Source organism: Clupea harengus, chromosome 20 (assembly GCF_900700415.2).
Source record: "Clupea harengus chromosome 20, Ch_v2.0.2, whole genome shotgun sequence".
NCBI classification, from domain to species: Eukaryota; Metazoa; Chordata; class Actinopteri; order Clupeiformes; family Clupeidae; genus Clupea; species Clupea harengus.
This window is the reverse complement of record NC_045171.1, coordinates 25,102,885-25,218,730: the sequence shown is the minus strand read 5'-3', so window position 1 is coordinate 25,218,730 and position 115,846 is coordinate 25,102,885. Positions and strand designations below refer to the sequence as shown.

Sequence of the window (115,846 nt, the reverse complement as noted above, 5' to 3'; positions counted from 1 at the left end):
GACAAATTAAGGTATATGCTTGAATAAGACAACGTATTCTTATTTTAGCAGAAAGTTTAGTTAGATTATTGTGTTGTTTTGGCTTGCAGACTTCTTACTATCTCTACAGAAGACAAACATAGATGTAGCTGTTCCTGAAGAGTTGTTTCCACTATTACAGTACTGCTCTATATGTAAGTCATAGGCTATCAGTGAAAGACAGTGATTGAAAAATGCAATTACAGTAAATGTACCCACTCAATAGTGACATCTATTGTGAGAAGCAAACTAACATATGAACACTGTCTTCAGATAGTTAGCTTGGATTGTTGTATTTCCAAGATGCAATGCAAAGGAGAATGTTACCGTAAATTTGAAGTTCAAACATGTCAAAGTTTGACACCAAATACAGAGGACAGAATGGATCAGCATTAGGGCTACAGTAGAATTCTAGTGGTATTACAGTACTTTGGTAGACTGTATCTTGTGTTGATGTATGTAAATATTGGAAATACTACAGTAAATACTTAGCATATTTATGCCTTTTTGTTGTCCTGTAGTAAGCCTATATAGTGCAGTAACATGTGCAATTTTAGCATATGCATAATGACACATATTGCAGCATTTTAGAATTGTTTGTTCACTGTAATATAACAATATTTACTGTAGTCCAAAGAAGTTTTTGCCTTTGTGTGTTTTTTCTCCTTTTTGCAATGCAAACCTACTATCTATGCCAATCTAGAGGATACAGCAACATGTTATATATGCAATTGGCAATGCTTCAAGTGTTTAGTGTTTAGTGTTTTTTAGGTCATTGTACTCTGATATGCTGAGGTGTGTGTCTGTTAAGCTCACTGTGTGAAGAGTTTTGGAAAAAGTGTACATGGTATTGACACAAGTTTAAAAGTGATTGGAAAAAACTGTAATGTGTGTCCTCCAGGAGAACGTCCTAAAACTTCTTCGACCATGGAAAAATCTCTCAGTAGGTGAGGCCATGATTAAAATTGACGGCATGTTACTTTGGAAACAGTATATGCCTAAGAAACATGTCAGATGGGGTATTAAGATCTGGTGTCTCTATGACTCCCTGAAAGGATACTGTTTATCATTCAATGTATAAATAGGCAACAAGGGGTGTGTGGCAGATGATTATTTGGTTTGGGATAGAGGGTAGTAATGGATCTTATGTCAGACAACCTATACAAACACCACCACTTGTATGCGGACAACTTTTGTCCTTCAATTCCTTTAGTGAGAAACCTACTCTGTCCTACTGAAGCTTCCCTACGCTCATCAGGCCTCTCGCTGTTCCTCTCCCCCATGTCCTCACTCCTCTCTGCTGCCACAGCACCCTCACTCACTTCTCTACTCTCAGATGAGCTGGAACACCCGACATCCTGACGCATAAAAGAAAAAACTATCCCATTATTGTAAGCCATCACAGTGGAAGCCATTAGTGTTTCCTCCATTTTTCTGTCAATTGTTTTCTGTCACATCATCGGCTCAATATCCCAGTGTGAACTACATACGGACTAGCTACTGCACATCTACTATACATTTTATGTAGTATTGATGTCCTATACTATGGTCCTATATGATCACTGATTTCATTGTGATTGGCTTTCTACAGCTTAAAAGCTGTACCAGCTTAAAATTTAACATCACAACATATTACTAGCTGGTTGTCGAATAATCTGCTGAATGCCTTTCCAATATGAGGTTTTAAATATATTATAAATGGTTATCTTGCTATTGATTGTCTTTAGCTACTGTTGTTACCATGAGCTTACAGCTCAAAAAAGAATGGAGGTTTGAATAACTAGTAGAGACGAACAAAAAATAATTAGAAGTGAGAATAAAAAAAGTGACCCATTTTCACAGTTTTCTTTTTTACTATACATGTTATTTATCTAAATCTGATCAGTTTAGTAAGTAATGAGGCTGATGCAGTCACTAGCTAGCTATCAACCAACTCCTGACTGGCTCGAACTCCTCAGACTTACGTTACCTCAGTCAATGTAGATAGCTAGCAAAATAGCTGGAAAACTTGTCATGAAAATTGAGATGACGATCCAAATTTTAAAATACATTTTCTTCTGACAAACAGAAAACACAGCCGATTACCCATGTTGTCGTTATTTGTGCACAAAATAGCTCTCACCCACAGACGCAGGTGCTTGCTTCATAGGTTGCGAAAGTCACGAATTGACCGTCATTTCCACAAGTGAGGTAACGTGAAAATTAGCTTATTTGAACGTCCCTCAAAGATCAATAATTAAATGTTACATATCTCGGGAAATAAAAGTGTCATGGGTTTACAATCCATTCAAATTTCATTGATCTAGCTATGTCTTATCAATTTGGAGAACGATGAGGCTGGTGCTAGTTGTAAACCAACACTTCTCAGTGACCGCCATACGAAGACGTTACTGGAGAGTTAGCTAGTCAGAAAAAAACAGGAGGATACTAATATTACTATTTTTAATACGTTTTTTAATTTAGATTTTTCAAACATGGTCGTCACTGTCATACAAATGTGATGAGTCGTCGTCTTTGGTGCACAAAAATACGGTCTCATCCAGTGAGAACAGATGCAGACGTCTCTGATTGCTAGCCTTTACTGCAAGAGACACTGTAATCCTCAGGCCATCTGTCAGTAGCGAAGTTTAGTTACATTTACATTTACATTTAGTCATTTAGCAGACGCTTTTGTCCAAAGCGACGTACAAGGGAGAGAACAGTCAAGCTAAGAGCAATAAAAAAGCATGGTGTAACAATAAATACTACTTTACATGAGAATTAGAAAAACAACAACCTAGAAAAGAGGAAAAAGAAGTGCAGGAATGTAACTGCTGAAGTGCAAGTTAAGCGCTAGTCAGGTGCCAGTTAGGAGGGGAGGTGCTCTCTGAAGAGTTGGGTCTTCAAAAGCTTCTTGAAGGTAGAGAGGGACGCCCCTGCTCTGGTAGTACTAGGCAGTTCGTTCCACCAACGTGGAACTACAAATGAAAATAGTCTGGATTGCCGTGCTTGCACGGACGGCAGTGCCAAACGACGCTCACTAGACGAGCGCAGCGTCCTGGGTGTAACATTTGCCCTTACAAGAGCATTTAGGTAGGTGGGAGCAGAACCAGTAAGCACTCTGTAGGCAAGCATAAGTGACTTGAACTTAATGCGAGCAGCTACTGGCAGCCAGTGGAGCTCGATGAGTAGCGGGGTGACGTGTGCCCTTTTCGGTTGGTTGAACACCAGACGCGCCGCCGCGTTCTGGATCACAGTCCGAAATCCGCGCCGAGACCGTGGTGTCCTCAGGAGGGAAAGACAGAAACAGTTGAGTATCATCGGCATAACAGTGGTAGGAAAAACCATGCGAGCGGATGATAGGGCCCAACGAGGTGGTGTAAATGGCAAAGAGAAGTGGTCCCATCACCGAGCCTTGGGGCACCCCAGTGGTGAGGCGGTGAGGTACAGACAGCTGACCTTGCCATGACACGTTGAACGAGCGCCCAGTGAGGTAGGATTCAAACCAGGAGTGCGCATTGCCAGAAATGCCCATACTTGACAGTATGGACAGAAGGATGCGTGGTTGACTGTATCAAACGCAGCTGATAAGTCAAGCAGGACGAGAGCCGAGGATTGAGCTGCTGCTCTAGCTGTTTTTAAGGCCTCCCCAGACTGGTTCGGATCGAGGAGATTGTTCTTTGACAGGAACTCGGTGACCTGTTTGGAAGCTGCCCTCTCAATGGTTTTAGATAGGAGCGTGAGAAGTGAGACCGGTCGATAGTTTTCCACCTGAGTGGGATCGAGAGACGGCTTCTTGAGCAGCGGCGTTACCCGAGCCACTTTGAAAAGAGAAGGAAATGTTCCAGAATTAAATGAAGCATTAATCACCTGTGTTATTGCCGGTAAGACGGCAGGCGATATGGCTTGAAGGATGTTGGATGGGATGGGGTCCAGCGGGCATGTAGTTGGACGGCTACCTGTTAGGATTTTGGAGACCTCACTCTCGCTGAGAGGGATGAAAGAAGGAAAAGATGAGCTATTGACGGTTGCGCCCTTAGGGGAGGGGGACAGTTGGTCGAACTGTTGCCCGATGGCTGCCACTTTCTCTGTGAAAAAGGAAGCAAAGTTATCAGCAGTGAGGTTAGTAGCTGGGGGGGGAGGAGGAGGGTAGAGCAGAGTTTTGAAGGTGGAGAATAGTTTCCGAGCGTCAGTTGCACCGTTGATTTTGTCATTGAAAAAAGTCTTCTTAGCAGCAGTGATGCTGGATGAGAAGGAGGCCAGCAGTGTCTGGTAGCTTGCAAGATCGTCCAGCGCGGCAGATTTGTGCCACTTTCTCAAATTAACAAGTTAACAAATACTTCAGAAAAGTCAATGACAGCATACCCAGTTTCCGGTTTCAAAATAAAAGTAAGATGTTCATGTATCCACTAGCGGAGTATTTGTCGGTAGGAAAACTGCATGATCAGGGAAAGTGTATTAAAACCGGATGTCGTCACTTTAAGCCGGTCTCTGGTTGGATAAAGCTTTTCAGCAGAAAAGGTCCTTGTCCATTTCTGCTGAAAAGCTTTATCCAACCAGAGATCCGGTTTTAATACACTTTCCCTGATCATACAGTTTTCCTACCGACAGTATTATTTCATGAATTAATGTTGTAGTATAAAAACTGTGTCTTTAAAAGTTACGGCCGGCCGCGGCCGCTATGGCGAAATACTAACATGCCGTCGGCGGCCGCTATAGGGATTAGAGGGTTAAAGTCAAAGACTATGAAGTAGCCTATGACATTGTAAGGCAGGGGTTGTGGGCCTACTAAGAAGTAAATCAAGGGGGGAGGGCGATTCCATCTCATGTCCTCTCTCTGCATCTGCCTCATATTCTTTACTCCTCTTGTCTCTCAACTGCACTCTCTTCTACTGTTTTTCTCTCCACTACTCCTTTTGCCTACTATCCTCTCCCTCTTCCATTTTCTTTCCTCACATCTCTCTTTCTCTCTCTCTCTCTCTCTCTCTCTCTCTCTCAATTCAATTCAAATTCAAATTCAAAAGAAGCTTTATTGGCATGACCATAACGTTGCAGAGTATTGCCAAAGCATTTGAGTGGATATGTAAAAGTGATTACATAAACAATACATATATAATTGATTACATAAACAATACATATATCTTTACACAGGGTACACCAGAAGGGGAAAGGGAGAAGTGGGAACAATAATACAAATACATAATAATTATCAGGGGATTAACAACAACAACAGACATGGACATACATGAATTTAATTAATTTATGGGCTCTCCCTCCGTTTATGGCAGGAAGTTACATATTGTGCAGCGAGGACAAGGCATTCCTCATTTTCTCCGGTGAGGTACGAAAGCCTCTCCTCACTGCTCGCAAGCAGGAACTCAGGGAGGACCTCACCAATCTTTTAAAAATAATTTTGTCTTATGTCCTCATATTTCGTGCACTGTGTAAGGAAGTGCAGCTCTGTCTCTACTATTCCTTGTTCGCAATGGGGGCACAGTCTGTTTTCCTGGGGCAGCCAGGTTTGTCTGTGCCTACCCACCTCTATGGCCAGGCTGTGTTCACTGAGTCTGTACTTTGTCAACGTGGTTCTCAGATTTTTGTCTGTGATCAGGGTCAAATAGGGTGCTAAATCATAATCTCTCTCTCTCTCTCTCTCTCTCTCTCTCTCTCTCTCTCTCTCTCTCTCTTTCTCTCTCTTTCTCTCTCTCTATCCCATGTTCTCATCCACTGTGGATACTATGGGCCTAGTCTGAGCATGGACATAAAGAGTAGTCCAGGCAAGGGCAGGCATTCTATGGCAAGGGCAGGCATGATAGATGTACTAAACAATATAATAATCTCAAGCAATGATATGGTCAGACTACAGTGGTACGTTTTGTAATTGTAGTTATACACAGGAAAAGATGTTACATTTGTTGTAATTTGGTTGGGGATTTACCACATCAGCCAACAATCACACGCAAGTACTCATACCCAACAACCTAACCAATATAACAACTGCCCAACCATAGATCCTGAGCAGCAGGATACAACAGCAACACTCAACTGGCAGGTGACAGCCTGAAACACATGCCGCATGTTGTATCCGGGATCCTTAAAGGCCTTCCTTCACGGTACCACATGCACTGTCTGTAGCACAAAAGTTGCAACTTGCCCAACCACAAACCTGAGCAGCACACTGTAAAAAAAATATTTCAACCCAGCAAAATGGGTTGCAATGTTAACCCAGCTGCTGGGTAATTAGGGCAGCCACTGAACTATTTATTCTTTATTATGAGATTAAAAGTCATAATGAATAGATACTAAGTCATAGTTATGAGATAGTAAGTCATAATTATGAGGTACTATGTGACGTCCAAAGGGACCCTTATGATAACAGTTGTTTCCCGTTCCAACTCCAATTTGTCCTGTTTTAATTAATTGTGTGTCTTACCTGTATATTCTTTCAGAACTGTATTTTTTTTACTAGATTTAGTAAAACACTTGTTTATAGTTTATTTTGTTTCATTGAACAAGATTCCATATTGAACACTTTCCCTCAGCTGCTCTCAATTGGTTTTTGCCCAGTCTTCTTTTATAATCTCAGGTATGGAAACAACATGGATTTTTACAACACGTGTCTTATAATCAAATGCAGTTGGTCCATGTAAAGATATCTATCCCATGTGAGTAAAATGATTGTATTTGTCACCCACATGGTTGGACAGTGGAACTGCATCAGGTAGGCTATGACAAACAATACAACATCTTTACCATAAATCCTCCATGACCTTCCTACTTGTCCAAAGCAGGTCTCTAAAGATGTAAAAAACACATTTTTAAATGGTGTGAAAGAATTGTTTTTAATTACATGATGCCATTGGCTCCCACAATAAATGGCCAGTTCCAATGCAGTTTTAGTGGAAAGATTAGTGATTGTGTGGGTATACAACTTGTTAGAGTATACAACTTGCTAGAGTAGGTCATAGAACGTGTCGCATTTTGACGTATGGACTAATTTGTTAAGAAGTATAAACTGCTGCTGGCGGGGTTCAGGGGCGTAGCTGCTGGAGTCATGCCTAAGACAAAATTAATAAAACAATATTAAATTATAAAAAAAAGAGGAGCATTGCAACAGCCCAGCAACAGTGGAGCCAATTAGTTTATAAATGTGATACGGATGGGTCAATGATTAGTTGGCTGTTCTGAGGCAGCGAATATAGTTAACATTAACTGTAATCTCACTGTCCCTGGGTAATGCCTTTTACAGCTGAAACGATCTTTAGCATTTCTGGAAATTAAAAGCACTTTTCACGAACTAACATCATTGAAGCCTTGTTCTACAGGCGAGAGCAACTACACATTTTCCGGATAATAATCCGAATTGGTCATGCAATATGACAATGCATTTTGCAACTAGCACTTCAATTTGCAGTTTTTTGATTCAAAGGTAAAGGTCAAACTCAATACTTGTTTTACAGTTTTTCTCAGTCGCTTTGGTACATTTCTCAGATCAGAAGTTCTCAAAAGTGTTTGTTCAACCTCCACATAATCTAGTCACTGGTGCAGATCATAACATCAATTTCTCATTGTTTTGCACACTTTGAAAATGCTATTTCTCAAGGTATTACATCAAGGTATGTGTAAGTCATGACATGCAACTGGTTCATCATAAGCTTCATCAGTTTCAGTGACATTGTGTTTTTGGTATGGTACAGATTGGCATTTTTTTTAATGTTTGCTAAATTAATTATTGTGTGTTTCTTTTTTCCCTCAGGTTTACCTAGAGAGAGGCACACCTGGGAACCATAGCAACACCCATGGACTGTCTGTATCCCACGCCTGGCAAACTAAGCAGCACAACAACCAAAGGACCAGAGCAGCCAACACAAAGCAGATCAGGACATGTCCCCCACTTCACTCCGCTCGTCCCCTTCACCATGGCTCCCTTAAAGTATCCCTTAGAACAGGCATGCAATTGTTTACACATTTACTACACATTTATTTACATATTTACTACAAACACGTTCCTCCCTAAACTGAAATGTAAAGGAAGGGATCCTTGGCACTGAGGTACTTAGTGGACCAAATCTGGACCACTGGTCAGGAACTAGCATGCAAGCTGGCAAGACTAAAGTTTACACATTTACAAATTCAAATTAATATTCCTTGATGTTTGCATGCTCGTTCATGAAACATGACCTGTTGTACTTCATTTGACAGCTATATCGATGTTCAGAGAGGGTATGGAGTGGTCAAAATTATAGAAATACTTGTCAGAACAACCCAATACAATTCAACAGCACTACAAACTGCAGCCTCCATTAACACACAGTTTAATCAACAGATCTCTAAATTAGTTAAACTAATACAGAATATTATAACCTTCATAAAGCAAAGATTTATTGCAGGACTTGTGTATTAGACTGCACTAGTTTCAGCTTGGTCATGTTATATCAAGCCATTTCTTCAAGCTTATTTTCATGACAGGTTTTTGAAACAAAGACTTCTCAAACAAGTGCTTGGTTTGTTTTGTCAGAATTTAACAGATTAGGCCTCAATGAACACAATGCAACAATTAATGATGGTTATGTACTGGTTTCTTAGAAAAGTCTGATTAAGCTTCATATATAATGGTTTTGGAGACATTGTTGCCTATTTAGCAAAAACTGAGGCCAATCATTTATAATTATTATTTAATAACCCTTCAGGGCACAAATTGTCAAGATAATTAATTTCATCGGGTTTAGACATTGAGGTGATAATGCTTTGTGTCATAGATGGGGGCAGGACTTCACCTCACTGGGTAGCCTACTTTATATGTAACTTCCTTAGATTTTCTCGCTGTGGTATTTTGTAAGGATGTTACGATAACATATTTAATATATCATATCGATAATGTAAGATAACAACATACATATACATATACGTCACATCGTTACTTTATAACCCTCCAACTCTTAAGGGGGCGCTGTCAATGGTGCAATAGTTCGTGCATGCCCAACCATCTCAGAAAAATTACTATCCTAGTGAAATGATGTGCTTCCGGGTTTGAACTTCCTTTTTCTCGTGCCTGATAGTGAGAGGAACAGGGAGGTTTTGTCCCTCCAAAAGAATCTGTTTCCATCTTCTTTACAGAGGCACCTTTACACTCGCCAAAATGACCGAACAGATGACGGTTCGAGGTACCCTTAAAGGGCATAGTGGATGGGTCACCCAAATCGCCACAACTCCTCAGTTTCCAGACATGATTCTGTCCGCATCTCGAGGTAAGTTTTTCGCGGTGAGGATCATGCGCGGTCGGTTCCTGCCTGGTTGAGGCTTGGGGAAAAAAGACTGTTTGGACAAGCCTTCACTATGAATCTAATGTTCGTGTTTTTCCTCTTAAATATTCCTTTCTGTCTATCAAATTGCATGTCCAGCAGTAAACGTCCCATTTTTTTTTTTGTATTTCTGGCTAGCTAAATCGAATAGCCCAATCGGCATGGTGGACGTCATTATTAGCAACCTTAGCTAGGGTCATAAGTTAGCTTAGTAACGTCAGATGACTTAAACTGATCTGCAGTAGCACCGTGGATATTAAGGAGTTGTTGGTGGCTACTGCCACGTGAAGCTTACTCTTGTGTACATACACTTAACTGATTTTTCTCAATCAATGTGTATACAAACTAATGTTGCACGATGGGACATGCACGTTGTAACAACTTCACCGGGTGAAGGCTCGAACTTCTATGATACAATGCGAAGGTTGTGCGCACAAGTTAAACAACTTTCATTTAGCGAATGACAATTTAACATGGTGTTGCCGAAACTGAAATGTATAGCAGCCATTCCTAACCAGCTGCTGACCGAAAGCATCAACTCTAGTTTGACCGGCTCCCTTGTGGCAGCTCGAGCTTAAGTGAAAGATAACCTGTAGCTGTAGTGGTGCACTAAACTAGACCCCCCCCCCCACACACACACACACCCACCTTCATAATGGGTTAAGATATGTATATATATATATATATGCTTTTCAGGGACTGCAAATCTGATATGGAGTACACATTTTGCTTTGTTGTGTAGGTCAAGAAGCCCTGCCAAATGGAACTTTTAAGATTCTGTCTTGGCCAGCTTTCATGGAGGCAGTGTTTTGGCCTACTCATTAGGGTTTGAAATGGAAAGCTCTTGACATACCAGGCTGACTGTTGGCCAATGACTGAGTGTCTGACCTTAGTTTTTGAGGTGTGTCCAGCACCGTTGGCACTAGTCGGCCCACTGGCTTTTCTGCCGATTGAATTGACAGCAGAGCCTGTTGGTGAGGCATCACTATGATTGGCCTGTTTAGTTCCTTCAACACGTGGAACTGAACAAGGAAAGCGATGAGGGAATATTTTTTAGAATTGGAGGTTTTGTTTATGTCCGGCTCTCAACCCAGGTTTTGGAAAGCCCTTTGAGCCTGTCTATAGTGCGGTTTCTCCCTATTTTTCACCTCTGCCTCAGACACAGGTGAAATTAGGTGACGCAACAGTCAACTTCCGTCGCTGCTAGTAGATGCCGGTTCGATGCATCTCTGGCTAAAGATTAGTAAGTTGTGAAGCACTTTGTAAACTCTGATTCAAGAACGTTACTGATTCCTGACAATTGAGAAAATAAGAGTTTGAGAATAGTTAAAATTCAACTGAAAAATGCATGTTTCTAAAAAAAAAAATTTGCTTTCTCAGTTATACACAAAACATTTTCACTTTTGCAGGGTGTAGGTAAACGGCAAATATGAGTATACGTGTAATGTAGCAGTTCAAATCTCCTTTGACAGCAAGGCTAGTCATGAGTCGAGAGACGGTAACCAACCTGCTAGGTGACTAGTATTTTACAAGAGTTAGGAGACAAGTTGTTCCTGTGCCTATTTTCACTTAGTTAATGATCTAAAGTGAATTGGGCCATATTGGATATTTTGCTGTAGTTCTTTACCCTGTTGGATACCTTCTTTGTTTATTTTTGGGGCTTTTACCTTTAGATGGGACAGTGAAGAGTCAGAGTGGGAGAGATGGGGAGTAGGGTTGGAAATGACCACTGTTGAGATTCAACCCAGGGTCCCAGTGGGCCCTGTACATGGTTGGGATGCTGGTGCTTCCACCTTCTTTAAGAATCTTGAGGCTGGCTCATCCTGGGCTCATAAATACATTTACAAACGACATAACCATAGCATAACCTATAACATAAGTGGTGTTGAATCTGTAGGCCAATGCCCTAAAATTTGATCTGAGAAACATATAAGTTAGTAGCCCAGTTTAAATACTTTCATTGCTCAGTGGCTCGACATTCCCCTTTCTGCTATTGACCATATGCAACTAAAGATCAGTACTTAACATTTCTTTTGCTATGCAAAGACTCCTTCAGTCCTGATTTCCCTTAATACTCAGCACCTTGCAAGAAACTTTGTCTACTAGGCTGCTGAAATTGTGCATACTTAATACATTTCGATATTGGATTGAGTGGTGTCCACATGAATCGTGTCTAAACGTGAATGCCAACATCGTGACACTTTTTGTAAGGCCTACCCCAAACTTTTGCTTGTGTCTGTACTGAATGCCAAAAATGTACATCACTTTTCCAATCCTGCCTTCAGGAAGTTTTTGGATTGGTTTAAACTAACCCATCTGATTGTCTCTGGATTTGTGTTTTTGCAGACAAGTCTATTATTATGTGGAAATTGACACGTGACGAGACCAACTACGGAATCCCCCAGCGTGCTCTGAAGGGACACTCTCACTTTGTGAGTGATGTTGTCATCTCCTCTGATGGCCAGTTTGCCCTGTCTGGCTCCTGGGATGGTACCCTCCGCCTCTGGGACCTTACTACGTAAGTGATGTGTGTGTGTGTGCAGCAGAAATGTGTGACATTGAACATTATATGTAAGCACTGAAACAGAAACTGTTTTTAACCTGCTGTGTTTGCCCATCTGCAGTGGTACCACAACCCGCCGCTTTGTGGGACATACCAAGGATGTGCTGAGTGTTGCCTTCTCTGCCGACAATCGCCAGATTGTGTCCGGATCTCGGGACAAGACCATTAAGCTTTGGAACACTTTGGGAGTGTGCAAGTACACCATTCAGGTGGGTCAGATGAGTTGGAAACCTTGATGTGTTTAGTTGACATAAGTGAGGAAAAACAATTGTGAAGTCAATAACATCATTTAAGCTTCCAAAATGAAAGATGATTGTTGTCTTGTGCTTCAGCTTCAATTTTAAGAGCTTTTTCTGAACAATCAATCTGCAGGATGAGAGCCACACAGAGTGGGTTTCCTGCGTGCGCTTCTCCCCCAACAGCAGTAACCCCATCATTGTGTCTTGTGGCTGGGACAAAATGGTCAAGGTGAGTGATGCTGAGTGTTAAATGGCTGTGTCATCTATATATGATTGGTCAGTTATTTGATTGTGATCACAACTTGAAATAGAAAACAAGAAAAAATGCTTAGGAAGATATGGCTAAACCAAGGAAGCATTTCCCGGAACAGCCAAGCTGTGATTTCCTGATGTCATTATTACTGTGGCTGTTAGGTTCTTAAAAGTGAATAATGAATAGCCTTTGCCACTATTGTAAGGGCAGTTGAGCCCAGTTTTTGGCAAAGAGCAAGGTGTGGAGACCTGTGTAAAATGCTAACACATGATGGGTGCTGGTTTTGGCTGTTGGTGTTAAAATGAGTCACATTTACAAAAACTAGGGTCAGGTGGGTCACTGCACATGAAGATTGTGTGTAGTACATATGAGCAGTTTTCATGTCTGTGTTGGACCATGTAGATGGAAGGTATAGGAATGCTGCTTCTTCCCTTAAACCCCTGGACATGCGCTATCATTCTGCCTGGATGTATTGCTGCTGATGGCTATGGTAGCATAGGGCTTAAATGTATTTATTACAACAAACAGATGTGTAGAATGACAGTGCTCTGTATGATGCAATGACTTCTTCAATTTCATTATTACAGGTATGGAATCTGGCTAACTGCAAGCTGAAGACTAACCACATTGGCCATACTGGGTACCTGAACACGGTGACCGTGTCCCCTGATGGCTCTCTTTGTGCTTCAGGTGGAAAGGTAACTTGTCATACTATGGGTACTGCCCTCACCATTTGATGTCTGAGTATGATGTATACATTTTGTTCTAACCTGTATCTCTGTGATGATAAAGAGGCTGTTTCTGACTCAGATTTATTTAAATCTTCCTGTTGTGGACAGTGTAATTGCGGTCACTGATTAGGTCACATTGTTTTACAGGATGGTCAGGCCATGCTGTGGGACCTGAATGAGGGCAAGCACCTCTACACTCTGGATAGCGGTGATGTCATCAATGCTCTATGCTTCAGCCCCAACCGCTACTGGCTCTGTGCTGCCACAGGCCCCAGCATCAAGATTTGGGTAAGATGAACTGAACAGCTGCCCTGTATGGTGAAGGGGTTTGAAATGGTAAAGTGGTTGAAGCAGATCCTCTGGATTTCTTGTCACTGTTATGATACATTTCTAGGGATGTGCATTTTGATCACCATTTCGGCTTTTAGCTGTATGCTCAACTCTGCTAGCATTGCTTGTATGTCTGACAAGTAAAATACGTTATTCGTGTCTGGCTTCAGTCTTCCTTTTCGCTTAACATTTAGTTTAAATTCAAGATGATGGTGCATTGTACAAGTAGTGGAGTTAGATGACAGCTTTGAGCTGCAGAACTTAAACTGCACTGTGTTTGAAAACGTACACTCAGTTCTATACTATTGTGGCATCAAAGCAGGCCATAAGCGTAATAACCCATGTACTATTGGCAGTTACACCCACCAGGCTTGTTGCGCAACATCAGGTTGCACAAAATGTGACCTGATCACTCGCAGTCTGAGCCCTGACTTCAATATCTTTATGCTACCACAGCAACATTTGTGTTACTGGACTTTGAGTGGGTCTATCGCTTCTACATAATTAAGCTTCGGCAATATTTTCAATAAAGAGCCATGGTTTTTAATCATTTATAATTATATTTACACAGCCCTTATTTAATATTGGTATATGTTTATGTATATAACAGGACCTTGAGGGCAAGATCATTGTTGATGAACTGAGACAGGAAGTCATCAGCACCAACAGCAAGGCTGAACCGCCACAGTGCACGTCCCTGGCCTGGTCTGCAGATGGACAGGTATGTAATTTTTGTTTTAGGAATGAGTTTTGATATGGCAATGTTGTGGTGCTCTTCATGGCCCATAATGTTCATTCTGGGTACCTCCTATGATTAAAATGTAATCACTTGATTATCTGAATTTCTTTGCTGATAGTCCTGCAAATATGAGGGGGACGACATGGTTTTATTCACCAACTTGAGGGCCTCATGTATGAAGGGTCTAGAACGCTACCAAAACTTTGGTTCCAATAATGATTAAACGTGTGAACGGCCACTGGTGGTAGAATCTCAAACGTGATGGCTAATACATTTTCGCCTCAAATCAGGGATTCTCCATCTTGTTGCTTCAATATTGATCTGATCTTGTGATTTAAGTCATGACTGGGAGCCTTAGATCTTAGGCACAGATTCTTGAATCACAGCACTTGAATCTCTGTAAATTAAGTTATTGAATCCTTCCTTGGCATTGAATCGCAAACTCCTTTGAAAACCTGCAATACCCCAGGTGCAAAGAGGTGCACATTATTTTATGGGTTTGTCAAATACAGATTCTACCCATGAAATTGCTGAGCATCATTTTATGTATATACATCCTCCATACATCAGGTCCCAAGTCTTGTAAAAATCTTTTAAAAACAAATGATGTATATGGTGGTATATTTACACTCTCTCCCCCTACAACAGACCCTGTTTGCCGGCTACACTGACAACCTCATCAGAGTGTGGCAAGTCACCATTGGAACACGATAAAGGTTTCCTGAGATTCCTGTCTTCAATAAATTTTTCTGAAGAATAACTTCTGTTGTCGTAGTGAGTTTGTGCGTAGTGGTAGTCTAGATCAGTGATACTGTATCATTTCAGGGTCTGTAGATGCTGTGAAATGTGTTGTGTGTCTCCATACGCACATGCTAGCTAGATGAATCGATATATAAATTACCGCTGACACCCACATAATTAATGGTTTGAGAAGGGCAGGGGGGGCTCTTCATTCACTACATTGGTATTGGGCTTAGCCCCTGCTCCGCTTATGTCCCGTTCAAACTTTTAAATAACCTTAATCCATTTGCATGACATTATTGCTAGTTATGTAGCTGATGATTATGAAAAAGGTAGAAACCCTCAGGGTGCCTGTCCAGCTTTTAGCACAAGTTCATATTACCACCCTAGCAGCTGCAAACTGGATGGTTCCCAAAGCACAAGATGGCTCGGGTAGTTAAAAAGCTACGATGGGAAGGAACTCTGGTTGCCCTTGTAGCTTCACATTATCATGTTCATATTACTCACGCTAGGGAACTATCCTAACGGTTACTAAGTTAGTGATTGCAAGTGTATTTCATTAGATAGGTTAACTGGCGTAAGATCACTCCTGATTTACATTACTCTCGCGGAGGTTCGAGTTCCGTAGCATCCCGTTAAATGGGCTACAGTTGGGTGGGAATACACACACGTTTCTTTATCGTTATGGAAGACTGAGTGAAATGTGTTTTATTTTTACCTGATACATTTATGGGATTCGTATGTGAGGGTCAAGCATGGGCTATGGTCGTCCGTATAAGCAGACACGCAGAGCCCTCTGCCCTGTTGCAAAACCGGACTGAGCACTTCTCCGTGACCTGACGTGCACCTCCCAAATTTTCTAACTATCCCTCAAAATGATGATGACCGCAGGGCTGTGAGTGATCCAATCCATCGCTGTTTACCTTGTGGGTAGTAGCATGCTAACATTAGATAGCTGGCTCAGACACCTTGCAAATTCCCCAAGACGTATTTTTCAGTTACAGTAACAGGTATTTTTACATTGCAGTGTCTATTTCTTGGTAACTTTTTAAAAAATCTAAGCAAAAAAAAAAGCAACGCAATACAATTCCACAGCACTACAAACTGCAGCCTCCATAATTAACACAATTAATCAACAGCTATTTAAATTAGTTAAACTAACACAATATTATAACCTTCATACACCAAAGATGTATTGCTGGACTGGTGTATTAGACCACTAGTTTAGCTTGGGCAAGTTATATCTAGCCATTTCTTCAAGCTTATTTTCTTGACCGGTTTTTGAAACAAAGACTTCTCAAACAATTGCTTGGTTTGTTTTGTCTGTTTTCATAGGTCTGCAGAATTTAACAGATTAGGCCTCAATGAACACAATGCCACAATGAATGATGGTTATGTCCAGATTTCTTAATAATAATAATAATAATAATGATAAACTCTTTTATAGCACCTTTCATACAAAACAATGCAGCTCAAAGTGCTTAACAGCAAATAAATTACATGCACAATGATCCACATAAAAATACAATCAAATAAACATAACTGCATAAAATGAACATAAAAACGGATAGAGTGCATAGAGATTAAAGATAAAAAAAATAGAATACATAAAATGCATAACATAAGACAGAGAATAAAACTATAGAGATATAGTTTATCTAACCCCTTATATCACGTTATATCACCATGAACATCAACAAATTAAATAATTTATATATATATATATATATAGTGCGAAGTCGTAGCTAGTTAAAGGCTAAGGTGAAGAGATGTTTTTTTTAGTTCAGTGAGCTGGCTTCCATGATATCTGTAGGCAGTAGGTTCCATAGCTTTGGGGCGTTATTGATAAAGGCTGCGTCCCCGATTTTCTAACGGCTGTTGCTGGGAACCTCCAATAAACCAGCATTAGATGATCGCAGGGTTCTTGAAAGCAAGTATTTGATAAGGGAGTTTGCAATGTAACTTGGTCCTAACCCATTAAGGGCTTTGTACATAAGTAGAAAAATTCTAAATGTTACTGGAAGCCAGTGAAGAGCAGCTAAAACTGGACTAATGTGCACTCTCTTGGACGTGGGAAATAGCTGAGCTGCAGAGTTTTGAATGAGCTGAAATCTCAGTTGTTTTTTTCGGGAGGCCAGTTAGAATGGCATTACAATAATCAAGCCGTCTTGAAATAAAGGCATGAATCAGTTTTTCAGCATCTTTTTGATTTATAAATGGTAATACTTAAGCTATGTTTCTAAGGTGGAAAAATTATGTTTTCGTCACCTTGTTAATGCAAGGCTTGAAGCTTAAATCTGAATCTAAAATAACACCCAAGACCTGTAACCTCAGATTTAATCCAGGGAGTTAATATCCCCAGATTATTAAACAGCATTTCTCTTTTTGTTTTAGGGCCGACTAGTAGGATCTCAGTTTTGTCCTCGTTTAACTATAAGAAATGTTTGCTCATCCACTTATTTATCGCCAAAAGACAGGTAGTAATGGAGTTTATAGCTGCAGCATCATTGGGTTCAGCAGAGATGTACAGTTGTGTGTCATCCGCATAACTATGGGAACATACATTGTGTTCTCTAATGATATCCCCAAGTGGCAGCATGCATAGTGAGAATAATAATGGACCAAGACAGCTCCTTTATGCAACTCCAAAGCAGATGTCTTGTTTCTTAGACACATGATCTCCAAGCCTGACGTAAAACGTTCTCCCTTTGATCTATGTTCTGAACCAGTTTAATACAAAGTCAGAAAGCCCAACTAACTTTTCAAGAGAATTGATTAGGATGGCATGATCAATCGTATCAAACGCTTAGGTCTAAGAGGACAAGGATTGAGACCTTATTTGCATCCCAATTTAGTCTGAGGTCGCTAATTACTTTAGTAAGAGCAGTTTCAGTGCTGTGGCATGTTCTAAAGCCTGATTGAAATTTCTCCAGGATAGTTTTCTTTAAAAAGGGAGTTTATTTGCACTGAAACAATCTTGTCAAGTACTTTACTAATGAATGGAGGATTGGAAATAGGCCTATAGTTGGTCAGTGCATTACCATCTAGATTGGGTTTCTTTAGTAAGGGTTTTACAACAGCTGTTTTAAAGGCATCTGGGAAGAAGCCTGTTTGAAGAGATTTATAGATTTGTATTTATAATCTTCAGGACATGACTTGAAACACTGTCAAACACCCGCTTATATTTCTTTGTAGGTACATGGTCAATACATGAGGTGGAGGAGTTGCACTCAGTGACAGTCTTACAAAGATCCATCAATGTGATGCAGGTGAAATTTTCCATGGTTGAATCTTTTTTACAGTGTTTTCTGAGGCCATCTGCATTTACATCAGAAATAATACTGGCTCTAATTTCTTTCAGCTGCCCGGCAGATTCTCTTAATCTCATTAACATTGTTGTGGTTTAACCGAGGGGAGATTCTGTCATTTTACCTCTTTTTAGTCTTTAGTGGAGCAACAGTATTTAAAGCAGATAAAGCTTATAAAGTCTGATTAAGCTTCATCTATAATGGTTTTGGAGACATTTTTGCCTATTTAGCAAAAACTGAGGCCAATCATTTATAATTGGTATTTAATAACCCTACAGGCCACAAATTGTCGAGAGAATTCATTTGATGGGGTTTAGACATTGAGGTGATAATGCTTTGTGTCATAGATAGGGACAGGACTTCACCTCACTATGGGTACTTTATATGTAACTTCCTTAGATTTTCTCGCTGTGGTATTTTGTAAGGATGTTACGATTGCATATGTAATATATAAATTCGTAAACGTACATTATCGGTATGCACATACATATACATTACATCGTTACTTTATAACCCTCCAACTCTTAAGGGGGCGCTGTCAATGGTGCAATAGTTCGTTCATGCCCGACCATCTCAGAAAAAGTACTATCCTAGTGAAATCATGTGCTTCCGGGTTTGAACTTCCTTTTACTCGTGCCTGATAGTGAGAGGAGCAGGGAGGGTTGGTCTCTCCAAAAGAATCGGTTTCAATCTTCTTTACAGAGGCACCTTTACACTCGCCAAAATGACCGAACAGATGACGGTTCGATGTACTAACTGCAAGCTGAAAACTAACCACGTTGGCCATACTGGGAACCTGAACACGGTGGAAAGGTAACTTTTCATACTATGCGTCCTGCCCTCACAATTTGATGTCTGAGTATGATGTATACATTTTTGTTCTAACCTGTATCTCTGTGATGATAAAGAGGCTGTTTCTGACTCAGATTTATTTAAGTCTTCCTGATGGGGACAATGTAATTGCCATCACTGATTAGGTCACATTGTTTTACAGGATGATCTGGCCATGCTGTGGGACCTGAATGAGGGCAAGCACCTCTACACGCTGGATAGCGGTGATGTCATCAGTGCTCATTGCTCGTCTGAAATGTAGGTACACTCAGTTCTATACTATTGTGGAATCAAAGTGTAATTAGGAGCATAAGCGTAATTACCCATGAATTAATCTATTTACACCTACCAGGCTTGTTGCGCAACATCAGGTTGCACAAAATGCAACTGATCACTTGCAGTCTGAGCCTTGACTTCCATATCTTTGTCTTTGCTACCACAGCAACATTTGTGTTACTGGACTTTGAGTGGGTCTATCGCTTGTACATAGTTAATCTTCACAAAGTTTTCAATAAAGAGCCATGGTTTTTAATCATTTATAATTATATTTACACGGCCCTTATTTAATAGTGGTATATATTTATGTATTTAACAGGACCTTGAGGGCAAGATCATTGTTGATGAACTGAGGCATGAAGTTATCAGCACCAACAGCAAGGCTGAACCGCCACAGTGCACGTCCTTGGGCTGGTGTGCAGATGGACAGGTATGTCATTTTTGTTGTAGGAATGACTTTGGATATGGCAATGTTGTGGTGCTCTTCATGGCCCATAATGTTCATCATTGCCCCAGTGCATTCTGGGTACCTCCTATGATTAAAATGTAATCACTTGATTATCTGAATTTCTTTGCTGATAGTCCTGCAAATATGAGGGGGACGACATGGGTTTATTCACCAACTTGAGGGCCTCATGTATGAAGGATCTAGAACATTTGGTTCCAATAATAATGAAACGTCTGAATGGCCACTGATGGTAGAATCTCAAACGTGATGGCTAATACATTTTCGCCTCAAATCAGGGATTCTCTATCTTGTTGCTACAATATTGATCTGATCTTGTGATTTAAGTCATGACTGAGAGCCTTAGATCTTAGGCACAGATTCTTGAATCACAACACTTGAATCTCTGTAAATTAAGTTTATTGAATCGCAAACTCCTTTGAAAACCTGCAATACCCCAGGTGCAAAGAGGTGCACATTATTTTATGGGTTTGTCAAATACAGATTCTACCCATGAAATTGCTGAGCATCATTTTATTCATATACATCCTCCATACATCAGGTCCCAAGTCTTGTAAAAATCTTTTAAAAACAAATGATGTATATGGTGGTATATTTACACTCTCTCCCCCTACAACAGACCCTGTTTGCCGGCTACACTGACAACCTCATCAGAGTGTGGCAAGCTGAAGACTAACCACATTGGCCATACTGGGTACCTGAACACGGTGACCGTGTCCCCTGATGGCTCTCTTTGTGCTTCAGGTGGAAAGGTAACTTGTCATACTATGGGTACTGCCCTCACCATTTGATGTCTGAGTATGATGTATACATTTTGTTCTAACCTGTATCTCTGTGATGATAAAGAGGCTGTTTCTGACTCATATTTATTTTAGTCTTCCTGTTGTGGACAGTGTAATTGCGATCACTGACTAGGTCACATTGTTTAACAGGATGGTCAGGCCATGCTGTGGGACCTGAATGAGGGCAAGCACCTCTACACTCTGGATAGCGGTGATGTCATCAATGCTCTATGCTTCAGCCCCAACCGCTACTGGCTCTGAACCGCCACAGTGCACGTCCCTGGCCTGGTCTGCGGATGGACAGGTATGTCATTTTTGTTGTAGGAATGACTTTGCCATATCCAATGTTGTGGTGCTCTTCATGGCCCATAATGTTCACCATTGCCCCTGTGCATTCTGGGTACCTCCTATGATTAAAATTTAATCACTTGATTATCTGAATTTCTTTGCTGATAGTCCTGCAAATATGAGGGGGACGACATGGGTTTATTCACCAACTTGAGGGCCTCATGTATGAAGGATCTAGAACACTACCAAAACTTTGGTTCCAATAATAATGAAACGTCTGAATGGCCACTGGTGGTAGAATCTCAAACGTGATGGCTAATACATTTGTGCCTCAAATCAGGGATTCTCCATCTTGTTGCTTCAGTATTGATCTGATCTTGTGATTTAAGTCATGACTGGGAGCCTTAGAACGGCACAGATTCTTGAATCACAACACTTGAATCTCTGTAAAGTAAGTTATTGAATCGCAAACTCCTTTGAAAACCTGCAATACCCCAGGTGCAAAGAGGTGCACATTATTTTATGGGTTTGTCAAATACAGATTCTCCCCATGAAATTGCTGAGCATCATTTTATTCATATACATCCTCCATACATCAGGTCCCAAGTCTTGTAAAAATCTTTTAAAAACAAATGATGTATATGGTGGTATATTTACACTCTCTCCCCCTACAACAGACCCTGTTTGCCGGCTACACTGACAACCTCATCAGAGTGTGGCAAACTGAAGACTAACCACATTGGCCATACTGGGTACCTGAACACGGTGACCGTGTCCCCTGATGGCTCTCTTTGTGCTTCAGGTGGAAAGGTAACTTGTCATACTATGGGTACTGCCCTCACCATTTGATGTCTGAGTATGATGTATACATTTTTGTTCTAACCTGTATCTCTGTGATGATAAAGAGGCTGTTTCTGACTCATATTTATTTTAGTCTTCCTGTTGTGAACAGTGTAATTGCGATCACTGACTAGGTCACATTGTTTAACAGGATGGTCAGGCCATGCTGTGGGACCTGAATGAGGGCAAGCACCTCTACACTCTGGATAGCGGTGATGTCATCAATGCTCTATGCTTCAGCCCCAACCGCCACTGGCTCTGAACCGCCACAGTGCACGTCCCTGGCCTGGTCTGCAGATGGACAGGTATGTCATTTTTGTTGTAGGAATGACTTTGCCATATCCAATGTTGTGGTGCTCTTCATGGCCCATAATGTTCACCATTGCCCCTGTGCATTCTGGGTACCTCCTATGATTACAATTTAATCACTTGATTATCTGAATTTCTTTGCTGATAGTCCTGCAAATATGAGGGGGACGACATGGGTTTATTCACCAACTTGAGGGCCTCATGTATGAAGGATCTAGAACACTACCAAAACTTTGGTTCCAATAATAATGAAACGTCTGAATGGCCACTGGTGGTAGAATCTCAAACGTGATGGCTAATACATTTGTGACTCAAATCAGGGATTCTCCATCTTGTTGCTTCAGTATTGATCTGATCTTGTGATTTAAGTCATGACTGGGAGCCTTAAAATGGCACATATTCTTGAATCACAGCACTTGAATATCTGTAAAGTAAGTTATTGAATCCTTCCTTGGCATTGAATCGCAAACTCCTTTGAAAACCTGCAATTCCCCAGGTGCAAAGAGGTGCACATTATTTTATGGGTTTGTCAAATACAGACTCTACCCATGAAATTGCTGAGCATCATTTTATGTATATACATCCTCCATACATCAGGTCCCAAGTCTTGTAAAAATCTTTTAAAAACAAATGATGTATATGGTGGTATATTTACACTCTCTCCCCCTACAACAGACCCTGTTTGCCGGCTACACTGACAACCTCATCAGAGTGTGGCAAGTCACTATTGGAACAGGATAAAGGTTTCCTGAGATTCCTGTCTTCAATAAATTTTTCTGAAGAATAACCTCTGTTGTCGTAGTGAGTTTATGTGTAGTGGTAGTCTAGATCAGTGATACTGTATCATTTCAGGGTCTGTAGATGCTGTGAAATGTTTTGTGTCTGTCTCCATACGCACATGCTAGCTAGATGAATCGATATATGAATTACCGCTGACACCCACATAATTAATAATCTTCATTCACTACATTGGTATTGGGCTTAGCCCCTGCTCCGCTTATGTCCCGTTCAAACTTTTAAATAATCTTAATCCATTTGCATGACATTATTGCTAGTTATGTAGCTTATGATTTAGAAAAGGAAAAACCCTTCAGGGGGGGGCCTGTGCAGCTTTTAGCACGAGTTCATATTAACGACCTAGCAGCTGCAAACTGGATGGTTCCCAAAGCACAAGATGGCTCGGGTAGTTAAAAAGCTGCGATGGGTAAAAACTCTGGTTGCCCTTGTAGCTTCACATTATCATGTGTCTTGTTCATATCAAAAGGTTCGTATTACTCACGCTAGTAACTTAAAGATAGTTCCCTAAGTTAGTGATAGCGAGTGTAGTTCATTAGCTAGGTTAACTGGCGTAAGACATTACTCTCGCAGAGGTTCGAGTTCCGTAGCATCCCGTTAAATGGGCTACAGTTAGGTGGGAATACACACACACGTTTCTTTATCGTTATGGAAGACTGAGTGTGAAAGTTTTGTTCTTTTTTTGCCTGATACATTAATGGGATTCGTATGTGAGGGTTAGACCCATTCTACCTGGCAGAAAAAATGCATTCTGTATAGAGCGCACCTGAGTATTAACCGCAGGGCCGGAGACATTTTACAAAGTCAATGTATGCACAGTGGTTAATAGGTGTGACGTGCTGAACAAGCAGTCAAACGTAGCGCTGTATTGAATGGTTGCGTGTTCATTAGACATTTACGTTTGTTTAGCAGTCTTTAAAAATAGCTAATTGTTTAGGTGGGGTATACATTTTATCACCATCTGTCACTGTAAACCTTATTGACAGTTTGGGCTTCCTGTGGAATATACAGTGCCTATAAAAAGTATTAGCTCTGCACAGAATGTTCTGGTGACCGACAACTCTTTAAATACATAGGACTATACTCTATAAATACATAGGACTATACTCTTTAAATACATAGGCATATACTCTGATGAATTTGGGGCATGCCCCTTATTAGTAGACAGATCACTGAAATCCTTCCAACAAATACAAGAGCAATACAAAACGTGTAGGATGGAACGGCCTATATCAGGCAAAATGTACTTCACTGAGGGCTTATCAAAGGGCTTGGATAGAATATCCACATCTATACACTATTATGTTTAACCATACACCAATGGCAGTGCGGCACTAATATTCACAAATAACAAATAATAAACCGTCCCAAATATGATAGCATTGTCCATTTAAAATGTTCAAAATCCATGCATTTCCAAAACATAAACCCATTATTGGTGGCATGTTACTACAACATTGTCCAAGTTATTACCATATTGAGGAATGAGAGTCTAAAACTGCGTTAAACTCCAAAGCACAGCTAGAAATTGCTAGTCTGTGCATAAACCACACTAATGGTGTTTGGAAATAGACTGTTTTGTACTTTGTAACTGTGTGTTTACTTACTAAGGTGTGGCAGCAAAACAGATTAATATTACTAAAGCACATTTGTAATTTGTCTGAAGTTTTTACAAGTATGAAAACTTGTAACTTGCTGCTGTTGACTAAAGATATTGAAGATTCAGTGCATCATTTTCCTTTCCTCGTGATTCCCACAACACAAGAAAATGATATTCAAGACCTTTAATCAATAATTACTATATGTTAGTGTAGTCTCAGGTACAGTAGGAAGGTTGCAGACATCCATACATACGAGTCAAAACTCCGATATGAACCAATGCAGTCACAGGTAAATGGATGTGATCAGAGATCACGCAGGGGTTCCACCGATGCTTATTTTCGGTTTGTTTAGGTTGTTGTTCATCAACCAGTCAGCAAGCCATGTCTTAAGAAGAGACAAAGAGACAATTTAGCTAAAGAAAATGTAAAATAAATGACAAGGACTGAATAAGTAGAATACTCACAAAAGGGTCTGCCGGTTTTCTCTTGCAAAGTTCTGTTAGGCCAGTAAGTAGAGCTGAATTGACGTATCTACTGAGGTAATCTCTACCTGCCACGCCCATGGGAATGGGCTCGATTATGGCTGGGACAGAGGACACAAGAAAAGTTATTGAAGTCATCAAATCATTTAAGTCTGCCTTATGGTGATACATACACGCAAAATCATAAGGTCATATCATATTTTACATTTAAAGCAGCTAAAATAATGCATCCCCTAGCTAAAGCCCAGGGAAAGCCAGTGTGTAAAAGTGAGTTTGCAATCTGGTTTTAAAAGTGTCCTCGTAGGCAGCAGATCTAACATAAAATTGGGAGACTATTCCTTAGTTTGGGACTAATGACAGTAAAAGCTCGACCCACCCATTGATTTCAAATGAACCCAGGTGAAACCAGTAAAAGCTCACCGGAGAATCTTAAAGCCCTTGATGGAGTGTGAGGGGTCAGCAGATTGGAAATATAGGCTGGCGCTAGACCATTCACAACCTTAAAAACAAAACAATAAGATCTAAAAGATAAATCCTGAACCTCACTGGGAGCCAATGCAGTACCGCTAAAACAGGTCTGATGTGGTCACATTTCTGGTCTTAGTTAATGGTCTAGCTCCTGCATTTAATTTATGAACTGATGCTTGGCTTATTCCTGAGTATAGTGCATTGCAACAGTCCAGTCTGGAAGATTTAAAAGCATGGACCATCGTCTCACTATCTTTGGGTGATGGGAAACGGGAAGTTTGAGAGTTGAAAGAGAGGAACTAGAGGAGTATCTTCAACCTCTACATACGGACAATCAGAGGCATTTAGATCTCGTGTTACTGGCAGACATTCCTCCAATGGGAGAGATTGGGTCACCAATGGACGATGGCCCGCCCAGGCTCAAGAGGTTGTGTGTGTTGTGCAAGGGCTGCACTGTCTCCCAGCCCTAACGTGGCACCTGATCATGTCTTTAAAGGAGCGCCTGATGTTCTGAAATATCAATGGAAGCTCATGGTGCTTGTATCGGGAAAAACTCCAGGGATGTGGCGTCAGGCAGGTGGTTGATTTAATTCCAAAGAATGCAGTGAATATAGGCAAATTCCTAGATGTACCATTTCACCGTTGGCTTTCACCATGACGTTACATCATAGGGATATCATTGGGCAGGTACAGAGTGGAAGAGCAGGGTTTGGGTGACAGTTTGAAAGCGTAGGGTGGGGCTACATTGCTAGAGAGGGGGCAGATAGTAACTAGCTTCGCAACAACGGAACCATGTCAATTCAAAGAACTTTCAATTACAACAAAGTGTGAAAGGCCTTCTGACGGTTTAACTCTCTGCAGACCTCTACATCTGACCGAAGACATTCATTTGTTACAATTTCAAGGAAATTGTAGTGTTTTTTTCTCCCCATATACAAATCAGCACGCACCAAATTAAAAATAAGAATGTACCCTTGTATACTTGTTAACAAGAACATCCATGTGTGTGTGTGTGCATGTGTGTGTTTAAAAATGTATTACTCACAATTTGGGAACATGAATTTTATCTCTCGTTCTGCAGCAGAAAAACTGTCACTGCCATGCACAGCATTCCGAATGTCAGAGGTCCCATATCTGGCTCTAAGGCTGCGAAGACAACAATTATCAGTAAATAAGTTATAGAAGGAATGTTTATCATAACTGCGACCAACGCATTTGTAATTAACACAGTAATAGTGAGATGTAGTAAATATATTGTCTTTTGGATTTTTTCCCCCTTTTTTCTCAGAAACAGTTCCACAAACAAAATAATCCTTTATTTAAAGATACATTGTTGTCCAGGATCTGACTAACAGCAGAGTTAAAGATCTGAACTCTCAATTTCAATATTTGAGGATTTGAAAAATCCAATAATGATACATAAGCCGATATTCATTTTTAACAGAAACGCATAATGTAAAGATTTGATTTGTTTTTATAATGGTATACTCAAAAAAATAACAAATCTGTGTTTTATTTGTCAATCCATAGCCTATGCAAAGTCTGAATCTAAGACAAACATTTAAACACTGCAAGCCCAAGTGCACAATTGTAAATCTGAATTCATGGCAATCACACAGAGTTATTGGAATTGCAACAGGACTGAGCCGAGGATCATCTCCTCGAACTCATCCCAGCCCATCTCCCACCCCTTACAGTAAAATGCCCAAATGAATACTAAGTAGAAATCATTACCAATCAGGGTGTGTCTCTCTTGCTTTTAAGCTGTTGACTGGGCCCATCAGCACCTTCCACACTGCAATGGCCTGTTCCCTGGCCAGCACGAGGGCAATGATTGGTCCAGAGCTCATGAAAGCTGTCAGAGTTGGGAAAAACAGCTTTCCATACTGTTCAGCATAAAAGTCACTGCATTGTTCCGGACTCAGTTGCACCTGCCGTTTCTGTCACACATACAGAGAGATATAAAGAAGGAGATTCATGACTAGTTTAAAATGTGTGTCTGTAGATATAAAAATTGTGAAATATTAAGACAGTGAAACAGTGCCACGGCAGTTATGTGTCCCCCTGCACCTTTGTCACCTGAAGGAGACTGACAAACGTCCAACCAACCAAACAACTGGATCTGTATGTCTACTATTGGTGCAAAGACCAAGGTCAATCAAGATCCATTTCATTGTTTATTTTATTATTTCAATGCTTATGCAAATAAAGGTGCATAGTGCTGCAAACTTCGTGGTTTTCAATATAAAACTTGTTGAAGTTATTACTGTGATAATATTGATAATCCTGATCATTTTGGTCACTATAATACTGATATTACATTTTCATACAATTTCATCGTCTAGTTATTTTAATTTTATAAATAGTAAATAAAATTAATGTGATTTTAAATAACGCTACGATAAATAAAGCCGGCCTGCCTGTTTGGTTGTGAAAGGTCAGGCAGGGTCAGTGGCTAGGCAAGCCTGAAAACGTAAACAAACGTTAACAATCAGTTTCGAAAATCTGCGCATTTAACGCTGACCTACTTGCAATATACAGAATCCAGCTTGAAGAATGATGTCCTCTATTTCATCAAATTTGTGAACAGCATCTGGTTTTATCATTGCAAAAGTCCTCTCAACATAAACACGGGGATTGGGCATTGGTGGGGATAGTCCACTGTCCATGATTTGACCGGCTGTTTTAAAGGAAGGTGATTAGTAATTTGGTAGAATGACTCAAAACAAGTTGAAGATAGCTAGCCACTTAAACGTAAACTTTACAGCAGGAAAACAAGAACAATTATGTAAATTGACTCATCTCAGCACAATAACATCTAACGAGCCAGATATATGCTATTAAACTAACGCTAATTAGAGAGTTGTAGTGTAACTGTTATAGGGACATCTATTGTTACAACAAACGCTACGTTATGTGACTCTACTCTACATAATACTTCGCACCACAATCACAGGTACACCACTGACTATATATAGTCAGTTATTCATTAAGTTTAATTGAATGACTTCGCTAGCCAGTCTAAGTTAAGTTTGCCAGTATTCTTACTAGGTTCAGATGGCAGTAACCCACCTATCGTGCGTCGTCCTTCACTTCAATCCCCTGCTCTGGTGTTGTTGCTTAGATACTAGTATAAACAGTATGAGTGAGTGGCTACAGAGCGTTCGCTCACTGGTAGGAGAAACAGATCAGATCCAACGTCTCGCTGCGACTTGAAGGAAAGCGAGGCTGGACATCCAATCAAGCTCACCCTACGTCACGTCAATATCATGCTGTTTTGTTAACTTCACTGTTTTGTTCACTGTTTGTTCACTGACGCCTGATTTTACTGACGCTTGATTTTCGTCATGCTGTTTTGTTCATGAAGCACAGATGCTTAGCGTAGCGAAGTTTACATAGACTTTCTAGGGTTGTTTTTCATCGTAAGGTTACATTGTATTTTCAATGAGTAGGCTATATTAACTGAGCAAAATTTGCCTATCGTTTTTATTATCAACAATTGGTTGACTGGATTTTTCAAAGGATTTCCACTCAAATGCTGCTCTCTGATTCAATTTGTATTTAATCCCACCACTTCCACAATAAGGAACTTTGGTAGGCCACTAATGCGTTACAATTGCAGGGACTGGGTATGAAAAAGAACTACAGTAATACTATAAGATTTATATATATATATTTCTATATATCTCTCTCTATATACTGTATGTATAATAGCCTACAAGAAACGTCTGATGTCTGTGCTTGCCAACAAGGGTTATTCCACCAAGTACTAAGTCATGTTTTGCTAAGGGTTCAAATACTTATTTTCCGCGAAACAAATGCAAATCAATTCATAACTGTTTTAAAATGCAGTTTTCTGGATGTTTTTGTTGATATAGACCTACCATTACAATTATAGATCACATTTCTTTGCAAGTGGCCAAACTTGCGAAATCGGCAGGGGGTCAAATACTTATTTTCCCCACTGTATATACCACTTCGAAAGAAACATTCTTGTATGCACTTATCACTGATAATGCTACTTCCTGACTTAACATAGTTTTCTCCACTAGTTTCAACACCAGTCTCCACCTTCTGGCTTTAACTCCTATTATCCAAATACCTATTTCTTCCCTCTCCAGGGATTTCCAAAGTGTCCCTGTGCATACTGACAAAAATGCAATCTTACTTTTCAACAAAATGTACACAAATTACAGTAGAAATTGTTGCACATCATTATTCAAAATGCCATATTAGTTATTAGGTACATTGTTTAACATCCTTTATGGGTAATTATTCAGATATGGCCCATATTGATGTCTCCAGCTATTTTAAAAAGCTATGCTTGATTGTCTTGTACAAGAGAGTACAAGTCTACAATATACAGAATAGTTAAAAAAATATAAGTACAAATATATTTATTTATAATAAATGAATACATATTTCACATAAAACCAGATACAAATACTCAATAGTTATTACATTAAAGAAGGTGACAAATAAAATCGTGTGTGTGCATGTCAATGTGTGTTTGTGTGTGAGTGTGTTCATGTCAATGTGTGTTTGTGTGTGAGTGTGTTCATGTCAATGTGTGTTTGTGTGTGAGTGTGTTCATGTCAATGTGTGTTTGTGTGTGAGTGTGTTCATGTCAATGTGTGTTTGTGTGTGAGTGTGTTCATGTCAATGTGTGTTTGTGTGTGAGTGTGTTCATGTCAATGTGTGTTTGTGTGTGAGTGTGTGCATGTCAATGTGTGTTTGTGTGTGAGTGTGTGCATGTCAATGTGTGTTTGTGTGTGAGTGTGTTCATGTCAACGTGTGTGTGTTTGGGTGACAAATGTATGAAAGGTGAAAGGAAACAAAAAATAATTGATACAAATTTAGATGATGAAAATGCATGTGAATTGAAAAACAGAGGGGTAAAAATGGAGGTGAAATAAAAAAAATAGTGATAAATTAATAACATAGGGATGCTGAATAATCGCACTGAACCCCCAACCACTCCCGATGCGTATGTTGGCCTCCGCCATCGGTGTGTGAATGGGTAGATGTCTGAGGCAGTATGTTATTATCTATCTATCTATATTATAGTGGAAAAGCACCTTATAAATGCAGTCCATTTACCATTTATCTGTAAGTTCTAAGATTGCTAGTAAAAATATCTTGTAGGAGCAGGGTTGCTGTTATGTCTGCAGAAAGAATGGGGGGATACAGGTGTGGAACAGGACCATGGGTATAATACTATAGGTTAGACCCGTGGAACTCTACCTCTCCAGTTCATTGGTTCTCCTGCTTGAACACCTATGTGCTTCTCTGCAGGCATTTTCAGCCGTTGCCATGGACACAATCTATTTCTTCTCGTAATGGCATCAAATATATCATGTTCATTTAATTCAGGAATTTTGTATTCCTTCCCCTTCAGTGGTCAGACACATCCAGGTTTGGGCACAAACTATGATGGTGGTGAGTACAGTCTGGATTGAGGAAAGGGTAATTACAGTAGGCTACACATACATTGATTTTACTTGGAACATTTATCTTGTCCTGCTTCAAAGCTCACTGTTCATTTTGTATCCATGTAAGGTTTACCATACTCTTAGTACTGCTGTTTTAGAACAAGCCTCTTCACAGTGTGGAGGCCTGCTGCTGGACAGTTCCTGTTTCGACACCTGTTTTCTTCTCTGTAGCCAGCGGCAACCATTTTGCACAGTAAGACACAAGTTATAATTATACAATACACAATGTAGTTGTTTTCATGTAATTGAATTGGTGTGGGCCACTCTTGGCACTAACTCCCAGCCAGCACCAAGGAGTCTTCTTTATTTCACCTGCTGAATTCACCCACTCAAACTGTCGAATTGTCAAGGCTCCAGGCAATGTAAACATTTCATAATGAAGTCAAGGCATTTCCTGAAATTGTGATGACACATTGTCATTGTCCTTTTGATGACACATGCAAAGGTTGGTTAAAGTAAAAAGTAACACAATTTCTCAGTTTAAGCAATGCTGTGGTAATGTATTTGAGTATTTCTTTATAATGGCTTGACGTATGAAAACATTTTTAAGACCTTTCGGTAAGCATGGTCTGTAGATGCTTCACACTGAATTTCAGAAGAATCTAATGAACAGGAAGAGAAGAGCCCTGGAGCCCTTTGACCCAGCGACCCCCTCCAGCATGAGCAGGAAGAGATGATAAGGCAGGTGGAGCTGGAGCTCTTTGACCCAGCGACCCCCTCCAGCATGAGCAGGAAGAGATGATAAGGCAGGTGGAGCTGGAGCTCTTTGACCCAGCAACCCCCTCCAGCATGAGCAGGAAGCAAAACTGGTGGATAAGATGTGGGAAGCAGTGAACATTGTGGGCTTGACTAGTAATGCACTGATGGAGAGAGGAGGGAGCAGCATCGGAGGACACACACCGGCTCGCTATTGGTTTTACTGAGAGTAGCACAAGCAGCCAAGGTGTTCATGGGATGGGTCATGCCCCTTGCTGTTGTGATGCTGTGTCAGATGTGACTCAGTCAGACAGTGCCGGAGGAGCATCAGAAGGCACCGTTGCGCAATGCTCCCCTGTGTCCATCACCCTTGTTTGGCCCTCTAGTGGAGGCGGCCATTCAAGAGCAGATTGATAGGAGTGTGTCGAGAAACCAGCCTCAAACTCACTTTTCTTTGGCAAGGGCCGCCGGTGGGAAGACTTGCGCCTCAGTGGTCTGGACGAGGATGATGGCGTACGCCCCTTACAGCACACTGCCAGAAGAGTTGTGAGTCTGTGAAGAGTCTGTGAGACTGAGTCTGGTTTACTGGTCCAATGTGACAAATCTCCTTCAGGGGGCTCCCCTGGGCCAACCCACGCATGGGTCGAGGTGTTCACAATGACAGCTGAGGGGCCGGCTGTTACATTGGTTGTGCAACGCTATCACGGTTGCATAAGCAACGAGGCTGCACAGCCCCAGGGGGGCATAGCAGGATGGTCAGCTCTCTTTTATGGAGTCTCCGCTAGTGACATCTGTTTTGCCGCTTCGTGGTCATCGCCAATCCCCTTTCATTGGATAGTATCTCAGGGATATGCCAACTGGCTCCTTGTCTGAGGCTGTGTCAAGTCAAGAAGCCGAATTTAGTGGTTAATCGACATTAAGTGAGTTGTAAATGGCTCTAGTTGATGTTATCCCCTCTGGCATGTTGTGGGATGCAGCTGGGCATTGACTCATTTGGCTCTGCCTTAGGGCAGTAAAGGAGTTGTTAGAGGACGAAGCCCATACAAAGTATAGCGATAGGTACTAGGTAATGCAGTGGGGAAGGCCTGCTCTGCTCTATGCTATGCTATGCTATGCTATGCTATGCTATGCTATGCTATGCTCTGCTCTATGCACATCTTCACTGGGCTGCAGCGTAGCAAGGGGATTGGCAGTAGTGGAGCTGTTAGAGGGCTCCGCCATCATTGTGAGAAACTGAGAAGAGTAACACGCCCTGCTATCCCCTGAGAAGAGTAACACGCCCTGCTATCCCCTGAGAAGAGTAACACGCCCTGCTATCCCCTGAGAAGAGTAACACGCCCTGCTATCCCCTGAGAAGAGTAACACGCCCTGCTATCCCCTGAGAAGAGTAACACGCCCTGCTATCCCCTGAGAAGAGTAACACGCCCTGCTATCCCCTGAGAAGAGTAACACGCCCTGCTATCCCCTGAGAAGAGTAACACGCCCTGCTATCCCATGAGAAGAGTAACATGCCCTGCTATCCCATGAGAAGAGTAACACGCCCTGCTATCCCCTGAGAAGAGTAACACGCCCTGCTATCCCATGAGAAGAGTAACATGCCCTGCTATCCCATGAGAAGAGTAACATGCCCTGCCATCCCATGAGAAGAGTAACATGCCCTGCCATCCCCTGAGAAGTGTAACATGCCCTGCTATCCCCTGAGAAGTGTAACATGCCCTGCCATCCCATGAGAAGAGAAACATGCCCTGCCATCCCCTGCTGTCTAAGGAAGAGGGGGTTTCATTAAAGCATCGTTTTACTGCTGAAGTTATCTTTTTACAAACAACTTGAATTTGAGGGGCTAGGTTTATGGGGACGTAGGGAATTTATCTTACAGCAAATATTGCAAAGATTAAATTGAACTCTTATAGGCTTATAATAAAAAACGTTTCATCATGCAATCAGCTTTGTGCTGGTAATATTAAATGAGAAGCCTATATTTTACAGAGATGATATCTTACCTAAGACTAAAACTTACAGTCGGCGTGGGATGAAACTCTTTCCCATGGGGAAAAATACACCTGCATTGATGGTATCATTTTTATTAGAATCAGCCATGTCAGAAATTGAGTGTGATTCAGTCGACCATAAACTGGACCCTAACTAACTAACTAAACCCAAGTCGCCTCCTAATTCAAACAGCCTAAAATGATCTTGAACAAGATGATGAGAGGAGTTGTATATGGAATCCCCAATCCAATCATATCCATCATATGTCTGCAGCAGATATTTCATAGCAGGTACCATTAAGGATACAACAGTAAAATGATGCCCTGTATATATCACCACATTTCAAGAGTACATCAGCAGGCTGTCTGCTGGAAAGATGCTCATGTTAACAAATGAATAACATCAGCTTGTAGCCAAGTTGGCTAACTACAGTTACCTGGGCAAAGGAATGAATGAGGGAGAAGTGAAGAATATAACCAAAGGACTGCTAGCATTTAATTTCTGAAAAGAAATAGTTGCAACTATATCAGCCACATAGGCAACAAACAATAAAATGTTTTGTCAAACTGTTGCTTATCTTTTTTTATTATTATTATTTATTTTAATTATATATTTTTTTTATTATTATTTCTTTCTTTTATTTCCGTATCTCTCTGTCATGCCCTGCCAAGGGACAACGGATGAAAAATAGCTAACCTAGCTAATTCTGGTGCATTTACATTTTTCTTGGGAAATGTTTATCAATGTACGCTGTCACTTTTTAAATAAACGCATAAACATAAACATAAACATAAACATAACCCATCCACTGTCTCACAGAAAAAAAATGAATTAACTGAATTTGGCTATTTATTGCAAAGTTTTTCACGGTCACAGTCCACAGTCCAGTAAAAACTAATGCCACAAATCTTTAGAGCATTCATTAAATGTAAGAATTCAGACAACTGAACAGGATAAACATCCTTTCTTGCAGGACACCCATTTTCTTTCAGCATTAAAACACTGTTATTTAAAAAAAGCCTTTAGGCTCAAACTCAAAAACTCTCAGCCTCTCGGAGGACTCTCCACGTCTAAGAGGATATATCTAATGTCACTTGTCAAGTTAATCATACTGTATGTCACGCTGGGGAGCCTTTATTTAAGACCTTTCCTTAAGTTTTTAAAAAAGGGATGTGACAGAGCCTCATTGAGGGTGATGCGCTCGGTCACGTCATACTCCAGCATCCTTTGGACGAGATCAAAAAGCTGCTGGTGCTCCGGGCCTCTGGAGCTCATGTATTCCTGAAAGTGGTGGACACAATGTCGTCAACACTTGTTCATTTGAACACATTCAATCTATTTAGTCTTGATATGTATCTGTTGCTCAGTTCAAATGTGTAATTAGTTGTCGGAGTGTTCTGGCTCACCTTGAGTGGTTTGCAGTGTTTTCTGACGTATCTTCCTGAAGACCTTCGCACATCCCAAGCCAATCGATTGCGATGGACATAATCCCTCCTCCTAGGAAAGAGTTATATTTTTTATTTCAAGTTCATGACTCATACTCCAGGGCCATTGTTCCATGATCAAGGGGCATGTCATGTGGAAGGCTACTTGCAGACTAGCTGAAAATCATTGCCACCTGCTATGTCAGAAGAGATCCTGCACACATGCCGTTCAGAGCCCCCAGGATTTTGCGATGTTGCGATTGCAACTATTGACGCAAATTCAACCAATTAGCGAGCTTGGTGAGATCTGTTGAGCTCACTACTCTAACCGTGTTAGCAGTAGCTTTTGTAGACTCACCCTCGGGTGAAATCATGCTAGAACCATTTCTTCCGTTCTCTCTTTGTTTTGTGTTCTGGCAGAATGGTGAGTGTTTTTGTCTTGAGACAAAAACTATTGAGCAAATGTGTGTAAATTTGTTACTTTGTAACAATATTGACCCAAGTAGAAGTAAAAGTACTCATAAAAACAAGAATTTGAGTAAGAGTAAAAAACAAAAGCAGCAAGTAAAGAGTAGGTGTAAGTAATTGTTCAAACATGTGTGCAACAGATAGTCCAATAATGACATTACAAGCCGCAACATGACCTGCCATTGGGATGGGTGTAGCATGGATGTGGCCCGGAAGCTGAAATGTCCACCATTTTATTGCTAAAAAAGGTTACTTAAGTACCTGCAACAGAGTAAATGTAGCACAATCCTACCCACTTCTGCTTACATTACTGTGAAAAAAAACATATATTGTTGTGCCACACCTGACAACAATAAGTCTTAATACATGACTTGCCTGGTTTTCTGCAGGAGGTGTGTGGGGATGGGACCAAGGACCCGCTCCATCATGGCCAGGTGCTCTCTATTGCTGTGTGTCTGTATAGACCATTACATAAATCATACATTTATAATGGAATAGTAATGTAAAGGTATGGCACAGGCAATGGTAAATAGATAATGTCCCAAGCCCCTCCAGTTCATCTGATCAGAGTCTGCATTATTGAATGTGTTGGAAAAGAAGCACCAGTGTTGTTGGGGGCAGATGGAGGCTAAACCACACGCTCACATGTAGGACAATGAGTTGCGTCTGACTATACTTGACAAACTATAATGGAAATCTTACTTATAAGTATTGTAGTTGTCAAAGATAACCTTTTTTTTTTACTTGGCCAGGAGTGTTTTTCTCTATATGTTAAACTATCTACATGCTTTGTTTCTTTGTGAGAAAAATGTAGCCTTGACCTACTGCAGTATAAATGTGTTGCTCTTTTGTTAGTCACCTGCCAAAGTCCTCTGGTGTCCTACTCCTAACTCTAGTGTCCTACTCCTAACTCTACTCCTAACTCTAGTGTCCTACTCCTAACTCTAGTGTCCTACTCCTAACTCTACTCCTAACTCTAGTGTCCTACTCCTAACTCTACTCCTAACTCTACTCCTAACTCTAGTGTCCTACTCCTAACTCTACTCCTAACTCTACTCCTAACTCTAGTGTCCTACTCCTAACTCTACTCCTAACTCTAGTGTCCTACTCCTAACTCTACTCCTAACTCTAGTGTCCTACTCCTAACTCTAGTGTCCTACTCCTAACCCTATTTTCCAAAGCCTCATGTGGGACCAACTCTTACCAGGAAGAGTGTTACTCCAAGATAATACTCCATGAGAATGCAGCCCAGACTCCAGACATCACACGCCTGATTCCATCCTAACTCTGCAACGATAAAGCCGGCAAGTGGTGATCCTGCCAGGTTCTGACATCAATGGGCCCACACAATTGCCTGCATCTGAGGTGGAGTGATGATGCTCCACACACAGGAAACTGAGTTGTTTAATTACTGTGGTCACATTTGTATTTAAACATGTAAACATTATGTCCATAATTACATCAAGTCCATAAATTGCTTTCAGTGCTATATGCAAGAACTTTAGAGTAAAACATTCAAAAATGAACTAAAAATCTTAATATATGCTGCCATCGATCATCCATAAAAATTATTTTAGGGAACTGGTAATAGGTCCAGCTACAGATCATAACATTTAACTCAGTCAGTAAAATGCAATTTATCCCCAAATAAAATAAACCAAATTTCAACTCAGCAGGTCAAGTACAGAGTTTTAAAGACTAGACCTTTACTCTGTTTTAAATATACTTGTTCATATTTGACACTGATGCCTAATTTGGACTATTACGACTTAACCGAGGTTTCTTGCCAAAGATAGAAGTAGCCAGATTCTTCAAAGACTTCAACAAAAGAATGATTTCACAATACCCCCATGGTGGACAGATACTTATGATCCGATGATGCCATGTCTTAAAGTGTGCTTAGTAAAGTTCATTATATACTTTCTAAGTCTCTTCAATGCTTGCAATTAATTAACACTATAAACATTATAAGGGACAAACATGACAATGCATATTAATCCTCGAAGATCATACAAAATAGGGAATGTAAACGAGATGAAATCAGTCCATTACCTAGAATGACCTCTGGAGCACGGTAATGGCGGGTGGACACCACAGGTGCATGGAACTCATGGTCAAATGTTGCATTCCCAAAGTCGACTACTTTCACTTCTGGGACGTTCAGGGTCCACTCATCCCTTTTCTATAAGAAAACGTCCATGTTTCTCTCATTTGTAAATACCAATATGTTCCCAGAAAGCTGAGAGCAGATCAATACAAATTCTACTAAAACTAACTCTAATGAACTAGGTTTGCTACTTTGGATATGAAAATGATTGGAGGACTAATTTTATGGCTTAATTTAACTAAATTGAATTTAACTAAAATTAGCTTTCACAATATTTTAACTTGCCATCAACTGCACCTTTATTTTAATACAACTGTGTAAAACTGTGGTCTTACGTTTGTTGAATAGTACAGGACAGCAAAGTCTGAATCCACAAAGAGAATGTTCTCCGGTTTCAGATCAGTATGAGTCAACTTGTTTTTGTGTAGAACTATGGAGAAGACACATACATAAAAAAACAGACAGGTTAAAGCAGCAGTAAGGCATTTTGGTCTAAAACTAGCCAGCTTACTACCCAAAAGGCATTCAACAATCTTGCAAACATCAACAACAGCATAGTTGGCACAGGTAAAAGCGTGCTAGCAGTGTAAGTGGCAGTTGCCAACTCAGGCTGTCTGAGCAAAATGGGCAAAAAATGGGTAATATATTATTCTACATGTTCTATTCTATTATGTATTTCTTGAATTCTATAGAATTCTGCCTTATGTCAAGCTGAATACAAAATGGAGGTGCGTGATCTCAAACAAACAATTAAGTAGAATCAAAACTAGATGTACCGCATAACAGTGTGCAATATGACCGCCGCATAAAGTAAGAGAATAAGCAAGAATTAAGTGAAACTATGAAATGAAAACAGTATTGCAATACTTCTAAAAAGTGTAAATAAAGACTGACACAGAAAGAGAGGGGAAACAATCAGGAACATGGTAGATGAAATCATACACGTATCAGGATGAGCATGCTAGCACACATGTGGTAAATGTACAAGGGTAAGTAAAGTAATGAAACAGAAAACTATGTCGATGGTGGCAATTATTTACATTGCAGGAAAATGTGATGGGGTAGAATAAGTGTCAATACGTGTAGGCTGAGGGTTTATACAAGTAGATCAGGTGGAGAGAATGGAGAGACTACAGCAGCATCCCACAGTGAAGATAGCCTAGACTAAATATTAGCAACAACAACATTTTATTTCTTGCAGTAACTTCTTTGAAATTGCCAAAGATTTCCATGCCAAATACTTGACTTTACTTACTACATTAATGCAGCCATTTTGGATTTAGCATTCAAAGGCCCATTACTGCCTACAGTGCACGGAAGGCATATAAAGTTATTTCAGGAAAGTATTGATCATGATGACGTAGATTTCTCAAAAACTCATGTAGCAAATATGATACAACAGGCATTAGTCATATGTTAGGTAAACAGACAAGGGTGCATTTACACAAATATCGGTAAAACCTGAGAGAGATTCCAGTCAGAACTAAAGCCTTATGATTCTTATATAGTTGTATTGTTTTATTAATATGCCTTGATGCTTCTTAGAATTAGAAGTAGGGAAAGTAAAATGCGCCGAAGTAGAGCACAGTTGAATGTATGTGGCAGGTAACTGTATCACCAGTATTATTTGTGGATGAATCGCTGGATGCAGTTATAAGAGGAGGTAATGGGCCATATGGAGCACAGAGAAATAGCCTTTATGTTGTTTTCTGGTGCACAATACAATTTTGGAAGTGCAATATCTAGAGGTAGATTTTCTTTTCTAATTTCTAGGCTCCCACCTGTAGCAGGTGCTGATGTTGCTCTTTGTGACACATAACAATCGCTTATTAATAAGAATGGAATGAGCTAAAATAAGCGGGGTGTCTGTCGGGCCCCACCCTGTTACAAATACGAATAGGTGGGCCTTGGAGTAGAAAAGGTTGAGAACCCCTGGCCTAGGCTATACCTGGATTAGCTATATTCAGGTGTGGATTCAACTGGACGAGTCCTAAAAGTGTTGTATTGCTAATCACCAGCAAAACTAGCCTGTTACCTAAAAGTACAAAAGACGGACTCAACTGAACTGAACAGCATATATGTAAAGTTTTGAGCCTCAGGTCTCCATCAGGCAAGTAACTTTAGTGAACCACACAAACGTTTGTACAATTTTTGCAATAATCTCCCTCTGTGCAATCTGGGAATCCCAATGCTCCTGCATCGAAGGGTCATAGAGATGTACAGATACAGACGGAGCTGCGCCTTCTGCCTGCCAGCCACGCCACACGCAACAATTTACGAAAATTGGGAGGTGCATGACCATTTGAAATTACATCAAAGCGCACCACGCTCCAGCGGAAATGGCGTCATTTTGACATGCACAAGGACAGGAACGGCAAGTATACATTTCACTTCAGAGTGGTCGTGCAGTACACCAAGTGGGCCTTAACCCCGGGCTGAGCTGTCTTGAGCCTAGTGGAGCTGGACATGCAGCAACAGGTGATGGGTGCTCCTTCAGTCCTGGTTCATGGGGGACTCTGGGCACACTGGGTATGGGAGCTGAACACACAGCAATGGGTGATGGGTGCTCCTTCAGTCCTGGTTCATGGGGGACTCTGGGCACACTGGGTATGGGAGCTGAACACACGGCAATGGGTGGAACTAAAGACCCACAGGGAGACCAGGGTTGAGGGTCACTATGGCCAAACTTCTCCTTGCCAGTGCCTGACAACCCAAGGCCTTTTTGATCGAGGACTTACTATGCCTATAATACCCCTTACTTCACCACAGTAAGTAAAAGTGTCACAAGGGACAAGAAAGTCTGTTAAGGAATGTGAGCACTTCACCTCACTTCAGTGTTGGTCATGATTCATGATGTCCATCTGAATCTTTGATCTCTGTTTCCTCCCCCTCAGCCGTCTGACTAAAGCGATGACGGGGTGTTTTCTACAGCTTCTGGAGTGGCAATATAACACCCCAGAGGAGAACTTGGACACTCTGGGCTCGTTCCAACACCTCCTTGTTCCAACACGTCCTGGACGCTCGGGGCTTGTTCAACACCTCCTGGACGCTCTGGGCTTGTTCCAACACCTCCTTGTTCCAACACCTTTGTTGCATAGTTGGTATTGTTAAAAGGGACTCCTCAGCATAATGCCAATCAATTGCCAGTTTATCCAGTCTTGGTTTTACTGTGTTTTGTTTGTGGTGAGTGAATAGTATGTATTTTCTATCAATAAAGTATAATTTCAAAAAGAATATCGCCGGCAAGTTAAATGCGTAAGTGTTGGGAAAATGTGCCTGATTACCCCAATCAATCAGATCATATTTCTTTAAATGTGCTTGCTGGCTGTAGGCTTAATGGAATGAATCATCGAATGAGATCTTGCTAGCGAAAATTATTATCTCAACTCTTTCAGAATAAGTAGATAAAAACAAGCCAAAAAGAATATCTAATTGATACAAATGAATAGATACTTATGAGGATATATGTACTGTATGCGCTTATGTATCATGTACTATATATGTGTATATACATGTATGTGTAGATAACAATATAGAAGTAGGAGTTTGAATATGTGTGTGCAAATCTGTGTATGGGCGGATCAGTATGTATGTATGTATGTATGTATGTATTACAACATGTTTGACAGAAGTACAGGGTTTAGAGGAGTCGTATAGAGGTGTTGTTTAGTAATCGGAAGGTTGCTAGTTTGATTCCCCTCTCCGCCTTACCAAGTGTGTAAGTGTCAAAATAATTATCTGAATGAATGAATTATTATTTTCATTAAATGGTGAAATATTGAATAACTCAATTACCTGCAATTCCATAAAAGCCCTCTTTGATTGCATTTACTCGAACATGGCCAGGGAATGTAATGAACACATTCATAAGTTTCTTAAGCGCCAAATAACTCTTACGAACAGCATGGCATGCAGCGGCTTTCACTGGACAAGAATGTACCACTCGCAAAAAAGCACAAGGCTATGCATACAGTCTGTGAGACAGTCAATGCTCGGCTGCGGCGTGTGGTGTTCGCAATATATGGCTCGAGAAGGCCTTGTAAATAAATTATTCCTTGTCGGCAGAATCGATAGCGCACATATAAGAAGTCATCATGATGTGATAATGGATCTTGGCGATCTCGAAGAACTCTCTCCCTATAAAACGCCAATCTAACTAATATCGCTCCTTCATCAATGGTATCTCTCAGGAAGGGAGTTGCATTTTTTTCCAGGGGAGTGGCAAGCTAATCCAGCTCACTTAAGCTGTTAGCCTGCGCTGGAGCAGGTTCAAGTTTATTTATGTGTTGCTATGGTGATTTTGCCAAAGTTGCTTAGTGGAACCGAAAAGGCGGACTTATGTTATCTTATCCTGAAAATTATCTCGGTAACTCGCTAAGCGGTTTTGGTAATATAGGGTGCCTGTTGTTACACAAACGCCTCAACTTAGTTGAAAATATAGCAGAAAATATACAGACTGATCTATTTCCACCCAGTACCCATTTCCTTTTGCAAACACATTTTTCTTTTCATTAGCCGTCTCTCCTTTTTCTTCGAAACTCTGCCTAGAATGCCGGCATTCCAGAGGCTCTTCACTGCTGACAAGGAGGCTGGTGTTTTGTGAAAACTATTTAATAAAACTGCAAGGTTGCCTTTTTAAGTTTCTTTCAAAAACAAGGAAACCTTTGAATTGTAGTGTATATTTTTGCCGATCACCTAAAATCAGGACGTGAGCACTGTGTTTGTGAACTAATTTCCAAGGCATTTAACACACTTGAGTATATTTTCTTTTATGAATAGAAACAAAACTTTTCTAAAAACATTCACACATCCAGAAGGAATGCCTCCTCTGGGTATCCACTGGAGGTTTCTAAAGGGATCTTTTCTGTAGTAAACAGATATTCAAATTTTTTGACTGCAAACCAAAAGTGTTGAATCACCAAAACAATGCTTGTTTGAAGCATCGACTGCAAAATAAACACATTTGTAACATGCACATTAACCGAACTTACACCTGACAGCTTTGATGATCTGGTAGGCCATATGTCGGATTTTTCCCACAGGAAACGGCTGAAAGTTGTTCTGTTGGAGGAGTTCATATGTACTGAGACCCAACAGCTCGAAGACGATGCAAATATGGCCATGGTGGTTGAACCAGTCCAACATCCTCACACAGGCACTAGTGTAAAAGCACAGAAGGGGTATAAGTGCAAGTGGACAAGTACAAAAGAAGCCACTCTCTAAACCAAGACATTGAAGTTTAATGTATGGTTTTCCCATCTACCACACAGTCATGAGTTATTCACAGGCAAACCCACATATGTTGGGTTTCTTTGGGTCAGAACAATTATTAGCAATTGAACATTTACTCTGAATCAGCAATTTGATCTTAACCATATTTGTATGTAGCAGTGTGACTTGGATACAAGTCCAAAACGTTGGATAAGGGAAAAAGATGGATACATAAAATGTACAAAATGGAAACAACGGTTTAGATCCTGCCCAGGACATTCTAGTCCATGTTCTGTCTGATACCTGTTCCCCTGTTCACCATTCCATGTTATACCTCGTATCCTGTATTCCTGGGTTCTGGCTGACTGATAGGTGGCTCAACCTATCCCCAGCATTCTAACCTGCACACCTGCTGCCACTCACCTGGTTGGCCACTGCTTTTAAGCTCTGCCAGGGACTCAAGTTCCTGCAAAATGATTTCGTTCGTTTCGTTCGTTCATGTCAAATGCAGTGGCTTGCAAAAGTATTCAGCTACCTGAACATCATCAAAAGATACAAACACATATTTTCCCAATCAGTATTTTATTGTGAACATCGATGCTCTGGTATTGGTAGTTTCCAAAGGCAATGTATTTTCTTTGTAAGTTGTATGCCCTGTCCATTTGAGTTCCAAAATGAAGGTAGATGACAAATGATTGGCAAATGATACAGAGGGGCCACTTATTCCATCCAATCAGGTACTACCTTTTCTAGGTTGTTGTTTTTCTAATTCTCATGTAAAGTAGTATTTATTGTTACACCATGCTTTTTTATTGCTCTTAGCTTGACTGTTCTCTCCCTTGTACGTCGCTTTGGACAAAAGCGTCTGCTAAATGACTAAATGTAAATGTAAATGTAACCTGTCTGTGTTTAAAGTAAAAAAAAAAAACACTGTCTAAGGGTCATTAGCCAGGTTGTGAAATATGAGAGCAAATGAAGACTAAAGAGACAAGGTGATTCAAATTCTTAAGTGAGGAAAATAGAAAATATCCAAGTGTTTTGCTTCCCAATTGAGCATCACTGGATCCATAAGCAGAATGTTTTGATTAGGGATCAGTCATTTTGGTTGAGCTGGAAGTAATGGGCGGGATCTATACTGATGGATAAAAAATAGTTTCTAGTGGTGGGTTTGACTTGGATAGACAGCATGGCAACAGCATGGTACACACACACACACACACAATTCCCCTTGCTCCTAGTAAATACTCGACTGGAGAGGAAAGATATAGCATTTTGAGTTGCATGGAGGTAAGTTGACAATAATGTCACTCTTTTTAGTTGAAAGGATTTTAAATGTAGCCTAGCAAGATTTCACATTTGTAATGATTTCTATAAATAAAATGATTCAATGTCAAAGAGTCACTATCTCCTAGTCTAGTCGCAAATTATATGAATGGCTAGCTATCCTGGCATGAAGCTTGACTGGCAACAACTCTCCCTCTGTGGGCGTTACACATTTACATTTACGTTTAGTCATTTAGCAGACACTTTTATCCAAAGTGACGTACAAAGAAGAGAACAATCAAGCTACGAGCAATAGAGACCTAGTGTAACAATAAATATTTTATTTTACATTAGAAATAAAAAAGTGCCGGAATGTAACTACTGTAAGTGCGAGTTAAGTACTAGTTAGAGGAGATCACATTAGAGGAAGAATAAGGAGAGGAACTACGAATGAGAATAGTCTAGATTGCCATACTTGCTAAACAACGCTCATTAGACGAGGGCAGCATCCGGGGGGTAACATTTGCCCTTACAAGAGCAGTTAAGTAGGTGGGAGCAGAACCAGCAACCACTCTGTAAGAGAGCATAAGTGACTTGATCTTAATGCGAGCAGCTACAGGCAGCCAGTGGAGCTCAATGAGTAGCGGGTGTGCCCTGTACACATGACGTGTACACATCTGATCTGTCTGAATTGGCCTATGTTCAGTGTTCTTCTCCTCTGGAATGAAAATATCACCTGCCTACATCATGACATTTTGCCATACTGTTACCGACCAGCTAATCCGACCTGTAAACCAATGACGAGAAGTCAGATGGGGCTCGTGTCTAGGGGTTTTAGGAACATTTTAAGGAAAACGTAGGAGAACAAAGAGCAGGCCTGGCTAGCGTGGCGGCACGCAGGGGAGTGAGAGAGTACTGCACTGCCACCCCGGCACTAAGATGTATCCGGCTCCGCCTGGCTCACAGGTCACACCTGCACACAAGCAAATAGGCACAGCCACAAAGACCCCTAGTGGTTACCCACCACGATGGTGACCACAGTCTCCATAATAAACTATATACAATATTATTGCTTTTTAGCCACTGGGACATTCCAGAGGGAGCTGGGAGACAGAGTAGGCACATCGCAGCCAGTTGCTTTCACGTGGATTCAGTCGATTCTGACTGCACAGGTCACTACGGTTGCATGGCCTTATAAGGAGTTGGCGGGGCGTGTATGTATGCAAATCCAGGTGTACGAGAACGCGTGTTCAATTTAAGAATCCTCATTTGGGGGAGCACAAGCTGAGCACAAGGTGAGAACACTTTGGCTGTGTAAGAACCTATTTCCAGGCGTTCATGAATACGGCGGAGATCTTTTCTTAGGTTGGTCTTTCGAAGTTCGGAAGAAGATATTTAAGAACACTTAATAAAATTAGGCCCAATGATTTGATGGACAGAATTCCACTGGTCAGGAAAATTGCAAGCTCTCCACTTCCTCATCAAGATGCCATCTCGAAAAAAAAAAACATTAAGGCTCTTTATCAAGATTGACATCCGACAAGGCAGACTGTAACATAGAAGTGAGCGACAAATCAGATTTTTAGGCAGAAATTCGTTTTTCACGAGACAGACACACTGACCCGTTACTGACTTTATTCGATCTCTTATCAGACCCAGCAAGATAACTTTGGGCAGAGGACTCTGGCGTCCTCTCTGAATTGTCAAGGGTAACATGAAAAGAGTCAGACACGTCATAATAAGAGTCGGAAGGATCATAATCAAGCGCCCTTCCCCCTCAGAGGAGTTTTTCGCCATAGCGCATGTGACGGCGCAGGCGGAAAAAACTTCAGGATACTGCTGTACACACTCAGTGACTATAGACTGATCAGGCTCGGCAACCTGAGGGAGCACTTCAGAACCGTCTTTACCCCTAAATATTCCCAAGTCCAATATTATTCCTGAGAATAAAGGTTACACCGGGAATCGGTAAAGATTTTCGGACACCAACATGGACGGTGCCAGTGACCACATTTGAGTTCAGTTCAATTCGATGAAGTGGGACCACAGTTGAGTCCATTTCAAAGCCACGAACGAGCACACTGGTGCCAGTCTTTGTCTTTCTTTCATCAGACAGAGGTCAAATCCCCTCTAAAAGAAAAGACAATGCAGCTCCAGTATCGCGTAAAATGCGCACTGGGGCGAGATGTTTACCACCAGACAGCGATACAAAACCGTCACTTAGAAAGGGTTCATACCCAGTCTTAGAGTCGCTAGCACATTGCACAATAGATGAGGATGGATGCAAAATGGTTTTAATCAGCCTTAGTCTTAGTTTGCTTCTTTCTCAATACTGGACATTCTGCCACTAAATGGCCAGGTTTCTTGCAGTAGAAACAGGCTTGATCAGTATTACTGGTAGTCTTGGTCTTGTCGTTATGACCAGACGGAGAATGCTCGGACTTATGCTAATCTCTGAATGACATGCGATGCGCTAAAGCAAACTCATCAGCCAGGACAGCAGCTTCACGCAAGGTATTAACCTGGCGCTCGTTAAGATATGTAGTCACAGCCTAGGGAAGACTGTTTTTTTTCGGTCGTTTTTTTTCCGAACACCCTGGCCACTGATAGGCTGCAGGTATGTTGAAACACAACACATATATGTAGAACACACAATGTTCTCGGCTGGCGAAAGAGGCATCGTCCAGCACTGGTGCTGCAACAGATTTCGGTAGTGTATTCCTTTAAAAATGTAGAATGGTGGAGGAGTAGTGTGGGTAGAGGGGTGAGAAACCAAAGGGGTCATAAAACTCTGCTCGGTCCCCAGCACTGAACTGGGTCTCATTTTGTACTAATCAGGGGTGTGTGGCATTTGATTGGCTGATGTCTTCCACTGACATCTGCGTGAGAGGGGCCGCAAACAGATCAAGACCTGACCTGGTCCATTCCCCCGACATACGTGTGCCAGTGCCGTCTTTCACAGTATATCCATTCTCCCTTCTTTGGGACTTTAGCTTTTCCTCCCCCAGCTGAGCTATTTGCTCTCTTAACATGTTTATTTTTAGGCTGGATTGCAAGGTGCAGACCCGGTAGCCTCTCTGACTCTGTGAGAAGAGATCACTAATCCACTCCTCTCTTGCTTCTGTTCCGATGCCACAGGAGTATTGATCCTCCTGATAGCTGCAGAGGCTACGTCAGATACTACATTCTTGGCTGCCTCTTTCAAATGTGGTCGGGCTATGGAAAAGCCTGGGACGCTGACTCTTGCAAGATGGAGTCAAAAACATCCGTCACTTTGCCCTTTTAAAGAATACATCTATGACAGCCAGCATATAATATGACATAACTAGCCAAGTTGGCTACTTCCGCTGATGCTTAGTATAAGCTAACGATAATATTGATTTTAAAAGAGATGGTTACCGCTACAGACTGCATAATACTGACAATAAATAGTGAAAACCGTGCTATGCTACATTTAGCATTTCAATTAAAAAGAGCAACATTAATGTCAACTTAAATGCAATATTTCTCCTCTCCAGTTGCTGTCAATCCAAGTCAAACCCACCAATAGAACCACTTCTCTCATTCATCAGTCTAGATCCTGCCCAGTCCAGTTCAACTTTCCAGGAACACTTTTTGACGCACAACCAAAGAGGACTGATTCACAATCAAAACGGTTTGTGACTCAAAAAAGAGGCCAGCTTTGTAAGCAAAATTCTCAAGTCTGTGACTAAAACCAACAAAACTGTATCAGATAATTCGGTTGCATACAGTAGCATACAGTAGGTGTTCAGAATGAAAATACTGTGCAAGTATGTGTAAGTATATTTTGTGAACCAGAAAAGGACGATGACTTTTAGGGGGGTTGAATACTTTTGCAACTGACAGTATCAATCTGAAATATTTAATTTGTTGTTGGATTTACAACCTTGTCTGCATCTCTGAGATATTTTTTTGTATCTGTATTTTGATCTCCGCCTACCTGACTTGTGAGTTTTGCCTTCTCTGCTTTGTTTTTTTGTCCTTCTCTGCTATGTCTGCTTCTAGTCCTTCTCTGTTTATTTGGGCTGGCCGGTTCTCTTTTAGATTTTTGCCTACTCCCTTGTACCTTTCAGTCCTACAAATTGTTGTGATGCTGTTTGAGAGGGCATCAATATCAATACGTGCATTACTGCAGCAACTACAACCAACTTATGTTCTCTGGTTATTTCACAGGCAATTGTTACTGATTTAATCCCAAAGTCATTATATGCTACATAGCAAACCTTAAAAGAAGTTAACCTGGAATAGTATTTTGAAACTCCTGGTGAATGAAGGTAGGCATATCCTGTGATTAACTTGCCATCACCACCCCACCCCTTGAAGCAGCTGAAAGTAACTTTTCTCCAAGAGATCCACCTGCGCATTAACGATCAACACAGACTCAACCCCCCTGGGCTGGTCAGTATTTGCATTCCAATTCTTGAAGAGGCAGTATCGAAGCACTGATTAAAGTTTGTGGAAAAATGCTCTTTGAGTTACAATTGGAAACCAATCATTTTACCCAGCTCCACTCTTTTGCGGGGTGCCTCAAGATTCACTCCTAGGCCCTCTCTTTTTTTATCATTTACATGTTTACCCAAGGTCAGATTATTGAAAATAACTAAAGTTTACTATGCAGATGAGACTCAACTGTACTTGTCTTTCAAATAATCTTAAACAAGGAAACTCTTAAGTTTATTACGGCAGTATCTCTCTGACCTAAAAGAAAGTGGATGGCAAAAACAAACTCCTATTGAACTGCGACAAGACAAACATCTGCTTATTTGGCAGATATTACATTGCCTCAGAGGTTAAATTGAGCCTTGAATCTTAAGAAATATCAGGCTCAACCTTGGAGTGTGATGGTGCAGGGGTGCAGGTTGTCTGTATGTCCCTTTGGATAAAGCGTCTTCTGAATACCAGTCCTTTACCTCATTGTTGATCAACATCTAAAACTGAAGTAGCATGTCAAATCTCTTGTCTGTTTCTGTTTCTATTAGCTTAGAAACATTTCTAATATATATTCCACACTCAAGTCTTGAGTCTGTCAGACATGCTTTTATAGCTGACCAGAACATCCATGTTTTTCTCAAACAAAGCTAAAAACTACAGGAGACCAAGCTGTACAATGGCCTGCCACCCCAAGGAAAATCAGATGAAAATGTACAGTGGCATCGTGCCCTAAACACACTAACATTCATTAACATGTATTGGGGAATTAAACTGTGTTGATAACCCCGTGTTGGATGGGTCTCATCCATGTACTAGTGAACCCTCCAATAAGCAAAGAATTGCATCTGTGCATCTAGAAATACTTGGTTGACCTAGCATAAGACTTGCTTAACCTGGGTGCAGGCAGATATGAAAACAAGGGAAATTGAGAACTGAATCTGATTCACTATTCATTTTAAGTTCTTCTTTAAGGCACAATTTTTGCTTCGTGATTTGAAAACTTTGGAAACTGAATGCACACATGTAATGTTTATTACCTTATATATACTTATACTTATAACTTATTACTAATAATAACGTATTCTGTTATGTTGCAACTTATTTCCTGAGGATCATTTGTTTATATTATCTTATAAAATATGCTTTCAACCAACAGTATACTAAATATGAAATGTCCCTAAACTAACAAGTAATTTCAGACATTTTCAAAACATGTCTACACTAATATACAGGATTCACTCAAATTATTCTCAAATTTTTGAAAGTAGATGTAGCTACAAATAGACTTACTATTGGCTGTCAGAGTCGAGGTCATTCATCTTGTCCAATATTGCCACCTCAGACATGGCAACGTCACGGTAACTGTCTATGTTTTTTACGATCTTCATTGCCACATGAGCAGAGTCACTTGCAACAGAAAGAAACAGATGACAGGTTTAACATTCAATTAAATAATTAGATTATTAATAAAAACCCTTTTGGAAAAAAGATTATTGTTCACTCACTGACGACCAATCAAACGCTACCAGAGTATTTTGAAACTCAGTTTAGAGTACCTTGAAACTCACTTCATGATTCTCAACTTATGCCCGAATTCTTCACAGTGTTAATGTAAAGTTGATTAACAGTATAGGGACAAACACAGACCATAGCATATAGCATATCGCTCTCTACATATGTTATCATTCACTACTGTTTGGAAATGTCCTTGTCCTTGTAAGAAAATACTTTCCAATAATTTCCAATTGATTTTTAAAGCAATGCCTACAAAGGAATACAAAGGCCCATACAAAGGCCCACCAGAAACCCCTTCTACAGTTGTGTTTGCATAACTGAAAACACCAGACAGACAGAAAGTCTTAGACGTGCTACTGCAATGAGCTGTGCAGTGAGTAAACTTTAGTCCTTTAGCTTGACTGTGCAATACAATGCATCTGGGGATAAGTGGAATAATTGGATTACATGGCTTTTGGCAGGCTGAAAATAACGCACATTGAGGTGGTGATATGGCACGGCGAAGACAAAAGTACATTATTGACTGACTGCCATTACTCCACTTACTCCACAGTTTCCACTCATCCCTCACAACATGGGATACATGTATTTAGTGTCCACCGTGGTGAAGATAGAGTGCCACCAATAGCAAAAAGTTTTTTTATTTTATTCCGGCACCTGTCATCAGCTGCAAAACGTACTCTTGTAGTTCCTCTGGTACAACATCAAAACTACGGTTGGACCATATTTTTTATATTTATGTTCAACACCTACAAACTGAGATGTTTAGCTTTGCATTCATGTCTGGCCATGCATAGCAGGTAAGCCTGGCCATCATTCGCTAACATTACATTGATGAAGCCATTTACCATCACGTGCAAGCGGTTGTGATCACTTTGAAACCAAGACGGCCTTTAATTGGTTAGCTGATTTTGAGAAATTAAACTTTGCAGGTCATGTTGTGTTTCCTTGTTGCTATACTAGCTAACTAGCTAAGAAAACGTTTTAATAACCTTAAACGGTTCAAATCCCCATTGGTATTAGGAGCTTTAAACCGTTTAATTAGTATGTTTTTGCTACTGAGCTCCCCCTAAAGATGCGGAGTGTAGTTCACTTTTACAATACTGTCATGAATACAAATTGCACTTTAAGACCCCCTAATGGACGGTGGTACACATGTATTTGTTGACAGGCTGAATCTGGAACCGGTGTAACAGGCCATAGTGTACCCCCAGTCCGGACTATACCTGGGGTTAAAGGGGCCTAGGCTAGATTATACCCCAGGTATATTATGGCCTAGGCCAATTTATACCCCTCAGGCCAGATTATCAGAATCAGAATTATTTTCAGAATCAGAAATATACCCCCATGATATCAGTAGTGTTGAGTGATATACACAAGAATTACTTAATTTTTCAACATTTAATTGGGTGTTCAGCTTTGTCAGGTAAATTTGCCAAGGCTAACGGGAGGCTTCAATCGATAATTATTAGCTAGCTATCTAAGCTGACACCCTATACACTCGACTGCCCCAGTGAAGTTAACTTAATGTTGGCTAATATATGCTAATAACATCATCACATAACATAATCATTGACAGTTACTCACTAATTTACCGTGGCATAAATTACAGGGTTGTGCGCTTTCAGGTGCCTCTTGAGGTTTGTTGTGTTCTTCCAACCTATTTTGAAGCCACACGGTTTCTCTCCCGTTATTGCAGTGCATTGTGTTTAATTTTCTGTCAAATTATAATAAAAGAGTGTCCAGATATCTATTCTTTTTCTTCCAGTACCAGAGTCCAGAGTGCTTGAACTTCAGCCATCATCTAACGTTTGTTAGGACGTCGCTTGCATGTCTGGGCATCTCAGGGAGTGGAGGAGGGATACAGAACCGGGCAACATTCAACCAATGATATTAAGAATGTACTGCACTAGGTGCATGCAAGTTTCGAAAAAATAACTAATTACATTTTGTATTGTCCGTTCGACCCACACTCAACCCATACCCATCAATCTGCTAGCATGCTCTGACAACATCCCTACCTCTTTAGATTTTTGGAAAATGTATGTTATGTTAAATATATTTTTTTAATGTCAAAATATTGGTAGGGGAAATAGAAGGGGCGCAAAAAAAATATATATATATATATATATATATTTGTTTTGCTAGGCGCAGTTTTTGGCACCCCCCTCTAGGTGGTGCTCTAGGCAACCGCCTTTGTCGCCTATAGGAAGGACCGGCCCTGCCTGGAGGGGTATAGTCTGGCCTAGGCTATTTTACACCCCCGGGTATAGTTTGGCCTAGGACAGTTTATCCCCTGGGGTATACTCTGGCCTGGAGGGGTATAGTATGGCCTAGGCTATTTTACACCCCCGGGTATAGTTTGGCCTAGGACAGTTTATCCCCTGGGGTATACTCTGGCCTGGAGGGGTATAGTATGGCCTAGGCTATTTTACACCCCGGGTATAGTTTGGCCTAGGACAGTTTATCCCCGGGGTATACTCTGGCCTGGGCCAAAGTATACCCAGGTTTAATCTGGGCGGGGGTTAATTTGGCCTGTTACACCGGCAAAGACAACACCAGAAGCCAGAGAAGCATGTGGATTGACATGGTAGAGTAATATCACATGATTTTACACAAATATGACTCTGCATAGTTTTATTTATTGTGACATCGGAGATTAACGATTCCATAACCAAAAGAATGACAAAATGTAGTTTTGCTGAAATAACCTACTGCTCGTGTTCAACCTATATCCATTGTTTTCTAAACTTTTGAAGGTAGAGTATGTGTTATCTAATAGCTTCTTGGTGTTGAAGCTGAAGCTGTCATACTGTTACTGCAAGTCACCTTAATTACCATGTTATGATGTCACAATGGCCCAATGTAAGTCTATGGGAACATTGAAAGTGGTGAACATACAGTACAATATGAATATGGGGCTTACTAATATTGGCACTTGGCCACATGCAGGTGACAACCTTTGCCTTTGTCTGCAAAATTATCCTGTCAGATTTTGGCCAAATTATTTATTTTTTCCCTGATAAAGGCATTGGCTGAAAAGTAGGGCATTCTTGCTAAATATACGCTTTTAAATGTCTGTTGAGAGTCTGCTGTCACTACTGAAAATATCTAAACCAATATTTGATGCATTGCATCAGTGTGTTAAGATGGGGCGCTCCTGGCCTTTATCTGTGCATCACTGTTCTGTTTCCAGTCATTTGCCTTCCTTCCTAGCTTGCCTACTTTTGACCTCATTTGACAAACCCAAACACCTAGTGGACATGGTTCAAAACCTTACACCATCATTTGTACTCCTTATACTACGACCAAGTTTCATCTGAAGTCAAAATTCCAAATACTCAAGTTGCATGTCTGATTTTGTTTTCAGTGGGTGAATGATTTAGATATTAAACAAAAATGTCAGCATCTACCTCTATAATAGTGGAGATCTGTCACTTACTTGAATGAATGATCAATGCATTCCACCACCTTCCCAAAAGCACCTTCTCCTAATGTACCAACAATTTCATCTGCAAGAGGAATTTTAAATGAGAGATTACTGTAGAACACAGACATGAAAACAAATTTAAACCCTCTGGAATAGAAAATAACTCCACGACTCAAATGGATAAAAAAAAGAAGTTCGTACACACACTTGTCTCACAACATCTGCTTACCAATATGATGGATCAATGACTGTAAAAGCATGAACAGCATGTTATCCATGAAATGAAGGAAATGAGGGCAAAACTCATCAGAATGAGAGCTGGCCTATTTTTAAAACTGCTGCCGGATTGTCTGTAGTGAGGGCTATTTGGAACCAGAGCGTGTGTAATCAGGGTTATGTGGAACCAGAGTTACGCATGTGGTATGCCCTGAACCTATGCCTCCCCTTATTTGGTTTTGTGTGCTCTTGTCAATGTGCAGAACATTGAGACCATAGCTTACACAATAGTATAGTATACTTGTACTACTTGTCCTGGCTTATCCAAAGAGCTACCTACTACCTATTTTAAGAATATCTTTCCTACAGTTATTGTACAAAAGTTACATGTTTCCATAAATGAACATCTCGTCTTTGAATTTTGTGAAAATACATTTCTGTGGGATGACATGGACTAGCTACATAGTATGTCCTGTGAAAAACATAACTTTTAAAAATGGTAAGAACTATCAGAAGAGACTATATTGTCTGGGCAATTCAGCCACACAGTGTTCTTTAATGAACTGACCAGTGTATGTTGTAAGGGCTGAGGCGGCCGTTTAGGTTGTCAATCACTTCATACAAAGCCGACCTATTTTTTTAAAGAAAAAATATTACATAACTTGTTGATAATACAATTGGTTTTTACCACATTTGAGATTGAAAACTGGTCATTTTTCCATTAAGTTACATTGGAGTCTTGATCATTATGCTGCAGCCGGATAATCGATGTCACTACCCTTTTCACCACTTTTGAAGTGAGCCCATGATGTCCATGCTCTTTACAGTCATTGTGATGGACAAGTATGAGACAAGAATTGTAATAAATAACTGCACATGTACATACCACTAATAAATGAAGCTTGATCAGAAACAGAAAAGACACACAAAAGATACATTATAAGAAATGTGTATATTCTGTACATCTTGCTGTCAGCCTGTCTCCATTGTGATAGATCAGGTGATTCTCCTCGTCATCCTCAACACTGGTGGATCTTGTTCTTTGGCAGCTCCTCTGCGGTTGTGTCACCATCATCATCACCAAGAGCATCATGAACCATGAGAAGTTGAGCAGTCGGGCCAGCAGTCGTTCATTCAGTGGGAAGGGGATTGGGTTCGTTCAGGCAGCCCCAGAAACCAGCCATCCCATTGACAGACAGGACACAGCCACCATTTGAAATCCAACGTAGCAAGATACACACAAGGGAAATTCCACTTAGTACATGTTACCAACACATCTGTGACATTTTCAGAGAAGACTAAGACTAAGCATTTATTTGGTATTGGTATAGTTCCTTCTTTGGGAAAAATGCTTACAAGTTTTTTTGTCACCAAGTTGCCTGGTGAGTGAACTCCAAACACTTCTGTGCACTGCACCTCACTTACATTAATTAAGATACTTAACTGATCAGGTAAACCATTTTACTATCCAAAAGTATTGTTAAATCTGTTCAAAATGAGATGGAACTCTCCATACCGAGTTTGAGTGTCTACAGTTGTCGATGTTATGACATTGTTCATGGTGAAGCCTCCTATTGCTATGTCGACTGTGTCCACGGTGTCCAGAGGTAAAATGGTGCAAGTCTTGCTCATTCTGTCCTTCACTATGGTGCTCCCAATCCTTGCAGACAAAGTGACAGCTCTTCTTCTCGTACCCCATGCCTCGTACTCTCTTGTCTCCAAGCTCCAGACTGTCAGTCAAATGTCTGCTATCGAGGTAGTCCCTGACAAACTCTTTGAGCAGTTAAATCAATAACACGGGCAAAAATGGGTTGACAACAAGGATTTCAATCCATATCAGATACTAAGCCTAATGTGACAGCAGACCTTTTCATGCCCTGTGATATATGTAAAACATTTTTAATTAGCAACATATCAGATTCATTATCTACTTCCCTGGAGCCTGCAGGGAATTCTGGAGTACACTTGATCTCCGCAGTTCATCAAGCGTACTCCCAGGCGACCATATCCCCTGACAGTTAGAGACAAGCATTCAGAAATAGCCATTTGCTACCACACAAGCACCCACACAGCAACAGGGCTTGTATCCAGCCAAGCAACAGTTAAAAGTCCCAGTAGTTGGGTAAATTCCAAACTACAAAAAGGTTTAGTTCTTACAGACTAAACTAAACTAAACATATGTAATCAGAGGACAAGTTCACAAACTTAGTACTTTCAACAATCATAGACTTATAGCTGTGAAAAAATGTGAAATCTATATTAGCTTGTGCACAGTGTCAGTTCTCCTCCAGGAATAGACACCTGTTCTAAAAAAAGGCCTGGATCCTGTAAGCACATCTTGAGCTCGGTCCAGTCAAGGCCATGGAGAGGTGGTTATTATGCTCGTTTAACAACTAATACACTGTAAATGATCAAGTCTGGGGACACACTCATATCACTGAAAATGCCAATTCAAATTCTGATCATATGAATTTTAAATCTACACTATTTATTTATTTCTTACTAGAATAATTGATATGTGTACATTGTAGGATTAAACTTGGTTTTGAAGATCTTCAATTTTACATGTAAAAATACATTTCCTAAATATCTATCTTTTTTATGTCATTTTTATAAGGACAAATGACATTTGTTCCTTTGCAAATGACCATTCTTGAAAAGAGGGAACTATCATTTACCTCCATCTTTTAATTGAATCCTTTAGTTGCGTTACCTGTTCATTTGAATTCAAGCGGCGATATTAATAGGTTAGAGCACAATGACTGCGTGAGACGTGCGTCTCAGGCGCGGCTCAGGCTACGCTGCAGCCAGGAGTCATGTAGAGTTGTGCTATGGAGCCTATTTTTCAAGCGTGAGGTAAGTGTGAGGAAAGCAGTTCTACACAAAACTAGACACTAAAAAGATGTTTTAGTAGTTATATTGACATCATACCAGCAAGATTACATACACTGACACCTTTCACTGCAGTTTCACCTGGGCTGACAGACATGACAGAAATATAAATATTATATTCTTTAATCACTTTAGCAAATTGCATGTTATGAAAGGGGAAGTGGAGGCTACATGTGTACTATATAGTAACCCAATGGACTATATACTATATAGAAAACCCACAACAATTGTGAGAGGAGGTCAAATGGGCATGAACATAGTTTGGCTTCCCCTTGGCAGCATTAATGTATGTGCAAGCCTACTGTAAAGCAAGAAGCCTAAGATTTGTCATTGCTAAACTTTCCACCAGAATCATGGTAAAAATACAATGTGCACAAGCAAAACTGATATTCAATGACATGAAAAAGTATAATTCACTTGTGCATTGTTACAGAGATTTTCACTTCTCAAATCCTTTAATTCTAAGGAAGTCTGCCCCCCGCTGGCGTCTGTTAGGAACTGCCACTGTTAATCATGCATTCAGTGGTAACCACAACAATTTCTGACACCCTGGTCGTTTGATTGATTTTCCATATCACACATACAGACCTAGACCTGATCAACTCCAAACACTTTTACTAGATCTCCCATTGTCGTTATTGCAGACACTAAACGGAAACAAATGTTCGGTGGGAATTTATATAGGCTTAGTTCTCTTAACAGATGCACATCTAATAATCATAATTCTAAATTGGTTGCCGCCAATCTGCGTCATAGCTCATCACCACAAAGTTGCCCAAACGTCCACTTCGACACTCTCACCGCTCCTGGTGTGGCCAGTGTACACGCCCTCCATGCCCGCTAAACAAGTAAAATCACGAGATTTCAGCACCACCCCACGCATAACCATCGCCAACCAAGAGCCTTTATTTAAAAAAATATTAAAACAGTTACCAAACAAAGGCTGAAGTGGTTCACATGAATAGTCCTTTCTGCCTATGAAAACGTCATGAATGCTTTCTCCATTATTAACAAGTTAATGGGTGACCTATGGCGATATCCATGTCCCGTGTCAGTGTGACCTAACATAAAAGAGTTTTTATGTAGACAAGCAGTGTGGTGTAATGTTCATGTGGGTCGGAACGATTACAAGCCCTGCATGCCATGGGCTCTTTAGATTTACACTAGCAACGCTCTTGCCTTTAGGTTAGGTTAGATTATGTTAGCTTAACTGTATTTGTGAAATAAACATTGAAAGAATTATAGTGGTTAGATGTGGTTATACTTTTAATCTGGATCGCCACATAACATAATCTTAATCTTAATCAAGGATGAAGACTATTTCATCATCATACATGATGCATCATAGATTTTTGCGAGCTGGTGGGGAATCCCCCTGATGTTGAGCCTGCACAATATCGTATACAGAGTTTTTAAAAAGATGATAGTTTGTACATGTCAGTTCTACTGGCTTTGGATTTCCTTCTGACAAGTCAAATGCCCATTCAATTACATCAGGAGAAGTATTGGATGCCTAGGGGTAATCCCGCAAGTGTTTGTAATTGTATGCCTATAGCCTGTAGTATCACAAAGTAAGCAATCCCTTGCTAAATAAAAAAATGAGATGGGGACAGCTCAGGAGGACAGCTACTGACAGCGTTTGGTAGTTGGAGGTTGGCTGTAGGCGGTAGTGCTCTACACAGTGCTTCATTTATTCTAAAAAGCACCAAATTGCACCTTAAAATGCATTGTCACTCTCCAAAAAGCAGTGCCCAAACTGCTAAATTGACTGAGTCAAACTCACAGCTGCAAATGGCACTCTCAATGAAGGGATGGGGTTGTAGTCTAATACAGTGTCAAACTTTGGGATGTCCTCGAAGGAAGAATGAAATGTCAGAGTTGTTTTCACTGAAATAATGAACATAATAAATATTTAAAATACCATAAAATAAATATTTTGGAGATCCTGGTAAATATATGATTCCTTTCCTCTTGATGCTTTTATTATGTGTGTGTGGAGCTGCATTTCATGTTTTTGTTACCTTCCAAACGCATAGGTCTACTCCTGCCACACCCTGCTCCTGCCACGCCCTGCTCCTGCCACGCCCTGCTCCTGCCCCTGCTCCTGCCACGCCCTGCTCCTGCCACGCCCTGCTCCTGCCACGCCCCTGCTCCTGCCACGCCCTGCTCCTGCCACGCCCTGCTCCTGCCACGCCCCCTCCAAATTCAACACACCTTCCCAATCCCCTGATTGCCTGCATCAGTCGCGATCTCCATAAACTCCTCACTCCCTTCACTCCTCTTATGGCCTCGTCAAAACTCGGACCAACCACCAACCACGTCTGCGACGACTACTCAAGCGATCTCCCAATGATTCCGACTCAAGGTCTTCCGTGTATCTCCAGTTTATCTCCGAGCCCCAGCCCTCCAGTTTTCCAGTGTCTAGTTGATATCCTTAGTAAAGGGCGAGTTATGCTTCTACGACTGCGTTACTGGCTGGCCACGCAGTCGCTTTCGACGGAGTCGTGAACCTTTCGAAGTTCTCCGTCGGTTAGATCAGGGTTTCCCAACCCATCAGCCACATCCACTTTACAGTGTCATCAAGTTGAGGCGCTCGGTTAACGCTCTGGACTCTAAGGCCTGTTGTTGAAAAACCCACGGAGCTATTAAATTCCCCACAACACCACAATCTTCTCCACGGTGCAGCTTCGGATCTTAAGCGAATATTCTACTCTTTTACGATATAATTTGGAAAATGGATAAGTTTCTCAAGCGGAAGAATGAAAGCACTTGTAGTGTCATACTACCAAAAGTTAGTAAAATTCAGCGGAAATACAACCCTGATTTTATTAGATTTGGGTTTGTGAACGGCGGTGACGATTCTGAGCCCAGAGCGCAGTGTGTGGAGTGCGGTTTAACGCTCTCGAATGAGGCGCTCAAACCATCAAAGCTGAAGCAACACTTAGAGACGCGACATCCAGCACTCGCTGAAAAGCCGGTGCAATATTTTAAAAGAAAAGAAAATGGACTTCTATTACAAAAGAAGACCCTTTCGACAATGGCTACCCAAAGCATGAGTGCTCTGAAGGCAAGCTACTTGGTAGCTAAACGTGTGGCACAGACCAAGAAGGCCTTCACGATCGCAGAGGAACTGTTGCTGCCAGCTGCGGTGGATATGTGCCGCAAGACGATTGGGGAAGCTGCTGCGAAAAAAATCTCGACAGTTCCACTATCAAACAACACAATAAGTCGCCGGATTTCGGAGATGGCCTCGGACATACTGCACCAGGTCCTGGAGAGAATAAAAGGTAGCCCGTTCTTTCCGATTCAGTTAGACGAGTCGACGAACGTGAGTAACGTACATGCATTTTTATCAGAGAAAGCATCCCCGTTTGCACAGCACTACATTGATCTGAAGTTCCAGGCGAAACTGGCCTATCTTTGTGACATTTTTTTCTGTTCTGAACAGGCTGAACCTCAGTCTCCAAGGTAAAAATAGCAGCTTATTTTTGGTTGCTGACAAAGTGGAGGCTTTCAAACGAAAACTGACACTGTGGAACAGGAGGGTCCAGGAGGGGAGGATGGACATGTTTCCGCTCTTGAATAAAGTTATTTTGTTGAGTAAATCACCATATACAAAGTATTCATTTGAGCTTTTAAGTCACAATGTGTTTTCAACTCAGATGCGCAAACTCGGAAAACTTTGGACACTTCCGAACTGTCGGAGGTCGCAGCAGTAAAGTTATTTACGCCTAGCAAACTTGTGATTTGACACAACTTTAAGGAGATTTCCCAAAGTTGTGCAGAGCAGGGATTAAAGACTAACAAGACCCTGCAATGTCCTCTGCAAAACGTAGGCTATTAGGCAGTTGACGGGAAAACCCTGCCAAAACATGGTTATAGCCTAATGAGATACGAATCCAGAAAATCTCTTGTCTGGTTGATTGCAATTTTCCAATGCTGTTTTTTTTTTATTGTTCGGTGTCTGCTATAGGTGCTTGCCATTTACCCTGAAACCTGACGCACCTGCCTCATCTCCACTTCTGGCACGTCGGAATTTCTTGTTTGCCGCGCTGTCTGTCCAAGCTTCGTCCAGCTCTTTGTATTTCTTTTAATCTTTTGACTTTTTGTGTGTTGCGGTTATTTTTGACCAATTCTTGAAAACTGTTATAAATGACCCTATTTGGAGACCTAATTTTGTTTCTCAATTAAGGTGTAAATTTTAATTATTTTAACCTATTTATTTGCTCTTAGTCTATTCTAGTTGTATTTACTTGCTTGTTTGCTGTGCACAAAATGCCTTTGTTTCAAAGCTCTTTTGGATAATAAATCCCTTTTGACTAAAAATGCTCTGTGTGGTTATATGTTGTTTTTTGGTACACTCCTCACAATTTTGATGCAATATCTAGAGTCGCTTATTAATTAGAATTAATGGATTATAGATTAAATTAGCCTAATGGAATATAGATTAGCTAAAATCAGTGGGGGGTCTGTTGGGCCCCGACCTGTTACAAATACAAAAAGTTGGGCCTCGGAGTCGAAAAGGTTGGGAACCCCTGGGTTAGATGGTGTTGGAAAGCAGTTCACCGCCAGAACAGTAGGGGGCGCAATGTTTGTTTTCCGAAGACCAGCCAATCAAATCGCAAAGCTGAAAGAAAAAGATGCCGGACCAAACTCCATAGAAGGTCGTATTTGTACATAAAAGGTGTTTGTTTGACTTTTTTTTGCTTAGATTTTTTTAAAGTTACAGAGAAATAGACTCTGTGCAATGTAAAAACCCTGTTATTGTGACTGAAAAATACGTCTGAGGGGATTTGTGGTATCTGAGCCATTTATCTAATGTTACTAGCATGCTACAAAACACAAGGTAAACAGCAATGGTTTGGATCAATCACAGCCCTGTGGTCTCTGTGCGGTCTCCATCGTTTTAGACGGATAGTTACAAAATTTGGGAGGTGCACGTCAGGCCACGGAGAGGTGCTCGGAGAGTATTTGCAACGACGCAGAGGGCTCTGCGTGTCTGCTGATACGGACGACCATAGATCAGGCTTTAGGGTTTGTCCTGAGTTTAACCTCTGTCCGTTTTGTTTTGTTCCTAGATCTCTTCAGTTTGTTATTGTTAAGTTGCGTTAAAAACTTCTGTCTGCAGTATTATTCAAGACTGTACATCTTCAGAGCGTTTTCCCCGTAAGTGTTTTGTTTTCCCCCGTTTTGTCTCCAGTTTTTTCCATTCCCTGGCTGATACCCAACAAACTGTAGAACTTTCATCTTTGCATCCTGACGTCTCTGACACTAACTAACTAAAAAACTATTGTACATGCTTGCAAAGCCTGCATTGATGCAGATCGCTCAGGCTGATGGAGAGCTTTATAACTCACTACCACTCCTCACTATATGCTTTGGGATGACTCTTAATGTGGCAGACCCTCCACGTGTACACACAAACAGAATGGTAGTGGGTAGGGAGAGGGTGTAGGGGTCATTTAAAAAAGTTTTTTTTTACCCTCCACCTTTAAGAATATCTCTGATTAAACTTTTTATAACGTGCAAGGAGCCTCTTTTTGTGCTTGCATCTTGCTCAAATAACCACGAGTCATGTCTCAACGGTCAAGTTTTTACCTAGTCGCATCGTTCCATAGAGAAACAATTGAAATCAAGAGCCTAGAGGTAAGTTTGGTCTTATGTCTGTTAGCCACGTGTGTTTCACTGGACTGTGGGACATGAGTTGAGTTTGTAATAGTAAGGGGCTTTGGATTTGTTGCTTGACCCTTATGGTGCTTGTAACTTTCCCCTCTTGCCCTGAATAAAGCTGCTGCAGTCTCACACCTGTGTTGCCGGAAAGTTCTTACCACCGTTCCATTCATGTCTATATATCTCAGGAGGCACATAAGGCATTCATTTTGATACACAAAGTAGACTGTAGACTACACGTATGTTTAACACAGTGTCTTTTTAGACATACTTTTCTCAAGCAAGGATGCAGAAGTAGTCTCCCAAAGTCAAAAAGAAGCAGGGCTTATGGAGGTAACAGTCAGGAAAATTCTTAGTCTGCTAAAATGAATGTGGCAATACTCACCATAAACAGTAGTGACTAGTAGTAGCCAATTCAGGATAAGAACACAATGAAATACATACAGAGACCATCCAGTCAGTCGAAGTTGGAAACGCTGTCTATGAATCATTGTGATCATAGGACTTGTTCAGACTGCCAGCCCAAATCCGATGGTTGGCTTATCCTGATTGTATCCATATTGATTTTTTTAAAGTCTGGACAGCAAAAAAACGCATCAAGTACATTTTTTGCAAATCGGTTACAAACCACATTTGGAGGTTGTTTAAATGAGATTCCAATTTGACTTCTACAGATGCGTCTCCAGCTTGGCTGTTACCCAGTAAATACTGTATCACAAATAAGGTAAAGGAGGTTCACTTCAAAATTCTACATAAGATATATCCAGTGAATGTCAATATAGCAAAATGTACTGACATAAGCTCTACTTGTTCCTTTTGTGGCAACACAGAAGAAACAATGTTACATTTCTTTTTTGAGTGTGAAAAGAAACAAAAGTTTCTCAATGACTTAAATAATAACTTTTGAATTGTCGTATTCCCTAACTGCAAAGGATTTTTTCTTTTATTATGAGAACCCTGTGAACTACTCCTTGGAATTTGTTGTGAAATTTTTTTACTTTGCAATCCAAATTTTCACACAGTTGTGAAAGGATAATTAATTCTTTCCTCTTTGTTTAATATACAGCTCTGGGAAAAAATTAAGAGACTACTTCAAAATGATCAGTTTCTCTGGTTTTACTATTTATTGGTATGTGTTTGAGTAAAATTAACATTTTAGTTTTATTCTATAAACTACTGACAACATTTCTACCAAATTTCATATACAAATATTTTCATTAAGAGCATTTATTTGCAGAAAAATGACAACTGGTCAAAATAACAAAAAATATGTTTTCAGATCTCGAATAATGCAAAGAAAACAAGTTCATATTCATTTTTAAACAACACAATACTAATGATTTCAGAAATCCATATTTGTTGGAATAACCTTGATTTACAAATCACAGCTTTCATGGGTCTTGGCATGCAGTCTTTCACATTGCCGTTGGGTGATTTTATGCCACTCCTGGCGCAAAAATTCAAGTAGCTCGGCTTTGTTTGATGGCTTGTGACCATCCATCTTACTCTTGATCACATTCCAAAGGTTTTCAATGGGATTCAGGTCTGGAGATTGGGCTGGCTATGACAGGGTCCTGATCTGGTGGTCCTTCATCCACACCTTCACTGACCTGGCTGTGTGGCATGGAGTTGTCCTGGAAGAAAACTTGCTTCCTTCTGCCCTGACAATGTTCCCCAACTCTGAGGAGTGCTTTTTCCAGCAGGACAATGCTCTTGAAGTTTTTATTTTTCTCTCTCTCTGTAGTTGTTTCTCTGTGTATGTTTTAATGAATTGCTGTACCTATATAATGAATGCTGTTCTCTGTGTTGCTGTATTGTCATTATGCATGAATAATAAAAAAAAATACGTCAAATCTAAAGTGACAAGAGTGCTGGAATTCATGCTCCTATTACTAGAGCGTCACATAATTGAAAAGAAAAGCGCCAAAGAACTTACATTGATTGGTTGCTTCTATACTGCTTGACAGCTCAATGGCGGAGTGTCAACATGGAGAAAAACAGTCCATGGACAGACTCCGAAATGAATTGTCTGCAGGGACTTTGATTGCCTGCAGTGTGAACATAACTTTCATATTGTGGTTCCTGATGCAGATACACGCGCATGTGCAGAACGGATCGGGCACCGACACCAGTCATTTGAAAATGGGACCGAAAGAATCAACGCAGTTTGACGCATGCGCAGTTTCGACGGGTCGTCTTAACTCATTCCGAGGTGGTTTAAACTAGATGTATTTGTCCCTGTCCATGTAAAGGACTCAACACTACACAGTGCGTACTCTGCCAAGTCAGTCCGTTCAAAGACATGTCCTCAAATAGCCAAACAAGCCGGCAAATTCCAGCTGAGGATGTCAGGTAGGAGGAACTAAAGTTATAGTCCAGTCATACAAATAACAACCTGATTTACGTACATTTCTGTAAGCATTTATCGTCAGGTTTTCCCAGTTGCCTTTCGTTCTGGTAGGACGCAACGAAACGTTACACCAGTTGGGTTAACTTAAATTACGTGTAATCTCTGTGGGTTTAGTATGTGTTGTAGATTTTAATGTTGTACGTGTACATAGATTACTGGCCCATATTTAAGTTACATAGATGTTGCTGTATTGCTGCAAGCTAATGCAGCTGACTGGCTAGTTAACTAGCTAGCATAGTTAGGTTATGTTTGATTTCAGTCGTTGCAATTAACACGTAGACATCAACGCTGTTAAGGTCTGAATTATGTCATTTGTTTGTGTTATGTGTGGTGTGTTTTGGCACCCCAGATGTGCAGTTCCGTTTTAAGGGAGGTGAAATGTAGTGTTTTTCGTGAGCTGTAGAAGATGGCTAACGTTAGCAAGTTTTACTAGCATGACATACATCGGAAGTAAATGTTGACTGAGTTAGCCTTTTAAGCTTTAGACAATGCCAGCTAACTCGCGCCAAGTCTGGGTTTTGTCAATAAAAAATGAGCCTATGCAATTGCTGTCTAGCCAAATACCAGTGAGCTAACGTTAACTGGATAACACATTTGCCTTGCAAACACAAACTCCACACCCGGCACTGATAAAAGCAATGCAAGCCTGCTAACTGATATATGAATATATTTGGCGGCAACATGCTGTGCAAGTTATTCATGTTTTCGCGGGGTTTCCTACTTGGCGCACAAAACCGGTGAGCTTCAGTAGCTACTGGAAACGACAGATGTCATCTCCTCTTCACATGACCCCATACCACCAAAAATAATTGTTAGGACATCAAAATCGGCATGCTTGCTTTTGCGATTGGTTGAACCTTACATAATGTTCTGCAGTGTATGAGTGTCTAAGAGACGGTTATTTGTTGTTAGGGATGCCACCTTCTATTTTAAGAAATAAGGAACGCTCGGCAAGCCCAAGAGAGACTCACTAAAGACATTCGAATTACAACTTTGGATTTCAAACACTAAATGTTGACACAAAGAAGACTAAAACATCACAAACATAACACTGTGTCCATCCCTAACAAAAGGAAAACATTAACAGGTTAAAGTTGAGTGAGATCAGGAGCTGCTGCTCCCCTAGGTTTACAGCTTTGGGGGGGGGGGGGGGGGGGGGGGGCACGGTGCGCGGCGCGGCCAACGCTTAAAGGAATCATGGTGTTCATGTGTTTCTTTTAATGACAGCAGTCAATATAACAACTGAACAATTATTTTAACTGTACATTGAACTAAACATCGGAACATGTGTTTTTATGACAATTATCCCCAAAGTGTGCAGCTTTTTTCACTGCAGTTTACCTTTTTGGCCTTCTGGAAGAAAATGTTTGGAGATATTTGCGGCCTAAAATTCCTGATTTCGCAGGAGCTTTTCCAAAAAGTTCTGATGAAAGTTATTTGTAGGTGTTTTTTGCAATGAAATTGCCGAAAACAAGTGAAAGTTGGGATATAAAGTTGCGAATTGTCCTCTTTGTAATTATAATTGAATTATTTGTTGAAAAATAACTGATTAATAAACAAACATTAATTCATCAAGAACAAAACGATTGAGAAATGGTCCTCTTAATAACCTCACCAATATGCCAAACAAAAGATTACCAGGACTACAAAAATGTAGCAGAATAGGCTTTACTTATCCACAACGAAGTGCACATGTTGGCATTACAAAAGGACCATCAGTAAGACTGAATAAAATGTTATGAATGTCTCAGCCTTCATATGACGAAAAAAAAACTATGATCTGTCTCGTCATCTAACGTCCGGCCTGTGTTTCTGCCGTTCTCATTCTATGCTTATCAATCTGTTTGGCTATCCTTGTTTATTTATTTTATCAGTATAGGTGTTAATGTTCAATTTCATATATTAATTTAAAGTCGTCCAATTTAAAGTCATCCATTCTTCAACACTAGCTGCTACCTTATCTTCAAACAGAAAGTAACGTTAAATCTCCATGGCAACAGCTCTTGAGGGTTTGGGAAATAATCAGATGTATTGCTTCCTTCATTATTCACAGCAAAATAAATAATGTTCATTACATGTCATAGATTTATTACCAGACTCTATGTAAAAAGGGCCACGCACAACTCGCGGAAAATGATAAAAAATGGAAGCCAGATCTATTTCTGAATTTTCGGTGCGGACATGGGCGTACGTTCTGTTTCCACGTCTGTTGTAGCCATTCTCATTAGGCCTCTTTCTCGACCCTACCTAGGAAAAGATCGCTGGATTCATGAACGCCTGGAAATGTGTTTTTTAAAGCTTAAGTGTCCGTAGCTGTGCACTGATTCTTAAGCCCAATTCTGTCCGCTGGTGGGAGCGTGCTCACCTGTGTGTGCGCGCACGTGTCTGTGTGTGTGTTTGTGCGCATCGTGGCGGAACTCCGCCATGCGTGATTCATGGGTACCAAAGACGTCACTTCCGTGAAGCCTGCCGCCATCTTTGTGTCCAACTCTACCGTTATTCCCATTGTATTTGTACCCAATAGTAGCTAGTTAGTCATATATATTAATATATAGTAATAAAATAATATAAATATAATAATAGTATTGTTTTCTATTGATAGGTTCTTAAAATTGAGACTTTTCAAAAGTAGTATTGTCTTATTCTAGTGGTTAGTTAGTTAGCTTTCATAGTTGGCCAACGAACAGTCATGACTACGAACACAGCACATCTGAATGAAGCAGAAAGACAACGATATTTAGAAAAAACATTGATTATTGGCTGCGATCCATATTTATTACCGTCAACTTTATTTTGTCCCTTAAAGTCTGCGAAACGTCTGCCCCAACTGGCTGACATATATATTTATCTTGTACACAATCCATCCCCATACACCGGAGATAGCCTGAAGGCTTTCAAAAGTACAGATGCATATCAATATGCAGTTGCAGGATGGGTGAACTACACCAAGATATGGCATCTGGAGACAAAAAATATGTATGTCATCACAGGACATTTTAGTAATTCAAAGAGCGATTATCAACCGATTTATTTTAGTGGTGGTTAAGAGTGCCAATGTGGGCTAGCTAGGTGTAGCTAAGACCTTTAGTAAAGGGCTTTACAGCTCGCTAACTATTAGCACTCTAGCTTGCTCAGGAGAGTTTAGCTCTGATAAGACACAGCAATTATTCACGATTGTATCAACGTGCTGCATTTCACTTAACATGTCAGTCATTCCCAAGCTCTGAACACAAAATCAACATGTCCGTGGATAGTGGTGCAGGAAGATATAAAGTGTTGACTGCACAATCTGAAGTTAGAGGTTGGCTGCCAGTTGTCTCTTCTAATTTGCAGCCAACCATTTATTCCACCGATCTAAATCTTTTGGTATACAATTAAATTGTTTCTTTGGGTAATTTTCGCGACTATTGTCGCATCCATCAGCACAACATAAGCAGGGCATTTTAACTTTCTGTGGGTTGTGACCGACTATTGTCTGTGTTGTGACCGACGCTCAGCTAGACTTTCGGACACAAAGATGGCGGCGCTTAAACGCAGTGACGTCACATGGTACCCATGAATACAGAGAGCAGAGAATTGTAATCGCGCGACCATGTAGAGACAGAAATTTCAACGCTGTCGTGTAAATAAGATAAATAACATAAGGCTATTTATTTTGTTTAATAAAATAACAAGCTATAGACCTGTTCTATAGGAAAGGTAATCTTAAATGACTTCCGTTGTGATCTGGCGCTTTATAGAAAATAAAATTGAACAAAATTAACTTGACCTTCCAGGAGGGGCGGGGGGTGCCGTTGGGGGGGCGGGGCGCCCCCCTAATATAACGGTAGGGGAAACACTGTGCTGATCTCACACAGTAGGCAGAGTTAGAGCTTGTCGGTCTGTAGCTCACCACCGAAATAAAATTTCTCCACTCGGCTTGTATGTAGGGATAAAACAGTTACTGGTTTCACACTAAACCACAGTAATTATTACCGTTTCGAATATTTGATTATCATTTAAAACAGGTTGATTACCATGCTTTGAAAAACTTGCATTAAATACTGTCCAGCATCAACCAAAGTTAACAACTGTCTCCCAGATACAGGCGCATCATGCACTGTAGGTTTGTTTTGTGTGAAAACATGGCAGGAGGCAGTAACAGAGCTCAGCCTTCTTAAGCCAGAGAATCAGATCTGGACGTTGTCTGGAATTGTCCTTTCAGACTTGTAGCACACAATAGGAGACGCACTGTGTCAGACTCGTCTCACCTACTGCTGGAAATATCGTTTGGTTTACCGCACGAAGGACACAGGAGATGAACTGAGCTAAACACGTAGACTACACATTAGTTAACTTGGGGAAAGCTGGTTTCAAGCCAGCTACAATGACTGACAAAACATAGCTGACTACCACAGCAAGTTTGCAACTGTGAACATGTTCTTGCTAGTTTAATATGAGCAACTGTCTAGCCGACAAACATGAAAAACTATTTTTCTCTTGAATTGCGTTGAATTATATTTATAGTTAATAGTATATGTCTTCAATAATAGCATGTACATGTAAAATACAAAACATTTTTGTTTGTTTATTTTTAAGGAATAATCCACCTTCAACAATGTGCCATGGTAGGAAACGAGGATCAGATGGACACCTAAGGTTAAAGGGAGACGCAAAACCTTCAGTTGGAGCAAAGAGAGAATACAGACACAAAGACAACAGATCTGAAAGGTAAGCTAATTTTGCTCAACTATGCAAAACTTGCAACATTCCTTAATCCTAATGAGATTTTGTACGCTCATTAATGATGGCATATAGAAGCTATTTACTCAATTTCAAACAAATCATCTATAAGATGCCACTGGAACAGGTTACACCATGGGTTGGTCTTATCTTCAAGATTCATTTTGACTTCAAATCCTTGTGGAACATTTAATCATAGCATTACATCTTTTGCTACGCTGTGCTTGTAGCCTGATTGATTGTTGCTTGCAGCTTTTTACATTTTTGATAATGTCTACCCCTGTCCTGTGTGTGCACAGGCAATCATAAAGTGGCACTGCTTCACACTATTTTAGTGTACAGCCTACACAAAGCATAGTTCCTTCAATTTCCGGAAACCTAGGGATCTTTCCTTGTTGGTGCTGCTTCAGTAAAACTACAATTCAATGTGTTTTCACAGAATGATGAGCTATGACTCAATCATTACATCTTAGGGTTGATCATTTTGTGTTCTTGCAATACCAAACAGAGCACATTTATGTGCACACACAACCATCTAAGGAGTTTGGTCCACCAATTTTTTTTTTTTTAGCTTTCTTTGGATATTTTTTTTTTGTGATTTCCATTTTCCGTACTGAACAGTCATTCTGTCCATATTTCCCACATCACAGAGATTACAGGGCCCTGTGAGTGGTCTGTTAGAGCGCTCATGGTGAGCTAAAGGAGACTGTCCCTTCACGTCTTACGACCACCACACCCCTACTGCCTATGTAAAGCCTCTATGTTAGTCGCCTCAGTTCCATGATTCCATTCATGTGTGCTGCAAATTATCCTGCTAGTTACAGAAGCACTGAGCATAATTAGAATGTGGAAGGGATCTGCGGACCAGCAATTTCCTCATTGGTCCACAGCCCATTGTTTGAGAAATACTGCTTTTTTTGGTCAAAAGTGAAGTGTGGCAACGATCAGGCATGGAGTCCTACCTTGTTTAGTGTTCTTTGGTAGTATCGCAAGGGGGTCTCTGTCTGATTCCAGTGTATGACATTGTGCTTTTGTTCCATGACTCTACGATTAGCTTCTTTGGAACTGTGATCATAAAAATTTTGCTGAGGCCATTGCCCTTTTGATGTTTGGAAAAAAATGTCTTCCTTTTAGATTATTTTGAGAATCCCATTTTCTTTTCCATGTATTCTACTCAGATCAAGCCATCTATGTTATTAAACTTTCACAGCCTTGGCAAATTAAGTGTTTCGTTCCAAAAAGCTTAATTTGGTTCTAATACAATTTGTAGCCTTATTATTAGCTTGAAACATTTGACCCACTTGCGCTTTCTGCCTATGCCTCTTAGTTTCACTACTCCGGAGACCGATCGACCGTCGTCCAGATGCAAAGACTGGGGAAGTGAAGTCGAACAGGATGAGATGAAAATGAGTGTTAACCGTGACATGCAGAGGTGAGCTTGGCATTTTTACTGCAATGTATGTCTTGGAGTAGTGACGTGTACCGTGCATCTTACCATTTTAATTTGTAAAATCTGTAATTTTTCTGGGAAATGTCTTTTTCTTTAATTTTTTTTATAAAGATATAGAAGGAGAATTCTCACAGCAGAGTTTGCTTCTAGGGAAAGGAAGATCTCATCTGGAAGGTGAGGTTTTTTATCACTAGATACTGCAGTTTACAGTTGTCTGTACGGTGTTGTTTACATCAGTTGTCTTGACAACTTTGTTCACCTTTTGTGTGTACAGCTGTGACTCAAGAGATTCTGCTAGCCCTGCAGAGTTGGAAACAGACGAGAATGTTCTATTGAGGAGACAAAAACAAATAAATTACGGGAAGAACACCCTTGCTTATGATCGCTACATCAACGAAGTGCCAAAGTGAGTAGTATATCTTCCAAGATATTGTGTAGGTTTGTTTCTCTTCTACATTTATGCTGTATTGTTAGGTGTTAAAGCAGCTGGAACCTGTAGGTATATTAGCTCTGTCCTCACACGGGCGGCGCCAAATAAATGTGGATGCAATTGTGCATGAGTGTTAATACTGGTACTATCCTGACAACAGCATCAGTGAAATGTTGGTGATCTCTGATTGGAATCAACACCTACTGAGTGCTCAACACATACACATACACCACATACATATTCTATCATAGTGGTCAAAATAAAATATAAGTTACAAATCGTTCACATAATCATTGTCTGTTTGGCACTTTGCTTAATAATCACTTTCACTAGAACCAAAATTACCGCTTCAATAGTCAGTAAAGGTTGAAGGTCTTTGGAATGCTGAATAGTAGAGGTTGGCACCATTCTCTCTTGTGCAACATTAAATAGACCAGTCTATCAAAAGCATTTATTTACAAAATCATCAAAAGTAAAATAAACAATATGTAATCTAACTGGATGTACCCAACTAAAGCTGGGCTCTAGTCCAAAACATTGATATCTCCATCTCAAATTTCATGACTCAAGTTTTTCATGGCCGTACAAACTCTTGATTTATGTTTTTGTCAGACATGTCAGGCAGCCAGGAGTCCACCCCCGAACGCCCAACAAGTTCAGGAAGTACAGTCGCCGCTCATGGGATCAGCAGATCAAGATGTGGAGGGTCAAGCTCCATGCATGGGATCCTCCTGCTCAAGATGGGGACCTCCAAGCTATGTATGAATGCCTAATCTATTCATTGGTCAATGTGCTTCAGTACACTGTCCAATAGTAGCCTGTTACAATGACCGTGATGAAGACCAAAACAAGTTTCTCCCTCTCAACACTGATTCATATCTGTTGTTCCAGAGACCAGATAGACCTCGGTGATGTCATGGATATTGAGTTGGACCCTGATGTGGAGATTGACAGTCAATACCCTTGCAAGACATCTGCAGAAGATGAGATGGTAAGCCTGTAAAACTATTTTTATACCTGAGTGCGTCACATATTGCAAGAAACTCCTCTCCCCACCTCTAATGTGTAGCACCCAGCCGGATGATGCAATGGCTGCTGTTACACACTAGAACAGACACATTGGCTGTCTGGTAGGGAGATGAGGAAATGCACAAAAGTGTGTGCAGTGAAATTCAGGGTTTTGGCAATAAGTGCATACAATGTATTATGAACTGTTTATATATATCCTGAGCATGGTTGCTATCGTCTGTCTCGCATACAAATAATTTCACTTTCATGGTACTGAGATAGATAAATGTCTGGAACTGATTTTCAGACCTGTTTGACAAAGGGGAGAGATTGAAGCAACCAGCAGTTCCACAGATAGACACTACTCCACTCTCGGCCTCCTCCTACTAAAAACCAACCTCTCAGATGATGTCTCCGAATCTTTCTTTACTGAAAAAGTGCAACTATTCTCCCCGGTTAAGGGTATATCATTCTCCTTTTTTGCCACTCTTGCTGAGAGCGAGGTATCAAAACTCCTGACATGTAGCCCTCCTACTCCATGTCTGCTGGAGGTCTCTAACTGCAGCAAGATCTATCCACAGCCTTTGACATGGTGAAAGACCGCATCCTGCTATCCACACTGTCAGATATGGGCATCTCGGGGAAAACCTCACTCTTGGTTTGAATTCTTCCTCACAGGGCATTCATCCATAGTGTCATGGCATGGAAAAACATCCTTATCATCTCTTCTCCACAGGGGTGCCCCAAGGATCCATGCTTGAATACCTTCTTTTTGATATCTACCACCTTCTTGGGTCAGATTATCCACTTGCATGGCTTCTTGCATCATTGCTACACAGACAATACCTAACTATATTTGTCATTGTAGCCAGATGACCCCATAGTCTTGCCGCAGAGCTTGGCTTGTCTCGGATATGTCCACATGAATGCAGGAACACCACCTTAAACTAAACCTCTCTTAGACTGAACTATAGGGCATCCCAGCCAATCCATCTATCCAGCATAATATAAACATAAAAATTGCCTCATCTCTCACCCCAGGCAAAGTTCAGAGCAGCTTGGGTGTTGATTGATGACCATATAACCTTCTTTGACCATGCTTTCTTGGTCTCCTGGTCGTGTTCCATACAGTGATGCTAATGCCAAAGCATTAGCACACACTGTGCTGTGTGGTTTCTTGGCTAGCACAGAAAAAAATCCTCTTTCCAAATGACCAATAGCTACTTGTTTTTATAGTAATACTTAATACATAGTGTTGTGCATTAGATCAAAATGTTTACAGGAAATGCTAATGCCAAGAAGTTTTCCTTAACCTTCTTTGAAGTCACCAGACACCGACATGGAAGGTTTGATTGGCATGAAAATAAAGAAGATAAAGTATCCACTATCTAAATTGGCTGAAATGATCAACAGCATAAAATATTGTTTGATTGTTATTTTATTATTGGATACACTTGCCCTAGGAAACGGACATGAACAGTTTTGCTAAACATGTTGCTGTTGTTGTGGAAGACTGATAATAGTTTATTATCGATGAATGTGTAGAGTCCCAAAAATGTGTATCTTTCCCCAGGGTGTCTCTTCCTATTTTCCCATTAATTGTTCTCTCATTTTCTTTGATTAGGATTGTTACTCTGGGACACCCAGAAAAATGCAGAAAACTGAGGAACTGGGACAAGCGTAGAAGGCACTGGAAGAACAGCAGCGTCCTGAGGCTGAGTGGACTATACGCAAGAATTATTGGCCTGAGATTTAACACTTTCCAAGGCCTAAACAATTGTGACTTCCAACCATACAACTTGCAATTTTACTGGCTCAAACTGGGAAGTGTTACCTTTTTTTTTTTTTCTTTCTTTTATAAGCTTGATGTTGGAATTTTTGTTTTGCTTTTAAATACTTAAAATATGTTGTATGTGAGTAGTTTGTACATAAATCTCTCTTATTTTGACTTTTTTTTTTACTTTTAATAAATGCTGAAAAGTAATATGAATATTTTGTTGTAATTAGAAATGGTTGAACTTTTTGTAAGTAATAAATAAAAATTTGAATCAAATAACAAGAGTCTCTGAAATATATGTAATGCAGGTATATGCTGTGGTAAAATGATAATGGGGTGTGTCACCGCAAGACGAGTCCAGTGTTGCAAAAGTTAATTCAGAGAGAAAGAGATTTGAAATGTAAAACAACCTATAAATATGACTAGGCCAAATAAATGTCTGCATTTAAGTTGGATTCCCCCCCCACCCCCTTTTTTGTACACCTGTTTTGTCAGCTAGAGTATCCACTTTTGTCGGTCTGATCACTTTATGAATATTCACTCAGAATTTAAAGAGAAAAGATTTTTGCCAAAAGGAGAGCTTTTTAGGGGTATACAAATGGTATCTAATTGCATATACTGTGGTCAGGGACTTGAAGTCTTCCTGGGGTTTGGACAGTTTGAGTCGCATGGTAAAAATGAAGCTCCTTGATATACCAAAGAGTATTAAAGTGTTAATAATTAATTTTTTATTTATAGGTTATTTGACGTTTTATAGGTAATTTTGTTAGTTATAGCTTATTCTGGTAGTATATCCATATAATATGCGTGTATGGTGAAGTATCCCCCAAATGAAGAAGCCACCGAAGTTGCACGCAGCAGAGCTGACCTGTTGAGTAAAAGTGGTGAAGACGAGGCAGCTGTATCTTTCGTGACTGATTTCTTTGGACAGAAAGTACTCTTGTACTTCTCATATTTCAGTTCATGAACAGCTGTTCCGTATCTATATGAAGTACACATTTTAATAGAATTTCAGTCCCTGAATAGGTTATGTAGGATACAGATAAAGTAATTCTAACATTTCTATACCTTAAAATAAATTGTCCAAACACTAAACATTGGAAATCATTTTTTTATATGTTATTTATGTAGTTGTCATTTATCTTTGCGCAAAGTTTCAACGATTGAATGACAGGATTTTCTTTTGATTTTCTGTCAAGATTATACCTTAAACATGTTTGCTTATTTGTCTGGGTGCACCACATTTGTGCACTTATTTAAAGGTAATTAACTAGATTTAGAATATCTAATAAAACAACTTTTCATTTTTGACCAACTGGACTCATTTTGTGGTTACGCCCCCAAATCTTGTTTGGATGTGGTCCAAACAAGACCACAGGTATCGTGACTTTTTCTAACCAGCATCTTTTTTGAGAGATTTTGTCCTATAGTTATCACCATGCACTATGCTTATTTTGTTATTAAAAATGTATTCAGCAAGCCAAACAAAGCAGTTGACATCATCTATGCACGAGAATGACTAGTTGTCAAAGCATATGTCAACCATTCCATTAACTTTTCATTGTACTACCGATATAATTTTTTCGAAAACATCTGAAGAATCTCATTAATTTTGTTCAGTGTTAGGAACACTGCTGCCACCAGGGGGCGACTCAACTGCATTCCCTCCCTGTATAGTAGAATCAGGCAGAGGTACCACGTTGTGATTCTCTGACACAAATTTTTTGTAAAATATGTCAAATTTCTTGTGCTATTTGGGTTGGGGACTTCCCACAGCAGCCAATGCTCTCACTGTCATATGCAAGTTCTCATACCCAACAACCTAACTTAACCAATATAACAACTACCCAACCGTACAACAACAACGCACAACTGGCTGGAGACAGCTGCAACATGCGCCACATGTTGTACTCGAGATCCGTAAAGGCCCTCATTCACAGGCATGTGCTGTCTGTAGCCCACAAGTGCTTAACATGACTGCCCAACCATAGAGCCTTAGCAACAGGTTACAACAACACAGCTGCCTTTGTGAGTATTTCACTGGGGTTTTCAAGCAGGCACATTCCTTCATCAGTGTTTGTGCCTACGACACCTCTAAAAGGCTCAACAGTGGTGTCTGGTGTCCCAGAGCCGCCTCCCTTCATACTCACGATGGGTTAGATTACATGCCACTAGAGACAACAACAGATATACCAGATATACCTTTTAGATCAGGTTACGTACAAGCAGTGATGGCAAATGGGACAAAGCGCAGGATTGGAGATTGCTGCAAAAGACTCAGCTTTGCCATTTCAAAATGATTTAAAATAACTTTTTACTGTGTGTTGGTCTAAAAAAAAAAAAAAGAAGCAAGACTTGATTTAAATGTGAGAAATGAAGTGTTCTGTGATGGCACGAAGATAAGTGTCAGTCTTCAGGTGGAGGATCTTTGTATGCTAAAGTCATTCATTGTGGCACTGTGTTCATTGAGGCCTGATGTGTTAAATTCTGCAGACCTGTGGAAACAGACAAAACTACATTTTGCAGAACTGTGTTTTGTTTTAGAAGTCTTTGTTTCCGAAACCTGTCAATGTAAATGATGAGTATTAGTAGCAGCTGGTGGCCAATTTATTTGGTGAAGTGACCCCTTCCCCACCACCTAATCCATTAACTAAAAAAGGCTGCAAGGTGGTATAAGGTATAAGAAGATATTGTACAGCTTAAATGTCAATGTCAATTAAAAAAAAAATTATTTGGTGGACCTGTTTAGTTGAAAGCCCACTCACCACATCAAGGTACAGGCCATGAGTCCGGTATTAGTAAGACAGGACAAGACAGAACACAAGGAAGGTCAATGAAAAAACAAAAAACATATTTATTCTATTTTTGCAAAGTTTGCATACTTTTGTTAGACAAATCACTGACAGACATGCAAACTTCACATGGACATACATAGAAAAGGGCAGAGTTAAGCAATAAGGCAGTCTAGTGTTAGGTTAAACTGGTCACATTTATCACTTCGGATCCTATACAAGAAACCACCACACAAGCTTTTGCTATTGCTCATCCCCCTTAAAGCAAGGCAATGCTCAAATCAGTAGAGCAATGGGGGAGAAAACTATTAGCATTGGTACTGAACACATCATCACATCATAAATATGTTAATGTATTACATACTCTATATTGTTATACTTAACTTAGACATACTTTTCTGTGGGCATATATGCAGGGCTTGACATGCCATTATGTGAGCGACTGAGCTCCCCCTCAGGTTGCAGAGTGTTGCTCACTTTTAGACCACTGTCATGAATACGAGTCGTGCTTTGAGACCCCCTAATGGACAGTGGTACATGTATATTCGTTGACAAGCTGAAGGATATAGAACAATTTTTGGTTTTGAGTAAATACTGTGTAATCTAATAAAATGTTGTTGGCGACATGATGAAGGCACATATTGTGCAAAGTATACATAGGACAGGGTCATTTATTACAAGATAGGTTTTCAAGGTTGCAAACATCCAAAGCGTATTTGACGTAAGATTGATGAAGACTGATAAAACTTTTTGCGTGATATGAATTTATTTGGATACTAGCCTTTGTCGCTTCGGCCATGACATCCACACAGAGAATACTGTTCTAGTTTATTCTTATAGCTAGCAGAAGGGTCTAGTTGTTGTGAGGGGGTGCCATAAAGCTTTATGTAGTTCTCACTTGAGATGTCGCGCCCTGTCCACCAAAGTTACAGTGAAATACATGCTTTTCCAGGAGTGCTGTGGCAGTGGCGCAGACAGCATTCTCAAGTCAGTGTACCACCAAAATGATTTTGAAGCTGTTATTTTAAGGTAAAATTGTTACATGATGTTGCTTTAAGAGTTGTCTGTAACCATTGGATACCACTCTGGAGTCCCTCGTGAGTGGCAGGATGTAGTCCATTCTTTGTTTACCTTAGCATATCGGTAGTAACATTTTAATTTATACCAGACAAGACAACAGTTTGTTACAAAAGACCAACTGATAACTACACCAAACTGTTGCCTAGGCTTTCTACTACAGTTGTTTCGCTCACACCTTATTTTCACTGATACTGCGAAACCCCATTTATGTTTTCTTTTTCTTTGGAACCAAGAAGTGATAAAATGCTAACACTAAAGACTACAAACTTCCGGTCGACTTTTGCTCATACTCTATGGTGTAAGGCGGCATTACAGTTCCTTTTCCTGTTGTAGGGGGTTCCAGGAAGTAGGCCCGCTTTGATTTGACGTCTCGCTTTTACCTTTGCAATGGCTGTGGATATTACCTTATTATTCAAAGCTAGTGTCAAAACTGTGAAAACGCGCAATAAAGCAATAGGTCTTGCTCTAGATTCACAAAAAGAGGAGCTATTTAAGAAAAGTCGTTCCAGCAATGGATTTTCTTCCAAAGCCAAGGAGGTGGTGAGTTTGCATCACCCCCTTAACTTACAACATTAGCAAAGTGTGAGCAAAGCGATGCCACTTGGCGAGTGTGTTAGTTGATTGAGCAACTTAACGTTAAATAAACTCTGCACCAAACCACTGAAGTCATCTTGCCCAGATCAGACTAGACTGCGTAACATTACGGTGTGAATGCCACGATCGAGAAATTGGAACTTGTTTGAGTTACAGACCTGGGAGCAAATCTAATCTGATTTGTATATCTTTGAGCCGGCGAATAGAATAGTACAATCTGGCTAACAGCTGTCATATCAAACTCTGACTGGTTCCCGTACGTACACATGCGTTGTGTTCACCTAATAGTTGTGGTTTGCGTGCTCTATCACTGAGGTTTAAAGCTCACTAAAGAAGTGAACTACCACTTTACTGTGTTGGAGTTTGTAATTAAGTCTATGCCTCCAGTATTGTGTTGTGGATAGAATATTACCATTTATATTCTAGTCTTCCTGTCGCTCAGTGTTAGCAATTATTTAGTGTATTTTGACAGTATCACTGTTTAAATGCACTTCTTTGTCATAATGTGAAGTGTTGTAGGGGTCGATATGGCCGTAGCCTTGAGGAAAAAACCTTGATAAATATGTGTTTAATTTTCTAAGATAAGCCCAAGGTAAGCAGTTGTTTTAGATCAGCCCAAAACAAAATGTTAGCTGGATGCATTATCAATACATGACTGGAAGCAGAAACCTTTACATATAAAGGTTGTAGGTACAATAGTTACCAGCATCACACAGGCTCGGGAATAATGTACCTTACTTCGTGAACGTGGCTACCAAGATAACGTTGGTACTATCCTGACAACAGCACCAATAAAATGTTGGTGATCTTACCCGAATAGATCTTAGATCAGTCTCATAAAATATACTAATCTATCAATTTGGAACTATGTTTAATAATTGGATTAATAACTACAACTTGAATTACCGTATCAATAGCCAGTAAAGGTTGAAGGTCTTAGGAGGTTGGCAGTATTCACTCTTGTGCAACATTAAATAGACAAAATGATCCGAGGTAAAGCACACAATGTAATCTAACTAGATGTAGTGTGCACTGTTGTGTGTGCACCAGAAGTAATGTGTGTATTTCGTTTAGTCTCCATAGTTCCTTGTGCATGCGTGTGCACGGTCATGTTAGATTGGACAAAGAAACTAGCCTATATAAAGCGTGAAGTTTGAGTTTTCTCTCCATGTGTGTGTGGCTATGTTTAAGGCCAACATATGGGCAATCGGTGTGGTTAGAAGTTAGAAGTTAGGAAAAGAAAATGGTTAGTAATGCATGCAAGACTGTATGTCTCTCGGGAGCATAACTAACATTAATTCTTGTATGGTGTGGCAAAGCCAACTACCTAATAAACTAACTATTCATGTTCAGTAGACAAACCAAATCAATACATGAACATTGACAAAGCTTAAACACTCTTATGCTTAACCATGTAGCAATTATACTATGGTAGCTGCATATGCACAGTTACTATATTGACTTTACCAATCCTTGGGGAAAAGAGTAGCGCTGGTGATTCGGTTGGTATTTTTTCTATTACCAAAAGATTGGTGGACACTCAGTTGGAGAATGATCAATCAGGATCAATTAATTCTTGCAATGATGCATCAATGGAGAGAGGGAGGCTTCACTCAAAAGATTCACCTATGTCTCTGATTACACATGGAAACAGTCCAAGTTTAAGTTTCCTACACAGCATAAAGGGCTATCAATCAATAGCTCCAATCAGTCTGCTTCCTCTGAGACGGGAAACGCCACAATGCTGGTTCACAGGGGAAGTTGTTGATTAAGAGATCTAGCTGGGAGCAAATGTCTCAGAGGAGTCATTCCATGTCAAGTGTACAAATGTCTCCCACTCGACCGTCTCAGATTTGGCTGAAAAAAATGTTGTGCAGTTTAAGCTCTGTGTCATAAACTTAGTGCATTTTGTAAGCATTTGAATATGCTTCCATAGGCCATTGAATGCTGGGCGTGTATAAAAATTCCAAATTTTTAAAACATTATTTTGAGAAAATGAGGCAGAACGCCATCACAAATTTTGTATATGTTAAAAACAAATATCTAATCTTTCCAAAACAGTAATAAAATATACTGAGCATACATAGGAAGGTCTGTGTATAATATCAAGTCTCTAGCTTTAACATTGAGCTTTCCACAGGCCTTCAAAGATGCTGCCACAGAACGTAGAGTAAAATTTTCGAGCAAATTCAAGCACCCCGAATACTATGATATACCCAAGCCACACCCTTGGAAGGCCATATTCTTCAAGTACTGGTATCAGATTTTAAGCCTAGAAAGTTTGAAGGAGCTAGCTTAAATACTTTTCTAGTCATAGCAATTTGAAAATGGCTCTTCAGAAAACGCTGCTAAAATGCGTCTGAAAATGCACGTAACTTAGTTGCTAAAAAAAAAATTCTGACAAAACTATTGGGAGTAGAGAGCTAATATTTGGGACTATACCTATTAAGAAGTGTATGAACAACCTTGGATTTTTTCAGCCAAATCTGAGATGGTCGATGGGGAGATTTTTTCTTAAATTGGTACGTTTGGCATGGAATGACTCAGAGGCCTGTATTCATGAAGTGGGGTTATAAGGAATACGATGCCACTTTGATACGACCTCAGAGGAGAGGTGGTGAAGATGGCTATGGCCTCACACCTCTCTAGGGCATTCCATATGGCAGGACATTCAACCAGAGACCCTTACATTTTTACCTTAGACCAATTAAAAGGCAACGAATACAAATTAATATAAGATTCTTTGGATTATTGATTATAGAAAAACATTAATAGCATGATAATTCTCTCTCTCTCTCTCTCTTGCCAAACACTACATTTTTTTCCTCTCATATTTGGTTGAAAATCCTGAGGCCAAAGAATATAATGATATGTGATGTATAACACTTTTTCTGTTTTTGATTTCCATAGATTTCAAACATCACAAAACTCAAAGACTTCCTGTTGCAACACAGAAAGGACTATGTGAACATGGGCAGGTAGTAGTTTGTTTATTATTTATTATTTGTTTATTTATTTCTGGGCATAATTACATTGTTTTTATTTGGTGGGTGGTACTCATAACTGGTATGAACTGGAAAAAGTGGTAGTTTTAAAGGTGCTACATTCAATATTTTTAGATAAAAACTAAGCAGAACTGTTTAACTCGAAATACTGAACAAACATGAAAGTGTTGTATTCAAACATGAAAGTATTCCAAAGCAACTCCAAGGCAAGTCCTTCACAAATATAAACTTGAACAAACAAAATGACTGCAACAGTCACAACAGTGAGTGTGACACACCCCACGAGATCATGGATTATATCTGAGAATGTCTGACTGAGTACTCAGCATCATGATCAGAAACATCTGGGGACTCAGGTGAGGCGACCCTCAATGTCTCTATTGTATTACAGCATCAATAGCTGCTTTGTGTTTGCCTCAGTGAGGCCCTCTCTTCTGTCATTCAGGAGGTGCTTGTACTGGGAGAAGGACCCACAGTAGCAACAGGCATCCAAATGGCATCTTGTGCCACAGCAGCCAGACCTTGAAACCTCTGCTGCAGACCACCCCAGAAAGCAGACAGGTCAAGAGGGTCTGGGATGTCTTCCTGCTTGTACTGGGCATAGATCGCAAACTCATCTCTCAAATCCTAGGAGGGGTTCTTGAATCCAGGGATGGCATTGAAGTCTGTGATGCTGTGTGAGAGGGCTGGCAGTTGACGGGGGTCAAACACTCTCGCTGCCTTGTAGAAAGCCTTGGCTGGGTGGTCATCAAAGTGCTTCACCAGCTTCTCAAGTGACTTCTTGTACACACCACGTAGGGACTCTTCTCCTGGCCCTTCAGCTTTACCAACAGTCTGTCTGACTCTGGCCCAAAAGAGTTTGTAGTGGTGCCTGCTTCCAAGTAGGCCCTCAGATCCTCCATGGTGTTGTAAACAGTGCAGGCCAAGGGGTCGTGGGTGGCCGCTAGAGAAGTCAGACTTGTGACGAGTCTGGGACAGTTCTCCGTGATGAAGTGCACCTGCAACAGGATCTCTGGGTAGATCTCCTTGTGACCACATAGTTCCACGTGTCTTCATGCTACATGTAGCCTTTAGCCTCTCCACCTTGTTCAAACTTTTTGGTTACTAGTGCAAGGGAGAGGAGTTAGAGGTTGACAAACCTAGTGATACACTGCCCCCAAACGGATGTGGATATTGTGTCCTTCCGAGCTGTATGAAAACAACAGCTAAATCCAAATGCTTTAAATGGCAAGAGGATTTCTTTGTAGAGAGGGGGTGTGCTACCACTTGAATGCTCAGTATCATCACCTCATGCGAGTGAAACCCCCATTCTAAGATCCTTAAAACCTCACAGCCAAAGGGGAGAGTATCTATGCTTCAGAATAATACGGAGTATGAATGGAGTATGAATTTCCAAAACAACTATAACAAAAGTTGAATTGGTAAGAAAGAGGGTCTGGAGGAAACGTAGTGATACACTGGCCCCACTTTGCTTGGAATTCAAACACCTGTGCATGAGCTTGCCAGCTAGTTCTACCTCCTACCTTGCTAGCTAGCTACAATTTGGTGGGTCTAAGTATACACCATGTCCATATAACATAATATCACACCAACTCTGACAGAAAACAAACCAACAATCCAATGTCTGCTTTCAAGCATGTCCCCATGTTCGGATGACACTACAAAACTGTATTTGTTTTCCTCACCAAACTGAGATTTTGGTTGCTAGCAAGATAATGTTAGGGTTGGCAGGCATGCCCCAGAGCTAGCTAGTTAGCCAAAGCATTCTTGAAATGTCACTCTGTATGTTATCTGGCAATCAAATGAGTTGTAGTATTATTACTATTGTTCTATTGTTGATTAATGTATGACATGCAGCCTAGCAAGCTGACGAAGTACAGATTTCATCTAAATGTAAGGTCAGGACCAGTTGCTTGCTAGAGCATTAACTTGGTTATCTAGCTCATCCATGTTAGCAGACTTACGTCTGTCTAAGAAGCTGAATCGCTCACATTGTCAGATACACCATTTCAATTTGAAACAACTTAAGTTTGTGGACTGGTAGTCGACGGAACTGTTCCAACTGAAACACCATTAATGAAGGCCTGAATTTTCCAGGAACTCACCCAAAATTAAAGTTAAGCCACTCTTTTTTTGGATGTTAAGATCCTTTGGAAGAAAACTGTTCCTCCCGTAATGCAGCCTGGAACAGTACATTACCTCTTTCTCTCCAACACCTCGTTTCCACTACTGATTAGTATAACTTGCTGTTTCCACTACTGATTAGTATAACTTGCTGAATAACTAGGTAGCCGGCCCCGTCTTCTTTACCCATGTTTGTCGTCATAATATGGGCGGTACCCTAAAACATGAGTTTTGGATGCCTTGTGATATTGAAACACTTGTAATTGGCCCGTTTTCTCCACCTATTTTCTATTTGTGAGCGTGGCAGACTGGGAAGGTAACAGTCCACTTTGAAAAGCCCAATACGTCTGTAGGGTATATCAAACGTGTCTTATTTAAAAAAACTGTCTTCCACTGTATTAAACCTTGAGTAACCGTGTTGAAGCTAACTAATGAAATAACACAGTTTAACTGCACCAAAAAGATGAGTGTGTGGGGGAAAAGGATATGTCTTGAGAGCTGTGTTTATTGTGTGTTTATTGTGTGTTTATTGTGCTTGCAAGCCCATGGTTGCATCATGTGATTTCCTCTCATTGTGTCCTTCAATGTGGTAATATATTGATGTGTTTGTCTTGTCTTTTTCAGTCTCATCTCATCAGATTTAACCCGCATGACAGACTCTGAAAGGGATCAGATTGATCAAGATGCTCAGATCTTCATGAGAACCTGTTCTGATGCTATTAAACAGCTACGTATGGAGGGTAAGGCTCCAAAGCTATATTTCGGGTCGACATCATTAAGCGTGAAGAGTAGATGTAGAACATTCAATTCAATTCAATTCAATTCAATTTTTTTATTTATATAGCGCCATAACAATACAATTGTCTCTAGGCGCTTTGTCTTGTCTATGTAATTAGTTTGTAGGTTTGTAATTAGTTTGTCATTTTCTAGGTAACTGGTTTTCCCTCACTAGTTCATCAACATCACCTCACCACCCATACTTACATTCCACAGCATTAACTGGTTTTGGTGATCCCTTTTACCCAGTGATTGTGTTATATGGGCCCTGGTCTTCATATGCTGCATAACATATAGGAGATGACACATGCTAGACACAGCTAGTTCTCTATTCTCAACCTAGAATATGGTCTCAATAACATAGTATCATTTGGCTTAAAATTCAGACTGCTAAGAAGGAAATTTTGGATTTTGGAAAAGCCCATGAAAATCTTAAGTTTGCGGTAGAAGGTGAGAAGGCCCCCCACAATGGTTCACTCATTGGTAACTTGTAAGTAGAATGGAGTTTCCAAACTGGTAGTGGCATTGATGTGGTTTATACACCGTATAAAATCCGTAACATTAAGACAGATTAAGCCAATAACTTTGTTTAGCTTGTAACAGCACTTGTTAAGGTCTGGGATGTATTAGATGGAGAGCAAATGGTCCGTGTTCATAGTTGACATGAGGGAGAAATGGACAGGTGCCAAGAACTGAGTGACTTGGACTGGACCCAGTAATCATGGCCATCATGGGTTAGAGCAGTGTTTCCCAAACTGGGGTACGCAAAGGGACGTAGGGGGTACGCGGGCGTGAAAATGTGATTTGCATTTTCAAAGTGAAACAGCCCATTACATTTTCAAACTGACCTATAAATAGACATGACATCTTAAATAGTCCGAATAGCCCAGTTGCAATGCCAAAAATACACTCACGTATACATTGTAGTGTTCAGCGCAATATTAAACTGCCAAAAATAGCAACAGGTAGGTTAATCAAAACAAAGGCAAAACGGTCAGCTCCCTCGTCAGAATTCCATTCGCTGATGCCCTGTGTATAGAAGCGGGAGCTCATTCTGGTTGCTACACGAAAAGGGATAAATGGTTAAAAATTGTTAATCCCCGGTCCAGAGAGACACCAATAGCTACTACTAGTAGAAGGCTTACTATCGAGGATGCACCTGCCGGCGACAGCAGCCCAGGTTGCTCTTCCAAGTCTACCTCGGATCAGGATGTTAGCAGCAGTACAGTTGTTGCTAGCCAAGCTACTAGCTTTTTTGTGTCCAAATCAACTTGGTGTGACAGACGCCGTCAAACATTGTCAAAACGCGTCATAACAACGCACCTCGTTGAAAAGACTTTGATGCCCTTTGCCACAACGTACTTATGTGAGAGTGGGTTCTCAGCTCTGACGAGCACGAAAACAAAATACAGGCACAGACTGTGTGGAAAACGATTTAAGACTTTCTCAAAAAGCCAGACATCGCAGAGTAGTATGTACCGCAGTAGTGAGTATGTACCAATGGCAAGGCTTCTGGGGTGCTCCTAGCCAGCAGTAGTGAGTACCAATAGTAGTCTGAGGAGAAACAGACCATAACCATTACCATGACCAACACCATGGCCTTCTCTCCAAATTTGAATCCAGTCAAACATCTGTGGAATGTGCTGGAAGAACTGATTCCTAGTGGCCCCACATATGGAAACGATTATTTGGTTGGAATTGTGTGGTTGGGATTCTGCCTTCCCACTGCTTTGTTTCTCTTAGTTAGGCTTAGTCATAATGGAGTAGAAACGCAATGGAAAGGTCTTGCCCTCTACATAGCAGGGGAGCACATTTAGATAATCACAATACAACTTGTATCAACATTAATGTACTACAAAACATTATAATAAAGAATATCGTGTATTTTCTGAGATGGGAAAATAAATCATTATAGACAGTTGCCTACCAAATGGAGGGCTATGTGAAACCTGTGTGCATACACATCCTATATTATAATGGAGGTATTCGATACTGACGAATACAAGACTTCATGAGTGCACTTATTTGATGCTATTAAAACTTTCTTTCCAATTCAACTTTCAGTTTACACATGGAATCTCCCAAATATTCTTTAAGTTTGTTTAAAAGCTCAGCTGCAGAGAAAGTTCGTGACACCTCATAACATGAGGTACACCACCACTGTGAGGGGTGAGCAACCCATATCCCCCTTCGATGTAAAGGCAACATTAATGATTTTCTCAACCTTATTAGAGAACTTTGCCATGTTTCTATCATCTCTGCTTACCCCCCCCCCCCCCCCCCCCCCACCTGACTGAATGCAGCACTCAAAAATCCAAAAGTCATGGCTACACTATCAACACAAATTAAGCCGAACATTAAACATTGGCCATGCAAGTTTACAGTTGTCAGCATCTATGACTGCTATCCATGCCTCACATACAAATTTTCTCTGTATTTGGACTAAATTATCTAACGTGAGCTAGCTTGTACACAAACCACAGCTAACACAAAGTTAGCAAACTGTAGTGTAATGCCGTTAAGTAAACGAGCACAGCACACTCGCCTAGAGATGACAACGAGGAACCCGATGTTGAATCGCAATCTTGTTCTGTCACCTGCTGGTTGAAGCCAGGCTGCTGTCCTTCACCTTATTGTCTCCTGTTTTACAGATGTGGATGCTAGGTAGTTTTGTGAGCTTTGTCATGTAAGGAAATAGTGCCTCCTGCTGGTGTAGTTACTAAATGCAGCTGTGGTACGAATTGGACATAAATCCGTAAATAGGAAGGAAGTCACAAATGTGAGGTGGCCCAAAATGTGCAAAACCTGTTTCACGTGTAGAAATGGATCCACAAATGCATACATATCCCTTTGCATGTAAGATTTAAACGTGTTTACAGAGTAAGGTATACATATTTGCATGTATTTCTGTGAAAATGACTTCACACAACACAAAGTTAAAAATATACGTATGTTTGTGGATAGTGAAATATTTGTGTTGTCTTGTGTGGGTTACAAATAATAAAGCCCAATAAAAACCTCCACACACTGGGGGGGGCACGGCCATTTTTGTGCACTGTCTCTATTCAGTGTATAGAAAGGGCACAATGAATATTCTTTGATACAGGCTTATTGTCACTTGTTGTATACTTCATGACTGTGTGTACTTGTTTGTGTTTGTTTCTTTGTGTTCGCAGCTGAAAGACAAGTTATCTCACTACAGATCAAAGAGCATCACGGTGCCATGCTAGACCTTGTAGAAGTATACCTGAAAGGTATGGTCAGAATTATTAATGGAATATACATTATTAACTATATGTGAGAACTCTGTTTGTTTGATCTGGTTTTTTTCTTGTGATCTTTCATCCTTTAACAGGTGTGTGCAAACTGTACTCAGAACAGAGGGCTATACGAGTAAAACGGGTTGTAGACAAGAAGCGACTGTAAGTGAAGTGGATGTATTTTATATGGTACTTAAGAACACAGCAGAAAGACACAATAACGTTAATAATAATCAAGCTCAGTAATTTGTTAGATTGCAGTGCTGACACAGTATACACTATATCATTGTGACTGTTGCTGTTCACATCAACATACTATTTTTCTCAGTGGGACCCAGGAACGACCAGTAAATGTATGAGTCTGATGTTTCTTTGATCTTTTTGGCAGGTAGCCTTATAACAAGCACGATAATGTATCGTCTGACAGTACAAGGACAGATGCTTCACATGACCATGTACCATAAAAAATTATTTGAAGATGCTGCCAAAATCTAATTGCCTAAAAAACATGTCTTAAAAAGTGGTCAATTCTGGCATACTGTTGCTTTAAGTGTTAAAAAACCCATTTTGACCAATAAGTTGCTCTATAGCAAAGAAGGAATGCACAAGAAGAATCATAATTTGATTTAGTTTTGTTTTTGCCTTTTGCAGTTCAAGGCTGGAACCCGAGCATCAAAGTAAGGTGAAGACTCCGGAACCGACAGTGCAGAAGGCTCAGAAGGAGGAAAGCAGTGGTACGGAACAGAAACTTTACTCAAATGCATATGTGTATATGTATGTATATATATATATATAATGTTAAAAAATATATACTGACAGGGATCACGCAACGCTCCATTTTGCAGTTTGCGCCATATAGTTTTACCAAAACTCTGTGACTAAACAAAGTTGACCATCCTGTTGTGGTGCCCATATTTCAATATGAGTGCAGTCAATAACACTGATTAGATTCAGAAATCCTGACAGTTTTGGCCTCTGTACTGTTAAATACACTTTGAAGTAAACCAGGTGATCCCTTTTCATACAATTGGTATGATTGCTACATTGACAGTTAGGTGATGACCGTATTAGAGCTGCACAAGGAACAATACGAACTTATGTCTGCATTGATTGATTTAGAGACCGCTGAGCCTGCTTTCATCACTGTTAGTTCCTGTTGGTGTCGCCAAATTACAAATAATGCACAAGCCACCTCCAGACCATACGCAGAGGTATACATGGTTTGCCGTCAAATTTCTTGTAGTGAATCCCAGTTAATGCAAAAAAAAAAGTGCTCAGCACGATTTTACTGTGGATGGGCTGCTGGTACAATTGAGGCCCCCTGTGTAACGAATTTGGCTGGCAAACAAAGCCCCCTGAAGTTATAACCATTTTCACAATTACAAAAGATAATTACTCATATTTCCCCCTCAGTATTTTTTATTGCAAACTGAACTATAGTACTTGCATAAGTATTCAAATCCCTTTGCTTTTGAGTTCCGGATTAAGGCAAATGATAGAGAGGTTCCTCTTATTTTACCATAATTAATCCTAATTAGAGACTACCTACTACTATTGTGTTGTGTTGCATATTTTGTGTAAGCACACTGAGAGTCACTTTACCAAGTCAAATTCCTTGTTTGTGCAAACTTACCTGGCCAATAAAACCTGATTCTGATTCTGATACTATTGAATGGTGACAGTAGAGATCTCCTTCAGGGTATAACAATAACTCTGTCCAAGGGTCATCAGCCAGGGTGTGACATAACAGAGGAAATGCTTCAGTCAGTTCAAGGAACTTTCCCACATCATTCAGACAGGATCAGGTTACTCCTTTGCTTAATAAAGTTTCACTTTAACCCATCTGATGTGAAAAATTATGGACCTGTCTCCCTCCCTCCTTTTCTATCAAAGATACTTGAAAATGTTGTCTTTAAACAAGTAAAACTGAACTGCTCTTTTATCTGTGACTGAAGTACTGAGAGAAGCAAAAGCCTTTGCTTAGTCATCACTTCTGATTTTACTAGAATTGTCAGCAGCCTTTGACACAGTGAACCATGACATCCTCCTCTCTACGCTGTCCAAACTCGGAATTTCAGGGTAAGGACACAGTTGGTTTTAATCGTACCCCAGTGGATGTTCAGTCTTGGCGGGGACAAGTGTCAAAATCTCACCACCTCTCCACTGGTGTACGTCAGCGATCGTTAATTGGACCCCTCCTATTTTCTATTGATACCACTTCCTTAGGTGAGATCATCCATTCCCATAGGTACTCCTATCACTTTCATGCTGATGATACTCAACTGTACTCCTTCTTCCCCTTCCCCCCGGATAACTCCACAACATCAGCTTGAATTTTGGCATGCCTCAGTGATATTTCGTTTTTGCTACAGGTTAAGCATAATAACCTGGCAATGAACTTCCGTTAGCGCTTAATTATTGCAGTCCCTCTGACAGCCCTTATTTAGACACGTTGAATTCTTCAGCATTTTCATCGATCGACCAGTTTGGTGGAGCCAAATCATCAAGGACAGTTGGTTTCTGGCAGCTCTCCATCTTTCCGTTTGAATTTGAAATCCAGTCATCTAAAAAAAAAAAGTCTAATGTGCATTCTGCAAGCGCAGTATGGACTTCTAAAGAAGACTCCTCTGACATTTTCATTTTTTTGCCTCTGTGTGTGAACTTCTCCTGACAGCGGTGGCACAGCTTCTGACCAGGTTTCATATCAGCACTAGAGCCGGTGAAGATCTTCAGCAGTGGCCTCTATAATAGTCCTCCAGTTGCCTTTTGGAAGAGCATGGTGTGCCATAGGGGCATTTCTTCTGGAGAAATTTGAATTTGTCAGTGTAGACATTGGATGGTGGATGCAGATCAACAATCGGCATCTCAACTAAACTCCTGCACCTGTGTGCCCCATTCGTTCCACTAAACTCCTGCACCTGTGTGCACCGTTCTATTCGTTTATGTCCCCATATAACCTGAATGGGAGCAACGTGAAATTCACTGCAATGGAACCCTGAATGAAAGGGACAATTTCCAATAGGAAATAAGAAAAATTGAAGAAAGAGTGTATGTTACTAAATTATACGAACTTTAGTAAGCTATGCAGTTGGTGTATATAAATAGATCTGTCTGCTGGTGAAACTACAGAAATGTATACCAACTGGTGCACAACTGTGCAGGTGGATAAGTACAATCACCAGTTTGGGAAACTAGCCTCACAAGTCCTCAACTGGCAGATGTATTAAACACGACCCAGATCACACCAGTCTTACAGGGAAGAGGACCTTGGAATGCTGGCCTTCTAGGTACACAGAAAGACTTCTCATTGGCCAGTCTCGCATAACAGGAAACCCCTTCCATAACTCCATCACCATGCCATACCCTGTGGAAGGCTCTTGCCTGGAGCCAGTCTTATCCTACAACAAGTGACCCAAAGCTGTAATACTGCAAAGATTGTTATAGCTGTAAATGGAGAATTATTTGATCAAATCAAACTTTATTTATATGGGGCATTTCATACCAAGAGGCAACACAATTCGCTTTAATATCTTGACTGTCTTCTATTCAGTTTGCACATTATTTAATGGATGCAAGAGTTTTCTTGGAAAATGTGTAATTGTCTAGGTGATTATAGTGTATGCCATTCTGATAAACATGTCTGCAAGTAAGCTAGATAAGATATTGGGACATTTGTGTATAATATAGTGGAAAGAAAAGCAAAAAAATACTGAGGGGTTATGTCTTTAGGGGGGGAAAAAAGTCCCATTATTGTTTTATTTGGTAAGCCAAAAAGCAATAGCAATTCTGTTCAACCCCTTCTTTTGCCATTGTACTGCTGATGCTCGTCTACGATGCAAAATCTATAAATCGCTGTCCTGTTTGCCTTTTCTCTTTCAGAGAAGACGGTGTCAGAAGTGTCAGGGAGCAGTGCACATTTATGGGAAGACAGCAAAACAGAGGATGAGCTTTCTCCTGAAGAAATACAGATGGTACAGAGCTGTTTTATCAAGTCATCCAGGAAAAACACACTCGTATTTCTTAGTCTGTTAGTCATATACCATTGAACTGTCAGATATTATTAGTCATATAACCTCTCAGAGGTAGTGGCTATAGGAATTATCCACATAGTTGTATAAGTAGTGCTGTCAATTGATAAAAAAAAAAAAACTGAAGCCTGTAATTTAAAATCATGGAATTCAAGTATATTTTAATTCAAACACTAAGGTTCAATAGCATCTGTGTCATTTTGGGCACAGATTCTATCCTGTGAACTAAAGATTTCCAATTTCCATTAGAACCATCAAGACCATCAAAATTGATTGTCAGTTCATGTGGAGGATGAATGGACCTTTATTTTGAAACAAGGCTTGAGATGAAGACGCAGAGAGACACACTTTTGGGGAGATACTTTGGAGGGAGCTAGCGACTAGGTCAGCCAGTCGATATAAAGGATAGTGGTGTTAGTCTTAGTTGTTAGTCTAAGTGTTCAATAAAATTGCAAGTTTGTGAATTAAGCTATGCTCTGTGTCCAGTGTAGGTTGAATGCCCCCAGATATTTTGACCATTACAAATGCGCTAACAGAAATAATTACAAAACCTAGTTGGCTGCATTCATTTTTACCAAAATTTGTACATGTAAATATTCTGCAAAAAGTAAAGGATTAATTTTGACAGCACTATTTATATTATATTATTTATAAGTGAAAATCATTTTCAGTCATTCTGGTGTGTGTGTGTGTGTGTGTGTGTATTTTTAAATATACACACACAAAATGTAAGCTTAACATGAGAAACTAATGTGTAGCTGTTTGTCAGTTTGAGCAGGAGAACCAGAGGTTGGTCAGTGAGATGAGCAGTTTGGTGGATGAAGTCAGGTAGGCTTCCCTTAATGTTCCTTTTCCAGTTAGCTTTGAATTTGTGTGTGTTTGTTGAGGATATCATTCTGTGTGGTGGACAGTAGTGGTGCAGAGAATGCGTACCTTATGCTCTTTGGACTACTGCAGTCACATATATACATATATAGAGGCTTCGGAGAGTGTTAAGATCTAGGACACATTTGAACATCTTACACACTCTAAGTGAAGGCATTTTTAGAATGCCTTTAGAAGTTTTTACCCCTTCTTTCCCCTTTTGGGTATTTTTTTATTGGCATTTTTTCCTCCCTTTCAAAAGTCCAGTAGTACTAGATGAGGAGTCTGTGAACTCCTGTTTCAGGTCTTCATACAGATGTTCTCTGAGGTTTTGCTCCTTCTGTTGCTCTGAAACCACTCTTGGCTGTATACTTCAGGTCACTGACAAACGAAAAGATGTCAGATTACTTTCAAAATGTCCATAATCAAGGCCCTCTGAAAAACAGAGCCGTTATGGTTTCTTAATCAATTAATTCAAATTGAAACAACATTAAAAACAGATTAATAGAACTGCACACAACAAAATCTTTCATCTACGCTGTTTGAGAATTTGAATAGGTATTCATCAAGGTCATTATCGAATGAATCCAATCACAGTGAGGAATGAAATAAAAATAAAGCAGAAATAAATATAAAAAAAATGCAACAAGCCACACTTCACTCAAGTTGAGACTGCATAATGTTTTGGTAGCCTACTTAGGCCCATCTCAAAACTGAACACCAGTGAATGTTCATGGCACTCTCAAAACTGAACACCAGTGCTGTGTTCATGGCACTCTCAAAACTGATTTGTGCTGTGATGCATAAATATGATCTCAACTTTATGTACTCTAGAAGTTTCTCAGTCTATTAGTTTGCTAGCCGGCTGTTGTCCAGAGATAGCATTGCTTGTGGTTGTTGAAGTGAAAATGTGTATGGTTGGGACATAGTTGAGGTGAAACTGTAAAATAATGTCCATTAAATATTGTACTAAATGAAATGGACCTGTGTCTTTCGGTGTGAGCGAGTGAGTGAGTTTCGGAGTGCTAAGTCATAGCACTAGACAGTATAATGACAGATCAGATCAGACGCTATAGAGTAAATGCAGAACGTTCTTCCGTAACACAACACATTTTAAGCTAATCAGTGTGAGGGGCCGGCGGTCACCCCACGTTATTGGGATATGGGCGACCGGACTTGATGGTGATGTGGGGGAAAACGTGCAGGAGATGGTTGAGTTTCCATACAAAAATACAATACAAAAATCCTCCACTTAAACACCACATTAACACAAGACCAGAATTAAACAACTTAGTTTTTTTATTAAGCACATAGATATCCCTACATAGAGTGTGAGAATGACCGGCGTCATTTTATATGCGCCGGATTAGCATTTTTGAATGTTTTGGTTTTAAAAAGAAAATCCCTATGAGGGAATGAATGGGGTTTTGGAAAATCAACAAGATAACGCCCATGGCAGTTAAATAACTGCCTGAGAGACCCTACATTCGATTATGTTCATTAAAATAAACATGAACGTGTTCTCTCTTTAGATAGTAGACCCATTATATCTCTAAAATATGTATGTTGCTATCCCTCTGCTACCAGCAAAAAATAACATACTACCAGCCAAGTCAATTAGCTTAATGCATCATACAATTTCGCAAGGTGAGCAGAAGCTAACCAAAGCTAGCTTTACCTAGGATTGCAAGTGTTCTCACAGCAAACACGAAGTCAGCTTAAGTAGATACATTGATTACTTAATGATTTGATAGCCACAATCTGGTGAGTAAAATAAATCAAATGTTTTCAGTGCTAGAGCTGTAACGTTAAGTTTCATAAAAAAAAACACGGTGTAAGTTAAGAGTTGTCTGTAACCATGGATACCACTCTAGTCCCTCGTGTTGCCTGAGACAAGTGGCACAATGCTTTAGCATATTGGTAGCAACATCTTTATTTTCATGAGACAAGAAAACAGTTTGTTACAAAAGACCAATTGTTAACTACATTTTAACTCACCAAACCATTTGCCTAGGTTTTCTACTGTTGTTGCTTCGCATTGATTTAGCAAAAACCCATTCATTTTCCATAGGGATGTCATGTACACCAAATCTGAAATCAATCCAATAAACTGTCTAGGTTGGAGCACTATAGCTCAGATCAAGGAAAGAAAAGACTACCTCTGTTGACAGATGGTGAGGCTACACCAGAAATTCACTTTGAGCATGTGAATATCCTCACAAATGTATCATAGCCCAACCTGTGAAGTTTGAGCTGTATCAAGCAATGCATGGTGAGATTATGACACATTTCCTGCTTGCATGGCAAGACGTTTAAATTCATCAGTTCCCCAAATTAACACTTTTCAAACCTCTTGCGAATTAAAAATCAGCAACATTTTGATATCATATATATACCACATCTGACATGAATCCGATGAATCATCTAGGAGAACATCAAAATGTAACACGTGGCAAAAGCACAAAATCCCAAAAAACTTGCTTCCTGTTTGGCGTTGCTAATGCAATGTGCATAGAAAGGTTGTTCATCTTGGAGAGCCCCACATTCCTGCCAGATTTGTTGAGTGTAGGTGAAAATATATGCCAGCCACAACACTCATGGGCATATGGGGGAGTCCATAAGGTCAATGATGTGGTTGCAGTGATGAGTTTCCATTTTTATATGTTGGAAAAACCCAATAGATTCTATTAGTGATTGGACTGCAATTATAAGGCTTTTTTCCATTGTCCATGTGGATATTAAAATCTCCCACTATGAGGATTTTATCTGAGTTTATAACCAGGGTGGGTAGGAGGTCTCAGAACTCGGATATAAATTCAGTGTAGGGGGCAGTAGAGTCTGTTTAGGGACACAAGAGTCACTGGATGGGTTGGCTTCCAGTTTGTGTGTGTACGAGAACTTCAAATTATTTAAATTTAAATTCAGGTCTTCGGGAAAGGTTAGCATGGAACATTGTTGCTACTCCAACTCCATGTCCACGTAGTTTTTATCTTCATCAGATTTTCCTGTCTGATTTCTTTATCAGTGTGATTTATAGTAGTTTGCTTAGATGTTCCAGGTACAGATACTGTTTGAATGTGACTAAGTATGGTATAGGGTAGTAGTTCTCCTTCCTAGTATTGATTTTGGATTGTCAGCAATATATTTCGGCTAGGTAATGTGTTAGATTTCTAGAGAGGAGACTGGCACCAGTATTGCTAATAGGGGAGAATCTATTAGAAATGGGGATGGGCTCTGAGTGTGCCATGGACATCGATTTATTTAGACTACGTCTTCACTTTACACTACACCCTCACTTAACCGTGACCCATTTGTGTTGAAATTCACGCTGCAGTGTTTTTACCACAGGTTTGCTAGTAGGCTGAGATGCTTAGTGTAAGATAAATTTGAATTATCAAATGTATCTAATCATATCACATTTAATCAAATGTATCAATGAAGTATAATCACAATAAAAGGGCAGTCTGCCAACAAGTCAGAAAAACAGCAAGTAACATCTGCAGGGGAAATGTAAAGAGTCAGACAGGAGAGAGCAAGTTAAAACGGGGACAAAGGCCCGGAAGAGGAGAGAAGCATATAAATCTTAGGTGGTCAAGGCTGGGGCACAGATAAGGGAAAGTGTCCAGACATACATGTCAGCAGATTAAAAGCAGAAGTTAATCATGTGTTATAACTAAGTGCCGAGTGGAAGACAGTGTATGTGGGCGGTGCAGGGGGCCAGAAGTGACATCACAGAATTAGGCCTTAAAAGTGCGAGCATCCTCTGTTTAGACTCTAGAATTCGCATTCTCCGGCTTGCTTGACTGTACTTGACTGTCTGTTGGGCAAGTTGTATTGTGTCAGTATCCACCAGTAAAACTCAACCTTGTTACAACAAATTGCTTCGTATGGTGGTTCCTCTCCAAAACAACACGACAGAGTAATTTATCTCTAACATTAGCAATCGTAGATGAGAAAAGAAATGAAAGATTAGCTGGTATTGACCGATATCACAGATTTTTTTTTTTTTTTAGAGCTGTTAATTGTGTGTAGCCTGTAGCCTACAGTGGAGGACCAGGGGTTATATGGTTGGGCTATAGGATGATATAGATGTTATATGGTTGGGCTATAGGATGATATAGATTTTTATGGTAAGACAAAAAACAGTTAGGAGATGCCAGTGGTGTTACCCCCAAAGAAAATATTTAGTTGTAGCGTTTAATTGTGCACTTTTCAGGCGTTTTGAGACAAAAAGGTTAACATGGTTTACTTCCTGGCATAGGTAGCTGTGAAGCCATGTAAATTGGGCTACCCTGTGTTTTGTCAACCATCAAGTGATGGCAGTCCTAGACGTGTTAAATCCTAGGCTATCAATCATATTTGTCAACATTTGGACCACATTTGGGTGAACAGAACTCCCCACAGCAAACTGAATGACTTACCCTGTCTAAGATTGCTATACACTGTCCAGTCACATTGTATCAGACAAATCCAGAGAAGGCCTATGATGTTTTAGATAGATTAAGCCCGCTTCTTAGAAATAGAACAGTTTTATCACCATGATGTGTCTAACAACTAAACTTGATAGATCTCCTATTCATTTACACTACTAAATACGTGGTGAAGGCTTTGGAGGGCGGAGCTCAGGCTGAAGCTTCATTGAGATGAAATGAGACTGGATCAAATCTGTTTTCTTCCCTCACTCTCTGTTCCCACACTGCTTAACAGGAGTAGGAAGTGATCAGATTTTCTGACTTGAATTAATCCATAAAATATACAATAATATATACTTTATCTCTTTGTCTTTTCCCAAACTTCCAATGAATGAACTGAATTTCATGACTGACCATGACTGTGGGAACCCTAGCTGGAGACTTTGGGGTCATTTCACTGAAGCCATGGTCACACCACAAAAACACTGCATGTGTACACCAGCATGTGGGGTTCTCATAAAGATTAAAGAAGTTTGCCGTAACGTCCCAGGATCTTTTTCTGCTGTGTCAAGAGTTTTGTCAACCTGCATTATTGCCTGGTTTGGCAACTGATGTGTTCTGGAGGACTGTAGAAGACATAATTGACCCACTGAACCCACTATATAGACCAGTACAATATACAGCCTTCGTATGACCTTATTTCACACGACCAAGTAAGCATACATCTGACCAAGGTGCTCCCAAGGCCATTCAAAAACTCATACCCTAGCCCAAATCTGTACTTTCGGTGCGATTAGATTTAGACAGTAACAAAGGTTTTAAAAATGTGAATACAAAATATTTATTTATTTAATAAATAGATATTTACTTGTTTTTAGTAAAAGGGGAGAGTTGTAAATATTTAACCTTTCTGAAGCCTCATCAGTTAAAGATAAAAAGAATGTGAACATGTCAGGGGAAAAACCTTTTTTTTTTTGTGACTCACACTGTCTGTTAGTGAATGACCGGGATGATGTATAGAGGTCATTTAGGTTTACATTTGTCATTTACATTGTCATTGGCTGATGGCATCAAGGAATGAATTGTTCACGCTCGTTCTCTTTTAATTCCACTCCAGGCAAATAGAAGGAAAAGTGGTAGAGATCTCTCGACTACAGGAAATATTTGCAGAGAAAGTCTTGCAACAGGTTAGTCAGTGCACCCTCATTTAAAAATCATTTTTAACTTAGTTTCAATATGTTTAATAGGCTTGTAATGTTAAATGTTTTAGAATACAATAATGAATCTTTGTATTTAACTAAATAACCCTTTTGAAAACATCACTGGAGAGAGTATGATGGAACAGACATCTAAATGAATTCTTCCACAGGAAACAGAGATAGACAGTATTCACCAGCTTGTAGTTGGTGCCACTGAAGACGTGAAAGAAGGGAATGAGGATATCCGAGAAGTAAGAAATATTTTCACAAAAACCTACATAATGTAAATAAAAATAACACCTCAATGTCTATATCAAAAATATATTTGGAATCCCTCAGGCTATTAAAAACAACGCTGGCTTCCGTGTGTGGATCTTATTCTTCCTGGTGATGTGTTCCTTCTCACTCCTCTTCCTCGATTGGTATGACGGCTAATTTCGTGTACGCTTCTGAAGAAGAACAGCCAAATGGGCATGCAACCCAGTGCTATACATCTTCACTGGCACCACCACCCACCATGTAAAAAAATCAATTTGTGAAATAAAGTTTTGAAAGGAAACATTGGTTGTGTGTAATCATTTAAATATGTAATGTTCTTCTTTAAAAAAGGTATGTATCATACATTTACATATAATTGTTTCTAGTTTGCCTTATTAAACAGTCCTTTGCGCTTTTGTTGAACACTGCAAGGTCATATCCTTGTAATAGTAACCGTATGAGCATACTGACTACCAACCAAATGGGCATTACATTATGATCACCATTTGCATTTACGGATACTTGCTTTTTCAGCCACTTCAACAATGGATGGAGCTTTTTTCACATTTATATACATAAGTTCATTGTCACATAACAAATAAGATGTTAGTAATCAGTTGTTGACCATTTCCCATGTTTTGCACTGGATTCTTCACTAGGATTTTTTCTTGCTGGTTGTAACAGCGCTACTGTAGGTTACCTTTTTAAAAGACGACTCAGAACTCACAACATGAGATTTCAACAAACTTTATTCATGCACGTGACATTGAGAGGGGTTCACAGGACACTGCTCACAGTATCCAGCTGCAAACAATTTGCATCTATCACTTGCGCTCAGGGTGGCCAACTGAGTATAAGTTCAGATGGTCATCCATTATAATTCAAAATCATCCATTAGAATTCAAAATCATCCATTAGAATTCAGACTCTTACAAACAAGCGGACTGTCACAACTCAGGCAGGCCACCATCTTTCAGCCAGTTGGAGACAGTTGGAGATCTGAAAGGGCTCCTAGATGAGTACATCTGAACTTTTGGAGAACGGTTGTTATTTCAATACTGTCAAATGTTTCATTTATATTTGTATTTATTGATGTGAGGAACTACATACTATTGTAATTAGAGGGTAATAGTTGCTGCTGGGGCAGTGAAAGATCTGCAACTCAACAGTGTCAACATGTGAGCCATTTTGAGCACCTTAAGACTGAGCCGTTATTGGGCAATATTTGAATATTTTCATTTCTGTATTCTGAATTGGCAAGACAACTTTGCTTGAGTTTATAATTGATTTGTTATTTATATTTCTTTTCCCTTTCCTAACTGAGCCTGTTAATAAGATAATGTTTCAAACATGTTAACTTCAGCAGATGTTCATTAGTTCTTAATACACAGAGATTCTCTCAAGGAATTTGCGTTAGTGTATTTTGACCCACTTTACTCCTGTCTGTCTGTGGCCAAACTAACCACAAATTCTCAGGTGAAAGGAGATCAGTTTGTCCTCTAAAGATACCATTGAAGCTATGTACTGACCAGCCAGAGAAATTACTTCCAGAGACCCTAAGAATGACATTCAAGAGATCTGGGGTACAAGATGGAAAAACAGGATGTACGGAAGTCGTGCAGGTCATAAATCAATTTGATGTGGGACTGTTTTCTTTCTTCAGTAGAGAGCTGTGTGTGCTTGGATTTCACACACACACACACACACACACACACACACACACACACACACAATGCCCTGGTCATTTTCCCTATCACTGAGATATTTAAACTGTTCGAGGCTAAGCTTTTCAACAATGTGCTTATGCCAGGCATTGTGTATTAAGCCCACTAAATCAACCTTGATCTACATCCATCCTGACATGTGAGTTCAGACCTGCATATGTCATAATTCCTTTCCAGTTACTTTCAGCTCTATCTGAAACAGAATTCTTCATAGCCTTACCATTTTCTACCCGTGCCAATTTATTCCCTCAGCAAACATAATGCGTTTATCATGTGTTACAAGGAAAACCCTGTGTTCCAGACCACCATTTCCAGATGGTTTTTAGCTCTTGCGAAACTCTGAGATTGTGTTCAGACCTAAAACTACAAAAGATCCTTATTCATAGAATAGTATAATAAGTAAGTAAATAAAGCAACTAAGTCAAATCAGGTGAAGTATAAAAGTAATACAAAAGTATAAATAAAGTTTTTGAAAAAAGATAATTCAGTAAAACATTGAAGTAAAACACGTTTCACCAAGCCATCAACTGGACAAGCTTGGACAAGCAATTTTACAGGAATATGGTAAAATATATTTCAAAGAAGACACTAAGCACATTTAATGTTCATGTGTTCCAGAGTCATGAGGCTAATGCCACAAGTGGTGGTTACCCCTCACTTTTTAAGTGGGCTATGTGTGTGTGCGCGAGTGCGTGCGTGTATGCGTGTGTGTGTGCGCGAGTGCGTGCGTGTGTGCGTGTGTGTGTGCGCGAGTGCGTGCGTGTGTGCGTGTGCGCATGCGTGCATGTGTGGATTTCACAGATCAATGAATTCCTTTTGTCTTGCTTGAGTCTTCATCTCCTGTTTAACTTTTATCCTAATATGGGCTTCTTCCTCCCCATTCTTCTCCAGTTCTCTCTCTCTCCCCCTCTCTCTCTCTCTCTCTCTCTCTCTCTCTCTCTCCTCACAGTGTACCCTGCATCCTTTCTTCACCTGACTTCTGCCTTTTTTCCTATTTGTTAAAAAAAATACTCCCATCATCCCTCCCTCTCTCCCCCTCTGTGTTGCCTTTCTTTCACTCTCATTCTCTCTATCTCTCTCCCTGATCTCATGTCTTTATGTCTCTCTCATTCTGGGATACTGCGCCCACGATCTGTGCAGTGGCGTGTTGATAAACTCTGCTGTCCATTAGTCTCTGATATTTATATATATATATATATACTTGACAGGCCAGGAAAAGCCCATGCTCCAAAAGCAGTCTTTCTGACAGGATGTTTCTCTCCTAGAACTCAGCTCAGCAGCCTGTAGTAGAGAGTGCAGCCAAACGATAGCATTGATCTTATGGAAGAGATCCTTCTAAGTTGGAAGAAACAAGACTGAAGTTATTTCTTCACATGATTTATGAGTGTCAACTCAGAGTCAAGTATAAGCTGTAGGCTTCTGACAACCTTTTATAAATGGGGAGACAGAGCTAAGAGCACACATTGGGGGCAACAGTTAACCAGTCCTGCAATAGACAGCTTATGGAGTTCACTTGGTTTTTACAGATACAGCTGGTAGCCATCAGTGTAACAGTGAAATGGTATCTCATGCCTATGAATTAAGGCCCAGTGACCCACATACAGGGTGAACAATACCGGCCCCAGAGCAGAACCTCGGGGCACTCAAGATTTGTGTTGTACTGCCATACAGTCAGTTATTCAAATGTGCCTTTAACAGATACACTTTTCAGCTTCTCAGGGTGATAGTGGGCACATGTAACAGATATATATGTACACAATGAGAGATGAAAATAGAGATGGGAAAAAACAGAGGCCAAAAAAACGTGCAAGCATTCCTTCTCTTGTATAGGCCTTGCGCTCAGAGAAAATAGGAAAACCTAATCACTAATCCAGATGTGACTCCACTGAAAGGGCTTCTTGAGTCCGTGCTGATGTTTTTCAGTGTGAGCTCTGCTTCCTCATCTGAAGTGCATTCTTGGATCTTAACTATATTCTTGGAACTTAAAACATCTGCAAAGATTTGAAAGTGAGTAAGACATTTTTTTGTATTTCGGTGGATTTGCAATCCTTTCATTTTGTTCCATCTGAAGGCAGACTAAAAAAATAATTATTTTTGGATAATAAAAAGGTTTTCATAGTCTTGCATTTTAGAGTACTATGTATGAATAAGAAATAATAAGAATCAGTAACAAAACAAAGAACAATGCTATATTAAGTGCTACATGAAACAAAAATGTGATTCACATCTTCAGTTTGGGTTCAACTCCTGTTTTGTGCTCAGCTTTTTAATTCGAAAGGCAGGCTCTTATTTAAGAAGTTGGCACTGAGGCAATTATGTGTGGGAGTGAACTTGGCTCAACTTGTAGGAGCTTTTGTGTTATGTGTCAATTTAAAGGTCTACAAAGAAAACGTTTTATTTCCTAAACGTGCTAACAATGTATAAGAATGCCTCTATAAGATTGCATTACCACATGAAATATTTAAGACGCTGATGATATTTAGACACTGATGTGATTTTAATATGAACAGGTTTTGGGGATGGGTCTTGAAATGCTGATTATTTATTTGCTTTTGAGCTACACATTGATGATGGGTTTGGTTGATGAGTGCGAGCTGGTGCAGAAAGTCATTCTCCAGAGAACTATAATGAAGCCAAGCCTCTAGAGGGGGCTACAACTGTAGGAAATAACCAGACACAGTTCTGCTCAATGCTAAATAATAGGTTCAGTGGAACATATTCCAGTGCCATGCAAATGGTTCTTAATTAAGATTATAGTGATGTGCTAAAACCTCTTGTCTGGAAATTGTGCAAATTGGAGCTGCAGTATGTCCTCCTTACTGAAGGTTCCTGTCATTGCAGGTGATATGATGACATGAGACAGAGATGGCTGTCTTGGGTGTACCTGCTGTCTTTCTGTCATCCCTGCTGTTCCTGTGTCTGTTTCCCATCACACCGAACGCTCAGACTCGATGTCCAAGATCCTGCAACTGTCCAAACATAAGAGAGGTGCACTGCACCTTCCGCCATCTTACAGCTCCCCCATTCAACCTGCCTAGGGACAGTGAGCGCGTTAATCTAGGGTATGTTCAAATAATGGCATTAATAAAAGCATTAGTGTTATTGCTATTCTGGCTGCACAAAGTGGATTAGGGTAGAGCTGGATTATTAGAGTCAAGGGTTGCTGTGTGTAAATTGCGTAATGTGAGAAGAAAGAAGTGCAAAATCTTGTCAATGTGGAAAAATAAAAGAAGTTAAATGAAGGAATGAGAGAGTGAAGGTGGATTCACTGTAATCACATCTACATAAAAGAGGACCAAAAACGACTTGAAATGAACTGGTTTGTTGTCTACAAGCTTTAAGTGGGGCCAATAAATCTAAACCGGTCTATGATGGATACATGTCATTTGACCTTGGTATGACTTATGTTCTGTCCGATAACACTGCCTTAATGTTTTTTCATAGCCCACAGGTTATATGGAGATATCAGTGATTTCTTAGATGTCAAACTTGACTTCTTATCATCAAATTAAGATATGATGGTTAGAAGATCCTATACATAAAGCATTATTTATTCATTAGGCAAGTTATACCTAAGAATAAAAGTTGTGTGGTTGTCTAAACAATAGACTAGCATTCCTTGCTCATTATCAGCAAGTGTAAATGCATTCCTTGCATTCCTGGCTCACTATCAGGTGATGGACACAGTTAGCTCACTATCAGCTAGTGGACACAGTCAGCTCACTATCAGCTAGTGGACACAGTCAGCTCACTATCAGGTGGTGGACACAGTCAGCAAATTAATCTGCTTCATAGTTTATTTCAATGTTTTTAGTTAAACCTCTAGGATTTCCTTGAATCCACCATCCCTGAAAGTCATCCACCATAGTTTCCTCTTGTGATAAATCTCATGGCTGTGTTGAATATGTTAGTTATATAAGTTAGTTAAGTTTAACATATTTTATGTGCTGCTTCAATATATATTATATTTAATTTTTTGCATATTATATGCTATTGCCAAACACACACTACTGTGATTTTTGGTTAAGATCATCAAAAAACACATGTGTTCATACCGATCGCTCAATCAGGGATGACTGTATGCACATGTACAGTTGGAACTCTGATCTGGCTTATGCCAGTTGTTAGGAACACTGGTTCATTTCAGCTACAGCATACTGACATGTCAAGGTTCTCACGATCAGTGTTTTCTCCATAGTTATAACAGTCTCACAGGTGTGGCTGCTTCAGATTTTGGAAATCTTCTTCAGCTGGAGATGCTCATGCTCCATGGGAATGATATCAAATATGTGGGACCAGGAGCTTTTTATAATTTACGCCATTTACAGGTGGGTGTCCTCTATGTTTTTTTCATCAGCAATAAAAAACAGGGGCAAATCCTGGCTTATTTCAACCTATTTTTAGCGCAATAGTGTTTTGTACCTTTGAATCTTTATTCAACAGTACTAAGCAACAGTTATTCGTAAGTGTATACGTAAGTGCTGACATTTAAAAAAAATAAACTATTAGCTATATTATTAAATGTTATCAGGGTTGGGTTACTTTTGAAATGTAATAGTAAAAACAATTAAATAATATAAATGTTACAGATCACTTGTTTCCCTGTTAATTATTTGAATTACTTCTTCAAAGTAATGTACCTTAATACATTTGCTTACTTTCTATTACTTTTTTATTGCCAGACGAGAGGTGGTACAAATTCAAACAAGAGAACCAATCAAAAATGCTCAAAACCTGAGTGCATACTACCAAATGGAGCCTGTTTAGACGGCGAAAAGATGTAAAAACAACAGAATATATGTTATATTCTATATATAAGCTTTAAAGTGTTGAACTGAAAAGGATATATTTGGATGTAATCCCTTTGTAATCACCACCATTTTGATTAGTCCCTGTAATTTGATTGCATATTTTTTTAATTACAATTACATTCATTTTTTTATTTAACTAGCAACTCTGTTACATGTAACTAGTTACTTCCCAACCCTGCATATTATTATATTACATAAATTCACATTTATTGTTTGACCAGGCTCATTAAAGTTTTATTTTCTAGATTCTGAAGCTGAGCTACAACAAGTTGAAGACTGTCTACCGGGGCCTGTTTGAGGGACTGACCGGTCTCATTCGCCTTCATCTAGATCACAATCTTATTGATTTCATAGAGCCCTTGGCCTTGAATGGACTTACGTCACTAAAGCTATTACAGCTGGATGGGAACCAATTAAGAGACCTACACCCCCACACATTTGTCACACTCTCTTTTCTTGGAAACTTCTGGGGCTCTGGCCTTCATCACCTTCACATTTCGGATAACAATCTGAAATACCTTTTGCCTGGCATTTTGAAGCCCCTGAATAAACTGGAAAGTTTCTCTGTGCACGGTAACCCTTGGACTTGTGACTGCAATTTAAGATGGCTGTTAGAGTGGAATGAGAAGCACCAGGGTGAGTACCTTTTGTTTTCTGTGTTTTTAGCAGGGACTTCCTTTGCAGGAAGACATCCAAATTTCCGAAGTTCTACAGTTTGAATATTTCAAAATATATAGGATATAAAGGATAACAGTTATCCATTTAATAAAACACTTCATAGAAATATTAAAGAGAGTTTCTTCTACAGATAATGAAACTTGCTTATAAAATTGGTTTGCTTTAAACAAGGGCCCATTTGTTCAAGTCTCCCAGCCAGTACTCAGGAACATAAACAGTCAGCCTTGTCATGTTACCATCTCCCCAATGTTGAAAACTTAAGTCCCAAATCTCCAGGTCCAAATATTCTATCTTCAATTTTCAACATGCGCCACATTTTGCAAAAAGCAAAATAGCAAATAAGTAAACGGTCATTCATGAAATGTATAGATAATACTTTGTCTAAAAAATCCATGGTATTTTGTACATACACTTAAACTCTGAGTGGCCCAATAGCTTGGCAGTTCAGAGGTTCAGGGTTCAAGCCCCAATTCTGCCATGGTGCATCTTCTCTCAAAAAGCTTTGGCTGGGACCTACTCTTGCCACTTTGTCACTGTTGACTTTCTTATCCCCGAGTGGCTGATGTGGTAGTGACACATCTGTACCAATTGCCAAACTGTTGTGAAATGCCGCAGCATGTACACTGTAAACAGCAACACCAGTTGGGGCAGTTAGTAACACATGCAATTCATAAGGCTTATCATATCATATCATATCCTTGACAATATATGATTAGCTTAATACTATATTGCGTCCATCAAGTCTATCAAGTTAGACTTACCAGTACCAGCTCATCCAGTGACAAAAACATGTAATCCATGTACTTTCTGTAAACACCACTGGCAAATCTTGTGTAAAACCTTAGATTGTTTCTCATTCAGTGTGCATAACAAAGTCAAAGCATCCTCTTTTGGAATCATATCTTATTATCTTCTCACATACCTCAGCACCTTCTCTTTTTCCTTTTTCTTCAACACACTCAAGGCATTCCCGTTGTGTTTTGGGACTGATCTCAGCCCAGGCATATTCCATACGACCATTTATTTCAAAATGTTCTTAGGCAATCTGCAGATTGTCAGATTCCTGTTCAGACCTTGTTCTGTTAGTGTCAAGCACAACTTTGACAGCCACTACCTCACAGTGTAAAAAATGCTGTTTTCTAAAATCCTTAAATGAGTTGAAGTGGAAGGTTTCAATCGACCGTTCAAATAATGTGGTAAAACGAGCTGTTAAATAGCGGGGTAATACTTCTCTGGATTTTTAGGAAGGGAAAACAGCAAAGTCGGTGTGTTTCCTTTTGTTCACATATCCCAAATCATTATCCAGCTTTACAGCATGTGACTGTTCATATTTTGGTCTAACACGATATTCAGATGGATTTTTTGTCTGTAATATGACTAAGGAGTGGATTTCACATTTTTCAAAATGTGGAGCCCCTTAAGTGAGTACTTTCTCCTAGTTTAAAAAAGTATAATACATCATCAATCCAGTGAGTGAAGGTAGGTGGATGAGTATCTTTCCATCTCTCATGTATCCCCCATGGGTGTGGATTGCCTCGCATATATTGCTCAATGCAGCTGAATTTCCCTTGAAAGAAAAACATTATCTCCAACACAGAGTTGTGCTCTCATGGTTTGTCTTCCTTTTCCGTGTCTGACACGGTCAAGTTGTTTACAAAATGTAATGATGTCAACAGAGATTGGAATCTGTTGCATAACATCTCATTAGAAACAGGGGTGTACCACGTGTCAGTCCCAATACATACGGACTACAGACACAACATCTCATCAGAAACAGGGGTGTACCACGTGTCAGTTCCAATACATACAGACATTTGCATTAGGCCCATCTTCAGGTACATGCTGATCACTTGCTCAACTTCCTTTGTATTGGTGTTTATAGACATTACACTCTTTTGAACGCTGTGCTCATTTGTCAGCCTTAAGTACAGGCTTAAGTCAAATTCAACCTTTGGCAAGGAGAGTAACAAAAGCAATCAGCTCAACAATCAGCTTGTGCCTTCGATAGTTTGAGATTATTAGGGGAGGCACCAAAGATGGCTATGAAGTCTGATATCTGATATTTCTTTTCATGCAATCAGAGATTGTTTTTAAAATGAGGGACCAGAACTCTTTAAGTTTGCTGCATGCCCAAAACATATGGGCATGCATTGTGGGGGTTAAGTGACAACGATAGCAGCTAGGAATAACATCTAACCTCAATCCCTCTCACTGATTTTATGGAAGGAAGTTGTGAGGGACGTTCCTGTGAAATCTTGTAGTGTAATATGGAAATGATGCCCCTTAATGATAGAGGCTGCTCTCTAAAAGCACCTCAAGTGGATTGCATGGTGATGAAGCCAGAAATAGTTTAGCGTTTTACGTAGCAAGTCTCTGGCCTGTAAGTACCAAAGAAGTTGCTTCAAGAGAGATTACATTTGCAACAGTTGAGTTGATCAAATGAGGCGAAAAGACAGGTCATTGAAAGATTTAATGCCCATTCTTTGCCAATTCATGAAAGACTTATAATAAAGAAGGCGTGAAAGCCTTGACGTTTTGGATGATTTTAAAGAAAAGGATAATAAACTGAAATGACAGCACATCTGTGTCCAGATCTTAATGGTTGATTTCACAGTCTTATTATCTTATTAAAGCCTGCTGAGGAGCAAACCAAGGCCAGCAAAGACGAGGGCAGGCATGATGAGGATTCTAGAATATACCATGGCTGTTCATCTGTGCTTGGGCCTGCATACAGCCTATGTACAGTATAATAAGTAAGTATATGTACGGTGGCTCAGTGGTTAGCACTGTCGCCTCACAGCAAGAAGGCCCCGGGTTCGAATCCTGGTCGTTCCAGGTCGTTCCAGGCCCTTTCTGTGTGGAGTTTGCATGTTCTCCCCGTGCCTGCGCGGGTTTACTCCGGGTACTCCGGTTTCCCCCACCATCATAAAGACATGCATTGCATCGTATGACTATGAATGTTGGTGGTGGTCGGAGGGGGCCGTTGGCGCTGATTGGCAGCCACGCTTCTGTCAGTCTGCCCCAGGGCAGCTGTGGCTACTGAGGTAGCTTACCACCACCGGTATGACTGCTGGACTCTGGACTCTGTAAAGCGACTTCGGGTATATAGAGAAGCACTATATAAGATTGAATTGATTGATTGATTGATTGATTGAGTATAATAAGGCGAATACTGGATGGATGTTTAAGACAGGGCTGACATGACACACTAGAACAAAGGTGCATAGCAGCTGACTACTGTGCGTTATTTAAGAGTTGCTTACACTATGTCTCAATTCAAATCCAGCTTTTTTATTTGTCAAAAGTCGTGTGGACGCAGTTGGTGGATGCAAAAAGTGGAAGAAATAAACAGGATCTCGAACATTAATTTAAAGTTGTTAGTGTGCTCTGCAAATTTCACTCTGGACAGTTTCTCAAACCTGGGACAATATCGAGCAGGCTTTGCTCAGCACTTGATACTGAAGAGAGGGGCAGAGGGGGCCAACTTTATTTGCATCACAACTCAACAGAAAGCAGCAGCACAACTGCAACCAGTCCATGCATTTAGTTCTTTTTATATTTAGGACATCCAAAAATGATTAATTTCATCAACCAATAACACAGGTTTGCTCCTACTTCCTTGATAATACAGACATATGTAGGCATAATCCGCCACTGTTCCAATAAAAGGAACGGGATATTTTTTGCCAGATAGATAAATCAGACTTGGGCAGTGATGGTTTGTGATTAGCACATTCAAATGTTCCCTGTCACAGACGAATATGTCACCAAGCCTATATCCATGTCTCTGCATAGAGTTTTGACAACCCGCATGAGCGGAATAGGTCATTTCGGCCATCAAAATAGGGCCCAAAGTCTCCTAGTCTTAGAATAGGTCCTCTTTGCTAGTTTGGGATTTTGTACATACCCAGCAGTGCATCTAGCTAACATTGACATCATTCCAAAAAAAACACATGATCTGGTTTATAATTTGCGAATAGTAAAAACATTGCAAACGTATACAGTTGTGGCCAAAAGTTTTGAGAATGACACAAATATAAATTTTCACAAAGTTTACTGCTTCAGTGCCTTTACATATTTTTGTCAGATGTTACTATGGAAGACTGTATAATTACAAGCATTTACTAAGTGTCAAAGGCTTTTATTGACAATTACATGAAGTGTATGCAAAGAGTTAATATTTGCAGTGTTGACCCTTCTTTTTCAAGACCTCTGCAATCCGCCCTGGCATGCTGTCAATTAACTTCTTGGCCACATCCTGACTGATGGCAGCCCATTCTTGCATAATCAATGCTTGGAGTTTGTCAGAATTTGTGGGTTTTTGTTTGTCCACCCGCCTCTTGAGGATTGACCACAAGTTCTCAATGGGATTAAGGTCTGGGGAGTTTCCTGGCCATGGACCCAAAATATCGATGTTTTGTTCCCCGAGCCACTTAGCTATCACTTTTGCCTTATGGCAAGGTGCTCCATCATGCTGGAAAAGGCATTGTTCATCACCAAACTGTTCCTGGATGGTTGGGAGAAGTTGCTCTTGGAGCAGAGAGAACATACAGATTAGTGATTGGTCCTTGGCAACACTGTTTGCACGTATGCAATTCATTCACATCTATGTCACCTGCCATGTGGACCAAATGTGCTGTTCAATCTCTGCCACTCACTTAGACCACATTTACACATAGCCGGGTATTTACAGAAACGAATATTTCTGCCCCTCTGTTTTCAAAAATAACGTCGTACACACAAGATCATTTTCAAAAAAGTTTCTGTTTACATGAACCCGCATAAATCTATTGAGGGATGCAGTAACTCCGAAAGAGACAGTAGTGATGAGCGTGACATTCGGAAGTTCTCATGCATTCCTCTGGGAGGACGACTTCTTTCTCAAAGAACAGCTGTTCGCCCTGGTCGGATCCAAAACCGTCGGCGGCGACGTTGGCAGGCAATGTACCTACGTCTTGAGAGTGAAAGCTGTAGAAAGACTGCTGACCTCCGTGCAGTTATTCGCCTCTGCTCCTCGATATAGAAAAGCAGTTGTGTTTGTAAATACAAACAGGCCAAAAGCGTTTGCATTAACGTATAAATGAGCACTACCTTAACAGCATCCATGATCAGTAAGCAAACTAATTGTAAACATAGGACGCTCACATGACATGATGCATTTTTAGTCGCATACTGTGACGTTTGAGAACCTAAAACTCTGTTTGACCTAGTTCACACACAAACACAAAAACTGAGTTTTCAGAAATCTCCACTTTGGCCGGAGTTTTTAGAAATGATCGCTTTCCGTGATAAAACCTCTGTTTTCGTGTAAATGAAAGGCCAAACCGCATGAATATTTTCCCTCTGTGTAAACGGGGTCTTAGACACAAAGAGAGGGGTGCTTCTCAGTCCCGGGGCAGTACTGACGACTCTCTTCTATGGAAAGTAGCCACGGTTTGTCCAAAAAGTCGCCAAAGGGGTCTGGAAAGTTGCTAGGTTCACAACAATGCTCTGCACTACAATGTGATTTTAAAAAGATCAGTAATGGAGTCAGTGCATAAGATCATGGAGCTCCTTACCTCTGTCTAATCCATCAAATACAAAACTATTCTCCCTGACATTTTGCATTCAGTTAATTTTCACCATGAATGTACCTATAAGGAAAACATTTGTTAGGTTTGTTGTTAATAATTGTAGTCTTATTGTCACTTATATAAAGAAACCAATGTTTTATAATCGAAATAATAACATGGAATTACATTAGTTACATTTCTGTGGGAAGCATATTTCCAATGATTCAATCTGAATTTGTTTTGGGGTTCTAAAACAATGAAGTAAAGCAAATCATCTAATTAACAGATCATGTCTCCCTTTTGTTTTCTGCCTCCACAGGTGTAATTAAGTGCAAAAAGGATTCTGGTAACATTGTAAACTGTGCCACATGTGTCTCACCACAGCTCCTGAACAACAGCCAAGTCTTCCAACTAAGATCTGAACAGCTAGACTGCAAACGTCCCTCCATTGAGTCTCCTCTGAAAACTGGGGAGATAAGCCAGTGGGAGGATACTGAGCCAGACCTTCCATATATCAAAGATCTTGAGCCTCCACTGGGCCATCTTACATTTGCATTGTCAGACAGTCACGGGAATGTGGCCCATGTTGCCTGTGAAATGAGTCGACCCACAGAGAGCACATCAGTGGTGTGGGAGACCCTCAAGAGCTCTGGGGTCATGGTGAATGTGACGTTGATGAGCCTCCTTGAGTGTGACATTGACAGGGATGAGCTGCACAACATGTGGAGGCTTATTGCATATTACTATGAGAGTCCTGCTTTATTAGACCGAGGTGCGAAACACGAGAACACTTCCCAGGTTAGTTTTCAATACTCCCAAGCCGTTAATGAGGATTCTTCATATTTTACAGACCTTAAAGGACACATAATGGCTGAGCCCTCATGGCTGTTACAACCAAGAATTACACTCCAGCTTAACCGACGCAAAACCACATCAAAAAAGCTTGTGTTAAACTTTAGCACATTCCTCACAAGTCACAAAGCATCACATGATAAAGATGTATCATCCTGGGCTGTGATACAACGAGGAATGGCAACACAAATCCAGTCAGCCAGTAAGGGATCGAATGTGACTTTTGAGTGTAACGTACACAGCTCAGGACAACAACAGGTAGAATGGATGCATCCTGACTTGACACTTCTTGAAAAAACTGATTCAGAGAACATCGTAACTGAGGACAATAAAATACATATTAACAATGTCACTGTCTCGGATTCCGGCCTTTATCACTGCATAGTAAAGACTGAAATGGATGTGGATACAGTGTTCTTCCGGCTAGCTGTCAGAGAACGACAGCTAAGTCCAAGTGCTCTCAATGGCAAGAAGATTTCTGTGGAGAGTGGGAGTGTGCTTTCACTCGACTGTTCAGTGTCATCACCTCATCCGAGTGAAATCAGCTGGTATCTTCCCAATTCTAAGATTCTTACAACCTCCCAGCCAAAGGGAAGAGTATCTATGCTTCAGAACAATACCCTGGTTATAACTGATGTGAGCCATACTGATGCAGGGATATATAGCTGCTTGGCAATGAATCTCTATGGAGTAGATATGCTTTCACATCTTCTTGTTGTCGCAAATGAAAACACGGAAGAGAAAGAAAAAGTCCGCATAAATGAAAGTGAATTTCCTCTGGCTGAAATTGAGATTGAAAATGAGGGGTCAGGTTATGAGGAGATAGAGTATCCACTTCCAAAACAACCACAACAAACATTTCAAGGGAAAGAAAGAGGGTCTGCAGGGACTTCCGGAGGTGTTAAGGGAGACAGAGGGAAGCAGAGCTCCAGAAAGGGGAGCACATCTATAGAAGAGATGGCCTCCACGTATAAGGAAAAAGTCAATGTTGAAGGTCCATCACTGCCACCATATACCCAGATAACAACAATGGAATCACAAAGAAATGTCACACATACCATAAGTACCACCACCACAGTAGCTACAATTATTGCAGTAATGAGAACAGATAATGTAGATGAAATGAATAGCACAGGTCTTGAAAAACATGTGTCAAAACTAAATCAGGCTGATACATCAATTTCAAGAGAACGTATGAAAACTATAAACCATCACAGCGGAGATTCAGATTCTCCTGGAGAAAGCAATGACACGTGGACCCGACAGTCCAAATCTGAACGCACAAGGTCTGAAATCAATTTGAGAGACAGATTTAATATGAACTCCAATTTAACACAGATATGGAGACGCAGAAGACCACCACTGCGAAGACCTTACCCTAACAGATATTCTCCTGATTCTAACAAGGATAAAACAACCAATACTTCAATAAATATAACACGGAGTAAAACCACAATCAGGGATCACACAAATTTAGCACGTAGAAATATGAATAGAAATGGAAAGCATCGGTCTAGGAATAGAGATGTTTATTCTCCAGCTACTACAAAGCAATCTTATAATGAGCTCACTAACGCTGGGGAGCACACTACAAATACAGTTATTAATTATACCACTAAATATGTGACATTTTCATATGACCGCACAACACTAGTATCAAAAAAGGAATCTAATGTTTATCCAAACAGGAAAAATGTAAAGGATACAAAGAATGAACATATAAACAGTAAGAATATAAACACCAAAATAAATGACAGCAAACAAAAGCCACTGATTATCACATCAACAACTTTCTCTCCCAGAAAACATGAGACGACCATTAATATTCCTTTATCTCCTACAGCTGAGACTTCTGTAGGCATCACAGCACAACCAACTGTTACAAAACCCATCCTGTATCAAAAGGTAAAAAAAGTAAAACACCACGAAACAAACTCAAAACACCATGACATAACAAGGCATATAACATCAACACCTGATACTATTCCTACCCAACCCTGGATTCAGAGACAACATTTTTGGGAAAGAAATCCATTAGCACCAACACAGAGACCCAATGCTTTTGCCCCTACGAGTGGTTATCCTGGGCACTTTCCCAGTCATGCATCTACGAACTTTCAACAATGGAACTTCTTTGTGACCAGTCAACCAGAGATCACAAGCTGGCCTCTGAGACTCACGACTTCCATCCATCACACTATAAATGGCCGTACCGTCGCCCCTCACCCAACTCTTCATCCATCTTCATCCAGTGCCAAGGATTTCTTGCGGCTCTCCAGGCTTCGCAACCGATACAGACAGTCTCGGTTAAACTTCCTTTCCTTGAAGTTTGGGAGGCTTGTTACCCCAAAGCCACGGATTATCAAACCCACTCCAAGACCTGAGCAGGCCCCTAAGATGTCCAGTAGCTTCAAGCCTATAACACCTCCCCCTACCTCCACAGCCACTACCAACCCATACTCCACAGCTAGTATGATGTATGGCAGCCAGTGGTACGACAGATACGCAAGATCACAAAAACTTAGCACAGCAGTATCCTTTCCAGACCTGATGGCTAGTGGATTTAAGCCACAAATTTCCTCTATGAATACAGTTGTCGTCTCTGCTCCACCCGAAACAGATGTGTATCTTCCCTGCCAGGCCATTGGTCGTCCCCAACCTACGATTTCATGGAAGAAGGTGTCCTCAGGTGAGCATGAGGAGCAACTTATTATTATACTTAAGGGTTAAACAATTAAACAATAAGGGTTCTCTGAGGGCGCACAAAGTCCAACTTAATGATCAAGGAGAAGACTTTTTTTGTGACAGGGCAACATTTTTCTACTAGGTCAAAGGGTTTAACATTCCCTGTAACCTATAGCTACATTTTGGTTTGAGAACCTCTGAGCAAAAACTGCTTTTTGTTGATTTTTGAAGTGAAAAGAAGTAAATATAACCCCTGCAGCAAAGGAACACGTAAAAATGACACTTTGTTTCTGCACTGTTGAAAAATACAAAATAAAAATAACAGTAATTATGGCATGTGCAAAAGTCTGGGCAAACTTCCACTTTAAAGTTATCAAAAAATATATCAAAGCATTCCAGTTTGCAATTTACAATAATTTAAGAAATGGCTGTTAAGGGTAACTGATCTTATCACGATGAGATCTTGTGGAGAACATTTTCAGGTAAAACTGCATGTCTGCTGGGTCAAGCAAACCCAAACCAAACCCTTCATATAACTTAAAATATAAGCAGGAAGATTACCTGCCACTTGCACAAATCTAGGGTCTACCTAGAAACAGAAAGAAACTTCTGTTATCACAAATGTTAATGTCTGATGTATGCAGAACAACATATAGATAAGCCAGGGTCATTTTGGATATAAGGATTTTGAAGCTGCTGCTGTAGAAAATTGTTGCATAATGTTACTTTCAGGATGTGGATGGACTCTGTTTTATAATTTTCTAGCACCCAGTAGTACAGGAAACATGAATGAAAAATGGATGCCACTAAATATGATCAAAAGTCATGCAGTCAGTCAAGAAAATGAAGCCTGCATGACCATTGGTCTCTACAACAGGACAAAGGATGCCTCAAAATGCATGAACTACTTCAATAAATGCAAACAGTAGCTTTTGGAATATCCAGCAGTCCCCAAAGCATCTGTTGGCAAAAATCTGTAGGCAAATCTTAAACATGATGTTCCTGCAAGACACCCTAAATGTATCTCAGAACTTGAAGTGATCTGCAAAGAAGAGGGTGGAAATCCATAAATCAATAATGGGGAGACATTTAAGTCATGTGTGAGCTGTGATATTTGCCTAAAGAGTATTACTAAGTGCTGACTTAGTAGGGTTCCCTAAGTTTTGCACATGCCACAATTACATCTTT

The 115,846-nt window shown here is 40.2% G+C and overlaps 6 protein-coding genes and 1 pseudogene across 8 annotated transcripts; 5 read left to right on the top strand and 2 right to left on the bottom strand.

Moving 5' to 3' along the window:
• The first annotated feature begins 9,025 nt into the window (after positions 1–9,025).
• Positions 9,026–20,813, top strand: rack1 (receptor for activated C kinase 1). 2 transcript variants are annotated; one of them, XR_004165969.2, is made up of 9 exons: positions 9,026–9,245; positions 11,646–11,817; positions 11,924–12,071; positions 12,235–12,330; positions 12,942–13,052; positions 13,233–13,373; positions 14,026–14,136; positions 20,396–20,528; positions 20,709–20,813. XR_004165969.2 is itself a non-coding variant. In XM_012834903.3 (8 exons), exons 1-8 carry the CDS (start codon positions 9,137–9,139, stop codon positions 14,866–14,868), a joined length of 954 nt encoding a protein of 317 aa, XP_012690357.2. In that variant the 5' UTR covers positions 9,026–9,136; the 3' UTR covers positions 14,869–14,914. The 2 variants fall into 2 exon arrangements, 1 of the variants encoding a protein (XP_012690357.2); XM_012834903.3 differs by lacking the exons at positions 20,396–20,528; positions 20,709–20,813 and adding an exon at positions 14,803–14,914.
• Positions 20,789–22,782, top strand: LOC105906713 (annotated as a pseudogene).
• A 1,777-nt stretch (positions 22,783–24,559) lies between these two features.
• On the bottom strand, positions 24,560–28,549 carry nme5 (NME/NM23 family member 5). The gene is made up of 6 exons (XM_031587279.2): positions 28,414–28,549; positions 27,870–28,021; positions 27,076–27,281; positions 26,387–26,487; positions 24,856–24,974; positions 24,560–24,776 (listed from the first exon to the last, which is right to left on the bottom strand). The coding sequence occupies exons 2-6, from the start codon at positions 28,008–28,010 to the stop codon at positions 24,702–24,704; spliced, it is 642 nt and encodes a 213-aa protein (XP_031443139.1). The 5' UTR covers positions 28,011–28,021; positions 28,414–28,549; the 3' UTR covers positions 24,560–24,701.
• Positions 28,550–34,307: 5,758 nt separating this feature from the next.
• On the bottom strand, positions 34,308–55,618 carry LOC105906717 (dual specificity protein kinase CLK1-like). Its single transcript, XM_012834910.3, has 11 exons — positions 55,121–55,618; positions 54,568–54,658; positions 53,401–53,470; positions 49,734–49,850; positions 42,509–42,675; positions 37,853–37,947; positions 37,463–37,592; positions 36,615–36,697; positions 35,786–35,865; positions 34,925–35,015; positions 34,308–34,799 (listed from the first exon to the last, which is right to left on the bottom strand). Exons 1-11 carry the CDS (start codon positions 55,301–55,303, stop codon positions 34,653–34,655), a joined length of 1,254 nt encoding a protein of 417 aa, XP_012690364.2. The 5' UTR covers positions 55,304–55,618; the 3' UTR covers positions 34,308–34,652.
• Positions 55,619–64,338: 8,720 nt separating this feature from the next.
• LOC105906707 (stem-loop binding protein) lies at positions 64,339–74,239 on the top strand. Of its 2 annotated transcripts, none has more exons than XM_031587573.2 (8): positions 64,339–64,518; positions 69,188–69,286; positions 70,626–70,730; positions 70,860–70,922; positions 71,023–71,154; positions 71,791–71,937; positions 72,070–72,169; positions 73,811–74,239. In XM_031587573.2, exons 1-8 carry the CDS (start codon positions 64,469–64,471, stop codon positions 73,868–73,870), a joined length of 756 nt encoding a protein of 251 aa, XP_031443433.1. In that variant the 5' UTR covers positions 64,339–64,468; the 3' UTR covers positions 73,871–74,239. The 2 variants fall into 2 exon arrangements, with proteins under 2 accessions (XP_031443433.1, XP_012690352.2); XM_012834898.3 differs by having other exon boundaries at positions 64,341–64,518; positions 69,155–69,286.
• Positions 74,240–78,143: 3,904 nt separating this feature from the next.
• On the top strand, positions 78,144–98,657 carry stx18 (syntaxin 18). The gene is made up of 11 exons (XM_031587171.2): positions 78,144–78,375; positions 81,340–81,407; positions 84,183–84,298; positions 87,512–87,589; positions 87,691–87,757; positions 88,247–88,329; positions 91,475–91,566; positions 92,393–92,451; positions 98,017–98,086; positions 98,269–98,349; positions 98,438–98,657. Exons 1-11 carry the CDS (start codon positions 78,223–78,225, stop codon positions 98,531–98,533), a joined length of 963 nt encoding a protein of 320 aa, XP_031443031.1. The 5' UTR covers positions 78,144–78,222; the 3' UTR covers positions 98,534–98,657.
• A 4,287-nt stretch (positions 98,658–102,944) lies between these two features.
• On the top strand, positions 102,945–114,703 carry LOC105906705 (matrix-remodeling-associated protein 5-like). Its single transcript, XM_031587014.2, has 4 exons — positions 102,945–103,142; positions 104,279–104,408; positions 105,137–105,527; positions 111,441–114,703. Exons 1-4 carry the CDS (start codon positions 102,946–102,948, stop codon positions 114,701–114,703), a joined length of 3,981 nt encoding a protein of 1,326 aa, XP_031442874.1. The 5' UTR covers position 102,945.
• Positions 114,704–115,846: the final 1,143 nt, after the last annotated feature.

Coding starts and splice junctions, on each gene's coding strand:
- LOC105906705 (XM_031587014.2), top strand. CDS start 102,946: ATGGCTGTCTTGGGTGTACCTGCTGTCTTTCTGTCATCCCTGCTGTTC. Junction 104,409..105,136: donor ATAATTTACGCCATTTACAG/GTGGGTGTCCTC, acceptor TTTATTTTCTAG/ATTCTGAAGCTGAGCTACAA. Junction 105,528..111,440: donor GTGGAATGAGAAGCACCAGG/GTGAGTACCTTT, acceptor CTGCCTCCACAG/GTGTAATTAAGTGCAAAAAG.
- LOC105906707 (XM_012834898.3), top strand. CDS start 64,469: ATGTCCTCAAATAGCCAAACAAGCCGGCAAATTCCAGCTGAGGATGTC. Junction 71,155..71,790: donor TACATCAACGAAGTGCCAAA/GTGAGTAGTATA, acceptor TGTTTTTGTCAG/ACATGTCAGGCAGCCAGGAG. Junction 72,170..73,810: donor CATCTGCAGAAGATGAGATG/GTAAGCCTGTAA, acceptor TTCTTTGATTAG/GATTGTTACTCTGGGACACC.
- stx18 (XM_031587171.2), top strand. CDS start 78,223: ATGGCTGTGGATATTACCTTATTATTCAAAGCTAGTGTCAAAACTGTG. Junction 81,408..84,182: donor GACTATGTGAACATGGGCAG/GTAGTAGTTTGT, acceptor TGTCTTTTTCAG/TCTCATCTCATCAGATTTAA. Junction 87,590..87,690: donor TGTAGAAGTATACCTGAAAG/GTATGGTCAGAA, acceptor ATCCTTTAACAG/GTGTGTGCAAACTGTACTCA.
- LOC105906717 (XM_012834910.3), bottom strand. CDS start 55,303: ATGGGGTACGAGAAGAAGAGCTGTCACTTTGTCTGCAAGGATTGGGAG. Junction 36,698..37,462: donor TGCTCCAGAGGTCATTCTAG/GTAATGGACTGA, acceptor TTATCGTTGCAG/AGTTAGGATGGAATCAGGCG. Junction 35,866..36,614: donor TTGGAGTAACACTCTTCCTG/GTAAGAGTTGGT, acceptor TGGTCTATACAG/ACACACAGCAATAGAGAGCA.
- nme5 (XM_031587279.2), bottom strand. CDS start 28,010: ATGGACAGTGGACTATCCCCACCAATGCCCAATCCCCGTGTTTATGTT. Junction 27,282..27,869: donor CTGGATTCTGTATATTGCAA/GTAGGTCAGCGT, acceptor TATGTGTGACAG/AAACGGCAGGTGCAACTGAG. Junction 24,777..24,855: donor GAAAACCGGCAGACCCTTTT/GTGAGTATTCTA, acceptor TCTCTTCTTAAG/ACATGGCTTGCTGACTGGTT.
- rack1 (XM_012834903.3), top strand. CDS start 9,137: ATGACCGAACAGATGACGGTTCGAGGTACCCTTAAAGGGCATAGTGGA. Junction 9,246..11,645: donor GATTCTGTCCGCATCTCGAG/GTAAGTTTTTCG, acceptor GTGTTTTTGCAG/ACAAGTCTATTATTATGTGG. Junction 13,053..13,232: donor TTTGTGCTTCAGGTGGAAAG/GTAACTTGTCAT, acceptor ATTGTTTTACAG/GATGGTCAGGCCATGCTGTG.